General features: G+C 41.7%; 1 protein-coding gene across 1 annotated transcript; it reads left to right on the top strand.

Moving 5' to 3' along the window:
- Window positions 1–44889: 44889 nt before the first annotated feature.
- LOC135711351 (chitin synthase chs-2-like) lies at window positions 44890–131737 on the top strand. Its single transcript, XM_065234149.1, has 9 exons — window positions 44890–45321; window positions 68453–68688; window positions 68751–69245; window positions 69305–69495; window positions 111382–111921; window positions 111989–112253; window positions 112316–113918; window positions 130292–130445; window positions 130501–131737. Exons 1-9 carry the CDS (start codon window positions 45242–45244, stop codon window positions 131656–131658), a joined length of 4722 nt encoding a protein of 1573 aa, XP_065090221.1. The 5' UTR covers window positions 44890–45241; the 3' UTR covers window positions 131659–131737.
- Window positions 131738–144179: the final 12442 nt, after the last annotated feature.

The raw sequence follows: 144179 nt of genomic DNA, 5'->3' as shown, positions 1-144179 counted from the left end.
AGGTAAGCCGAAATAAGTTTCCGATAGGAATCGTTAAATAATTTACGATGTAAGGTGGAAGATAATTCAGGAAGTTGAATAATGTTTATAAAGTATATCCCGATTCCCCTGGAATTACAAGAAAGAGCCATCGACTGTTTATCGATTCATGGGTAGCCAAAAACAGTGAGGAAATTGCAATATTAATCGAAAGAGTGTCCATAAGACATTTTTTTTCTTTTAAATTTGAAAGGCTCAAAACATTTGCGGTATCCAAAAAGATACGAGTCTCTCACAATAATTTTCTTCAAAATTCGAGCGCGGGCAGGTAATAATCATTTTGATTATTTAATAAAATTGGTATAAATCGGTACAAATTCTCAAAATACGGTATTCTGAGGAATCTTATCTGTAAATCGGTATCTAGTTCGTAAATCGGTATAAATACCGATAAATCGGTATATCTGACAACGTTGACTAAGAGGTTGCCTTGATCAAGAGAATGTGTTGATGTCAAAATCCAAATTCATGCAGGTACATTGTTGGCCCATCGGTTAACGTTGTCTTCATTTTCAGCTAAGTTGAGTGTTGAACGAATGATTTCTATCAGCACTGTTTTTGGGTTAAGTCATTTATTTTATAAGTGATTTCGATTTTTTATAAAGTGGTTCAGAGTAATCCGAAGTGATTCAAACATATTTGATGCGATTTAGTACTTTCCAAAGAGACTTCGAATATTTCTAAAATGATCTAGTACTTTCCTAAGAGATTTAGAACCTTTCTGATTTCTGAAGTGATTCCGATTTTTTATAACGTGTTTTTTTTTCTTCAAGGGATACTCAACTCTGCATATCTCAATCTGTGCCGAGTACTTTATATGTGCTCAGCGTTGTGCCGAACGTGTTGAAGTGTGGCAATCAAGCAGTCTCAGTACTTCATGAGTTTGTCCACCCTGCAGTTATGACGTTTGAGATTGTCTGTTTACATTGTCAAGTTCTCACGAATTTAACGAGCTATTTGTATGCATATTGCATATTGCGATGGTAATCAATGTGCCTGTAGGTAGAACATTTATTCCTCATGGTTCGACAATGCCAAACGAACGAGCAGATTGATTTGCGCTAGATATTCGGCCACTACTGCAACTGTTATCCTAACCGTTGAACATCGAAGTTTGGCCGTTCCACGATAAGAAGAATGGTGACTGATGACGAATGAGAAGAAGGTTCTGTATCGGGTGGCATTCTGGTAGACGTGCGCCGAATCCTGTATCATAAGTACTTAACCGGCGAGTGGAAGATGTGCCTCTACATTATCATCACCAAAGCAACATGTTCTATAGAAGCTTACTCAACATATTTCTATCAGCCAGAGGCGCATCTGGTGGACCTGATGGAGTGAGATATCCTCTCTTTCGATACCTTCCTATCGGGGAGCAGGCTAGGATGCTAGAGTTGGTGAACCAGGAATGGATGGGTGACACTTTCCCCGACCAGTGGAAACACAGCTTGACCGTCCCAATCCCCAAACCGAACTCCACAGGGCACGAGGTGGACAAATTTAGACCCATTTCGTTGACCTGCTGTGCATCTAAGCTGGTTGAAAGAATGTTAAACAGGAGATTGATCCTGTACCTGGAGCATGCTTTTAGACCAGGTCACGGGACCAGCACATACCTTGGCTCCCTCAGCGAAGCTTTATCGTCAATGTCCGCAAATGACCTTCACGCTGAATTGGTTGCGCTTGACTTATCGAAGGCCTACAACCGGGCATGGATGCCAGGTGTTTTGGACCAGTTGATAGCCTGGGATCTAAAAGAACACGTGTTGAAGTTCATCCAGAACTTCCTCTCGCACCGGACCTTCCAGGTTGTCCTGGGAAACTGCCGATCCAAGATTTTCGACGAGGAGACTGGCGTACCGCAAGGGTCGGTGATAGCGGTCACCCTCTTTCTCGTTAGGATGAATGGGGTATTTACGAGGTTGCCGGTCGGAATCTTCATTTTCGTGTATGCAGACGACATCGTCCTTATGGCAATTAAGGAGACTGTCAAAGCGCTTCGAAGAAAAATTATTCAAGCCACGGCCTACATCTCGAATTGGGCATCAAACGCGGGATTCCAGATGTCCGCAGCAAAAAGCGGGTACACTCATATTTGTCCATCGAATCACCGGATCCTCAGCACGAAGATCAGCATCCAGGACGAGGTAATTCCGTTCAGAAAAACCCTTCGGATACTTGGTGTGCATTTCGACCGCTCTCTTACATTCAACCCGCACCTGAACGAGGTAAAGAGTGCCTGCAAACAGCGCCTAAACATCCTGAGGACACTAGCAGGCCGGCATCCTAACGCCAACCGGACCTCACACTTCAATGTTGCGAAGTGGCTGACCTACGGCATCGAGGCTACGTACCTTGCCAAACCGCGCCTGGTGGACAGGCTAACATCAGTCTACAAGCAAGCACTTCGGATTTCTTCCGGACTCCTTCCTGGTACCCCCGGGATCGCCACCTGCATTGAGGGAGGAGTACTCTCCTTCGACCGCCTGATTACCGGTACTATATGCAAACGCGCCATCGGGCTGAATGAAATAACGTCAGGTACAGACGAGGAAGGTTCCCTCCAACAAGTTCCTCAGGGAATTCTCTAACCGAGCTCTCCCCCCAGTGTGCAAGACACATTGGGTTGGAGCCAGAGGCTGGAACAAACCGCCAATTAAGACCGACCACACCATCAAACGGCACTTCAAGGCAGGTTCCAATTCCTCTGCGGTAAATCAGGCGGTATTGGATTTGCAGAGAAGGAAGTACGCTGGATACGCCATCCATTACTCGGACGGTTCCGTAGCCCAGAAAAGGGGGGGGGGGGCATCGGCATCTCCGGTGACCACCTAAACGAGTGTCACAGGCTCCCGGATGAGGGCTCTATTTTTTTTCCGCCGAGGCAGCCGCAACTTTTATCGCAGTTACTACCCCGGTTATTTCACAGACTCTGCTAGTGTAGTCACTGCACTTGAATCCGCAACCAGCAGGCACCCCTGGATACAGGCCATCCAAGAGTACGCGCCACCCAACACGGTATTCATTTGGTTGCCTGGACATTGCGGTGTAAAAGGGAATGAGGAAGCTGATCATCTCGCCGGATCAGGCCATCGTACGACCAAATATACCCGGAAGGTGCCCGGGCAGGATCTGAAGAAGTGAGTCACCAAGACCGTAGACCAATCCTGGAGCCGGGACTGGCTCGCCGGAAGTATACTGTTTATACGGAAGATAAAAGGGGACATCAGTAGATGGGAGGATCCACCCCTCCACCGTGAGCAGATCGTTTTATCGCGCCACACAAACGTCTCCCACAACCATAAGGGGGACGGACCCTTCCGGAGGATATGCGACCACTGCCACATCCCACAGACCGTCGAGCACTTCATCTGCATATGCCCGAAATACGATGGAACCAGGAGAAGCTACGACATTTCCGGCAGCATCCGAGAGGTCCTCTCCGATGATCCCGTTCGGACTGCTACGCTGTTCATCTTCCTGAAGGAAACCGGACTCTTCAACATGATTTAAATTACTCGACCCACGCAACCCTCAATGACTAGCTCCAACTACCGGCATACACCACGATACGTTTCAACCCTGAACCCTGATGACAACTTACCGCAATCCAATTGGAAATCCAACTGAATCAACGCAGATGTATCACGCCAGTGTCCTTTATGTTTATACTGATTTGTGTTTTATGTTAATGGTATTGATGGTTATACAAACACTGTAGCAGCTATTACAAACCTTTTGGAACTCCTTTCTGAAGTTCCCAAGGCGAACCAGCCAATAGCTGAAAGCCTTGTATATAAAGGAAAAATAAATATTTCTATCAGTTTGTGTTACTTGGGCATCATACAAAGTTGAAATCAGGAAAGATTCGACCTGAGATTCCCACCAGCGATGGTAGAAGCAGCAATATACGTTCAGTAGCTTCCTAATGTTAGCAGTTGCTGTTGGGTACTGAATTCGTTTAACTGAGCTGTACATTTTTTGGTGAGAGGGTCAAACAACTACGTCCGTGACTTTGAACTTTTCAATACCCTAATAAATAAACAGGAGGTTACATTTAATCCGTCCATCCACATCTTCCATCGAATAATTTCTAACAGCTGGTCCTGGATCTTGATACCGGTTTGCCAAAGTTTGAATACTACCTCCTCTTTATCATTGTCTCTACTTGTTGTTCCATCTGAAACTACTGGTGGTTCCGATTGCGTTTATTAAAACCACCATTCAGATTGGCTTCGTTAGCTTCGGTGTGGACACCTTTACGATTCTGTAGAATCTTTCTTCATGTTGCTAATACGGGATCCACCACAGTCAATCGAATCTCCGAGATCGTTCAGTCCATAACAAGAGCTGAACGGCTGACTGATTAGTGGAATGCGGGAAAAATTGTTGTGGTTGCAGTTACATCTACAGAATGGCAGGATCGTTATGTACCGCGTTCTTGTTGACACCATTCACCAATGCTGCATTTGTAACTGTACAATTTGCTGTGGGTCCGGATCCGATGGCCATCTGGGGTTAACGCATAAGCAGGACTATTCTGCGTGGCATGGTGATTATGACTAATTTTTTTGGGATTTCCCATAACTTCAATCCTTTCCAAACTATGGACATTCCTCAAATACCTTGTAGATTTCTTTAGAGGTCCAACCCCCAAAAGGCATAAGGGCACGGAGAATCTCGTCAAATGTTATACTATGCAATGTTAAACGCTAAGCACAGTAAAGTCAACACATTTATTCAGAGCTGCATCAGGGCCAATAATCAGCTTCTGTTCAGACTAGTTAGCTTAAATTGTGACTTGTGGCTGAAGCAAATCACTACGACGCGATACATGGAATGTAGCGTTTGATTTGAATTGAGCACATACTCAAGGGTCAAATATAACAAACTGCTTACCAGCAGCCATTCCTTCGACCATTAACCAAACTTCCCAACCAAGTCAACTCATTACACCACAATGTTTTCCCACTCACAACCAAAGCAGTAAAGCACCATTGTTTCTTGCTAGCAGTAAAAATCTTCAAACCAACTCAAAGTGCTCTAAAACTTGCCTTTCCTAAAAAAAATGTCGTCACCGAAGCAAAAGGACTAGCCAAATCGGAGTAACTACTTCCGAAACAAACTTTTCTCAGGGTTTCCTCCGTCTTCTGCCGGTCCAGGGGTGGGGGGGGGGGCAAAGTTGCTCCTGTTGTTTTTCTGCATGCATAGGAAAAGTTCCGAGTCCCTCCCACACCCGTTGCTCGCCGCCGAAAGTATTGACAAAAGCCGGGCAGTCTTCTACCATCGTCCTTGTCATCAGGTCAGGTCAGCCAAAGCTGAGGTTGGGAAAAGCACGTAGCTGCAATTTAGGCCAGATTAACTGGGCTTTGTTCGGCGGGAGCGGTGGCGAAGGCGGCTTCTGAAGGTGGGCTGAGTGGGCACGAAGCAAATGAAAATGTTAGTCCGATGTTGTTTCGTATTTTGCCGGATATTTTGGAGAACGTGAGCATGGAACTAATTCGAAGGCATACACGCGCTGCTATTGTTGTGCAAGTTTGCAACAAACTTGATCGAATGCTGCCCTGGTTTTTCAGCTGACAATCAAAATGTTAGCTGTGTTAATACCCATTTAAAAGTTCACTGTATCAAATTCATTGTTAGTTCTAGGGCCTTCAAATCAAGACCATCATCACAGCTTGGACAAATGCAAAATGGGGAAAGAATCCCCTCATAGCGTCCAGCGAATCGAAGGAATAAAAGAAACTTTTATCTCGACTGCTTCCTCCATTAATTTCAATTTGTCTTGTATGCATATTTAACACATACTAAATTGATCTCGTTTACTCGCAGCTTGAAGTCCCGTTTTTATCCGACCGGAACTAGTGTACAGATGCTCCTCTTACCCTCCAACTCCCCATCGATTTACGCGTCGAACTTTTTGGGCAACTGGCGATGAGCCGAGCCCAAGGAAGGAGGTGGAAGGAGATCAGCAGCGATAATTAATGGTACGATTTCCATGCCAAGGACTCTCCTTCCTCAAGAAAGGAATAGAGAGGAGGTCTTCGACCACCGCTACTACTGTAGAGCTATAGGATTAAGACAGCTTGTCGACGATTTTTGTTTTTTTTTTGCGCGCTCGGGTTGGAGAGCCCGAGCCGAGATTTAATCAATCTCATTCCGAAAAGGGATTACATGGCGTAATCGAACCGGCTAAAATAGAATCAAGGAAAAACAAAGTACAACCTTGGCCGTCAGCGACCGGAGATCCGCTCGGGGTTCCATGACCATTAGAACCAGTAAGCGAGTGGCAATGATGATAAGGCTTTGGCCGCAATTGATGATGGCTTCACCGACCGCACGGACAAGTGAGGCACGAACGACGCCGGTGTCGACAAAAAGCAATGTGGAAATATGATAAATGCGGATTCAGGCCATCGGATGGATTTGTTTTGCTTCAGATTGGAATTGAGTTTTTTGCGAGCCTTCGATGGGTTCATGGCTGCGAGAGGAAGGAATTGGGATTTATTTCCATGTAGATAAGACTGAGGAGATTCATTAAAATTGAGCAATAAATTCGACTTAAGAACCGAATGAGTTTTGCTTTGATGGATTTGAAGAGGTTTTTTGCTCTGAAAGGACTTTCATTGAATTAAGGATGAATGTAAACTAGAATGAAATTACAGTCAAAATGGGAGACAGGTGGCATAAAGAAATATAAGGTCGTGGCAGGCAAGCCATGCTAGGGCCTTTTTTTTCGGTGGTCCTCAGTGGAGAGAAACAGAGCAGTGGTTCTCCAACTTTTGATGACTTGCGACCAAATGAATTTCCTGTATAGGGTATACGTCCCTAACCTCGGTCTAATATGCAGCCATAGATTACGTTTTTAATCATAACTCATCAATTAATTTACCTGCAAACGATATTCTACTGCTAAATGGTATGCTTAGATATGCTTATCATGTCGTTTGCTATCAGGAACCGCAAAAAGTTGAAAAACTTACTTTTTTTAAGACAAAAACTCACCAGGGAAATGTATGTAATATCGGTCTATTGTCCCCAAATTGGGTCTATTTATGGATGCAACTTCGTCCTATCCTGTTTGATTCTCAAAAAAAACGCTCTTGGTAACGTTTTCTTATGTATTTTTTTTATCACTATCACTGTTAACTTAATACTCTTCATTCCTCAAAACATTTCTTAGAGAAAATTTTACGAAAACTACATTAAATCACTCAAGTTAAAAATTAAAAATTAAAAATTTCGCTTATCGTCTTTCGACCGCAGAATATCTAAATCAAAACATTGTGATGTTCATTATACAGATTTGGCAGAAAAAATCTCCCTTCCTGTTCGTTCCGTATCATCCAAATGCAAACCACATTGTTGACGTTACTCTTATTGCTATATGCTGTCAAATGAATTTCATGGGCCAAAGTTAGGAACATAGAAAAGAAATGTGTCCCTAAAGTTGGGTCCATGATTTACTTGTGAAAACGTTGTTAAACAATTAAAATAAACATAAAATATTCAAACAGTAACTGTGAGTTTTACGTCTAGTGTGTATTATCAGGTAATTCCATTCAATAAATGCCATAATCAGGCCATTTGATGATCGTCAGTGCAACCTTCCCATCTTAACCTTAGAAGTCATGGCGGCTAAAAACTCCGAACAGAGTGATATTCTCAACCAGTTTTATTACTTACGAGAGCTGAAAATGTATTGAAATGTTGTGATATAAATTGATTTGTGTGTGGTACACATTTATCAATCATCAGTGATCAATATTTTCCTTATTTTTTGTGTAATATTCCTTAATTAATTATTTATTTGCGTGATAGGCCGAATGAAAGGACTAGACCCACATTACATACCGTAACCCTATGCTATATCTTGATATGCTAGAAACTTATTACCTAGGACAAATTAGCTCAGGTTACAAACTTTTTTCAGATGGTAGACGAAATAGTTCAGAATTATATCACTATTGTTCAAGTGAACCGAAGTAACCAGTTTTCTCGTGGTCTTGTAGTCCGTGGTGTAACAGGGAGTAGGCTCTGCCAACGGTCGGTTGGAGTTTTTAGTTTTAATCGATATACATACATGCATACATACATACTTACATCAGGGCTGGTAGCGATCAATGCTATAAAAAATAGTGATTTTAGTGACCATGCTGAAGAAATAAGTGAACAAATAGTGACTTCAAATTGTTAAAAAGTATCATAATAGACGAAAAGTAGTTGTTCTGATGGCACACCACATAAATGTCTGATGTTTTTGATTTAAATAAAATGAATAAAATTATTATCTCATAAACACTTATGTACGATATGAAGTTTTAAAAGGCAAGATTCAAGATAAAATTTATCACCAAGCTGAAGATATTGGCCAGAGTGTATACAAACTGGTAAAACCTGGAAAACCGCAAATCCTCATGGAATCTCATTTTTCCTGACAGTATCTGGAAGTCTCAGGAAATTTAATGATTAATGACGAAATTTAATGCTTTTACTTAGATAAGGATATTTTAATTAAATGAATGCATACATACATTTAGTTTTTCTCGTCATTTTTATTGACACATTGAACTTTAAACATCCAAAGTGGACTAAACTTCAGTAACAAATAAATTTATAAAACTCAGAGACTTGAAAGGCTATTTCTAATATGCACAAGTTTTTGAAATTCTGGACTTAAAGTTATAATACTTCAAGAAGTTTTCAAGAATGTGGAGTCAAATTCCAGTTTTAAGAGCTCATGGAATTTTAATTTGATTCTAAGGACCTCATTTCAAAAGAGATCTGGAAAAAAAAATCTCAGAGAAAAATATCACGTGCATTCTGCTTTCAAGGCAGTTCTGAGTTTAAGAAACTAGCCTGATGCTCACAATACTTCACATTAAATGTTTAAACTTTCCTGAACTTTTTTGGACTTCATAAAGGTTCGTCAATTTTCCTAACAATTCGCTAAAGTTCTCGAAACTTCTTTAAATTTATGAAACTTCTCTAAACTTTTTAAAGTTCTCATGAAGCTTGTTGTACAGCCTGATTTTAATTGAACTGTCCTAAACATGTTTAAGCATCCACGAACTTCTGAACTCAATAATTTTCCTAACATCTCTGAAATTCTATAAAAATCTGGAAACTTCTTAATATCTCGCTAATTTTCAGAAACTAATGGAACTTAACATCACGAGAAATTCCCCCTTTTTTGGAGCATACTAAGCTTCTTTGAAATGCTCTCGCATTTTGCTAATCTTCATTATAGTTCCTGAGGTTCTCATATCTTACCTTAAGCTCCATAGACTACTATGAAGTTCTCGAAATGATTATGACAATCTCTGTGCTTCTATGAAGTTTTCGAAGTTTTTCTGACATCCTTCTTTAACTTCCGTAACAATTGATGAAATTTTCTCCGGTAATTTTCGTGGGATGATACGGAATAAATAATATAGTTCTATGATTCTCACTGAAGTTCTACAAATTTTCTGAATTTCGTGGAACTTCTCTTAAATTATCGACAATAGCTCATAACTTCATCAATAGTCTAGACATTCCTGATGTTATTAAAACTGCCAAAAAGATTTCTGAATTTCGTTAAAGTTCTCTAGACTACCCTGAATGAGATCGAGCAAAACTGGGATTGCAGTAGGCCGCGCTTTAAAGCTGACGTGTTTTTCTTTTGCTGCGTAAGTGAATTAAACACATTTTGGCTTTAAATTTGTTAATTTGTGAGCTGAAATTAAGTTGCAAGTGTTCATAAAGTTGTCATTTAGTGATATATCGTGTTTTGTCTGTGTTTGTCTTAAGTGGCTCGGTTGAACTTGAATCTAACCTCCAAAATATAGAACGCAGATTCAGTTCCATTGTTCGGTGTCGATTTTCATTGCCTCCCGGGAGCCCCGATCTTCGAGTTCGGATGCTACACTTTCGGCGTGTAGTTCTATTGAGCGATCGGTCCGATTGGTGAATTAGCCCGGGAACGTGTTGATAATGTGTCCGTCGCGAGTTTTGGTGGTGATTCGGTGGCCGACGTTGCCGTGAATCAGCAAGTTTTCCGCATGCAAAAGTGCTCGGCTGCTGGTCTCTCACCGGTGTTGGGAATTGCGAGCAATTTGAAATATGCCTCGCTGGATACGCCCAGGACTGGACGGGTGGCAGTTGGTGGTCGCGAACTGTTTCTGGGGAAAGCACTACACGCAAACCTCCTCCCAGATTACCATGACAATACAAGAAAATTTGTGTTCGTTAAGCGAAGTATTACGACAAAAGTGCATCACGAAATGAGATGGAAAACTTAGAGAAAATCAAACTTACGGAGCCCATGGATTGGAGGATCAAAGTAACATGGTGAGACCAGTCCAAATATATTTTACAATTTAAAAAAACATAAACTAAATAGGCGGAATGCAGGTAATGTCGGCCTAAGTGTCCCTAATTTGGGCCCATACATAAATTCAGCAATCGATTAAATTTTCAATAGCACCCAAAAATATCCATTAGTAACGTCCCAATAACGCGTTCATCTAGATAAAATTGATAAATAGCAGATTTTTAGCGATGGGCCCAATCTTAGATCCACAGGCCAACATTAGAGACATTTCCCCTACGTGCCAGGTTTAAAAAGAATATTTTCAAACCTGAAAGCGTGTGTGTAAGACCAATATCCATTTGATAACGGTGATGCATATATGCGGGGCTTATTGTAAGTGAAAGTAACCTCGGAATGGGCGTGACTCTCCAGACACTCTGAAATGGGTTGCTGGATCTGCAACAGAGCTATCACTGTCTAACTCCCGGACTAAAGCTGTCTACAAAGACCATAAATGCGACATTGTAGAGAGAGTTCTTCCATAATAATACTGCCGGCCAGTGGGAGTTAGAAGGAATACACACACACACAATTCTCTAGACTACCCTGAATTACTCAATATTTTTTATAATAGGTCACAATTAAACGTAAATTCATTAAATTGCCATGAAGTTTCCACAATTTTCCTTAAGTTGTATAAGCTCACGGAACTTTGAATTAAATCTAAAACTTTCCCTGAACTTATCTGGACATCCCTGAAGTTTTCCTTGCCTACCTGAAGTTCTCCAAATTTGTTTAATAATCCAGCAAATTTTCTTATATATTCATAACTTCCTGATGCTTCTAAAGTTTTTGAATCCATCATAGAATTCTCGGAATATCATATGATTCCATGGAACTCCTTTTAAGTCGCTGGAAATTTCCATAAGTTAATGGCATTGTTCTGAGGTTATCTCCAGATCGTCCTCGAAGTAATTGGAACTTCGCCGAATATCATTAAACTATCTAAACCAATCTAAATTGCTTAGAAGTTCGCTGGAATTTCTTGAATCGGTGCTTGCTTAAACTTCTCGAGATTTTTTTTATTTTATGATTTTAAAGCTGCTAATTTAAAGCTATTTTTTTCAATTTTTCGAAGCAATTGAAAAATCCATGACGCTTTCCATGTGTTTATATAATTTTTATTTGGTTCCAGAAATTCTCTCGGAGCTTTACTGAAGATTCCAGATATTCCCTGAGTTTCTCAAACTTCTTTAAGGTTTCTGCAATTTTCATGAAAATATTTTAACTGACCTTTGTCGGAGCTCCCCTGAATTTTTTCGAAAATCTCAGTTCTGCTCTGAAATAAATGGAATTATCGTAAACACATGTGAACTTCTTTGTAATTTTCTGGACTTCTAAAGTTTTTAGAAATTCTCACAAGGTCTCCGTACTTCCCTAATATTCTCGGAATATCTTAAGGGCTCTCGATTTTTTTTTAAAGCAAATCATGGAAATATCCTGAATTAGGCTAAACTCACTCTTATAGATCTTTAAACTACTTCAAAAGTGTGGAATAAAGTTACAGGAACTACCCTTAAGATCTCTGAAACTCCCCAAATATCTCAAGATCTAACTTTTCTGAAGTACTTAAAACTGCATTAAGGTGTCCACAACTTTCATCCAGTTCTCTTTATTTCTGAAGTACTCTTGGCACCGGTGAAGTTCTCTGAAATTCTAGGCACTTCTTAAAAGTTTCTGCAGTTCCTCGGACAGCTAACAGAAGTGGTTCATAAAGCTTCCAGTAAGTTCCCAAGTGTGTTTGTTTATGAAGCTTCGCTGAAATTCGCAGCATTTCCTTTCATTTCAATTTTTTTTTATCTTAAACTAATGCATGGAAAACGAATCTTCAGAACAAAGAATATTTTGATGTCTTAGAATAACTTATTATGTATGGTTAACTTCAACATTTATTGTATAGGATTGTACAGCTGTTTCTTTAAAACTGATTGTCAATTGTAGCATATTTTTAACGCATCTAAAAAATAGCTTTCTTATTATAGATCTGGAAAATACCCGTTTAAGTTATGGAAAAATCAGAAAATTCTTTTTAGCCACATGTATAGACATCCTGCAAATAAAGAAAGACGATTAAATGTTCGAAAGCTTTGAAGAAACAACTCATTTTCGAATTATTTGAAAATTATAACAACATGTAGACATCGATTGGACTATCTGATGCTTCAGAAGAATGATCAATCTTGAAATAAATTCCCGCTAAAAAAGTTTAAAATAGTGACTGATTACAACAAAAAGTGACTTTAGTGACTTGGCCTTAAAAAAGGAGGTCGATATTTTTTAGGTGACTGAGTGAAGAATGCGACAAGAAATTTCTTAGGCAGCTGGATATTGTAACATCGTGTAAGAAGATTATTTCAAAGATGCTGTACTGCGGATTGATCAAGGATCACGCTTCTCATCGTCAGCATAATCCGACGAATCGCGAATTTAAAATCGGACTTGTTAGGGTTTTCCGTGGACTTGAGGGTGAGTATTTTGAACTTGTCGGCAAATCACTGGGTCTCGTTGAAGAGTAGAAAAAGACATTAGACACCCTCTTCAACCAGAGGTTGCACAGACTGATCACTTAACACTAGACAACGGACACCACACAACACCCAGTAGACCAGTAGGGACATTTTCGGGTTGCGAAAAGTTCCACCGGCTGCATCGGGAATCGAACCCGCACTTCGTGCCACTTACAATATACCTTAACGACGAGTGACGCCACTAACCGCACGACTATAAAGCCCACCCTTAATCGAACAGGCTTGCACTGTCAGGTGGCCCATCGTACCCGTCCAGCTTTCGCAAATTTCTGGATACAGGGTTCGCCATAGAGTAGTAAATATCCCCATGTCGAGACTATTTATCAAGAATGGTAACAAGTGTTCCGTCAGAAAGGCTATATTCTCTAAAACTGGTGAAACCACACATAATCGATATCGGCTCAATGCAAAACGCATGGCTCAATGAGCTTTCTTGGTGTCCTTTTCGGATGAATTTTGGGATATCTGAATCGGGGCCCAACAAAGTCACTTTCAATCGAAAATCATAAAGTGACGATGAAGTCATTCTGTCTTCTCTTCGATCAGATCCCCGTCAACATCAACAGAACCACTGTCGATCAGTTTTCATGCTGTTTGTTTTGGCTTGACGCGCGTTCATTGCTTCTTTCATTGTCAAATGAACTTACTTTTGCATTGAAGCGAAGCTGTTCGATCCAAATTCGCGCAGTTTTTATGACTTTTGTTGATTGTTCACTCGGTTCATTTAAGCGTATGCGCATAGATCTGTGCACGAGGATGTCAAATTTATCGTTGTCGGGTGGTTTGTTTACCCATCAATATGGGCATTTTTTTTAATTGGGTTGACGTCTAGAGATCGAAAATTGATATTCGACGCCATTTTTAAATCCAAGATGGCGGCTCCCAGTTTAATAAAAAGTGGGAAATACTATCAAATACCTATCAATAAAGGTATTTTTGGAATCGGGATGGCGTCTAGAAGCCGGAAATCGATATCAGACGCCATTTTGAAATCCAAGGCAGTGACTTACGACTTAATAACAAGTGGAAATACAGTCAAATATCCATCAATATTGATATTATTGTAATCAGTATGAAGTCTACAGATAGATTCCTCGCCGATAGCTTGAAGTAGCCGGACGTAGTTTGTTCGTGTCTCCGTTGCGGGTATTGGTTTCGTAGCCGGTGGAGTTTTTTCCCACCATAGTGGTTTTTTATATCGCGCGTTATTATCAGCAGAGATGCTCAAAGCTGACCCCATGCTATCTGCACAAATGTTGCATCAACTATTCTGCAATATCTGGGACACCGCGACTTTTCCGGCTGACTGGATGCAGGGCGTCTTAGTGAAGGTCCCAAAGAAGGGGGACCCAACTGTATGCGATAACTGGCGTGGCATTATGTTACTGTGTTGTGTTCTCAAAGTTCTATGCAAAGTTATCCTCAACCGGATACAGGAGAAGATCGACGCGACTCTCCGACGGCAGCAGGCGGGATTCCGTGCTGGAAGATCCTGTGTGGACCATATTGTCTCGCTCCGCATAATCTTGGAGCAGGTCAACGAATTCCAAGAGTCCCTTTACTTGGTTTTCATTGACTACGAAAAAGCTTTCGACCGACTCAACCACGAAAACCTGTGGGGCGCCCTAAGGCGCAAGGGAGTTCCGGATAAAATCGTCAACCTCATCGAAGCTCAGTATGAGGCTTTCACGTGCAGGGTGCTGCACAACGGAGCCCTATCTGACCCTATTCGGGTAGTCGCTGGAGTGAGGCAAGGATGTATTCTATCACCGCTACTGTTCCTCATCGTAATCGACGAGATAATGGTTGGTGCGATCGACCGTGTGCCGAACCGTGGGTTGCTCTGGCAGCCTATTACAATGGAGCATCTAAACGACCTAGATTTGGCGGATGACGTTGCTTTAGTATCACAACGGCGTTCTGACATGCAGAGTAAGCTCGACGATCTCGCCGAACGCTCCTCAGCGGCAGGTCTCAACATCAACGTCAGCAAGACTAAATCGTTGGATATCAACACGGGAAATCCATCCAATTTTACGGTAGCTGGTCAGGAAGTGGAGAAGGTTGAAAGTTTCCAATATCTTGGCAGCCAGATAGCGTCGGACGGCGGAACCAAGAGTGACATAGGTGCACGGATCAAGAAGGCAAGGGCTGCTTTTGCGAGTTTACGAAACATCTGGAAGTCAAATCAGATTAGTCTCCGCACGAAGATCCGAATTTTCAACTCTAACGTGAAATCTGTACTGCTGTACGCTAGCGAAACATGGTGCGTATCAGCGGAGATCACACAGAAGCTGCAGGTGTTCATCAACCGATGCCTGCGGTATATAATTCGTGCTTGGTGGCCTCACAACTGGATTTCGAATGCCGAGCTCCATCGACGGTGTCACCAGAAGCCGATATCGACAGAAATTCGGGAACGTAAGTGGAGGTGGGTTGGCCACACTCTACGGAAGAGCGGAAATGAAATCTGCAAACAAGCGCTGGATTGGAATCCAGCCGGACATCGCAGCAGAGGCAGACCCAGGGGCTCATGGCGGCGAAGCCTAAACAAGGAGATTAAGCAAGTCGACCGGAATTTGACCTGGGCCCAGGTCAAGGCGAAAGCAAACAATCGCCCAGGATGGAGATCTTTCACGTTGGCCCTTTGCGCCAGGGATGGCGCTCAGGACACTTAAGTAAAGTAAGTAAGTTATTCCTACCGTGGACGAAGTTCAGTGCCCAAGGCAACCGCAGTCAGCAGAGGAAGTAGCCACCTTTAGCGACGCTATAGGTGGACTATCATCTCACCGTCATCATCTCATCACCACTCCAAAGCAGCAAGCAACAACAACAAAGCAGCAAACGGAGTGGCTGCACCAGCTCACACAGCCGGCACCGGCCGGTGTTAAGTATACTATACAATAGTCTTCTCTAGCCCATTGCCGCGCTTTTGTTATTCAATTTTGCGCGTGGCTTTGCCCTCTCCCCTGATAGGGTTGTGAGGGCTATAGTGGTGCAACTTCTTGCAACTAATAAAAAGTTTTTTTTTGTTTGGTTTTTTTTTTTTTTTATAATTTTTTTATTGTTTTTTTTTTGGTTGTTTATACACTGGGCAACAAAATATTAACAACTAGTGGTTAAGTAGATTAATTGGTGAAGGTTTTTTTTTATATATTTTTTTTTCCTTTTTAAGCGGTTGTGCACCGCTTTTGCGCAACACTTATGGCGTCTTCGGATGTCTACGTTGCGCGAACCAGGTACTACCAGCCGTCTTCAAAAGGACCATGGGTTGTCTTTTTTCGGCCCAAAAATAAACCTTTGAAAACTCTCGACATTTCGAGAGATTTGCTGCGTAAGTATCCGGGAATCTTGGTACATAAAGAGAGATTCAATAAACTGCGTGTAGAAGCACCGACTTATGATGTGGCAAATAAAATTGCTGAACACGAGCTGTTTAGTGTCGAGTACAACATCTACATCCCTTCTCGAGATGTGGAGATAGAAGGTGTGGTCTCCGACGCGAGTCTGAGTGTCGAGGACTTAAAACGAGCATCGGGTTGCTTCAAAAACTCGAAAATCGGAGAGCAGGTACAGATACTGGATGTCAGGCAACTTCATTCAGTATCTTTGCAAGATGGCAAGAAAGTTTATCAGCATTCAGACTCGTTTCGGGTGACTTATGCTAGTGCAAATGTTCAGCCAGGTCAACCAATTAGCACGAATTTCACTTGTTCTTGAAATCTCATGCTGGTAGAAGCTGACGCCCTGTTTACATAATGCTGGTTACTTTTGACGTAGAACTACGTCTTTGTCGACTATACTGGGGTGCAAATCAAAAAAATATGAGTGATGAAATAGTGTTAGGTTTTAAACGTTTGTAACTTTGTCATTTATAGATGAAAATAAAATCCAGATACGCCAATCAATAGGATATTACATTACAAATCTGCTGAAATAAATATTTTTTTCAATTTTCAACAAAAAATATTTGAAAAATGTACAAATGATAATTGTATCTCTGTTTTTATGAAATAAACGTTTTTCCTAACCCAGTCGTCATAATCGAGTACCATTTGGTTGTACTTCATTCTGCTTGAACATGAAAAGATATAAAACAGCGCTGCTGTCATGCCTCTGCTCAATTGGTCCAATCACGGCCAATTCCAGTGTTGGCGCCGCTCCCACTCAACCAACAGTTGGCTGCTGCCCAGTCGGCTGCCGCTGCAGTACCTGGTCAAGCCTCCGGCCCATCGACGGATCCCCCTGCTCCGGGATTGGCCGGTACAACCGGTGAAGCTACAGAAGATTCTCCGCTGTCAACGCATGAGATCGTCACACTGTTGGCCCAGGCCATCATCATCAAGCGCACCTGCGCAACAAGAACACAACAGCTCCAAGCTATCATCTCCTTCGTCGCTAATTATGGACCGTGAACCCATAAAGATCGCCAACTGGAACGCTCGCTCCGTAGGGGCGAAAAACATTGAGCTTGCAGACTTCCTCCGCAAGCACGACATCGACGTGGGCCTTCTCACCGAGACCCACCTCAAGACCGGTGACAGCTTCTGGCTGCCCGACCACAGCATTGTCCGGCTTGATCGCACCAGCTCCAGGGGGGGCGGTGTCGCGGTCATCATCAAGAAAGGCATCAAGTACTGCACCCTACCCCACTACCGCACTTCCATCATCGAGGCCGTCGGCGTTGAGGTGGAAACATCGACCGGAAACGTCCGGTTCATCGTTGTCTACTGCCCCCGGCAATGTACCGTTAGCAATGGTACAGCACAGCAGTTCAAGAACGACCTTGCCATCATAACCCACACCAATGCCCGCTTTGTAATCGGAGGGGACCTGAACGCCCGGCACGAGGCCTGGCGGAACTACCAGCAGAACCAGAACGGCCGCCTGCTATTCGACCATTCCCAGCATGGTCTCTATTCCGTCTGGTTTCCGGACGAACCAACCTTCACATCACCGACGGGCAACCCATCGACGCTGGACCTGTTCTTGGCAAACACTGGACCACCAACCGGTGCTGACCGAGCTGGGCTGCAACGTGGCCCCTGCACCGTGCCTGTGGAAGGACTACCATCGAGTCAACTGGGTCCAGTTTCGGCACGTGGTCGACCGCCACATCGTCGACAACCCACCGCTCGACACAATGGAGGACATCGACCGGGCCCTGGAGGGTCTCCATCAAGCCATATGCGTGGCTGACGAAGAGTGCGTTCGACGAGTTCCTGTGAGGGGTAAGTTTCAAGCAATTGATTCCCACACCAAACTCTTGATTCGGCTCAGAAATGTTCGTAGACGCCAGTTCCAGCGGACTGGGGATCTGCAGCGTAAATACGAAATGGTCGATCTGAATCGGCAGATCGCTTCCAGAATGGTCTCAATCCGGAACGAGAGTTTCGGGCGGCTCGTTCAGAACCTGGACGACCGTTCCAGACCATTCTGGAAGGTTGCCAAGGTGCTGAAGTCTCACCCCAAGCCCATTCCACCACTTAGAGTCAATGACGAACGGCTTATCACCAACGAAGAAAAAGCCAATGCGATTGGGGAGCACATTGCCCAGTCGCATTTGCTTGGCTCCAAAATCCCAAGTCCACTCGAGAACCAGGCTGCGCAGTGCGTCCAGACGTTAGATGCCTCCCCTTGTGCCGTCCCTCCAGAAGAACGGATTACAGAGGAACAAATTTGCTCAGCGCTGAAATATAGTAAAAACATGAAGGCTCCCGGGTTTGACGGAATATTCAACCTAGAGTTGAAAAATCTCAGCGCGAGGGTGCACTCGCTGCTGGCTGCCATCCTCAACAGGTGCCTGGAGCTGCACTACTTTCCAAGCATCTGGAAGGTGGCAAAAATCATCCCGATCCGCAAACCTGGGAAAGACCCTTCACTACCGTCAAGCTACAGACCGATTAGCCTGCTCTCAGTGCTGAGCAAGCTGTTCGAAAAATTGATCCTCAGCCGACTAAACAAGTTTGTGGAGGAACATGACATTCTTCTTCCGGAACAGTTCGGGTTCCGCAAGGGGCATTCCACCAATCATCAGCTAGTGCGGGTAATGAATAACATCCGAAGTAACAAAGCTGTATCCAAGTCCACAGCCATGGCTTTGTTAGACGTCGAAAAGGCGTTTGACAATGTCTGGCACGACGGACTTATATACAAGCTTTGTAACTCTAACTTTCCACCATACCTTGTGAAAATCACCCGTAACTACCTCCAGCAAAGGTCGTTCAGGGTGTCGTTGAATAGTTCCCTCTCGGGACAATTTCCGATCCCAGCAGGTGTTCCGCAAGGGAGTCTGCTGGGACCACTGCTTTACAGCATCCACACGATGAGGATTGAGCCTTGGGTCCCGTTTAACTAAACCGAAACGAAAAGTTATATGTTCAAAACCAGTTAGGCAGGGTCCAGTTTTGAGAGCTGCCTCCAAGGCGTCTGTAGCATTGGTGCTCAGCACGGAAAACAAGATCGACGGAAAACAAATCAAGGAAAAAAAGTGAACCATAACCGAAACATTGAAATACTTGAAAAGTTTAAGATAAAGTATAATAAGTCAAAAATGCATGACATACATCAAATTTGCGTGGTTCTACGTCATACTGCGGTCGTTTATAGGACACAACCCTTTAATTTTTAGTGCAGTTCTTTTACACTAGCGCTAGCAAATCAGCACAGATGTAAACACCACATAAAAGGTTACTGGGCTCGATTCCCGGACCGGTCAAGGATTCGTCCGACTTGAAAAATTTCCCGTATTCCCTGGGCATAGAGTTTGATTGTACTTGCCACACAATTATACTAATGTAAAAATGGTACAGGCTTGGAAAGCTATCAATTAAGAACTGTACAAGTGCTCAAAGAACACTAATAGCGAATTTTTTTTTAATCCAGATTGGAACCAGTTCCAACCCGTGCGAAAACGAGCGTATTGTCCGTACGAGCCTCAACCCGAGCCAGGTTACAAAAACAAACGTTAACACTGACGTTTGCAAGCAACAAGCATACCCAATCTTGATACCCGATCCAGGTTGGAACTGAATCAAAAACAAATTCGCTATTTGTTGAGGGCCGGCGTAAAGTCCCAGTATGGATGTAATAAAAACAACGAAGAAGACGACACCCCTGTTTCTCTTAGTCGATTTCTGCATCGATGACATGTTCCAGCGAAATGGAACGCAGCTCATGTACCCGGTAAATATTTAAGCAATTGCATTCGCTTCAACAAGTACCCACCATCTCCTCCCAGAAACCAATAGAGACAGTTTCTACTTTGTATGCTGTCTGCCCATGGTACGGCTGTGAGCCATCACAGCATCATCGACGACTGCGAAAATAGGTTTGTGGCTGTTCTGCTGGTTCAAGTTCGACGAAGTTGTTTCAGGCGGTAACGGCGAGAGTTGCAATTGATATGGCAATGACGATGAACCATGGATTCCCGGGATATCCTAATGGGAGCGTCGACCAAGGCCAAACGACTGCATTGGGGTACATTTCTCCCTTAGTATTGGTTGAAATGTGACTTTCGAACCACATGCGGCTCAGTTCGGTGTGGCGTGTGATCTGAATGTGCACAGTGCTATGCCGTTTCCAGATGGAGATGATGATTGAACGCTTGCGGTAGGGTTATTTCAAGGGCTATTAAGTTTGGATGTGACCGAAACAAGTTTCCGTTGGAAATAATCTGGTGTTGGCAATGGAGGTCAAATTGAAATGTTAAGTCATAATGTTCAGGCACTTCAGGCATTGAGCCCAAGTTGTTTCCCCTTTCAAATGAAGTAACAAACACTGTGTTCTCTCGTCCAAAAAAAAAAAACATCCGGAGAAAAAGCACCGTAAATTTACGAACCGGGTGGATTCACAGTTAATATTTTTCTTTCGGATTCCTACACCCCTTACAGGGAAAAAAATAAATGTTTCAGCATGTGAACATTTGTACATTGGACTCCCAATTTTCGTTCACTTAGTAAACTTTAGTTCAGGAACCCTCACGTGAGCAACAGAAACAGTAGCAACAGGATGGACGGGTCGGACTATTCTCCGTCCGCTGCAAACTCGCTGGGGGTACATTTTGGTGGTAAGGCGGAGAGCAGAGAAATAACAAAGCTGAACGGAACGAACCTTCGTCACGGGGTTGCGCGAGTCCTTCCCCGGATCGTCCTACGACACATCCTACGGTGGTAACAAATTTTCGACTGGAATCGCGAAGCGGTTGTACTTTTTTGCTCCTTTTACAACCCCCCAAATTTTCCCAACCCCAAACAACGACGCTTTCATCCAAACCGTGCATTCCGTTATTTTTTTTAGAAGGGTACACAACACACACATACCGAACCCGAAAAAAATATATGAAGTAACGACGAAAACGACGAGTCGGAGGACGACGATGGCATGCACCGTGCATATATAATAACTTTTCTCATTTAGAATGCAAACAATAAATATTTTTACGAGGAAATTATGATGCGCCTCGCCTTTTGCTCCAATTCTGGTCCGCGGCACAACGCGAGATACGATTTTCCGTCAGGGAACGGGTCATTCGGCGATGGATGGGAAAGTGAACAAACGTCAGAGACGACCGACGACAATAAGGGGTGACGGTTATTTTCTCCTTTTCACTAGTTTAGAGAATTTTACCAATGGAAGATAGATTTCACTGCAGATGTTAAAGGTGCGCAATTTTGATCCCACAGAAAACTGTGTTGGCTTTCCCGTGCATCATCGGTAGCAAAAAGTAATTCTTTTTGATTGCGCAAAGCTAACCTGAAAAATCGAAAAATGTATCCTCACTTTTTTACCTGAGCACCGACCTTCAAAACTAGATTTAATGCCATATTCAGTCGAAAAATACACTTAATATTCTAGTTTACTCAATATCTATCCATTGCAAGCTATATTTTGATAATTGTTTCTGTTTTGAGAGTTGGTGTTCAGCAGAGATGCCATATTTACTCGGAAAAAAAAATCCGTTCCCGAAAACGGGAACGGACCGTGAACTAAAAATCACGGCCAGCTATCCAGAACAAAATTGTCTCAAATATACACCGTGAACTATGGTTCACGGCTGTGGTTCACGAATATGGGAACTCTTTTTTTTCCCGTGTACAGACATGTCTGCGAATTAGAAATCGCATTAGAAATTCAAATCCATCACACGAACGAGCTGTTACTGTTATAGACGGTCATAGTTGTAGCATAGAGGTAACTCAACTTTTTGGCTCAGCTCTGGTACTCTCTTCGGTCTCAAGCTAATCGATTCACCCCTCGAAACATAGTAAAATCCACAACCCCCTCATTTTATCTGTCAAACGTTCATAGCAAATCAAAACAAACATTGTGTAGTACTAGAATCTCGACTAGAATCGGGTACGTTAATCGATATGCTTGGGACCAATAGGCTAGTCAAACAGTGAGCCAATTTAAAATCGTTATGGTTCGTATTGGTTGTTGGTTGTAGGCCTGTCAAAGTACTGCCATGTTGTATCCAAAACGAACATTTTCCACACGATTTGACTTTTTGTTTGGATACGTCAATTGGCCGGTCTATAACTTGACTGTCTATAGTCACTGTCACTGAGTGAAAAAGTGTAATGAAACATCTATTTATTCGAAAACACCCACCCCGGATGCAGTTTTAGTGCTGACCGAAGCAGCAATTTTCCCCGGTTTCTACCTGAATAAGAGTCGTAAAAATGTGGAAAAAATCGAGAAAAATCATGTAAGAATCTGTCTGTCTGGGTCTGAATTGTCCACCATTGCTCTTATAGTAAAATTTTAATGTGATTTGAGGTGTCGCTTGCCGAGTTTTTGATATATCAATCATTTGCGAACTATCCAGTGGAATCCGGAATTCACATATTTGTTCATGGGATCTGAAATACATCTTGTTTCACTCAGATTGGTCCAGCCATCTATGCGAAAATTGCGTGAGTTACACTCATACATACATACATACATACATAGCAATAATGGAAGTAACCCAAATAAATTTCAATCATTGCAACTGTTGTGGCAGTCAACAACGGAAACAAAGTGCGACGTTGCTATCATTGCAGAGCCATATCGAGTCCCTCTAGATAATGGTAACTGGGTGGCTGATAGAGCAGGAATGGCGGCCATACAAGTCATGGACAGGTATCACATTCAACAAGTGGTGGCGGGCTCATACGAAGGTTTCGTGATCGCCAAAATCAATGGAATCTATATATGTAGTTGCTACGCACCGCCGAGATGGACAATTGAGCAGTTCCACCAGATGCTAGATGGGCTCACCGGAGAGCTCATTGGACGGAGACCAGTCGTCATCGCAGGAGATTTCAATGCTTGGGCAGTGGATTGGGGGGAGCAGGTGTACCAACGCAAGAGGGTATAGCCTGCTGGAAGCTCTGGCAAAGTTGAACGTCAGTCTGGCCAACTTCGTACTCCTTTGGTCATAAGCACCTTCCGCAAAGATGGTAGGGAATCCATTATCGACGTCAGTTTCTGCAGTACGCCGCTAGTGGTAAATATGAACTGGAGAGTGTGCGAAGAGTACACCCATAGTGACCACCAGGCGATCCGGTACAGTATTGGCGAACAGACACCGGTGGAAATGCGGACGACGAAAGTATGCGAGCGAAATTTGAAGAAAAAGGTATTCAATAAAGATCTCTTCATCGAAGCTCTAAGGGTGGACAGCAGCGTCCCGGGTCTAAGCGCGAACGAGTTGACCGAATCATTAGCAAGGGCATGTGACACAACTATGTCGAGAAAACTGGAACCAACGAACAGTCGACGTCCAGCTTACTGGTGGAACGAGGAAATTGGCACACTCCGTGCTACTTGTCTTATAGCCAGAAGGCGCTTTCAGAGAGCAAGAACGGAAGCAGACAGAGAGAAGCGCAGGGTGGTGTTCCGAGAGGCCAGGGCTGCACTGAAACGAAAGATAAAGTTGAGAAAGTCAAACAGTTTCAATGGGGAAACGCATACCGAGTCGCAACGGCGAAGATCAAAGGTCCAACGATGCCAGTTGAAATGTGTCCCAACAAGCCCAACATGACCCAACGACTTGGCACACCATATGGCGAGGAAGATGGAGACACCGTTGAACAAGTCTCCAACGAGGAACTAATAGCAGCAGCGAAAGGGTTGAAGGCGAATAAAGCTCCCGGCCCGGATGGAATTCCCAACGTGGCGTTGAAGGCGGCGATCCAGACGTTCCCGGACATGTTCAGGATAGTGCTGCAGAAATGTCTGGACGAGGGTCAGTTCCCTGATAGGTGGAAGGTACAAACACTTGTGCTGTTGCCAAAGCCCAGAAAACCGCCTGGGGATCCTGGGGATCGTATAGGCCAATATGCTTGCTGGATGTTGTCGGAAAGCTCTTGGAGAGGATAATCCTGAACAGGCTGATGAAATTCACGGAGAGTGAACACGGGTTGTTGGAGAGGCAGTTCGGATTCCGGAAAGGGAGATCGACGGTGGATGCAATTTGGACAGTGATTGGCAGAGCCGAGAAAGCTTCCAAACAGAAGCGGAGAGGAAATCGATACTGCACCGTGATTACGATTGATGTGAAGAATGCATTCAATAGCGCCAGCTGGGAAGCCATCGCCAAGACGCTCCATAGAATGAGGGTTCCAGGCTACCTCTGCAGGATTCTAAGTAGTTGCTTCCAGAACCGGGTCCTGGTCTAGGAGACGGACACGGGGCAGAAATCGCTTAGAATCACGGCGGGGGTTCCACAAGGCTCCATTCTAGGTCCCACGCTATGGAACGGAATGTACATTGGCATGCTGACGCTCAAGCTGCCCAAAGGAGTTGAGATCGTTGGCTTTGCGGACGATGTCGTCTTGACGGTAACCGGTGGGACGCTGGAAGAAGTGGAAATGCTGGCGGCCGAAGCGTGTGCTGAAGTATCTGGGAGTGATGATCGACGACCGGCTAAACTTTAACTGCCACATCGAATATGCTTACGAGAAGGCGGCGAAGGTCATCAACGCAATAGCCAGAATCATGCCGAACAATTCTGGTCCAAGCAGCAGCAAGAGGTGTCTTCTGGATAGTGTGTCCTCATCGATACTAAGGTACGGAGGTCCAGCCTGGATTGAAGCGCTGAAAACGAAGCAGAACCAAAGGAAATTGAGCAGTACGTTCCGGCTTATGGCCATCCGAGTCGTGAGTGCGTACAGAACTATTTCGATGGAGGCAGTATGCGTTATCGCCTGTATGATCCCAATCGGCATCACCTTGGTGGAGGACTACGAGTGCTATATGACGAGAGAAACCAGAGGAGTACGAAAAATGTTGAGAACGGTGTCGATGGCTAAGTGGCAGTAGGAGTGGGATGCAGCAGTAGACTGATGCAAAATTTGACTTTTTCGCTCCACAGTGCTTAAATGGTTTCAGATCGGGTCCTGATTAGCCTCCCAAAGTTACAACTCATTTGGTTAGAAACAAACTTCGCACAAGCTATTTGAAGTGTACATGTAAATTACTATGGGAAATCTCAACTTTTTGTTCATTGCCTTCTAGTCTTTTTCCATATTGAGCTGCAAAACAGTTCGATGGCCATTCTTATAGAACATTTTCTCAGCTACATCTTTGCCTTAGATTGTTTCTATGTTAAACAAGACAGGAAAAAGTTATCAATTATTTAAAAGATTGGTAAACTTATGACATGATCAAGCAGCTGCTCTGTAGGCAACACTGTATTTTGCAGTGTGACATAGTAGCCAGGATTTTTGTGTTCTATTCAACGCCCCAGAAACACCAATGTTGCCTGCTGACCAGTTGATTGAGCATGATCATAAGACATCAGCGTATTGAATCATTGATAACTTTCGATCCTTGCATTTAATCAAAAAGTGGTCTTGAGTAAAGTTGTAGCTGGGAAAATTTCCTACAAGTACAGTTAACAGTTTTTGAAGCAGACCGATATGGTGAATTATTAGATAAACATGAACACAAATCTTGGTTTTACCATAGTAATTCCCATTCAAACTTCAAATGGTTTGTGCCATCTCAGTTTCTCACCAAATGGGTTCAAATTTTGAGAGGTTAGTCAAAATCCGATTTGAAATCGTTTAAGTATTGTGGAGCGAAAATTTCAAATTTTGCATCACTCTAATGCAGCAGAGAACGGTAGATGGACACACAGGCTAATACCGATTCTTTCGACCTGGGTGAACAGGAAGCATGGAGAAGTCAACTTCCACTTGACGCAGTTCTTGTCTGGTCATGGCTGCTTCAGGAAGTACTTGCATCGCAGGTGGTCTTCGAATGGATTTGATGCTGTGTGAGAGGATATGCTCGTCCTTAGCGCGGAGAACGTCGTCGAAGAAATGTGTCGAGAGGAGGGCCCTTTAACGCAGTCAGTAGAGTAGTAACGCAGATCATGTCAGCGCTGCAGCAAAAATGGCGAGAAGACCAACTAGAAAGTAGTAATGTGCTCACACAAGTGCGAAGTGAAAGCCGAAGCCGGGGAACTCTCCATCAGAGTAGGCTGAATCCGGGGTAGAAACAGAGTAGAACGCGACGCTGGCTGGGAACTAAATGGCTCATAAATTGGAAAGACGATCAGCGAACTGGAAGCGCCAGTTGTAACAAGTACGCTTTCCATATAGATAGTTATTTATTTAGTTAGTTCAGAATTCATATTTATACAATATACTCATTTAATCAAATTGCATGAAGTTTCGTTTTTTCAATGAAATTCATAAATGTGTTCACCGCCAAAGAATATCCACTTATGTTGAGTTACAGTTACAGATGCAAGCGCAAAATGAAATGTAACTGCCTGTTGAGCGTACCGACGCGACCACTTCGAGAAGCGGCCTTTTTTTTTTTAATAATTCGTTTATTTTTCCAGGCTCATTTGCTGTAGCTTTGCGGAGCCGATATTCATTGTTTAGATAACAAAATTACTTAAAACTAACGTTAGTAAAGCGGGGGCCGATTACTCGCGGCTATCTCGAGGTTAGGGGTAACAAATTGTAACAAACGGATGGCAGGGTAGGGATTGTGAACACAAGGCTTGGAGAGCAATGTGCTCTTGATCTCGAACTAGGCGACACTCTGATGAAAAAGACAAACATGGAGGTACATCGATGGGCAGCTAACAACTTGGGAGAACACAAGATGACACTAACTACTAAATCCTCAAATCGATCCGTTTTAAAAACACATAAATTAAATTCAAATAGTCAAGGTCTCGGCTCGCCAAGACATCTCTAACGGGTATCGCGGGTTGTTTTCCTCGGGCCCTGAGGAATGTGGATAACTCAGATCTGGCAACACGGTGTAAGGTACACGATCAAAAAAAAAGCTCGATATCGTGATAACCACTGCCACACGCACATAAATTGCTGCCTGAGAGCCCAATTCGATAGAAGTGCGAGTCTAACGAGCAGTGATTGGACATAAGCCTTGATATAACGCGTATAGAGTCGCGGCTCATGTCCAACCCTTTGAACCATGGTTTGTTCGACACCAGTGGGAGAATAGAATGTAACCATCTTCCCAATTCACCATCATTCCATTTTTGTTGCCAACTGATGAGGACTTGCTGGCGAGCAATGGAGAAAAATTCGTTGAAGGTGATTTTTCGCGCAAAAATATCGCCTTCCATAGCGCCCACCTTAGCCAATGAGTCCGCTTTCTCATTACCCGGAATTGAGCAATGAGATGGGACTCAAGCTAAGGTGATAGTATAGGAGCAGTTGGATAAAGCACTCAGTTTAGATCGTATTTCAGGCAGGAAATACGAGGAGTGCTTCATCGGCCTCATTGAACGAATAGCCTCCAATGAGCTAAGACTATCCGTAAAAATTAAATAATGGTCAGAAGGTAGTGAGGCAATTCGCTCTACTGCGTAAAATATAGCTGCGAGTTCCGCAACGTATACTGAGCATGTTTTCTGCAGTTTATAGGAGGTGCTATGAAATTGATTAAATACACCAAATCCAGTGGAAGCATTTATGGTTGAACCATCTGTGAAAAATCTTTTATCGTTAATTACATGGTGGTACTTTATTGCAAAAATTGAGGAAACAACCATCGACCGATGGTGATCCGGTATTCCATGGATTTCTTGCATCATGGTCAGATCAAAATTTACAGAGGAACTATACAAGGCTTGAAAGCAATCACAATTGGAGATTAATGAAGAAGGACCAACCTCCAGCGTCATGTACTCATAGTAAAAAATCATGAATCTTGTTTGAGGATTTCGGTCGAGCAGCTTCTCAAAGTGTTCTATTACCAAAGGATTCAATACTTCACAACGGATGAGAAACCGGAGAGAAAGAAGCGGACATCGACCCGCCAAATTTCCATTTAAAATGCGTTGACCTTTTTTCCGTTCGGCTTTGCGCCCTCCCCCTGAATTTCGGAGAGATATTGTCTGGATGCTTGAATTGCTCGTTAGAAAGAGATGCTGCGCAGTCCTAACAATCAGGTACACAATTGCGAGAATTTTGGCGTTCGTGAAATTGGACTTCGTTCAATTCCACGATTCCGGGGCAAAGTTCTGTACTAGCGGCTAACTGAGGAATGTCCTAGCTTGAATCGTTCAATTCGGATCGACTTGTGGAAGAGGCAAGAGTGGTCAGTTTTCTTATCGTGACTTGGGTGTGTTTAAACAGGTAGTTAACGACATGAGAATCCCTAGTAGGATTGTTAAAACATTTCCCTTTCCTTTAGAGACAAGTTAGGCAAACTCTAGCTAACGCAGTGCAGTGGGCGGCAAAGTATGTGGATCCAGAAGTTCATGAGGTAAAGGTAGTAATTCCTAGACTACAAAATAGGTCGACTTACTAGCGTGTGCGTGTTTTATCCCCATAGGTTCGTGGCAGCGAAGGCCATTTGCCGACACACCACCTTTCGTGAGAAACCGCTTTTGACCCCACCTGTCGACTTCGGAGTATCCCCGAGGCACACGTGGTCGGAAGAGGTCGCGTCCGTTAATCTACGTGACCTGGACAGGCAGGCCAAACGAAACCGTCATCGGTATCTGTCGGAACACCGAACAACCAACGCAACACGTGGTCGTGGGTACGGACGAACGAACGCACGTGCCGCGTTCCCGCGTAAGCCCGCGCTTCCGGTGAGTGAGACCAATCAGCATCGTATGATCGCATCCGCGATAGTTTCTGGGCCGAAGTAGTGCGTACGCAGCTTCGGTACCGCGCGCCGCCGTCTCCTCATCAAGTTGCAGCGACATAAACCCTAGGTAGTCAATCGTGAGTACATGCATGTAAAGGGTGATACGGTCAAAATTTGGTCAAGGGAAAACGCGTGTAAATCGGTGAAATCGTTTATTTAAAAAATCAAATTAAATTTCTTTTTCAAGTTCAATTAGTATAAAATTCAGGAAAAATATTCAGTTAGGCTTCCGCTTTTCCAAATCCGAATTGCCGGGCCTTACGCTTGACCCCTGCCATCAGATTTTGTACAGCCACCTTGTCCACCTTCTTCGCCGCAGAAAGCCAGTTTGCCTTGAACTGCTGCTCGCCCTTAGCAGTTTTTTTGGTCTTCTTTAGGTTCCGCTTGACAATAGCCCAGTATTTCTCAATTGGGCGGAGCTCTGGCGTGTTGGGAGGGTTCTTGTCCTTGGGAACCACCTGCACGTTGTTGGCGGCGTACCAATCCATGGCCTTTTTACCGTAATGGCAAGATGCCAAATCCGGCCAAAACAGTACGGAACAACCGTATTTCTTCAGGAAAGGCAGCAGACGTTTATTCAAACACTCTTTCACGTAAATTTCTTGGTTGACAGTCCCGGAAGCTATGAAAATGCTGCTTTTCAAGCCACAGGTACAGATGGCTTGCCAAACCAGATATTTCTTTGCGAACTTTGACAGTTTCATGTGCTTGAAAACATCTGCTACCTTTCCCCTTTCTTTTGCCGTATAAAACTCCTGTCCCGGAAGCTGCTTGTAGTCGGCTTTGACGTAGGTTTCGTCGTCCATTACCACGCAGTCAAACTTCGTGAGCATCGTCGTGTACAGCATCGCGATTTGGAGTCACTACCTTCTTGTAAGTCGATAGTCCGGCTCGTTTTTTGGCTCGATGCACGGTTGTAGACGATACACCCAGCTTATTTGCGGCATCTCGGAGAGAGAGGTTAGGGTTTCGCTTGAAACTACCGGCAACTCTCTTTGTCGTCTCAGCGGCTTCCGGTTTTCGATTTCCCCCCGATCCAGACTACCTGGCTGTCGACAAACGTTCCCCCAAATACTTTAATTACATTTGTAACGGTTGATTTGGCAACTTTTAGCGAATTTGCCAACTTTGCGTGCGAGTAGCTCGGATTTTTGCGATGCGCGAGCAAAATTTTGATACGCTGCTCTTCTTGCTTGGACGGCATTTTGACAACTGAAGAGTGAATTCCAAAATCAAAATATGAGCAACATTCTACACACACACACACACACCTTCAAAATGAGGGGTGTTCAGGTTTTTTAAATGCAAAATTGAAAGAAATACGTCAAGTTGATATTGACCAAATTTTGACCGTATCACCATTTAACCAATTTCTCGTTGTATCGTCCATGCGCATGAGACCGAACGAAAGTCCATGAGAGTCTCACTGAATGGGTTAACCAGTGAAACCCCGAAGCACCCCAAGAACAGGAATGGTTAGGAGGATACACGCTGAACACACGTCTGGGAAATAGCATTGGTAGTGCACACTAAAGGATAGGAAAGAGGAGAGGAAAGGGAAGGAAAGATAAAGGCCTGGGCAAGCAGACATGTAGAGGGCAAACAATACACAAACGAATGTACCGATCGGAAAAGCTTGTTTTATTCGAGTGGAGCTTTGGTGTCGAGATGAGCTTAGGTAAAGGGCAACAATTGTGATGTTCCCCTAAATAAATACCGTTGAACACCCAATTAAATGGTTTTCTTATGATAGCGTACTAGGAAAAGCTCTCAGGTTTAAACGTCTTTGGGGGTTTCCATATCGTTCCGTTCACTTTGGTAGTTTACTGGGATGATCAGCCCGATTCTGATCTCTGACGTCTCTCGAATCTTAACAGTTGGTACGATAGATCGTTCTGGTTAAGCCCGTGATGAAAACCCCGCTCACGTGACTTCTGTTCTGGACAAATTGTTGTTCTTGTGCACCTGTAATTTTTAGGGACTTTGCGGGAAATCTTCTCAGGCGAATCTTTCCCGCAGCCAGTCAGCATTCTCCCCGTATTCAGGAAACATCGACCCAATCCTCAGGAAGGTCTCAGGCCGGGCAAACCTGCAATCTGCTTTGGGAGTGGCGCTTAAACCACCCATGTTGTTAACGGAAAGCTCGACGGGCTGGCGGGTTACACAGTTAGCTGAGGTAAAGTGAGGAGCGTAATGCACGGCCCCCTCCGAAGTAATACGACAAGTGGTTCCGGGGGAAAAGGGCAAGGCGTCCAAGGAGATTTTAGTGCGGTAAGAATCCCACACACCGTGTCACCGCGACTGTGCGCCCAGCGGTGGCATGATGGCCTTTTGAAGGTTTCCTCCTTGCCAAAAAAAAAAAACAAAACAAAAACATATATACACACAAACAGAAACATTTTCCGATCCCATTGAGATGAGTCTATTAGTATATGCCATTCGTCTCTCCGGATCTTGGAACGAAATTGTGTTTTTGATATCATAGCCACCTTCGGTACACCTTGGTGTACGAGAAAGGCAAAAAGGTTCGTATCAGCAAATTGTGTTATATTTAGCCAAGTTTTTCTCCAACAGGTGTGTAATTATTTTGCAAAATGTTATCAATATGTTCCTTGACATATCTTATTTTAAAACTGCATTTGTAAAATCGTTATAACAGTGTTAGTGTTTTGCGCCAATTCATCGTACTTGTCTTCGTTGTACAGTACTCTCCATTTCTCGATGATCTTTATTTCGATATTCCTTCCTATCTAAATAGTTTCAGCAACCCTGATTCTGATTCATTAACACTTTTTGAGCACGAAGTTTTTAGAATCGTATTAATAAGCTTATAAATTGCTCTTTTGACTGTCGATTTCTCCATATTTAGGTTGTGGAAAGTTGAATCCCTCACTAAGATGTGCTCGTTCCCCCGTTGCTGGCGTACAAAAGGACCAGTACTAAGTAGCTAACGGATTTCCACACGACATGGCACATCAGATCTACTCAAATTTAAGTTTAAAATACTCAAACTTTAGAAAACGTAGTTTACTTGTAAACAGAGTAAACATTTTCGAGCCTCATAAATCTTTTCGAATTCTGACAAAAATCGAAGAAAAATTTACTCATTCTAGAAGTATTCACTCAAAGAATAAATCACATAGCTTTCATGTGATATCATAATTGGGAATTGCATCACAAAACCACATGAGCCTTATGTGTCAAATTGAATTTAAGTGATTTATCTTATAGAATTTATGTGATCACAAGAATGCTATGTGAAATTGAGATGTTTCCGTGTACTAGTTTCATATGTACATCGAGATGTTGCTCAAATTAGAAAACAAATTCCTGTTAAAGCTTAGAAAGTTTTACTCAGTCTATGAGTTAATTAGGTTTTCAAGAATATGAGTGATAATCGCAACTTTGAGTCAACCTCATTTGTCGTGTAACCGCAATTTATCTTTTAATTGATTGCTTTTACCGTATATGGCGTAAATAAATGCATTCCCAACGCTAATTAGGTTCAATTCGTTAAAAGCAGGTCGTTTTTGCTCGAACATGACTTTTGCTGACATTTAAAATTTCGCATCCCTCCCGTCACACGCAAAGCTTATTTTATGCAGGCCCAATTACAGACATTTCTGAAACTCACAAACATTTTTTGCAGACTTCTGAAAAACAAATCTGGCATCTCTGGTGCACAAGTAGATTGAGGCCAAGCGGGAAGCTCATGAAAAATGCAAATTTTTGGGATGTCTAAAATTATGGATACGAAAAAGCGTAGTAGCAAAGAGTAAAAAAAAATTGACCAAAAGTACTTGATCTACGATTGTTGTAAGATTTCAAGTTACCGTAAAACATGGTACCTTTGATAGTAGGATATAATCATTAAATTTACTCTCTACACTGTTTATGCAGTGGAAGCATTGGTTCCATTTAGTAGCTTCTGGTATTACTTTTGATATCGCATATAATTTTTTGTAGGACGTTCTACATACCAAATAACCATTTTCTTGCTTTTACCTGATTGAAAAGGCACTCAACCTTACCTTACCAGTCAAGTTAAGGCCTTGTTGTCCTCTGCTGTCCGAAGAAGTCGTCTCCAATCTATTCGATCCATGGCCACACGTCGCCAGTCTCGTAGTCTGTGCAGGGTCCGCAGATCGCCTACTACTTGGTCGATCCATCTTGTCGCTTTCGAGACCCATTTTCACTGGGTCGTCGTCCGGCATTCTTACGACATACCTAGCCCACCGTAGTCGCCCAATTTTTTCAAGCAAAAATTTAGTTTTAATTTCACATCAAAGTAATTTAACTTCAATCGTGTCGAAAAAATATGGTGTAATATTACTTGCCAAAAAAGGCATCCACTTCCATTTATTACAGACTTCGTTTCTTCTTCTGAATCGCTTGCTTTTTCTTCATCCATTAATTCCAGCGGTCTTCCTCCGCTCCGTTTTCTTCCTACCCGGAAAGATCCGTCGGCGAGGAATCTGTTCATCACGTTGAACATGCGTCCATCCATCTGCCACTTACGCAATAATGAAAATTCACATCCGATCCGATGTTCGACAAATAATTCAACCAATAAATTCCACCAAATCAATAAACTGAATAGTTCCGACAAAACGGAAATTTGATCCGGTAAGCAACTTTAGCAACCAATCATACTGCAAACCCTCCAAGTTCTGCGAACTAAAATATTGATTTAACCCCCTCCGCGAAACATCCAGAAGATCCTTCCCAACTTCCAACGTGTGCAGCGGGAAAAATACTGAAGCCATATCCCACTTTGATTCAATTTGAAGCTCGTTAAATTGAAATCGGAATTACAACCGGAGTAGCAGCAACTTGCAACCGGATCCCATTCCCTAGCAACAGCAGTCAGCACCCAGCAGACTGAGATAGATTAATTTTAAAATCAATTTATCAGTAAATGGCATTTTTATTGACGTGAGATAAATTTTGCAGTGCATGACGATTTTTTTTTCTGCTCCGCTCTCTATTGCTCTGCGTCGTTGGTGCGATGCGATTGACACCCACTTCCTGTCGAATCAGCCGCCCCCTTTCTCGCTATCCCTCGTCAAAATCCTTTCCTCCCATCATCGAATCGGCTACGGCTCTTGGTTCGATGCCAGGGAAATGGATATTTTTGACAGGTGGGGAACCATTTTACTGTGACACGCTTTCGAACGCCCAGCGCGTTTCATCACGGTTATGCTTTTGGTTGAGCTCGCCGCAAAAACACGCACTCACACATACACATGCACGTAGAACCAACCGATGGGAGTGCTCCGAACTAGTTTATAGGGTGAGCAAAAATTAATACAAAAAAAAAAGATTGGAAAAATGCTGATCCAGAGCTGTCGAGTGACGTTATTATTGTGGGTGGATGCAGCTCGGTGTAATTCCAGTGCTGGCTCTAGGGCACATGGCTGATGGTGAGCCGGGCAGACGTGGCATGGGTCAATTTTTGCTCTGCTGACTGTGCAGTTCGTGATTTGTGGCTCGGGTGCTCGATTAACGATTTTGGCTCTTTAATGGTGGGAACAATAATGGGGGTCAATTTGATGTGGAGTTAAATTGGGTTTCCACTCAAAGTCCTTGATGGGACTGCATATCGTTTTATGCTGAAAGGTATCTACTCGTCAAAACAGGACTTCCAAAATTCAATGATCATCAAACTATGACAGGATGATTTCCACATACTACACGCTAACTTGAAAGTACTCATTAATGAGTAAAAAAAGACCCATTTTGAAGAAAAGTGGCTTAACTCATTAATGATTAAACAATTTTACCCATTAATGAGTTAAGCCACTTTTCTTCAAAATGGGTATTTTTCAACCAATAATGGGTACTTTCAAGTTAGCGTGTAGACAATCCAGGATTTGTAAAAGACGGACGTCGGAGACAGGATTAGACGACAGCATCATTTTTTTTTCTTCTTCTTCTTCGCATTTCAAGCTTATTTCATATCGCATATTAGCTTATTGCGTGCTCTCAACTTAGTGTTCTAGATGCACTTCCACAGTTATTAATTGAGAGCTTTCGATGCCTGTACCATTTTTGCATTGGTATAATTGTGTGGCAAGTCCAATCATACTTCTATGCCCAGGGAAGTCGAGAAATTTTCCAACCCGAAAAATTCCTAGACCGGACCGGGAATTGAACCCAGCCACCTCCAGCATGGTCTTGCTTTGTAGCTGCGCCTTTACCGACTGAGCTAAGGGAGGCCCCAGCATCAATTCCCTGCAAATTTTTAGAAACTCATTCAACGTTTTCAGTTGTTTTTGTTTATTAATTTATATGATAAGGCTCAACGGAATTAACTTTACAGAGCCAAGGATTCATAAAGATAAAAGGTACAACACAGTAAACATTTTATCTTCCGCTATGCAATAAGCCTCCTCCATCAGAACGGGAGCCGCTTCCAGTGGTTTCATTGTATGGCAGATCCAACGAGGGTCAGAGCGCTTCGATTGCAGCAATGGACGCAAAACGTGGTCATCACACACACACTTATCACAAAACGGTTGCTTTCCAAAGTCGACGACGCATCGACTGAAAGAACTGCTGATGAAGAACAATGACGAGGACCACACAATGGTTGCTGCCAAGTAAACGCTTTCCGTTGGATCGTTCCTCTTTGAATAGCGACAAGCGCTGCTTTGGTGGCGCGCTCATAGCCGTTGCCAAACGACATGGGAGCTCACGCATTGATACGAACAATGGGAGGAGGCTAGAGCAGGTGTGTGTTTCTGTCAATATTCGTGGTCGTCGATTCCTGATGTGCAATATTTACATTCCACCGGACAAAAGCCGCAATGTTGATCTGATTGAAGAAAACATCGCCACCGTTCGTGAACTCTGCGCCAACGCTTCTCTTTGGATGACATTGTACTCGTGTGCGGCGATTACAATCATCCTCGTACTGCCAGGTCTGAGGATGAAAATGGCTTGCTTCTTCGACGCTTTTGACTCCGGCGAGTACAGCGTTATTCGACGGTATGGACTTCTTGAACCTGAATCAAATTAACGTGCAGCTGAATAATTTAGGTCGCACTCTCGATTTGGTTTTCGCGCCCGTGGGTATCTCTTCTGTAGTATACTCTGCTAATGATCCATTGCTGCCAGAAGATATGCACAACCCCCCACTTGATTTTCGCGTTAATGTTGCCGTTGCATGTCCTAGGCCACTTCCGATGGCAAATGAGTTCGAAAGAGCACTCAATTACCGAAAAATTGACTTTGATGATCTTTTCGCTTACCTGTCAGGCCTCGACTGGAATTGTGTCTACGACAGTGTGGACGTCCGTGACATGGCCTCAAATTTTATTTAGTTGTTTTGTTTTACCATAGTTTAACATTGTACGTGATCAACATTAGTTATTCATTCTTTCCTAAAATTACGGAATGCCATTGGCTAATTTTTGCTAATTGGTATTTATCATTTTACATTGTAAATATTTGTTCTATTTTAAATTTTAAATTTACTTTCTAACTCCATTAAATCCTAACTAAACCTATACCTATTATTTACAAAATTATGGGTAAAGATTTCTAATTTTTACGTACTCTGAATTTCGAGTCCTAGTTTGGTGTCAACTGGCGATCGCAGTCATTCTCTGGTCGATTTGATCGAGATTTGCCAGCCGATGAACGTCGGCTATCCATGTGCGCGGAGGCAGATTTAGAATCATCTTCAGGAACTTGTTCTGCAGGACTTGGAGTTTCTACCGATGTGTTTTAGCGCAACCCCTTCCATACCGGAGACCCATACTCCAGCATAGGCGCAACAATCTGCCTGTAGACAGCCAGCTTGTTGACGGTGGATGCTTTCGAGCGACGGTTGATGATCGGATACAGAAGTTTCTGCAGAAGAACTACCTCGGGTGACCACTCAGTTTCAGTGTTCAGAACCTTAATCTTTGAGCCGGTCGGTGTTGCTATGCGGAAACACAATGGTTTGCGTTTTGGCCGCGTTCACAGATATCTTCCAGTCGGTGATGTGGGATACACCTTGATTGTACTACATTGTTCCCCCTAGATTCCACCCCTTGCTGAACGAATAGTTGAGGAAACACACTCACACAATCACAAACCCTCCACCGAGCCAACGGCACAAGATACTGTAGCATCGTGTCTCTTCCTCTTTGTTCCCCAAACCACCGTGAGAGTAAGTCGTGCGTCAGTCTGTCTCCTGGGCTGGGCGATTTCTTCCGGCTGCAATACGGGATTTCACAGGTGAGATATATGGTGTAGGCATCCAATCCGTTTTGGAGCTTTGATACGAGAGTGCGCATTACTCGTCCCTTGTAGCTGATTGCCGAATCGTCAGATAACAGCGACAGTGTTCCACCTTGCAGCAGTGTCGGTATGTCCGATGTGTACAGATTGTACAATATGGGTCCCAGGATGCTTCCTTGAGGGACTCCAGCGGGTACATCATACGGTTCCGAGAGAGCACTGCCTACGCATACTTGAGACGTCCTGCCGTCGAGGTAGTCCGAGGTAGCTGGGGAAACGAAATTTCAGAAGCTTGTGCACCAAAACGTCGTGCCACACGAATGCCTTTTCGATGTCCAGTATCGCCATGACCGTTGTCTTCAAGACCGACTTCGCCTGATTGATAAGGTTTGAGACCCGCTTGAGTTGGTCCACCGTCGAGTGACCTCGTCGGAATCCAAATTGCTCGTCCAGTAGGATGTCGTTCGCCTCGGTGTGCTCGAGGAGTCTGGCGTAAATGAGTTTTTCGAAAAACTTGCTAAGCGAGGAAAGCAAACTGATCGGACGGTAGCTTGACGGGTTGGTAGGATTCTTTCCCGGCTTCGGTATCGGTACCACCTTGGACCGTTTCCAGGCAGCTGGGAAGTGTCCGAGCTCCAGGCAGCGATTGAAGACGTTCGCCAGAAGAGTATGCACTTTCGGTCCCAAATTCTTCAGGACAATGTTGAAGAGTCCGTCGAAACCCGGTGCCTTCATGTTCTTCGTCGACTTGATGGTGTTCACCAGCTCATCAAGGGTGATTTTTCGGTCCGCCGGAAGCTCGCTAGGCTCAGTAGCTAGCTAGTAGACGCTCTCAAGCACCGGACCCTCCATCGGGCTGGCAATATCTCGACCCAGATTATGTGAAGCCATAAAATTTTGAAAAATGGAGTTCGCCTTTTTGACGGCTGTCATGTGAACCTCATTATCAACTCTTAGAGGCGACATGGGCTTTGATTTGTTTTTAAACACATTTGTTAAACGCCAGAAGGGTCTAGAGTAATTTGGTAAACTACTAAGGCCTTTTGCAAACTGCCTGTTCCTAAGTTTTTCCAGCCTAATGGCAATAATTTTGTTTAATTTCTTCCGTCGTCGTTAACGCAGGATTTTCGACCACTCGATCTTCCATAAACCGCTGGAGTTGAGGCCAGTTCGCTCGATGATAGTTTCGCCTACGATGCTGCTGACGTTGGTTGATGGTTTGATTCATCTTGAAAACCACCGGTAGATGGTCGGATGACAGCTCGGTAATGGCACGGGGCTCAGAGCAACCGTCCGCCATGTTGGTGAGAACGATGTCGAGGGTGGATCCGACACCGGCTGGTGAGTAGAAGGTAGCTGCTCCGTTCTTGTTACTTCTTGCATTGCCCCACAGCGAGTGGCGTGCGTTGAGATCACCGGCGAGGATAAACTTACCCTTCCGACGAGTCAACTTCTGGATGTCATTCTTGAGACGATCGATTGTTCCATCCGACTCCTTACATTGGGCAGGACAGTAGATGGCAATGAGTGTGATGAGACCATCCGGCGATGCCAGCTCGACTCCAATGGCTTCCACGAACGATAGACGAAAGTCAGGCAGCATCCTGTACTCCAGTCCTCTCCTGATGGCAATGGCAACGCCACCACCCCTCGCCATCAGCGCAGAGACAGAATTCGGCCCGTAGCCCTTTACGGACAACAACAACAACAACACATTGTTGTTGTTGTTGTTGTTGTTGTTGTTGTTGTTGTTGTTGTTGTTGTTGTTGTTGTTGTTGTTGTTGTTGTTGTTGTTGTTGTTGTTGTTGTTGTTGTTGTTGTTGTTGTTGTTGTTGTTGTTGTTGTTGTTGTTGTTGTTGTTGTTGTTGTTGTTGTTGTTGTTGTTGTTGTTGTTGTTGTTGTTGTTGTTGTTGTTGTTGTTGTTGTTGTTGTTGTTGTTGTTGTTGTTGTTGTTGTTGTTGTTGTTGTTGTTGTTGTTGTTGTTGTTGTTGTTGTTGTTGTTGTTGTTGTTGTTGTTGTTGTTGTTGTTGTTGTTGTTGTTGTTGTTGTTGTTGTTGTTGTTGTTGTTGTTGTTGTTGTTGTTGTTGTTGTTGTTGTTGTTGTTGTTGTTGTTGTTGTTGTTGTTGTTGTTGTTGTTGTTGTTGTTGTTGTTGTTGTTGTTGTTGTTGTTGTTGTTGTTGTTGTTGTTGTTGTTGTTGTTGTTGTTGTTGTTGTTGTTGTTGTTGTTGTTGTTGTTGTTGTTGTTGTTGTTGTTGTTGTTGTTGTTGTTGTTGTTGTTGTTGTTGTTGTTGTTGTTGTTGTTGTTGTTGTTGTTGTTGTTGTTGTTGTTGTTGTTGTTGTTGTTGTTGTTGTTGTTGTTGTTGTTGTTGTTGTTGTTGTTGTTGTTGTTGTTGTTGTTGTTGTTGTTGTTGTTGTTGTTGTTGTTGTTGTTGTTGTTGTTGTTGTTGTTGTTGTTGTTGTTGTTGTTGTTGTTGTTGTTGTTGTTGTTGTTGTTGTTGTTGTTGTTGTTGTTGTTGTTGTTGTTGTTGTTGTTGTTGTTGTTGTTGTTGTTGTTGTTGTTGTTGTTGTTGTTGTTGTTGTTGTTGTTGTTGTTGTTGTTGTTGTTGTTGTTGTTGTTGTTGTTGTTGTTGTTGTTGTTGTTGTTGTTGTTGTTGTTGTTGTTGTTGTTGTTGTTGTTGTTGTTGTTGTTGTTGTTGTTGTTGTTGTTGTTGTTGTTGTTGTTGTTGTTGTTGTTGTTGTTGTTGTTGTTGTTGTTGTTGTTGTTGTTGTTGTTGTTGTTGTTGTTGTTGTTGTTGTTGTTGTTGTTGTTGTTGTTGTTGTTGTTGTTGTTGTTGTTGTTGTTGTTGTTGTTGTTGTTGTTGTTGTTGTTGTTGTTGTTGTTGTTGTTGTTGTTGTTGTTGTTGTTGTTGTTGTTGTTGTTGTTGTTGTTGTTGTTGTTGTTGTTGTTGTTGTTGTTGTTGTTGTTGTTGTTGTTGTTGTTGTTGTTGTTGTTGTTGTTGTTGTTGTTGTTGTTGTTGTTGTTGTTGTTGTTGTTGTTGTTGTTGTTGTTGTTGTTGTTGTTGTTGTTGTTGTTGTTGTTGTTGTTGTTGTTGTTGTTGTTGTTGTTGTTGTTGTTGTTGTTGTTGTTGTTGTTGTTGTTGTTGTTGTTGTTGTTGTTGTTGTTGTTGTTGTTGTTGTTGTTGTTGTTGTTGTTGTTGTTGTTGTTGTTGTTGTTGTTGTTGTTGTTGTTGTTGTTGTTGTTGTTGTTGTTGTTGTTGTTGTTGTTGTTGTTGTTGTTGTTGTTGTTGTTGTTGTTGTTGTTGTTGTTGTTGTTGTTGTTGTTGTTGTTGTTGTTGTTGTTGTTGTTGTTGTTGTTGTTGTTGTTGTTGTTGTTGTTGTTGTTGTTGTTGTTGTTGTTGTTGTTGTTGTTGTTGTTGTCATAGCTGTTGCAAAGTGCTTAAATTTATGTCTCGACCCTACACCGATCACTGCTTCGCTTGAGCAACTGTGGGATAAGATCAAAACTACGAGCAGAACAGTTAGCGTGGGCGTTATTTACTTACCACCGGACCGAAAATCTGACCTAAACTGCATTGAAAACCACGTCAACTCAATTGGCGCAGTGTTATCTCGATTGGACAACAATGACTTGGCTCTGCTACTCGGTGATTTCAACCAAGCTGGCTTGATTTGGAATACAGACACGAACAATCAGCTGCCAACTGTTGATGTTCTCGTTGAAGTATATCTGCATCATGTGGCACTCTACTTGATGGTTTCAACCTGCATGGCTTAGCGCAAATCAACACCGTTTTAAATAGGAATGCTCGACTGCTTGACCTTGTACTAGCGAACGAGCTCGCTCTCCCGGAATGCTCGGTATCTGAAGCTGCAGATCCTTTGATAAGTCTTGATGCCGATCACCCCGCGTTGGAAACATCCATCAGCCTTCATGGTCCCATCGGCTTTGAACTCACCGAAGATGTGCTAGGTCTTGATTTCCGCAAAGCAGACTTTCTTGCACTGACTCATGCGATTGAACAAGTCGATTGGCAAATGCCTGAGCAATCACCCAGCGTCGACGAGGCTGTCGAAAATTTCATTGGGATTGTCAACCGCATAATCACTACTTGTGTACCATTACGAAGACCTCCTTTACAACCCGCTTGGTCAAACGCTCGACTCCGTCAACTCAAGCGACTGCGATCAGCAGCCCTTTGAAAATACTGTCAAACACGCACCGCTCTCACAAAACGATGGTTCTCTCGAGCTAGCAGCAACTATCGGAAGTATAATCGGTTTATCTACAAGCGGTATGCTATGCGAATGCAACACAACCTTCGCACAAACCCTAAATTGTTTTGGTCGTTTGTCAACACTAAGAGAAACGAAGTTGGCATTCTTACGGAAACCTCTCTTGGAGATGGACATGGACATTCGAGAAATGTAACCTTCTGGCAGAACACTTCAGACACGCCTTCAACGACACAACTGCCTCAGCGGATCAAGTGAACGAGGCAACCAGAGACACGCCAAATGATGTGTTTCGTTTCGACATCTTTGAGATATCCGAGGAGCTAGTGGAGTCTGCCATTAACAAGATGAAACATTCGATTGCTGCTGGTCCTGATGGGATCCCCGCATGTATCCTGAAGAAATGTTCCTCCGCACTTACTAAGCCATTAACGAAGTTGTTCAACCTTTCACTGCAGCAAGGTGAATTCCCTAGGAGTTGGAAATCCTCCTTTATGTTCCCAGTATTCAAGAAAGGAGAAAAGCGCAAAATTGAAAACTATCGCGGAATCACTTCACTCTGTGCCTGCTCTAAAGTGTTTGAAATAATCATTAATGTCGCCCTATTTGCAAGCTGATGTAGCTATATTTCTCCGGACCAGCATGGGTTCTACTCTAAGAGATCTGTCTCTACAAATCTAGCACCATTCGTATCCTCCTGCCTTCGGAATATGGAAGCAGGAGCACAAACAGATGTCGCCTATACGGATTTGAAGGCTGCTTTTGATCGAGTTGATCATGCTATCCTGCTAGCTAAACTGGATAAGCTTGGTGTGTCACAGGGCTTCATTCGTTGGTTCAAGTCTTACTTGACAAATCGAGAGCTCTGCGTGAAAATCGGAGCAGCACAATCAAACTCTTTCACCAATACATCCGGTGTCCCTCAAGGCAGCAACTTAGGACCGTTGCTTTTTTCAATCTTCATTAACGAGGTTGGATTGATTATTCCGGATTGGTGTTACAGGAACTTCGTCACGCTGAGTATTCAAAATGCAGCATCATCTCTTTTCATCGCAAGCAGAAGCCAATCAAGTTCAACTATACAATCAACAATGAACCTTTGCAACGTGTGAGCAGTATCCGCGATCTAGGAATTACGCTTGATCCTGGAATTACATTCAAGCTGCATTATTCTGAGATCATCGCTAAAGCTAATAGACAACTCGGGTTTATCTTCAAGATTGCTGATGAATTCCGTGATCCAACATGCCTGAAAGCACTGTACTGTTCTCTCGTGCGTTTAATATTGGAATTTGGAGATGTCATCTGGTGCCCATACCAAACGATTTGGATAGCGAGAATCGAATCCGTTCAGAAAAAATTCGTACGTTATGCATTAGGCCACCTCCCATGGAACGATCCCGTCAATCTCCCACCATACGAACATCGCTGCCAACTTTTGGGCCTTGATACATTAGAACGTAGACGCACTATCGCTCAGGCAGGGTTCGTTGCTAAGGTATTTTTGGGCGGTATCGACTCTCCAAGTATGCTAGGAGAATTTATGCTCCTGAACGACCATTGCGGACAAAGAATTTCTTACATCTTGGGACGCGCGCAACAAATTATGGCCTGCATGATCCAATAAGATTCATGTCTGCTAGTTTTAACAGCTTCTACGAATACTTCGTTTTCAACATTTCTGCGGCTGCGTTTCGTAACCGAATTCAACGAAGTCTGCACGAGGGATGAAATCTACTGAAAATTGGAATAATTCGACGTGCAATGATGGGCAAAATTACATTTTGCAACAGGTGAGTAACATTCAAATGCTAACGGCACCGGTGGTCTAGTGGTAAGCGTGATTACCTCTCACCCCAGCAGGCCTGGGTTCAATCCCAGTCGGCGCCGCCGGGATGTTCTGAGGCATAACATCTCTGATCACGCCTTCCTTCGGATGGGAAGTATAGCCGTTGGTCCCCGGTTCATAAGTTGATGGGTCGATAGGTAGAGTCCAGGTGTGGGAGCTGCCTTCCTGGCACGTCGGTAGCATTGGTGCTCAGCACGAAAAACAAGATCGACGGAAAAAACAAACCAAAGGAAAAACATTCCAATGCTCTCACAGCTTAAGAAATGTGCTACCTGAATCTTTTTTACTTGACGACGAGGTTTGCTTCCAACGATGGACCATCCCAATTACACATTTTATGCTTCTGACTGCTGCTGACATCATGTTTGTTAAATGTTGTGTTCCTAATTTTGCATTTTGTATTGTGTATTGTGAAAAGATGTGGGTTTTTTACGCCATTTCGGCTTTTCCCCATCAAATTATCAAATTTCATTAAGACAACACAAAGTCAGATGGGAAATATTAAATAAATAAATAAATAAATAGATGCCATCTGCTTGACCTCGAAATGCTTGATCGAAGACGTAAGCTACAACAGGCTACGTTTAAAGCTAAATTACTCAACGGTGACGTCGATTGCTCTCATCTTCTGTCACTGCTTGATTCCCGTGCTTCAGGTAGGATGTTACGTCAGCAATCCCCCCCCCCCCCCAAGCTTTCATCGTACTCTCTATGGCTACAACTAGCCTATTTGTGCAATGGTTCGTATGTTTGTATCCGTCGAGTCCACGTTTGATTTTGGTTTGTCCACACCTCATATTGTGAATAGAGTAAGATGACTGAGCCTTATTGAAGATAACGAATAATTGATTCATTAAGACAACTTTTTTTGATGAATTATTAAATAAATAAATAAATAAATAAATAAATAAATAAATAGAACAATTCATATGTATTGAGATTTCTTGTTTAGAAAATTGTATGATCCTATCGAGGCAAAGTTTTTGGTTAGCTTTGCCCACTTTGGTGAGGCAAACACAATGATTTTCTTATACCCAGATTATAAAATATCGTGCCTTTAACGACAAGGCTATCTGAAGCTCATTAATTTACCGCATTTGCACTGAACAACTTTTGACTGTTTGATCTCTAACTCACATTTATAACCTCGTTCGTACTTCAGGAAACATTTCGAGGCAATTTCAATAAGCAATACATTATCCAAATTGTTCCAGCAAGCTCACGCTCAAATAGTTGTTTGACACTCCAAGCACTGCGGCCATACATTTCAACTAATAGAATAGAGCAACAGTCCGATGTGGTTCGAACTGATAGCAATCAACTTGACTAGGCCATTAACGAGACAATTGCATCAACTGATAAGGCATTCGATGCACGGTGAGACGCAATGACAGGCGCTGTCCACCACCCCCTTTTCCCGTCAATCAACACATCATTGTTCGTCATATCTTGTTCTTGGAAACCGTCAAGAGGCTCTCGGTGCTGAGGAAAGTGTAATGCAGGTAGTTTACCCAAACAGGTCGCTATCAAGTGTGGCACTCAACGCGCGGTGCTAATTGAATTCAGCATCGGCATTCGTGTCACGACGCCCATACACTCGCGTGTTCAATTCTGTTCGAACGCCAAGTGGTACAAGTTTATTGGGAAAATATTTGCATTTCTGCTGGTTGCTTCAAGGGTGCGATCCTTGTTCGGTGCTGATCTCTTGTTGTTTGCAGTTTGCTGTCACATTCAACGGAAGAAAATGGTTCATGAAGATAGTTTTGATTGATTGTATTCAGACGAGAAAAGTCACACTGTTCTAGTTAAGAAAGTGCAATAGTTTATATTAGTGTAAAGTTCAAGCTGGGAAATAAGTGAAAAGAAATCAAGATGAAGAACGCCGGGAATAATCTGCATTACTTTACCGACTCTTCGGACGATGACGATGAAGAAACGACGATGATTAAAAAGTAAGTAAGAATCTAAAAGAAAACTGATTTGCAAAATCAATCTGTCGGTACACGCAAAATAAATGCACGTCAAATTAAAGTGTGGATTTCCTACGTCGTCTATATTTGTTTCGTGCAATTACAGTACTTAACTAAGCAGATATTTTTGAGCAAATCTGTAATATAATTTAAGATCTCCCATGAAAAATCAAAAACAATATATCGAAATACGTCACTAGCCTCCATAGCTTGAAAATTTCATAGATCATGAAATCATTTACGTAATCGTTTGTGTATAGTTCGAAAGTTTTTTCTCAAAAAAACCTATGGATTGAAACTCCACTCACCCTTGAATCATCTGCTCCACAGCGGTAGCAGGAAAAGAAAGACTGAAGAAAATACTTGATGGAAATTGACTCAATTGAATATTCAATCAAGAAAAAGAATTTTTCTCCCCTCCAATAAAGGTACCCTCACATTATAGATTCCAAGAATCGCACACTGGAGTGTTTGACCCAAAAAGATGGCCAAAGCTCTTATTTGTTGATTTTTTTTGGAAAAATTGGATCAATACTTGATTGTAATTTGTTTTTCTGTAAAATTGCGCGATCAAAAACAACAAACAACACGGAAGTGAAACGTTTCTATGGTGGCGGCGTGCGTAGTTGTTGTATAATGTACGAGCTCCAAACTGTTGTTAAGAAGGAGACCCACCTTCATCCGTTGCTGTTAGATAGTAATTTGTGATTAATGACTACCTCTTAGATAAAGGATGTGTATCCCTCCAACAGACCAGAGCTGTCCTGGCCACATCTTTGTATCTGATGGGGAAAGGGGAGGAATGTTAGTCCGACACTTACTTAAGAGAGATGCAGAGAACTCTACGACCCCTCATAAGTGTTACGGGAAGGGTGGATTTTTGTTAGTAGGGAGGGTAATCATAGGCTACGCCCAGCCGGCATTGCAGGCAATCGTTATATCAAGCATTTAATAAATAGAAGCTGTAAGTAGTTTATCTGTTCGTTGTTGCTGCCCATTACCTAAATATATTATTCAACACAGTCTTCAGATTTGGGAATTAAGAAACGTTATCAGCTCGATCATGTTGCTCCTTTGCGCCTGAATATGTTTGTTGATCCTAAACATATGCACAATTCTCATATGTAAAAGGTTATTAATATATAGTATGTGGAATCGTAGATTAGAATGAAGATTCGCCCTTGGCTCAACTCCAGCTGTCTGGCAGTTGCATAATGGATAAAATCTGCCTGCAATCAATTCTTATGAATGCAAGAAGCTTGAACCCGGGAGTTAGAAGGCGACAGCTCTACCGCAGCTACAATAGCCCATTTCAAGAACGCAAGCATTCCGAAGCTATTTTCACACATAATCAGCCCCACTCCAATACGTTATCGATGCAAATATACACCATTGATAATGTACTGAAACTTTCAATCAAGCAGTAGTGCAATACTTGATTGACGTGTATTTAGTAAGTTTTGAATTGATCGGCTTGGAAATAGATGGATATTTCCTATCGAGGGCAGAAGAACGAAAAGGTAAATAAACTTAACAGAGCGTAACTACGCTTAGGTGAGAACAGTCGACACCACATGCAACGGGTAAGAATTTGAAAACGCGATAACGCATACTGTCTCCATCGAAATGGTTCTGTACGCACTCACGACTCGCATGGCCATGAGCCAGAACGTACTGCTCAATTTCCTTTGGTTCTGCTTCGTTTTCAGCGCTTCAATCCAGGCTGGACCTTCGTACCTTAGTATCGATCAGGACACACTAGCCAGAAGGCGCCTCTTGCTGCTGCTTGGACCAGAATTGTTCGGCATGATTCTGGCTATTGCGTTGAGGACCTTCGCCGCCTTCTCGCAAGCATATTCGATGTGGCTGTTAAAGTTTAGCCGGTCGTCGATCATCACTCCCAGATACTTCAGCACACGCTTCGAAACAATGGTGTGCTCTCCAACGGTGATTTCTGCCCGTTGCACGGCTTTGCAGTTACTGACCAACATCACTTCTGTTTTGTGGTACACAGATAATAATTCTGAATTTTAATAGTGATGTAAACATTCATTCACGTAAACTTGTATTTCATTTCACGCAACCGAGCAACTTGTAAGCAATGTTGTTTACAACAATGGGCTTTTGTAAACAATATATGCTACATTGCATGAAAGGTCTCAGAACTTTACATGATATGTAATGCTAACTTATATGATATGTGACGCTCCATTTATGTGCATCATACTGAACAGAAATTAACACTATTTACTTTGCGAACTGTGAGGCTATCTGCAGCTTCGCTCCTTGCATCCAGTAACCAATCGTATCTATCGCCTCGGCCGCCAGCATTTCCATTTCTTCCAGCGTCTCACCGGTTACCGTAAAGACGACATCGTCCGCAAAGCCAACGATCTCAACTCCTTTGGGCAGCTTGAGCGTCAGCACGCCATTGTACATTCCATTCCACAGCGTGGGACCTAGAATGGAGCCTTGTGGAACTCCCACCGTGATTCTAAGCGATTTCTGCCCCGTGTATGTCGCGTAGACCAGGACCCGGTTCTGGAAGTAACTACTTAGAATCCTGCAGAGGTAGTCTGGAACCCTCATTCTATGGAGCGCCTTGGCAATGGCCTCCCATCTGGCGCCATTGAATGCATTCTTCAAATCAATCGTAATCACGGCGCAGTATTGATTTCCTCTCCGCTTCTGTTTGGAAGCTTTCTCGGCTCTGTCAATCACTGTCCGAATTGCATCCACCGTCGATCTCCCTTTCCGGAATCCAAACTGCCTCTCCGACAATCCGTGTTCACTCTCGGTGCATTTCGTCAGCCTGTTCAGGATGATCCTCTCCAAGAGCTTTCCGACAGTATCCAGCAAGCATATTGGCCTATACGATGCAGGATCCCCCGGCGGTTTTCCGGGCTTCAGCAACAGCACACGCTTTTGTACCTTCCACCTATCAGGGAACTGACCCTCATCCAGACATTTCTGCAGCACCATCTTTAGCATGTCCGGGAACGTCTGGATCGCCGCCTTCAACGCCAGGTTGGGAATTCCATCCGGGACGGGAGCTTTATTCGTTTTCAGCCCTTTCGCTGCTGCTATGAGTTCCTCGTAGGAGACTTGTTCAACGTTGTCTTCATCTACCTCGCCATATGGTGTAGGAGGCCAGTTCGTTGGGTCATGCTGTGGGAAAAGTCCCTCCACGATGACTTTCAGCTTGTTGGGACACATTTCAACCGGCATCGTTGGACCTATGATCTTCGCCATCGCGACTCGGTATGCGTTGCCCCAGAGGTTGGCATCGGCGTCACGGCACAGCTCCTTGAAACTATTTGACTTGCTCAACTTTATCTTTCGTTTCAGTGCAGCCCTGACCTTTCGGAACACCACCTTGTGCTCCTCTCTGTCTGCTTCCGTTCTTGCTCTCTGAAAGCGCCTTCTGGCTATAAGACAAGTAGCACGGAGGGTGCCAATTTCCTCGTTCCACCAGTAAACTGGACGTCGCCTGTTCGTTGTTTTCAGTTTTCTCTGCATAGTTGTGTCACATGCCCTTGCTAATGATTCAGTCAACTCGTTCGCGCTTAGACCCGGGACGCTGCTGTCTACCCTTAGAGCTTCGATGAAGAGATCCTTATTGAATGCCTTCGTCTTCCACTTCCGCTCGCTTACTTTCGTCCTCCGCATTTCCACCGGTGTCCGTTCGCCGATACTGTACCGGATCACCTGATGGTCACTATGAGTGTACTCTTCGCACATTCTCCAGTTCATATTTGCCATTAGCGACGTACTGCAGAAAGTTACGTCGATAATGGATTCCCTACTATCTTTGCGGAAGGTGCTGATGGTTCCTAAGTTGGCCAGACTGACGTTCAACTTTACCAGAGCTTCCAGCAGGCTATACCCTCTTGCGTTGGTACACCTGCTCCCCCAATCCACTGCCCAAGCATTGAAATCTCCTGCGATGACGATTGGTCTCCGTCCAATGAGCTCTCCGGTGAGCCCATCTAGCATCTGGTGGAACTGCTCAATTGTCCATCTCGGAGGTGCGTAGCAACTACATACATAGATTCCATTGACTTTGGCGATCACGAAACTTTCGTATGAGCCCGCCACCACTTGTTCAATGACTTGTATGGCCGCCATTCCTGCTCTATCCGTCACCCAGTTACCATTATCGAGAGGGACTCGATATGGCTCTGCAATGATTGCAACGTCGCACTTTATTTCCGTTGTTGACTGCCACAACAGTTGCTGTGCTGTGTTGCAATGATTGAGATTTATTTGGGTTACCTTCATTATTGCTGGCCCACCATCGCCTTCATGAACTCTGGACACCTGAAACTTCCCGTCACATGGCCGTTTCAGTCCTCCTTTTTGCAGAGCATGCATCTCGGATACTTTGTACAGTCTTTTGCAACGTCCTCCTTCTCTCCGCATTTCCTGCACAGATAAGATCTGTCGGGGCCTTTGCAGTTTCTCGCCTAATGACCGAAGCCCATGCATTTGTAGCATCTCTCCATTTTCTTAGATACCCGAGGAAAAGCTTTCAACGGGCACAGTGACCACCCAACCTTGATTCGGCCTGTCTTCAGCAGCTCGTTAGCTGCGTCCGAAGGAAATCATATCGACGTCGTCTGCGTGCCACCATACGCCTTCCTCAACCGAATTGCCATCGGTACGTCTCGCAGGTTGCATTGCACCTTAAACGCACTCTTCAACTCGTCCTCTGTTGTGATCTCGTCCAGATCCCTGCACTCGACCACTAACTGCTGGGATAAGGCTCTTACGTTCGCCGTCCTGCCAAGAGATTTTTCGACGAGCTCCTTAAAAGCTGCGCTCTTAACCTTAGGATCCCTTTTCAGCTCAAATAGCATCTCGCCTTTGTGGGTTCGCCTGGTTTTCACTACGTTATCGCCTAGTTGTTTCAACTCCGGATCCTCTCTAACTTTCCGGAGAAGTGCTGCGTAGGACGTTTTGTCCTTCGCCTCAACAACCAGAGCGTCACCCTTGCTTCTCTCCCTACGAGGCCAAGGCTTCTCCTTGTTCTTCCTGTTTTCCTTCTTTTTCTCTTCCTTCTTCCTCGCTTCCTCTTCCTTCTTCCTCACTTCATCTTTCTTCTGTATTTTCTTCCTCTCCTTCTGGTTCTTGACTTTACGCCACGCACCATTTTCTCCCATCTCCTTGATGACTTCCTCGTCGTCCCTGCGTTTTTTGGTCTCCTCCTCATCTCCTGGCGTGTCCCTATCTCTCTTTTCAGGACGTGGATTTGTGGGTCCCTTCGGCGTCTCATGTGCTTGAGCCAGTCTTATGCTCTCCTTGGCTTCCAGCAGAGTCTTTTCGGCATTTTCGGCTCTTTTTCTCCAGTCTTGAAATTCCTGATCTGCCACTGTTATGCCGGATTTGATACCGGTCACAAGTTGCTTGATCTCTTTGTGTACGTTGTTTTTATCCTTTACGAACACATAGAGTTCATCGATCTTCCTCCTGACCTCCGTCATTTTGGTTCTCCCGAGCTGCAGTTCTTGAGATTTGCTACTGCTGGATATCGATGTGAACATGGGGGCTTACTGCTGCTGCTGGAACTCGCAGTGGCCCCCAGGTTCGACACTGGTGATCTCTGCAATATCCCGCTCCTTGCGAACACGTTTGCTCCTCCGTTTTCACTATCTGGCGTCGTCCTTCATATATTTCTTTTGGTTTTTTTCATTTTCGTCATTTTTGTTTTTTTCTCCGATTTTCTCCACTCTGATGGGTCCCCTCTCCGGGCTGCTATCTCCACTCGTTGTATGTAGTCTCCTATCTTGATTCCATGGTTATCTGTGCAAGCAGGGAGGCCATGCTAGGGTTGACACCCCCAGTAACATTGCAAGTTTTATCGAGGTTTTAAAGCATGCTACAAGTCTAAATCATGGTCTACAGAACCTTCATAAAACCATAATTGTTACTTGGGACGGTCCTTCATGGGGGCCGTGTTCAGAGCCAGATCAGCGTAGGTCAGGAATGTTACATCTGAGCCTACTACTCACAAACCACCAATTGGTGACGAGTTTTGAACGTATCCGGAGGCCTGCCAAGGTTTTACCGGGACGGGGGCAGCCGCACTGTAAGCACACTCGCCATTTCAAGAAGATTCCACCCTTCTTTATTAAGGGAGCAGAATAGCACTACTGTCAGCCCTGTAGCGTGGTATCCAATCCATTGTGCCGTGTCGTGTCCATAATTCCTCTTTGCCATTGCCGAAAGGACAACTATGCCCAGGCTACACCACGGGGAGGTGTGAGGTAGGAACTTGTGGGGACCAGAGCTAGGTAAAACGCTCTTCCCAGGTTGTCAACTCACCATTTGTAGCCCTGAATGTGTGTGTGTGTGTGTGTGTGTGTGTGTGTGTGTGTGTGTGTGTGTGTGTGTGTGTGTGTGTGTGTGTGTGTGTGTGTGTGTGTGTGTGTGTGTGTGTGTGTGTGTGTGTGTGTGTGCGTGTGTTTTTTTTTTATTACGCTGCTGATATCAAGTTGAGTAGAGATAAGTTCATTGGTTAGGAATAGTGAAATATTTATATCGTAAATCATATTTCAAATCTCCTTCTCCCTCTTCCCATCCATAAAATTGTAAATCTTCACTTGCCTCGAGACGACCGCAAATGAAATCTGCCACTGTATTGTTCATTCGATTGAGCCTGTACAAACAAATTAGCTCACAAAAAAAAACTCTTGCATTTTTTTGATGTTACAATAACTTCCCTTACATTCTACAAGGTCTCTCGGAGCTTTGTTCAAGATAAACTTTTTTGGACTTACTGAACCTCTGTGAAAGTCCCGAAATTTTTCTGAAGATTTAAAATACCTCTCATGTTTTCTTTGCTTTCCTCAAATTCTCGGCAGATATTAAGGGTTCTCGCATTATTATTTTTTTTTTTAAGAACATGGGACTGTCATGAATTTATCTTATCTCAAGAGTTTCTAATGATGCCAGTTAGGTGAGATTAAATTAATCATTATTCGGGTTCAAAGTGATGGCAACTCTTTGTGTTACTTAAAAAAAAGATGACATATGTTTGTCAGATTTCGAACTTTTGACCAGCAATTCCGGTCATATACTCCTGTGTGAGCCGTTTCTTTAACTTATTCTTATTGTCCCCCTACCAATGGCGCTCACGTTTCCACCCCACCTCAACGCGGCCCATCATCGTCGTCATCTTCGGTGGCTATCGGTTTGCTTTGCAAATGTTCCCGAATCACGATACTCAGTAGCCCACCCTTGATGCTACCAGGCACCAGAAATATTTATTCAGATTTATGAAAATTCAATCATGTTTGGCAAAAAAATTCGCTTTCAATTATGTTCATCGTTCCGCAGAGTTTGATTCATTTTAATGATATTTTTGCAGAGGAGTGATTCATCGCACAATTTTTTTTTTATAATTCAAGCACTCTTCAGATGAACCTTAAATGTAACAAAGTATGCAGTATTGCTCTTATCTTCATCCGCAAGTAGTACCAATCCAATGTAGAAGACGAGCGACTTCCTCCTTTGAAGTGCTACGGCAATAGGTATATAGACTAACATCGTTATCAGCTCTGTCTTGACGTAAAACAAGATATTCAGCTTTCCTCAAACCGACGAACATTGATTCGCTGTCATCAGGCAGACACATCAAAGAACTGTTAGATTCAATGTTATACGTCGAGTTTGTATTCGAATCAGCATGGCCTCGCAGGCTTACTGGACTGTACTAATTTAACGCTGTAATCGATTCCTCCTTGTGTATGTCGACGAAACCTTCAATCAACCACTAATTGGATCCATCTATCGTTGGAACCAGTGCTGCGCTTTGTCATTGTCACTGAAATATTTCAAGTGATATTGAAAAAAATATTTTCAACACTCATTACTGAAAAGTGTCACTTTTGATGCTTGAATAGCTATTTTGACATCGTCACTGGAAGAATTGACCCTCACTCATTCATTTTATCGTTAATGAAAAAGATTCACTTGGTAGCAAAACATGTAATTTCATGCATTCTGCATCATATCATTGTTAAAGGAAGTTAAGCATGAAGATGCATGTTTACTTTGACGGTTACATGTATTTATTTTACTGAATTCAATTAATGTTGTTACAAACTTAGTAAATAGCAAAAACTGCTCATGATCAATTTTTGTTCGAATGAATGACGAGAGCTATTTTGTCAATATCACCATCTATGGTTGAGATTTCGCAGCACTGGTTGGAACACATCAATGTCTTCTCCCCTACGCCCACCTCGACAACAATTGACAGCTCGACCGAAGTGTACCCAAATGGATGGGTGTCTCTCAAGCTGTAGATTTTGCTCTTCATTATTCATGCATGATCAAAGCCCGGCCGTGTTGACCGGTTGGACAGCTTCGATCTCTGGAAAACTTCCACCGCACCGCTGAAACAAGATTATTCAATAAATTACACCTTACCAGGTGAGCCCTACCAGGAGCACACATCTTCCTACAGAACATCAGGACATACTTGTTGGGAGCCTAGATTGCATTATTGCCATCGCAACTCGATGGCAGGTCGTAAAGTATTTGCATACATTACACAATCAGTCTAACACTGCTGCCGGTGCTGGTGCTTCTGTTTGCCGGCCAAGTGCCCTTCCCTAGGCAGCAAACATTTGCGCGTTACTGGTCCTGTTGCTTTTCCTGGATTCGATGGCACTCTCGTCGCAGCACATTCAATGCCGGGCCTGTGATGCAGCAGCCTACCGGAACGGATGCGACGGTGAACCAAAAGGAAACTTTTCCGAGATTTTGTACGCTTACCTGAATTTTTTTAACAGTGGATAGCACCTGACTCGTGACAGTTGAAATACTGACGGAAAATGCAATATTGTTACATAGTGTAGTTTCACGTGATTTATTGATTTATGAAACGTGATATATTTAAAACCCTATGTGTAAGGCGTTAGTCAAAGTTCAAATTTGTTTTCATGTTAAGATGAGCCGTTAAGAAATTTATTGAGGATTTCACATAAGTCCAGAAGTTCACGAAAGTTTAAACATTTTTAGAACAGTTCAATTAAATTCAAGCTTCATGAACACACTTTAAAGAAGTGTGGAGAACTCCACGAAAGATATTGATCCCCCTAATAAAGCTAAAAAAAAAAAAAACTTCAAGAAATAAAACTTCAAGCAGAAATATTCCACAGCAGGGAAATTACATGAATTTTAAAAAAGTTTCGAAAAAATTCATGGTCGTTAGGAAAATTGTTGAAACTTGAGGAAGTCCGAAACAGTTTAGAGAAGTTAAAAAAATGATGAGAAGTATTGCAAGTAGCGGCATCGGTGGTGTAGTGGTAAGCATGATTGCCTCTCACCCCAGCAGGCCTGGGTTCAATCCCAGTCGGCGCCGCCCCGGGATGTTCCGATGCATAACATCTCTGATCACGCCTTCCTTCGGAAGGGAAGTAAAGCCGTTGGTCCCCGGTTCATGAGTTGATTGGTCGATATGTAGGGTCCAGGTGTGGGAGCTGCCTCCCTGGCGTCGGTAGCATTGATGCTCAGCATGGAAAACAAATCAAGGAAAATAAAGTTATTTTCTCTTGAAAATTTCATCAATTGTTTTTTTTTTTATCGAGGGCAATCCAGTGCTGTAATTTGTGATGCTGAGATTCAGTTAAAAATTGCGGAGACTCAGTTTAAATTTACGATTTTTGCTGAAATCTCAGCTTACAAACCGATACTTTGCAGAGATATCAGCAGAAGTAAAATCCTAGAGAAACATGCTCTAATGAACGCATTCGACGGTGAATTTCTTTAGGAAAACGAATTCTTACGAGTAAACTAGATATGTCAGCCTTTTCTACAGTACTCCACTTTGCTCGCTTCGTCATAAATCCCGTACGCCATCCATTCAGTAACTTCACTTAAATTTGATAGATGATTTTTTTTTTAAATAAACCTGCTATTCTACCAGACTTATTTCTGACAGACCAGGGATCAATTTTGTCAAACAATTTCTCGAAATTCAGATGATCAACAACAGAGAGATTTTCTAACATTATAATTTATTTTCGAAGTGTCAAAAATTCACCAAATCTCGATTACGTTTCCGAAGGGACGTATCAGCTTTTGTAAACAATGCATTTGATCATCGATTTGACGTAACTGGTAGCTCACCCAAGCATACTAACAGTACCTTCGAATAGGGGAAAATATCCTCTACCTGATAGTGGTGTTAGAGCCTTAGACTGTGTTCCAATTGGGGAATTTTCATCTAATGTTGAAATTTCGAAAATATGTTATACTCTTCGAGAAGGTGTTTGTCAAACTGGGTTGCTAGTTTGTCAGAAATAAGTCTGATGAAATACCAGGGTTATTTGAAAATTTCCCTTCTTTAAAATATAAGTGAAAATTCACCAAATGGAACACAGCAATCCAACATGTGTTCGATTTTGACGTTCTGGTTCTATGGGATTTTAGGTGTTGGCTTAAAGTCCTATGCTGAATCAGTGATAACATTAACAGGTGGCTTAGATTTTCATGTCGGTTTCAATCAGCGATCGCGTGTATCCGGATTTGTGTACATGATAAAAGTTGGGATGGTTTTAAGCAGTGGTTTTCATGCAAAACAGCTAGATTAGATCTTTTGCTTGTATTTAAAATAAATTATGAAGGCTAGTTTGAAGATGAATTGAATTGATAACGACTGCAAGTTATGAACAATCTCATTTGAACCTCTGAAAATCATGAATTTTGTGATAGCGTAAATATTATTAAAACGTTTGATAAAACTCATTGTCCACCTTTAATGTTAAGAAAAGGAAACATTGTCCTCCTTTATCTTCAAACCTCAAATGAAATGTCCTCCTTTTCAAGTTTTTGATATGGTAACCCTACATATAATATTCCTATTGCCATAGAAGATATGTGAGGAAATTCGTGAATATTACACAGGATTGGTCAGAAGTTTTTAAGGCTGCTTTTGTGAATTGGCAAACCGTCGATGGTAAATTTCAAAGATGGTCGATCAAGCAGGTTCAAAGCTTTTCGTAGGCAATTCTCAATACCCTGATGCCAATATCGTTCGTTCTCTCCCATTTCAATTATGTTCAAGTTTCTTTGAGTTATAATGGTGGTGCGGGCATCACTCGGCAGATTTAAACCTACGTTGGAGTTGATAATCCCTACAAGATATTTCAATGTAGCATGAGTAATGTGGAACTCAATAGAACAGCTGCGGAGTTCAGCAAGAAGATCTTGACGACCAACTGAAAATGTATGATTGTAAATTGAAGCAATATTAGATACCCCAAGCAACAGTTTTGGTTTTATGAGGGTTCTGTGGATAATGATTTAGAATAGTAACATGCTTTAAAACCACTATTAAATTTGCAATGTTACTTGGGACGTTTAACTTTACGGATTTCCGACACAGACTGGTCTTCGTTGGAAATGTTTGGTAAATCATCAGCATCGTTGATACAAGGAGAACAAATTATAGCAGACGTAATTATTTTTCCGCTTAAAATAACTATATTGTTCAATTGTTTTAGAGATAACCCGAAACTATAGTTGATTTGACTATATATAGAGGGCAACAACTATAGTCCATAGTTGGCTCCTCGGTGGGCTCAACTATATTTTTCAGTAGATGAACAAACGTCAAACTTCCAAATAAAACTATGCTTTAGTTGATTCAAGAAAACTATTGTTAGGAAAGCAAAATTTTACATTGTTTATTAAACTAACTGCTCTTCATTATCAACATATTGACGAGGAGTTTGACGGAGACATGGCTTGATGGGAGGATCAATTCTGTGCAACTGTTCGGCGACTCCTTTAGTGTCTACCGATTGGACCGTGATCTTGCCAACAGTGTTCATACTCGCGGAGGTGGTGTTCTCCTAGCTGTTTCCAACGCATTTGCCACTTGCCAGATCGCCTATGAACAATTTACTTCGATTGAGACTGTTTAGGTTAAAATAAGCCTCGCTTCACGGAGCATTTTTATTGGAGCGGTGTACATTCCCCCTGAACGACGTCTCGACTGTAGCATAATGCAACTTCATATGGATGCTGTAGAATTTGCTTCTTCTATGGCTAATTATTCGGACATGACTCTTATGCTCGGTGATTTCAATCAGCCTGGGCTTATCTGGTCGCACTCAGGTCAGGGATTTGCATAAATATCCAGATCCAATAACATCTGTTACTACTCCGGCCAGCCGCTTGCTTGTGGACGGTACTGGTTTTCATGGATTGAGGCAGATAGATCTAGTTCCCAACTTTCAGTCTCATTTCCTAGACTTGGTGTTCGTTAGTGAAAATTCACTTCTTGACTGTACCGTTACTGAGGCGAATGATGTCATCGTTCCTCTTGACAACTTCCATCCTGCTTTGGATATTTCTATCGCAAATAGATCTCAACTTCACTTTGATGAAACTTCAATTGTCTATCGTCTCAACTTGTCAACGTTCCTTGTCCGAAATAGACTGGAACGTGTTGAATGACCTGGAGATCGACATAGCTGTCGATGGCTATAATTGCTTTCTGCGCGACTGTATTTCTGCTTCAGTGCCAAAGTGCCTACCTCCTAGAAAACCGCCATGGACTAACGCTACACTCTCCGCAACCTGAAAAGAGCACGTTCTAGAACACTTCGTGCCCTTATTCATCGGCGGTGTTTCTTGACCAAACGGAATTTTTCAATTGCCAGTAACAACTATCGCCGCAACAACAAGCTTCTCTACCAGCGGTATGTAATTCGCACTGAACGCAATCTGCGAAGCAATCCTAGGGGATTCTGGTCGTTCGTTAATACTAAAAGAAAGGAAACTGGTCTCCCGTCGAAGGTTTTTCTGGGCAACGACGTAGCATTGACAACTGAGGATAAATGCAGGCTTTTTGCAAGGCACTTCTCGAGCGTTTTCTCGAACGACTCACCATCGCAAGCTGAAATCAATCTAGCAGTCCGCGATGTGCCAACCGATGTCGTAAACATGTGTTTTAAAGCTCTTTACTGCTCATTGGTGCGCTCATTGCTTGGGTTTGCGTGTGTTGTCTGGAGTCCCTACCAGGCAGTTTGGATTGCACGATTTGAAGCTGTCCAACGTAGATTCGTCAGATACGCATTGCGCTATCTTCCTTGGAGCGACCCGCTTAATCTACCACCGTATGCTGATCGCTGTCGTTTGCTGGGCTTGGATACTCTTGTTGAGCGGAGAAACGCATCGCAGGCTGTCTTCGTTGCCAAAGTTTTGCTTGCTGAATATGATGAGCCGGAGCTACTGGCTAAGATTAATGTATATGCACCTGTCCGTACACTCCGTCCGAGAGCTTTGCTACACGAGGAAGCGCACAATACCAATTATGCAGCTAACAGCTCTCTTGTCGCCATGGTTCGTCAATTCAACGTGGTATCCGACCAATTCGATTTTGGCATCACTTCATATCCAGATTTCGTAATCGCTTAATGTCGGGCAATTTTAATGTATGGCTTTAGCTTTAAGTGTTTCATTAAGACATTAAAGTCAGATGGACTAATAATAAATAAATAAATAAATAAATATTAAGGAAGTTTGTTTTGCTTCTTTATCGATCTCAAAAACACAACTGCATCATAAAAAAAAGTTAACAAGAACATTCAGCTTATATTTGAACCGTGTTCATCTGCGTGAGAGCCAGCTATCTTATCACCTGCTATACGCATCACAAGTTAAAAGTATGTGGATTTATGATGATCACTTGAAACCAAATTATATAAATAAATTACATTTGACGGTTGTTATAATTGATCAAAGTGATAGCTAAATTGAGTATAAGATGAACAGTTGAATCTATTAGGTAGATATGATTAATGTTGTCAAATTAATGTTGGAATAACTATAGGTTTCTTTCAAACAACAATATTTTTCCATGTGAAAGTAACTTTAAGGATTGTTATCTTAACTTAACGAATTTGTTCTCCGTGTAGGTAATGTCTTGGGAATCACATGGTCCTGTGTGTCAGTGGGAAATCATCAGGATGCTCTATGGCTCGTTCTATCTGTTCACTAGGATCTGGGTTGTTGTTGCTAGAAAGTTTCCACTTCTTTCTATATCGCTGAAGCAGTCGGCTATAGGTTCCGCTCTTTCGAGCCTTGACTATTCTCCTTGTTGTCAAATAATCACGTATTTATTATTAAAACACTCAATCCTTAATAATTTTGATAGTGTGCTTTAACGAGTTAAATTCATATTACATACGATTTAGAATCAACATGAACTGATTTGGTTTATACAAAGGCACATTTTATTTTGTTATCATAATTTAAATCGTAAATCATGTTTTGAGTAAACACTTTATACGATGTGTACCATATATAATACGATGTAATAAGGATAATATGGCTAATGCATGCATATTCATCGTTGTGTGAAATACGAGATCGTGCGTATTTTTATGCCAGTCTGGCTTATTCGTCGTAATAAGTTCGTGAAAAAACATTATATGCTATGAATTTTACACATCGACCATACATAGCGTATACAGATATGCGATAGTGATTTAAACTCATATTTTATGCGATGTAATACATACAATCTTATACTAGGGGCAAGACAGCTCGTAATCATGAGCAATTTCTGAGTTGCTTTTGATGCACCTCGAGTAACTCACATTGTTCAGTGAGAAAGATCACTGTCATTTGCTTTCTCACTTTTTGCATCACAGCCAGGGATGTAAACTGTTGACGTTTTTTACTACACTCGCTTCGTTGTCGTGAGCGACAGTCTGTTTGTATTCGTACACTCATGCTCTACCGACGTTTCTCAAATAACTATTATATGACATGTGTGATTTCGTTCTAATTCATCCTGTTCAGAAATGTTATTACTAGGACATCGTTGCTTGCTATTTTAAGAATTCACACAGGCACAACATCAGCAGCTCTTATTATGAGAAAAACTAAAATACATACATTCGTGACGGTCTTCGGCGACAGTGTCGTATGACACAGGCTGTCATATGACATTTTAGTTTGGTACAGTAATTTGATAGCTTGTTTTGCAAGTGTCGGAGGCAAAGACAGTCGATAATTACAGAAAATGTGTTGACTATGGTGACCGTTTACACGACTGATCACAGCAACATATGAAGGTGCACCTTCATGCGAAGCCGAAAAGCTGTTATCAATCAAAACAACAATAAAAAAAAAAACATGTTTTCAGAACTCAATAATTCAGCGAAACTCGGAGACACTTAAATTGATTGATTTTATTATCCTGCATCATCTCTGCTTAATAACCTTTGTTCAACCCTTATCAACTGTGAACGTGAACGGAATCTATTCCTGCCAAGCTACCTTACACTTACCAAAGGCGAATGCTTGTCGGGCTTGATATGGTGGAAAAACTCGATCTGCCTGACCAAATACTCAAAATCCGGCAATTTACGTACCCCGCACGTACTACAATACTTGTCGAAGCAATCCCGTTCCCATGGCTTGGCAAACTGCCTCTGTATGAAACTGCGAACCGAGCTCTGAATTACCACTGTGCCGTTCTACTGACGGTGGACATCCATCCTTCTTGTTTTGCTTCTGTTGTGCCTTCCGGGGGATCTGATACACCACCGTGATTTTACTACGGCAGTCTCCTTTAAAGTAGAACATCACTACACACGTGTGTTCTTCGGTTTCTCGTTGACTAAGTCCATAGCGGCACAGGTGTAGAATTTGTTGTTCGTCTCCATCTGTTTTATGAACAGCGCTGACGATATCGAGTGATTGGTAGCGATCTTGTGAACTTGAACACGTCTCATGACGATCCTGTACTTGGTTTCAACATGGCCCCGCGAATGCAAAGAGAAAGTCGACGAAGATAATCTGTCAGCTAGATTTGTTCTTCGTCTTTCTGACCGGTTTTCACGTTGATTTCGTCCGGTTGATCGTTGATGGGTTTGAAGTCCGGACGAGGATTGCACTCACCGGAAACATTGGTAGCGGTTACTTCAACGCCCTCCTCCTCTACGGCTTCGGATATAACAGCGGCTGCTCTGGCTGAACATTCCGCGGGGAGATATTTTCTAAATCGGAAACTGTAGCGGTGGATTTTATTAAAGGGGCCACGATTGGAATATTGCTCACCACGCTATGTTTGATGTACTGTGATGGAATCTTCACGCTGTATATAACTTGCATGGTGCTGACTAGAAGGGTATCGGAGCTAATTATTACCATTTTCATTCGTGCTGATGGGATCGTTGCATTATAGGTGAAATTCCAGATGTTTAGAAGAATAGCTGTTTGGAGAGCTTGTTTGATCAGCGATGATCATTTTGTAGTGGCATCTGGGACTGGCTGCTGAGGAGGAATAACAACTGCTGAAAGCTGGCTGAAACTGTAAGTTCTTGCTGGTTGTAAGCAGGTACCGACACAGGTTCTTCTATAATATTCAAGCAATTCAAAAGCCTCAGGATACACTTGGGCTTACTTTGTTCACAAACAAAATTGACGTCTAATATGAGAAGCATATTCTTGAAAGGAGTAAATGGAGTAAGCAGAGAAAAAAAATCGATGAACGTCGATTAAATATTGAGGTACATTCAGTTACTTGCTGCAAAAAAGCAACTCAGAGTAAACCTGTCACACCCCTCGATCTTATACGACTTCTGGTTGTCTGGGTCTCTTGCTATTGAAGCTATACCGGGAAATATGGAAGAGTTAAAAGTCCCAAACTTGAATCACTACTGAAATCTTTATCAGATTGTTGTTTTTTATTAATATTTTAAAATTATGCCGAAATCTTTTTCCTATTTTTTTTTCGCAGGAAAAAAACAGTGAAGAAAATACACGTCTAACTTGTTCAATGGCAGAGCCTACTCCACAAATCTCAAACATTATTTCCGAGTATAAATTACATGATTTTACTTACCAAATTTTAAGTGTCCAAGATTTTAAACATTTCAATACATTTTTCGTCATCTTTTTTATGTTGTTAGAAATCGGATTAGGACATTTTGAGATATTTAGTTGATTTTATTTTATTTTTTGATAATCCGAAAAACATTATTTATCTTAATAATTTTGTCTCAGACGTCATTTCTTACAGAAGTGCTGTTTCTGGCTACAATTTATTGAAACATTTCAAAGATTCCATTTTGAATGCATTCTTCAAATCAATCGTAATCACGGCGCAGTATTGATTTCCTCTCCGCTTCTGTTTGGAAGCTTTCTCGGCTCTGTCAATCACTGTCCGAATTGCATCCACCGTCGATCTCCCTTTCCGGAATCCAAACTGCCTCTCCGACAATCCGTGTTCACTCTCGGTGCATTTCGTCAGCCTGTTCAGGATGATCCTCTCCAAGAGCTTTCCGACAGTATCCAGCAAGCATATTGGCCTATACGATGCAGGATCCCCCGGCGGTTTTCCGGGCTTCAGCAACAGCACACGCTTTTGTACCTTCCACCTATCAGGGAACTGACCCTCATCCAGACATTTCTGCAGCACCATCTTTAGCATGTCCGGGAACGTCTGGATCGCCGCCTTCAACGCCAGGTTGGGAATTCCATCCGGGACGGGAGCTTTATTCGTTTTCAGCCCTTTCGCTGCTGCTATGAGTTCCTCGTAGGAGACTTGTTCAACGTTGTCTTCATCTACCTCGCCATATGGTGTAGGAGGCCAGTTCGTTGGGTCATGCTGTGGGAAAAGTCCCTCCACGATGACTTTCAGCTTGTTGGGACACATTTCAACCGGCATCGTTGGACCTATGATCTTCGCCATCGCGACTCGGTATGCGTTGCCCCAGAGGTTGGCATCGGCGTCACGGCACAGCTCCTTGAAACTATTTGACTTGCTCAACTTTATCTTTCGTTTCAGTGCAGCCCTGACCTTTCGGAACACCACCTTGTGCTCCTCTCTGTCTGCTTCCGTTCTTGCTCTCTGAAAGCGCCTTCTGGCTATAAGACAAGTAGCACGGAGGGTGCCAATTTCCTCGTTCCACCAGTAAACTGGACGTCGCCTGTTCGTTGTTTTCAGTTTTCTCTGCATAGTTGTGTCACATGCCCTTGCTAATGATTCAGTCAACTCGTTCGCGCTTAGACCCGGGACGCTGCTGTCTACCCTTAGAGCTTCGATGAAGAGATCCTTATTGAATGCCTTCGTCTTCCACTTCCGCTCGCTTACTTTCGTCCTCCGCATTTCCACCGGTGTCCGTTCGCCGATACTGTACCGGATCACCTGATGGTCACTATGAGTGTACTCTTCGCACATTCTCCAGTTCATATTTGCCATTAGCGACGTACTGCAGAAAGTTACGTCGATAATGGATTCCCTACTATCTTTGCGGAAGGTGCTGATGGTTCCTAAGTTGGCCAGACTGACGTTCAACTTTACCAGAGCTTCCAGCAGGCTATACCCTCTTGCGTTGGTACACCTGCTCCCCCAATCCACTGCCCAAGCATTGAAATCTCCTGCGATGACGATTGGTCTCCGTCCAATGAGCTCTCCGGTGAGCCCATCTAGCATCTGGTGGAACTGCTCAATTGTCCATCTCGGAGGTGCGTAGCAACTACATACATAGATTCCATTGACTTTGGCGATCACGAAACTTTCGTATGAGCCCGCCACCACTTGTTCAATGACTTGTATGGCCGCCATTCCTGCTCTATCCGTCACCCAGTTACCATTATCGAGAGGGACTCGATATGGCTCTGCAATGATTGCAACGTCGCACTTTATTTCCGTTGTTGACTGCCACAACAGTTGCTGTGCTGTGTTGCAATGATTGAGATTTATTTGGGTTACCTTCATTATTGCTGGCCCACCATCGCCTTCATGAACTCTGGACACCTGAAACTTCCCGTCACATGGCCGTTTCAGTCCTCCTTTTTGCAGAGCATGCATCTCGGATACTTTGTACAGTCTTTTGCAACGTCCTCCTTCTCTCCGCATTTCCTGCACAGATAAGATCTGTCGGGGCCTTTGCAGTTTCTCGCCTAATGACCGAAGCCCATGCATTTGTAGCATCTCTCCATTTTCTTAGATACCCGAGGAAAAGCTTTCAACGGGCACAGTGACCACCCAACCTTGATTCGGCCTGTCTTCAGCAGCTCGTTAGCTGCGTCCGAAGGAAATCATATCGACGTCGTCTGCAATGGTGGCGTAGGACTACGTGGTTTTATATAATATATGTTATTTGTTAACTGCAGCAGGAGCTTGTATTTTGTGGGGTTCCATCTGCATATAAGAGACACGGCAGAAACTTTTTAGAAGTTCTAAAAACTCAAGAGCATTTGAGAAGGTGCGCGAAAGAGCTCGGCACGATCGGTGTTGATGTTGGTTCGCTCGCAACAATTTTTGCAAAAAAATAAATGTGTTCGACCAAAATTGATACTGAAAGTGCACCAAAAGTACTTCTGAACGTGTTTCGCAGTAGGGTGTGGTAAAATTCGTGCATTCCCGGTTGATTTTCAGTGGAATTCCCGTATCACAAAATTGCTCACCGAGTTTCTTTTTTTGCCGTTCGAAGGTGACGGGTTTGCTTTCGCGAGAGTGACGTTTATTGGATCCGTTTCTTTGCACGGGTGTGTTTTTTTTTTGTAACCAGCGGTGTGTAAGCGTGCTTGTGATTTTAATTGCTTCCCGCGAGGCCGGTTCACCGTGTTCAAATGTCACGCTTTCAGCGTGTAGTTCTATTGAGAGTCTCGTCATCGTGTGCGAGTTTTAACATGGTCCGGTTGGTAAATTAGCCGAGGAAAGTGCTGATAATGTATCCGCCGCGAGTTTTGGTGGCCGACGTTGCCGTGAATCAGCGAGTCTACGGCTTGCACCCTCCTCTTAGATGACCAATGACAATGCAAGAAAGTTTGTTTTCATTGAAGGAAGTAGTACAACAAAGGCAATTACTATTAGATATTTTTGCAAACAGTGACAGATAGCAGACATGAAACTCTAGTGGAGGAGCCGGGCAATTTTGTTATATCCTAGACAAATGGTAAGTTACAATTTGTCGTAGGCACCGTCGTATTCGCCGTCGAATTCGCCGTCATAGTCGCTGTCGTACTCGCCGTCGTAGTCACCGTAGGTAGTACCGTTAGTATATTTAAATTCAACAATCAACCGCTGACACTATATGAATAATCGCGTATTTCTGTTGTTCATTACATACCAAGTGAAATTCCAGAACGTAATTTCATTTGAATAGCTTGTTTAACTAGAGCTTAAACAATCGTCACGTCGGTCATAGCTTGCTATAATTGCCTGAACAATGTGTAAAAAGCAACTCGAAACATTGAACGTCGCGGGAAAGTGGAACCTAATGAAAACCTAAGTACTCTTTCGTAGCTTATAGTTTTCGGATCTTTCAATCGACGGTTGCAGTTGATTGCTTACTGAGCAGAAAAACGCGGTCCAGGGTCCTTTCATATTAAAAATGTATGGTAAAATCGCTTGTTTATCGTGAATTTTGTAAAACTTTCGTTCTCGTCGGTGCCGGGTTTGAATAGTTATAACAACTTGAGTAACGGTATGATGTGATATGAGGGGCTCGGTGGCCTTAAAACAACCGTTTTTGCTTACTGAGCAGAACGTCATCAGTCTAATCTCAAGCCCATCCACATTCAAGATTCGTCAATCGGTTTATTTGTCAACATGACTACATGGTAATAACAGCAACTCGATGATTTAAAAGGAGCTGCCTGCTTACTGAGCAGAAGACCGTGGGTTCAATACCAAGTTCCTTCGCGTTATATGATCGTTAGGACATCAATTCAGCTTATCGTTTAGCAAAACGAACCCTGCTGCAAACCCAACCCTCTTACCCAACATCCCTGTGATTCCTCGTGGAAGTGCAGAGGTGTTCTCGGCTTCCATCAAAGCGGGTGTCACGTCAACACATTCCTACCCATTCCTTTCTTGACCTGTGGTCGGGCGCTGCCGGCGCTTGTATTGCCTAGTTTGAGATCACCAGTTTTTACACATTGAGGATGATTGCTAGTCCTAAGCATCGTCTATTGGTTCTCTGTGTAATTACAGCTGATCTGGCAATAACAGAGTAGCAACCCTGGGCGGTCAATCATGTTTATGCTCATGCAGCAGGAGCTTGTGTTTTGTGTAGGAATAGGAATTTGAGCGGGGTTCTCTCTGTTTATATTCTTTAGTATAACTATGATTTCACAGAAAAGAACTTTTTGATATGAATTTTAGTTGGGACATGTTCAGAAATTTAACTCTTTTGGAAAATCTTGGTGGCCCTAAAAAAGGCCGATGGTAGTACAGGCTTAAATCCTTTTTAAAATGATGATGACGTGTAGGCAGCTGGATCAGCAAATCGGACCGGACAATTCCATATTCTTCGGTTCAATGATTGGGCACTACCAAGAGTTTCGGCCCGTCTGCTGCTGGAAAAGGGTTGAACTGGTGTCTGCAACAGGTTGGAAGGCCACTCAGCTTAAGCTCCTCCCTTTTTAGTTTTTTTTTTCTCGTTAAACTCCTTCTCTCAACAAGTTGGTAAATCTTAGCCTTTAGCAGAAAGATGCTTAACCTGACGCTATGCCTATTAAGATAAATTGGTACTTTTATTTATTTTCTCTACTGTGCTAAATCAAACGAGTAGATACAAGAAGGGATGTCGGTTACGCACTCGAATAATTTAAAACTCGATAAATAGTTAATCGAATATCTGGAAAAATCTTTACGATTAATCGTAAATCGAATAATTAGACTTTTAGGCATCCCTAAAAATTAGTTTACTTTCATGTTTTTTAGTGGTCCTTCGAAAATGTCCAACAGCAGAATTGCAACCAGCAAGCGTAACCCGAGAACCAAAAGCGGTGCAATGCTAGTTTTAATTGCTATGACGATGACTGAACTAAGGGGCTTAGAAGCAGAGGGGTGAAAGTCAAGTCTTTTTCTTTTTTTTTGATGACCATGGCTTAACTATCCTATTTCGCACTATTTCTGCTATGCTTTTCTATCAGCCAGAACATTAAACGTATCAATGAATGTGTTTGCCGTCGAGTTATTAACGAAACAGAAAGTCGATGAAAAGAATCGATCATAATCGCTTGCACCCCTGCTTCCAAGTTTGGTTACAAGATTGCAACTATGGAGAGCATTCTGTGTGACGATGAGTGTGCAAAATGTTACGCAATTGCATCATCCCTACTCGAAGTTACCTACTCCCTACTGTTAGTTATTATGACACTTTTGGACAATTCTTGACATTTACCTTTTTTCAATAACTTTTTTGTAGATAATCAACAGTTGGAATCATTGCTAGTGATGCATTGAAATATTTCTGATCGATTGGTGATAAAATTATTAAAATTGGTCCAGGAACAGCTGAGTTATTAAGGTTCAAAATCTTTCATTATTTCGTTACATGTTCCATTTTTGATTTTCACAAAGTGTACCCCCATGTATAAATCACAGACGTAGTCCAACGTTAAAAAATCCCCCTATCTCACATAAAATATTCGTAGAAGTCACACTTTACCGAGTTAATTTGATATTCTGACACGCCAAGAACCAAGCATCTGTCACGAACATAAGTTTAATTATTCACAACCGGAAAAGAATTGTTTCATTTCATTTCGTCATCAACCCACCGCCATTCATTCCTAAGGTATCCACCACACAACGAGCAATATCCTGACGTCCGGCAGTGATAAATCAATCGGCTCATAAATTCTGTGGCTACCAGTGAAAGGGCTGGCCTGAAGATGAGACGTATCCCCCCTCTTGTCCTCCCAACCAGCCAAGCACCCGCCAGTACTGGAAGCTCAACTAATTGTTGTTTCAATCCCAGCTCAGGTCAGCTCAGCCATCCATACATCATGGCTTCGAATCTTGACGATTTGTCAAGCCCAAGAAGTCTACACCGAGCGAGCATAAAGCATCCGAGGAGTTTGCTGGCACAACCGCATGCCACTTGTATGCACACGTCGTCGGTGCAAGGGATTATAATTTCCCATATTTATCAGGTGACCTTTTCGACAAGCCCGTTTATTATTAGCCCTGCTAACTGCTGCTGCATCGCTACTGCATTGCCTTCTATTTATCCACCCTCTGCCCCGACGTCGATTTAATTTATTGTGCCCCATAAACTGTAATTAAATTGTGTTTGATATTTTGATTAATGCCCTCCGACTTGACCTCTCTTTCCTCTTGCAGGGTTCAGCAGGACAACAAGCTGTGGGACTCGTTTCAGGATCCGCCGGTCCAGCAAACGTCTGGCTCGGCTGCCAGTCAGGACTATCTGATTGTGTTCATCAAGTGCCTCAAAGTGTTTACGTACATCTTCGTCTTCCTGGTTACGCTGGCGGCCAGCTGCTTCTCCAAGATGTCCTTCCTGCTGATGACGTCCAACGTCCGGGAGGGTACGAAAAATCGATTCTGTGACGTGAGACGTACGTATGGTATGGTCGGTGATTGTGAGCGATGGATAGTAATTGGAAATATTTATGCACAGAACCAGACAAACAGTTTGAGGCCTTCATTCCAACGGAGCAACGCATCGGATGGATGTGGGCCATCATCATTTCGTTTACCATTCCGGAAGTTGGAACATTGATTCGAGCTTCCCGTATATGTTTCTTCAAAAACATTTCACGACCCACGTGGGGCCAACTAATGGCCGTTAGCATTATGGAGGGTTTCCATGTGACAGGATTGGCCATGTTGGCATTCCTCATCTTTCCAAATTTGGACGCCGTCAAAGCGGTGATGCTGACCAACTGCATCTGCTTGGTTCCGGGAGTTCTTGGACTGCTGTCTCGCTCATCGTCGGAGTCCAAGCTTCCATTCAAGTACACAATCGACGTGCTGGCAATCAGTGCACAGGTGACGGGATTCGTAGTGTGGCCCATGTTGAATAACACGTTCGAATTGTGGTTTATACCGGTGGCGCTGTTCCTGGTATCGTGCCACTGGTGGGAGAACTACCTATCGCTGAAGAGCTACTTTCGTAAGTTTTCATTGCTACAAATTGTCAACCGAACCTAGATGTGTCACTCGAATTTCCAGGACCATTCGCTGCATTGGCCACAATTCGGGAAAAACTAACGGAATCTCGTTACTTCACCTATCTGTTCATATCACCGTTCAAAATACTGCTGTTCATGGGAGCCGGAGTGTACCTGTCCGGTCAGACGGTGTCCGATTTTTTCACCATGTTCAGCCCCGGCTGGGGTAACCACACGATCGTGGTTCGCGAGGTAAGTTCGCATTTCCATTCAAATGCAACGTCTTATTGTGCTTCCAATCAAATGCCATGCAGTGTTCCCATAACAAATAGCTCACAGCTCGAGGCCCGCTGCCAAACGTGATTACATCAGTGCCCTAGGATTATCCTCTTTTTTTTCCACCCTACTGTTACATTGCAATTTTTTCTCACGCAGATGAAAAAGCTTCGTTTTCCGTCGGAATGTAGTGCGTGAGAAAAAAAAAAACAAACCGTCCATCAACGCTTTTATTTTTCAATACGCCTGCCATCAATGATGCCGGTATATCTCTGAAGCTCAGGCCGTCGTGACCATCAACGGATGAATGTAATGGGAAAAATTGCCTACAACTGCCGGTTGGCTATTCTCAATTGGATCGAACTGGATCGGGGGAGTGTTGCTTGCGTAGAAAATCTACGAATCATGTGAACGTTAATTATAATTACAAGAAGGGATTTTTTTTTTAATTCACTACCGTCCCAATAAGCATTTATGAACGGATTCGCAAAAAAGAAACAAAAATTAAGCGTTTTTTAAGGATGAGTTCTAGACAAGGGGTGAGACAGGTTTACTCTGAATTGCTTTTTTGCAGCGAGTAACTCAGTGTACCTCAATATTTAATCGACGTTCATCGATTTTTTCTCTGCTTACTCCGTTTACTCCCTTTAAGAATATGCTTCTCATATTAGACGTCAATTTTGTTTGTAAACAAAGTAAGCCAAAGTGCATCTTAAGGCTTTCGAATAGCTTGAATATTATAGAAGAACCTGTGCCTGTAGCTGCTTACAACCAGCAAGAACATACAGTTCCAGCCAGCTTTCAGCAGTTGTTATTCCTCCTCAGCAGCCAGTCCCAGCTGTCACTTCAAAAGGATCATCGCTGATCAAACAAGCTCTCCAAACAGCTATTCTTCTAAACATCTGGAATTTCACCTATAATGCACGAATAAAAATGGTAATAATTAGCTCCGATACCCTTCTCGTCAGCACCATGCAAGTTATCTACAGCGTGAAGATTCCAACACAACACATCAAACATAGCGTGGTGAGCAATATTCCAACCGTGGCCCCTCCAATAAAATCCGCCGCTACAGTTTCCGATTTAGAAAACATCTCCCGGCGGAATGATCAGCCAGAGCAGCCACCGTTATACTCGGCTTCCATTGAAGACAAGCTAACGCAGGACTGCTTGCGACTTGCCCAGACGATAGCACCGCCACCGAAGAGAAACACAAAACCTGGTCGCCGGCCCAGTCCGCATCGGAGTAGCCAGTAAGCTGCCAGCCATCTCCTGGACCAAACACAAGCTGCATCTTCTTGGTCCCTTTTAGATACTTCACCACACGCTTACCTGCATTCCAATCCATATCTGTAGGTGCCCTCACTCGTCGTCCTAGGATTGAGACACTCACCGACACATCGTATAGTAATGCTCCCAGCAAGCTACGGTATTTGGTGGAATCCTCAAATGGCTTACCTTGAACATCTGCTTTCGTATAGCCGGGTTCCATGGGAGTCTTCGCAGGCTTGCAATCCTCGAGTCCAGATCGCTTGATAACTGCCTTGATGTAGCTGGTCAACTGCACACTGTAAATGCCCTTGTCGCAACGAACATCGTAACCCAAGAAATACTTTACCGCTGGTAGGTTCGTTATCTCCAGATGCTCCGACAATGCTTCTTACACCTGCATGATCTTCGATGAATTCCGACATCCAACTAGCATGTCATCCACATAAACTAGTAAGATCACCTTGTTCTGGTCTTCTACGCATACGTACAAACAACTGTCGGATTGACACTGTCTGAAACCTAGCTTGTTCAGAACTGCATGAAGTGAATGGTTCCAGCAGCGTGCGGACTGCTTGAGACCGTATATGCTTTTGTTCAGCTTACACACGTACTTCTTCTATCCCGCGACGACGTAGCCTGTAGCTTGACGCATGTAAATATCTTCATCCACTGTTCCGTGAAGATAAGCGGTCCACACATCGAAGTCACTAAGGTGCATTTTGTTCTTCGATGCAACCGCCAACATTGCCCGCAGTGTTTCATGTCGTGTGACCGGAGCGAAAACTTCAAGGTAGTCCACTCCCCACCGTTGGCTGAAACCCTGCGCCACAAGTCTTGCCTTGTACTTGACGTTATTTCTTGCTCGTTTCACTTTATCTTGTAAATTCATTGCGACCCATCTGGCAATTTTGTCAGCTTCCAAATGGCGTTCTGATCATGCGACTGCATCTCCGCATCCATCGCTTGTTTCCACTCCTCAACACGCATTGCTTAACGGTAGTCCTTCGGCTCCTCTACCGCTTCAACCGCAACACCGACAACAAAATCATCCAGGTGACTTGGGAACACTCCTCTGGTTCGGCGCTCTTCCCGTCGCAACTCATGCTCCACAGGTAGGTCAGACTCGTTGTCTTCAGCATCTCTTCAACCGTCCGACGAATTGCCATCCTCGGATTCCGTCGCTTCAGGCACACCGTTCGCCTTGGAAACACCCTGAATAGGAAGTTCTATCTCGTTGCCCGGAATACCCAACACAAAAGAGCTTTACCGCTTTATGGTCGAGCTTGGAGCGCTTTGATTCTGGAATCTGAACATATGCCTGGCACCCAAACACGTTTAGATGGGACAGATCTGGTTTGATGCCACTTCACAGCTTGATGGAGGTCTTTTCTACAACCCTGGATGGCAACCGGTTTTGCAGGTATGCCGGTGTAAGCACAGACTCCACCCAGTACAACTTATCCATTCCAGCATCCGCTTACATACTGATCGCCATCTCCTGAAGGGATCTGTTCTTACGCTCTGCCACACCGTTTTGTTGTGGCGTGTAGGGCGTAGTGAATTGCGCTTTGATGCCTTCCTGCTCATAAAAATCACGCAATTCCCGATTTTGGTATTCACCCCCACCATCGAAACGAATAATTTCTGAACCCACCTTACATACTGTTTGATCTTGCTTGCAGCCTCGCTTTTGTGACTCAACAAGAAAACGACGGTGAAACGACTAAAGTCGTCGATTAACGTCATGAGAAAACGATTGCCAGATGGAGTAGTAGTTTCCATAGGCCCACACAGGTCCGTGTGAATCAGTTCCGGGGGTCGCTTTGTTTTCCGTTCCTTCACAGGCGGGAAAGGCTTACGGGCTAGCTTTCCCTTCAAACAGTATACACACGTCGTTCGGACGCCACAATTAGAAAGTTTAAAACCACTTACCAGTTCCTCACTTTCCAACCTCTTGAGTACGGCCGGGTCACGATGGCCTACCCAACGGTGTCAGGTATGTTGGCAATACTTATAATGTTTGCCAGCTACTTTCAGCTGCACACGAAGCCGATTTTGTCACCAACCACAACTGTCTCACCGGCCGAGTTCTTAATATCACAGTTCGTAGCACCAAAAAACACATTGAATCCTTTCGCTGCCATCCGGCTGACAGAAATCAGTCCACCGTCGAGGCCAGGTACAAAAAGCACATCCTGTAGTGTAATCTAGACGCGATTCCCACCGTAAACAATCCCAATTTTCACCGTAAACAATCCCTTCACCGACACCACTGGCCTTGGCATTATTGCCATCCGCGAGAGTAACCATCGATTTGACACTTGTTTGCAACGATAAAAAGAAACTAGAGTCACTTGTCATGTGGCTCGTAGTGTCACTGTCAATGACCCAGCCATCACCGCTAGCCTAAAAACAAACCGCACCGCCAATTCCTTTGGCCTTGCTTGGCCTTGTGGACATCACCACTAGAATGTCCACTTTTCTTCTTTCCGGAACCGCTAGCATTACTCTTTGCCAACCACTTCTTAGACTCGGCCTTGAAGTGGCCTGCTTCCTTGCAGTAGAAGTAAAGCTTCTCCTGTTTGTCTCTAACTGCATCCAATGTCATCGCCCTTGCCACTTTTTGCTTGCGCTGACGGTACTCATCGAGCAAACGTGTGTTGACCAACGCTACCGTCCAGTCTTCGTCCAGCCGGCTTTACAGACTCAGTATCAGGCTGTGGTCAGGGCTGGCAAATGTCATTTTCAATGAAAGATCTCACGCGACATTTACAGAGATAATTCTGTCACTATCATCGGATGAGAAAACGATGATAGAGATTTTCTTCAAAATCTCATCGAATTTTTCGTCATGACAAAACGTGACAGTGTTGTGATCATCGTTATTACTAGCTCATTTATTGCTTTTAAAGTTACTTGTACCGAGAAAATCGGTTACGGTTACTTGCTTGAATTAATCTAAATCAGCTAGACATGTAGATGTTAAAACCGCAATATAATTATTCTCATGAGTGCTTGATCATTGGAAACAGAGCTGCCAGGTGGTTTTATAAAAAATCTGTATCCACTCTATTAAAAAATCTGTATTTTCTGTATTGACGATTTTTTTCTTAATTAATCATGTTTTGTTGTTTTACAAATACAGTGCATACAAAATAACCATAAAAAGTGCTTAACCACCTATTCGAGCTATCGTACTAACCATACGGGATATAATTGCGCCATTTGTGATATCGTCCGTACTTATTTATAAGAGTTATATGATGCCGTTTGAAAATGTATTGAGATTTTAGTTTCTATTCATTATCTTCCTGATAAGCAGTTTTAAATGCAAAAAAGTGCACGAGTTCATTACTATTTGATATTTTTAATATAGATGAATACAATTAATTACATCATTTGTGTGGTAGTTACACCGAAAAGCCGAGAGATGTCGCCTCGCCAGTGCTGGTAAAATCATTTTTGCAGTATGGAGAATATCAGAAAATCCGCAATTTCTTACGAAATACATTTTCAATGCAAGTAAAATGTTTACGAGTACTTGTATTTGTACCATTTTAATGTGCTCGGGCACTTTTCTTGTATTTAACATACATGCTTATATTGGAAATATTCAATTAATACTGTAAATCCCCATACAATCTCAAATCGTTTACTACCAGCTCCATATGCATTCGAAAGCGGTTGGTCCTCTGGTTGTGAATGCTGTCAAAAACACCATAACATGATTAATTTTCGATGGAAATTTGATAGGTTCCCGAGCAGAGGGTGCGAACAAAATGAAAACAAGAATTATGTTGTTTTCATTATTCCTGATAACTCAAATTGATTTCATTTTGATGGAGTTTATGGCTAACAGAACAAAAATGAGAGCTAAAAGATATGCGAAGAATATCAAAATTATAACATATATTGATATTAATAAGAACTGCTTGATAACTTATTTTGATATAGATTTTTTTTTCTCAAGCATTTTATAAAAATCTGTATAAATCTGTATTGTAATTTAAAAATCTGTGATAAATCTGTATTCTGTATCGGGTCTGTATTAAAATTAAAAAATCTGTATAATACAGATAAATCTGTATAAATGGCAGCGCTGATTGGAAAACAAGTCCCCGGCAAGATGACAGATAAGCTTAGTTTCACGTACCCACTTGCAAATAGTAGATGTCGCCACACAACGTAAACAAAGGGATTGCCCTTCACCGCCGTAATTGTAGTATTTTTCTATGGGAAATCAACTTTTTGTTTCCCCATGTGTGGATGTCAAATATCAGGCAAGCATGCTATATGAAAAGAGCGAATTTATGATTTTCGTGGTAAAATGAAATAAATCCAAATGAATTGAAACCGATTGATGGAGGTACATTTTCTTATATAATCGAATGGCAATAAAAATACGTTGCTGTCTTGTTTTTTTATTTTGCTCTTGAATATAATCAGGCTTCAGATTATTTTTTGATCATAGTTGTGCGATGATGAAGGCTTGCCCTAGGCCGTATGTGTTCTTCTGATATGCAAAATTTCTGAAACTGAACTGAAAATACTCATTGATCACCACAAAAATTTCAACGTTGGGAAATACATATTACGAACGGCTTGAAAATAGAATCATAATGAGCATCTGCAACATTGATCAACATGGTTTATTGCAACAATCAGGACTTATTTTGAAGCAGGATTTCATGGACATAGATTGTTAATAAACTGTTATTTAAAACGCTGGCTTGAGGAACATGCCAAAAACTTTAGCTGAAATTGTTGGAATTCCTTGAAATTGTAGAAATTTCCTTGAAATTGTTGGAATTCCTTGAAATTTGGTGGACTTCCTTACAATTCGTGAAATTTCCATAAAATTCGTTGGAAATTCTTTGAAGTACATAGGAATTTTATTGAAATTCGTAGGAATTTACTTGAAATTCGTAGATTTTTTTTGAAATTCATAGGAATTTCATTGTAATTCATAGGAATGTCATTGAAATTCATAAAATTTGTTGGAATATCCGTAATTTTCGTTAAAATTTCCTTGAAATTCGTTGGAGTTTCCTAGAAATGTCCTTTGAATTCGTTGGAATCACCTTGAAATTCGTTGGAATTCCTTTGAAATTCGATGGAATTTCCATAAAATTTGATGGAATTTCCTTGAAAATTGTTTTAATTGTTACAAATTTCGTTGGAAATTGCTTGAAATTCTATGACATTGCATTAAAATTCTTATGAATTTCCTTTGAGTTCGTCGGAATTTCAATTAAATTTGATGGAACTTTGAATTTCTGGAAATTCTTAAGAATTTTCTATAAATTTTGTAGAATTTCCTTAAAATTCGGTGTAATTTTCTAGAAATTCGTATGAATTTTCTTGAAATTCGTATGAATTTTCTTGAAATTTTTGTTGGGATGCCCTTGAAATTGTTGGAATTTGGTTGGATATGTTAGAATTTCATTGAATTAACTGGGGTTTTTTTTTCTAAATTTGAAAGATTCATAGAAATTTCCTTGCAATTCTTCAGACTTTCATGAAATTCTTTGGAATTTCCTTGAAGATCGTTAAAATTTCTTTGAAATTCCTTAAATTTGGATAGATTTTTCCTGAAATTCGTAGCAATTTGCATAAAATTTTGTGGAATATATTTGAAATTCGGTGGAATTTTCTTGAAAGCCGTATGAATTTTCATGAGATTGATGTAATTTCCTTTAAATTGTTAGAATTTCATTAAATTCGTTGGAATTTCGTTGAATTCGTTGGAGTTTTTTTTATTTCCTTTAAATTCATAAAAATTTCCATGAAGTTAAAATTTGTTGGAATTTCCATTAAACTGCAGGAAATTCCTTGAAATTCGTAAGAATGTTATTGAAATTCATTAGAATCTCCTTGAAATTCGTTGGAATTTCATTGAATTTCAAAAGAATTTCCTTTGAAATTGTTCGAATTTTTTCTATAACTCGTTACAAATTGCTTGAAAATCCATGAAATTTCCTTAAAATTCTTAAGAATTTCCTTGAGGTTCGTTGAAATTTCTTTGAAAATTGATGGAACTTCCATAAAATTCTATTGAATTTTGATGAAATTCTTAGTTATTTTCTTTAAAGTTTGAGGAATTTCCTTGAAATTCAATGGAGTTTTCTAGAAATTCGTATGAATTTTCTTAAAATTTTTGTTGGGATGCCCTTGAAATTGTTGGAATTTGGTTGAATATGTTAGAATTTCATTGAATTCATTGGGTTTTTTTTTTTCTAAATTTGAAAGATTCATAGAAATTTCCTTAAAATTCTTCGGACTTTCGTGAAATTCTTAGGAATTTCCTAGAAGTTATTTGGAATTTCCTTGTAGATCGTTAACATTTCTTTGAAGTTCCTTAAAATTTGATAGAATTTTCCCTAAATTCGTAGGAATTTGCATAACATTTTGTGGAATATATTTGAAATTCGATGGAATTTTCTTGAAAGTCGTATGAATTTTCATGAGATTGAATTAATTTCAATAAATTCGTTGGAATTTCGTTGAATTCGTTGGAGTTTTTTTTAATTTCCTTTAAATTCGTAAAAAATTCCATGAAGTTGAAGTTTGTTGGAATTTCCATTAAACTGCTGGAATTTCCTTGAAATTGAAATTAAATTCCTTGAAATTCGTTAGAATGTTCTTGAAATTCATAGGAATCTCCTTGAAATTCGTTAGAATTTCCTTGAATTTCAAAATAATTTCCTTTGAAATTGTTCGTATTTTTTCTATAACTCGTTGGAGGTTGCTTAAAAATCCATGAAATTTCCTTAAAATTCTTAAGGATTTCCTTGAAGTTCGTTGAAATTTATTTGCAAATTGATGGAACTTCCATAAAATTCGATTGAATTTTGTTGAAATTCTTAGTTATTTTCTATAAAGTTTGAGGAATTTCCTTGAAATTCAATGAAGCTTTCTTGAAATTCGTATGAATTTTCGTGAAATTCTTGAAATGCCTTTGCAATTGTTGCCATTTCTTTGAAATTGTGTGGATTGGGTTGAATACGTTAGAACTTCATTGGATTCATTGCAATTACCTTTAAATTCATTGGAAGTTCTTTGAAATTCGTTTGAATTTTTTTGAAATTCGTTGGACTTTTTTTTTTTTAATTTTTCTCATTCCTTGAAAGGATTTTCCTTGAAATTCGTCGAAATTTCCTTAAAATTCGTTGGAATTACTTTGAAATTCATTGGAATTTCCTTGAAATTCGATCGAATTTCCTTAAAACCCGTTGGTATTTTCTTGAAATGCGTTGAGATTTTCTTGAAATTCGTTGGAATTTCCTAAATTTTTTGGAACCCCTCAAGTTTCTGCCCTGAAGTGCTAAGAACTTTCCTAATGCCATATGATATTTTCTACAGATCTGTAAAATTATCAGAGCATTTCTCGGAGTTCAGATAATGTGCATAGATTTTTATTTAAAACGCTGGCTTGGGGAACATGCCAACAACTATGGAGGCATTAAGAATTCTATCCACAAGAAAGTTACAAAATTGTTTTTATTCGCATTTTTAATAGAAACTTGGCAATCGATTTAATCACACATGGTGAATACGAGAACGTCAAAAAAAAAGTGTTGTGAGCAGAAATTTATGCCGTGAGACATAGGAAGCGAAACAATTTGACGATGACAATCATTCTTTTTTGTTTTACAACTCATGTGCTTCTGGTTTTGTACTGCTCAAATACATACGACCAGTGTTGGCAAAATCAGAAATCAATTGATATTGTGCCGCTCTCATGCGCTCGCAATATCACGCGTGCTATTGGAACAAAATATCATGCTTGATATTGATTTTACAAGCTCCTTTGATATTGCGAGACTATTCACAATGTGCAAAAATCATTACATTGTACATCGTTTTTTTAGAAAGAGAAAGCATAGTTTGCTATCTCTTTTTAATCTTCACCGATGGCAGACGCGAAGGGACTGCTGCAAGCCGTTATGGAAGTTTCGGTTGCATTCGGGTGTAAAGCAAAAATCATTAAACTCAATCTCACCACAGTTTGGTGAGATTTGCAGTTGTTGAGTTTTGTTAGCTTGATATTCCGAGCTGCGATACCACAGCTTGCAATATCAACCGCAGTAGTTGGCTTGTTGATTTTTGTCTACGAAAATCAAGCGTGATCTTGGGCGATGGTGAGATTTGATTTTTGATATTTTCCCAACACTGCATACGACACACGAAATAAAAAAAAAAGTTTCATAAACTGATTATGTACTGTACATACTACTGAGAATCAAACCGATATCAGTCGCTTGGATCACTGGAGTTTCTATGTCGTTAATACTAGTTTTGTCGTTGGACGTCGCGTGTCCGGTTTGGCGGGCGTGCGATAATAAGATGCATTTTAAACTTTAATTTTATTTGCAGTACATCATTTCCGAATTCGCCCTATTCAGATAACACTTCTGAAATTTGTGAGTTTGACAGAACCACCAGCACCAAATTTTCGGAGTACAATGGCAATATACTGAAGTTGTCAAGTTGCTCCCGAGTTGTTGGAAAATGACAAGAAAGCTAATGATAGGTAGTTTCGTCTCGTGATAGTGAGAGGAACTGTTTTCTCATTCTCACATGACGGCCGTGATATTTACCAGCTCTGGCTGTGGTACGACGGTGGAACACTGCGAAAAATCATCGCGATCTGCAAAGGTTCTTCTATATTCTGTCCGGCTGCTACTAGCTTATCGAAAAGCTCTTCCATCTTCGTCAGATGCACTTCCATGTCATCACTCTCCGACATATTCGCACTACACAACTGACCGAGAAAGTACACTATGGTCGACATAGTCGCCTTTTCGTGATGGTTATGAAGAGCACGCCACATTTCTGTCGCGCAGTCAGTGTTCTTCACCAGCTTAAACTGGCTTTCGTCAAGGAGCAGCCCTATGTTTGCACGGGCACGAATCTTCCACTCTTCGATGACGGGCTCGGGTTTAACTTCACTAATATCATCCCACAAGCCTTCGCGCTCCAGCAGCCACTCCATCCGCTGCTTCCAGGAGCCCCAATTGCTCGCATTTAGCTTTGAGAAGGAAATCTTTGCACTTTCCGCCATCTTGCAGAGACCGCGTGCTAACCAGCGAACCAAACCAAACAAAAGAAATTATCGCACCGAATGAGTCGCGCGTTTCTCACAATTTTCCCAAGAGAATTCGTCACTTTTGCGCGTTCTCCTGACTAGGCCCATAACCTGTGGGAAAGCGCATGGATCGTACCGATCGCGGACACCGAAGCGGAAACAATATTAGGAAAAACGAAACACTCGGATAAGCAAAATAAAAGATTACATCGAAGCTACTTTTAGAAACGTGTGTATACAAGAAACTTCGCGTAAAAATAACGAACGGAAATAGATAAAAATAATTCACTTTCAGCGTCGACTTTCTCTTTGCATTCCCACGGCCATTTAAAAACCAAGTACAGGATCGTCATGAGACCTGATCAGGTACACAAATCGCTACCAATCACTTGATATCGTCAGCGCTGTTCATAAAACAGATGGAGACGAACAACAAATTCTAGACCTGGGCCGCTATGGACTTAGTCAACGAGAAACCTAAGAACACACGTGTGTAGTGATGTTCTACTTTAAAGGAGACTGCCGTCGACGGCCGTAGCAAAATCACGGTGGTGTATCAGATCACCCGGAAGGCACAACAGAAGCAAAACAAGAAGGATGGATGTCCACCGTCAGTAGAACGGCACAGTGGTAATTCAGAGCTCGGTTCGCAGTTTCATCCAGTGGCAGTTTGCCAAGCCATGAAAACGGGATTGCTTCGCCAAGTATTGTGGTACGTGCGGGGTATGTAATCTGCCGGATTTTGAATATTTGGTCAGGCAGATCGAATTTTTCCACCATATCAAGCCGGACAAGCATTCGCCCTTGGTAAGTGTAAGGTAGCTAGGCAGCAAAATAGGTTCCGTTCACGTTCACAGTTGATAAGGGTTGAACGAAGGTTATTAAGCAGAGATGATGCAGGATAATAAAACCTATCAATTTACGTGTCTCCGAGTTTCGCTGAATTATTGAGTTCTGTAAACATGTTTTTTTATTGTTGTTTTGATTGATAGCAGTGAGAAAGCACTGAGCAATGTGAGTTACTCGATGTGCATCAAAAAGCAACTCAGAAATTGTTCATGATTAGGAGCTGTCTTGCCCCTAGGTTCTAGATCGAATTCATCCTATGAGTTTTCATTCCGTCCTAACGCATTGAAACGTCATTGAGAATTTCCAGCCCCAAACGCTAAACAAATGTCAGGTTTGTCTCGACCCCTTCCGATTTGAATGAAACATTGCTCACATGTTCGCTGCTATCAATGCACAGTGAGGCAATGCCGGGCGTAATGCATTTTTTTATTCAAGAGTTATTATATTATTAATATTTTTTGGATTCACAAAAAGACTTAAACTCTAGATCCTCGGCGCCTAATACATAGGTGCCACAGTCGGAAGAAGTGTTAGTTTGTTTACTAAAATGAACCATGCCCATTTTGTTATGGCATGTTTGCTATAAGAAATGCGCCTCGTGTTTATTAGCGAATTTCACATCAAAGATTGATTAATTGAGTAGAAAATCAGTTTGGCACGGCATTTGTGACCAACATACACCTTCCGGTAGTATGAAACAGGTCAAAAACTGTTCAAATCCGCAGATAAAAATTTTTGTTTGAATTTCTGTATAGCAAAATAGTGAACTTTTCGTGAACATTAACGGCAAAGAACTCACCAACACTGGGAGACCGTGAGTTTCTGCCCACCTGTCATAAAACCGTCTTGCTCTAGATCAATGTTACTGATTGATGAGTGAAGTCGCGATTTGAAACCGACAATAATCTCCACGGGAGAGAACTTTCTTTTTTTTTTTCCTTTATTTAACGTCGGTCTTCGTTCCGCAATCTAATGCCAATCACCGACGGACATCTATTGACGGCAACCGAATGTGCAGGAAGGCAGCTTCCACACCTGCGTAGGATATCGCACCCATTCAACATATACATGAGCCGGGACCAACGGCTTTACTTCCCTTCCGAAGGAAGACGTGACCAGAGATTTTTATGCCTCAGAAAAATCCCACCGACCTCGACTGGGATTGAACTCAGACCCTTTAGGGTGTTAGAAAGCTGTCACGCTTACCACTACACCACCGGCGCCGGCATAGATAACAGTAGTAGTCTGGGGGAAAATTGATCACCGGGGTGAAATTGATCACTATGGGATGTGTTTTTGGTTAGCTTATAGCATATTTTTGGTGGAAGATATAAAGACAATTCTGATAGCATTTCATCGTGAGACTACAATAACCAGATTGATGCCATTAACTTGAATGTGGTATTGTTTGTTAAAGAAAATGTCTATGCATCACAGTTATGAAAAAAAGGATGACAAAGTATTAAAAATATTGAGAAATCAACGACCTCGTGTATCATTTATTTATATTTTATTTCGTTATGGTTATTTTGCGTCGAATAATCAAATGGTTGGATTTTGCATTTCGTACGAAAAAAAAAAAACTGTCTGCTTTTTTATGTTTTGTTGTGTTGGTTTTCCGAAAATAGAAATTTTTTATAATAATTGAACACCATAAAATATGAATGTTGAAATTCCCAAACATGTTTTTCTCCAATTTTTGTACTGAGGCACCGTTATAATTGATTAATTCGAACATCAAGATCAAACAATACTTGCATACTTTATTTAACTGGTTTGTTTAAAGTCCGCTTCTTGAAATTCAACCTTACATAGAGCAAGAATGCCACTCCTAGATTAATAAACAAGTTTAAAAAAAAAGCGAGCATCCGGCATAATTTTGGAATTTCAATCTCCGAAAGTTTGTTTAACATAGTTTTCATTTCGGTGGCACTCTTTTCCCATCTGGCCCTTTATTTCCCGCTTCCTATGTAATAATAACCCAAGTAACCATAGGCACAATATTTTGCCTTTTTGACTATATACGGGCCTCATCAGAGCTTGCAAACACTGTTATAGCCGTTGTTCAGCTGTATATAGCCAAAAAGGCGAAATAACGGGCCTATGGTTACTTGGGAAATAACGAAAAATCACCCTTTCCCCCTCACAATAGATTATTTTATATTTCTTTTTCAGTTTTAAAAATAATTGTTTGAACATTCTCATTCTCATCCATGCATTGTGCGTTTATTGCAAAAATGTGGCGACCCCGACGTGACACTTAATCTTTTTTCAGGTTAAACAGTTGCCCCTTTGCACGCTTACTAATATGTTTTATTCCCATTGCCCCTTTATCAACGTACCCAGGTATAACTGCTTCTACGAACAGGTAGACTCACTCTGACTCAATTTGTATCAACACACTCTGACTCAGACCTCGAGTTAGATTCATGGTGAATCAGAACGACTAAGCTCAATGACTGAGAGAGAGAAAGTCTGGTTAGATGAACACATTCTCAGCATTTGTCTGTTCTTGCGTTGAGTTGAGTCGGAATATTTTTGTTATTGCCTCTGTCCTATTCGTAGTGAGAGCCTGGTTGGAAAATGAAGATTGTGAGTTGCATCTCTCAAATACTGGTACTGAGTTTTCATTGATGCGAAAATTTACAACATTGCTCTAGATGCAACGTGTTAACACGATACGACAAAAACTGAACTGATGACCCCGAAAATTTGATGATTCACACGAGCTTATTTAAATGACATCATTTTTACTTCTTTGCAAATGAAATAAATTAATGTTTCTAATGACTAGTTTTAGACTGACTGTTTAAGTTTACCTTACCAATGTTTAGATGACTGTTTTAGTTTACCTTATCAATATTTTTTGTATTACATAATCAGTATTTTTACATTGAAATTTACTATTACCAGCGTTAATGACCGATAAGTGCCAGCCAGATTACCGAAAATTACTCTGATTACTATTAAATTAATTAAAATTACTTTATTACTGTAAAACAACTTATATTACTCTTGATTACCAAAATTACTACGATCACTTGAATAATTTTAGGAATTACTCAACTATTCAATGATTAACATGTTTTGAAATTAAATAACCAAGATACGATGATATTCAGGAGATTGAATAAATAAATGGTTTCATTGTTATAGTTGCTTGAACATTTTTAGCCTATTCGTGACTTTTATGGGAAGCAAGAAGGCAAAAATAGCAATACGAACAACAAATAATGCGAAAATATAAACCTTACATCTCATAGGTGATTATTGCAATGTTGAATTTCTGAAAGCAAAACTCGTAGGTGAATAAACTTATACTCAGTTTTTGAGATTTTCAAAACACTACATATCATCTTGAACAACTATCTCAACAGAGCAATTCAAGCTGAACATTGCATTAGGTCCTAAGTAACATTGATCGATTCTCTTCGTCGACTTTCTCTTTCGTTAATAGCTTGAACACAGAACCGTTTCTTGATGTGTTTGTCGTATTAGATGCTAGATGCTAGATAAAAGATCTGTGTGTCAAAAATACCTGAGAATGTCTTCACATGACCGTTAGCATATGCAAAGAACTTATAATTGCAATTTTTCGAGAATGATTTCATTTATTTTTAACATTGTTTGATTGATATAGTTGTAAAAGAAATCCATACTTTAATTCTAAGTAATATCAACAATTTTCTTTTCATTATAACAGTTTGAAAAGTGTCTGACTTCTATTTGCCTTTCAGAAATAAAAATAAGTGAGTGGTATTTTTGAGTTCCTTAAATGGTTAAAGTCCTTGAGTATTGTTCGTTTAGCTCGTGTTACTTTCTAGTCTTTGCCAATTTAAGAATAAATGTGGAATAGAAGTTGAATGGCATTTCTTCGCAACATCGCATGAAAAAGGTTCAACGGGCTAAAAAAATGTTCCATTGGGCTCAAAATTGAAACGAGGTCAGCTGACTCAAAGCTGTTATGCAACTACTGAAGAATATGAAACTCATAAGCACGAGCTCAACGAAAAATACTCAAGGACTATAACTATTAAAGGAACTCAAAAATACCACTCATTTATTCCATTTTTGGAGAGACAATTGGCTTCTAGACGCTTTTAAAACTGTAATAATGAATAGAGAATTGTTGATATTACTAAGAATTAAAGTAAGGATTCTATTACAACTATTCTAACAATGTACATATAAATGAAATCATTCTCGAAAAATCGCAATTATAAGTTCTTTGCATATCCCAAGTAAAAATTTTGGTTTTATGAGGGTTCTGCTGACCATGATTTAGACTTGTAGAATACTTAAAAACCTCGATAAAACTTGTAATGTTACTTGGAACGTTTACGAGCAAAACATGTATTTGCAAGAAAATAAATTGTTTTAAAACGTACACATTCTGGATAATTAAGATCATATCGATGAGCCATCAAGAACATTTTCATTGCAAAATTTTCTGATCTTCCGGAAAAAAATGTTTTCGGAACAGTTTTCGAGTAAAAATTTTCTGAAGATAAGTTTGATATTTTCCTATAGGCCCTTTTCAAAAAAAAAGCTGAATTCAAATTGGTGATATGAAGATGCAAAATGGCATAGTCATAAGGAACGTTTCTGCAAAATTTAAACCAAATCAAAAAAATACAAAATAAACCGATTTGCGAATTCGTAGAGAATTGCTCACCAGGCTTAAGTTGAATCAATATGCAATTTATAACAAATCTTAAAGATTTACACCAGTTGCTTAGCTGATCAGCTATGATTCATAATTTCCATTTGTATGAGTATATTTATAGAGCGTTACTAGTTTTCCAAAAAAAAGGTTCATATGTAAAGATTGATGCAACTATTTTAATTATTGGGCAGAATCCTGCATCAAAGCAACGATATTAAAAAAAAAAAAATCAAACATCCTTAAATATTTCCCACGAACCCGGTGCCAGTAATAGCAGGAATTGCCTGTCCTATCCAACCCAAACATCACACCCCGTCAACCATGATTACAACCAACCGGGAAAAGCTCATACGATCGTCAGGCACGCATCAATGATTCAGCACCATCGCTGAAAAGGGGAAGACTGGGCGAGTTGGGAAACACAGTATGGAAATGTTATTAAATGCAATGTTATATCAGGACGAATTGTTATCAGATATTGCCTATATCAACCCTTTAAACAATTTTAGAAAGAGCTGGAATAAGGGCGAAACAGCTTTTGTAAACAATGAATTCTCTCGACGATTTCTAGAAAGTCAAGGCTTGCATACGCAAATCAACATCAACATCGGGTACGGGAAGGCTTCCCCTATCTGATAGTTATGTTGGTTTGCGATAACGTGTCTTGAATTCTAGAATTGATTAAAACAAAACTAAATTTATCCACCTATGGTGAGATCTGACCCTTCTTACAATCAATCTGACAGTCAATTCTCTTGTGGTTTTTATGCAGCAGGATGCGATTTAATGCAAAGCAGATTATAGCCACTGCCCGGAGGAACCCGGAACACTTCCGGGTGTCACCAATGTGGTCCTGGAAACTCAACTAATCATCCGAGTGGTAACCTAATCTGATGTGATGTCGGAAAAAATGACGATTGCTTGCTGAGATTTAGCGAAATATTTACCGAAACTCAGCAACCAATCGTCACTTTTTGCTGAGATTTCAGTACAATACGTATGCTGAGAGCTCAGCTGTGAATATCGCGATAAAAATTACTGAGATTCGGCATATAAAATTAAGTGTTCAAATCAGATTCTTGTTTGTCATAATTCTACTTTATAGTGGACTCAGGTTGATACTGGCTCTATATCTCGACAGGGAAAAGTATAAGGTCAATGGGACCATCACCAATCGATGAAGCATTTCCTTCAAGAAACCAACTGAAATCTGGCTGAAACCATTACGTAGCCGAGATACTCAATTTTGTCGCAGTTTGGCTAATTTTTGCCCGTTTTGTGGTGGATGATTATTAAACTGAAAGGTTAATAGCACGTCGGTTTGGTTTTGGAGGTTAGAAAAGCTCAAAGCTGTACATTCATTTTGGGATTAATTTAACAAAATACATGAAAGTATAAATGTGTCCTACAGTTGGTCTCCTTAACTGCACTACAATAAAACAACGTCTCAATAGCACTACTTTGTGCCATAGCCATAGCACTACAATACTTTAATGTTCCAGAACTTCAATTTACTTACTCTACCTTTCACGAAATGGATTCTTACAATAGATGACTTGCGGAAATAATTATGACAGCTAGTATGACAGCCAGCCATCGGTTGACAGAAATCCTGTCGGGAACTGGGACGCAGCGTTGCCAGATATACCAATTTATCGGTATTTATACCGATTTTCAAACTTGATACCGATGCACAGATAAGGTTTCTCAGAATACCGATTTTTTGAGTTTTAATACCAAGTTATTTCACAATTCCATCCGGAAATCTATTTCAACTTCCCTTGGAAGCTTCTTCTGCCTTTCCTAGAAAGGTTATTTCGTCTTCTCCCTTACCTTGTCCTTTGCTGTCCGAAGAAGTCGTGTGCACTCTACTCGATCCATGGCCACACGTCGTCAGCCTCGTAGTCTACAAAGGGTCCGCAGGTCGCCTTCTACTTCGTCTTCTCCCGTCAGTTTTTTCAACTTCCCTGGAACTTCAAAAATGCTTCCAGAGATTTATTGCGATTCCATTAGCTTCAGGAAAACTGCAGAATCTTTTCAGAAGTTCTGAAAATAGTTCAGAATTTTGGGTAAGTTTAAAAATATTAAAGGGTGATAAGTTCCGATAAATTAAAGACAGTTTCATTAACTGCTGTTAAAATTCGAGAGCCCGAAGAATTCAGCAAAGTCCAGAGAACTCCAGTGAACTTACGGATACATCTGAAATATTTTGGAAACTTCACAAGTCCAAAGAACTTCATAGCATAGCATATGCGATTGTACAAATCGTGGGTGGCTCTATAATGGTTAACTAATACGTTTTGCAAAAAATATCGAGTGTTGACGCAGAAACTATCACTAGGGATTAGTGATTTTCCCCACACAAAAATAAAATCTACAAAACAAGCATCGCATTATACACCTGGCCACATCCTTACAATCGCAGGGGAAGGGAGGGAAAGTTAATCCAACATCTACTTAAGAAGGTGCAGGGAACCCATACTACCTTCATAGGTGTCACAGGAAAGAAAGAGTTGTGTTAGTGGGAGGGTGAATGATTTGGAAACTCTTTTCGTCAATATAAAGCATTTGATAAATCAGTGACAAAAATGAAATATAAATAGACAAAATGGAAAGATCTCACCCGATTGGCCTAGAGACTTTGCAGCGTCATGTTTTCAGAAATTCTTTATCACAAGTCCAAAGAACTTCATAGAAATTTAATTGTATTCATGACACTTCCATTTGTTTCAGGAGAATTGAGATAACTTTAGGCAAGCTCTAAGAACATCAGAACACATCAATTCATGAAAATATCTGAACCTTTAAAGGAGTTCCAAGAAACTCAGGGAATTTCCAAAAACAGCAGCAAAGTTCTAAGAGGTTCATGAAAATTTTGTAAACTTCAAAACAGCCCCATTAATTTCAGGAAAATTGCAACATTTTCTCTTGGCGGGACTCTTATTATAACATCGGCTCTGTTGCTAGTCTGCACTCAAAAAATATTCAAATCTAAATAGTATAAAAGCTACGCTAAATCGCAACTCTCCTGACCGACGCATAGCTTGGTATAAAGAGAGAATATGAACTTAGTGTAAAAATGGATTATACATCCAATAGTATAAACTGCAAATATGCGAATGATGTATAGTGTGACTATAATATATATTATTATTTGGTAAATTTATTAGTACTGTGTCATTCGGTGCTTTTTTCATGAATTTTTAAACAAATTTAAAATAATCATCAATAGCTTTTATGTTTAATATAAATATACTCCATACATAATTTAAATAAGAGCCGAGTAAAGAACAATTTATATGCAGCCGATTTAAATCATCACCTAGCAGTTTAGATGCAGCCGATTTAAATCATGACCACCCAATGAGACCATTTCCGCATTGTCAATTACCGCCGTCTTCCTATTTTACAATCCCTTCGTGATCCAAGTTCTTCGTGAGCTTCTTCAGAACCTACATAACGCTGTAATCACTGGACGCGGAAATCAACGATCCAGATGTCGTTCCTGTAATCTAATACTTTCAGCTTCATCACATATGACCCGGTATGCTGGGGTACTTCCAAGTTATGTTTGATCCGTTCCCGATTACCGTAGTCGACGAAAAGCACCTCAATGCTATGGATTTTCTCGTCTGATACCAATTACCGTTACTAGATTTGAACGCGCGCACTCTTTTCGTAGCAATCTAGGTTGTCGTCCAGAAGATTGACAATTCCATCAAATGTTCGGAACGCAGACGCAGTTTAATTTGTACGTACGTAACGATGAACATGCTCATAAAAAGCGGCATGTCGACAATTGTTGGTTTCGCCTGGTTGGTTAATAGTGGGACCATCAGCATCAGTATCAATTTGGAAGAAAGAGTACGATAGTCACTTGGTGGATATTTACAAAATAACGTCAGGCTAAAACAAACCTCTCGTCATTCGATACATCTTCGATTTGATCAAAGCGATACTGATTCAACCACTAAGACTGGATACCACTGATTACTGAAACGCTCCGGATTCCACGTAACGACAATTGAGAATCACATTGTGACCGAGCAGTGTGTTTCGGAATTAGTGTAAATTTTTCATCTACGCCAACTTCAGATTATGGATCTTCAGTGGATGGATCTCAATGTCTGAAAGGTAAACGTTTAGGTTTTAACCTCGTTGTAACTGCTACTGCTTTTAAAAACAATACAAAAAACACTGGTTAGAAACTGCGCAATCAGATTTTCTAGACTGTACATTGTAGTCGAAATACGTATCTGTCATGAAGACCAAAATTAATTAAGTGGAATTAAATGGAAGATTACCTTTTTTGCTGTTTTATTTAAGCATTCCGCTAACAACCCAATTTCATTACTTCATTACTTTTTCGAACTGTGTATGATTGAGTGGTTCATCTGACAACTCCTGTTGAGACGGCTCCCATAATCTCGAACAAAACATGATTAGTCCACATGAGGCTGAAAATGCAGCCATGTAGATTCTCTAAAACTTTCCCGAAGTTTCAAAGATTGTAGCTGACAAACTGTAGGCCTACATAAAATCTCCCAAAAACATGAAGGCCCAATATCTTGAATCTAGAGTTCAAACATAAAAATTCTAGATTCAATGATTATCTGGTACTGATTTTCAATCAGTGCGTTAGGCTTGGCTCGTGCTGGAAGTTAGCTACCCATCAGTAAGCCTGAGAAGGATCCTTCCTCTCCTTACAGCTACAGACCTATCACTCTTCTCTCAGGGTTATCAAAGTTTCCTGAAAAAGCGACATACCGGCGTCTTCTATCATCTGCCAAAACAATATTTTTGGAGGCGAACCAGCCTAAGGCTGAAAGCCTCCTAAATAAAGCTAAATAATAATAATAAAACAATATTTTACTCGAGGAGCAGTTTGAATTTCGACAAGGTCGGTTAACTACTCACCAACTAACTCGAGTAAGCAATATTCTCAGACAGAACAAGTCTGTATCTAAAACATCTGCCATGGCATTGTTGGACGTTGAAAAAACGTTCGACATGGTCTGGCATGATGGGCTTGTGTACAAACAACAACGATACGGTCTTCCAATCTTCGTTGTAAAGATCATTCAAAATTACCTCACCCGATCAGGAGAAAATAACTAATGAATACCTAATTCTGATCTGATACCAAAATTTGATATTGACCAGCATGACATAAGAGATAAAATACCAAAGATTAATTCCAAAACATTACATGGGAAATATTTTGCAAATACCAAAAATTGATATTTGGATACCAAAAGAATACCTGGCTGGTATTGTTTTGGTATTGCATTATCATAATTTGGAATTTGGAATGGTATTGAGGGAACATATTTTTGGTATTATTTTTTGGTATTTTACCTCTTATTTCAGGCTCATCCATACCAATTTAAGGTATCGAGATATTCGTTCCTGCTCGGGCACATATAGGACATTCCAAGACTCTCAACGGCAACGTCTTCAACATTGGCGCGAGCGTTCCGCAAGGAAGAATACTTGGGCCCATGCTCTTCAACTTGTTCACCTTCGACATTTTGGCTCTCCTAGATGGTGGAATGTTGTCTCTGTTTGCAGATGACACATCCATTGTTGACAAGGGAAGGGTCATTGGAGCTCTTACTGCCAAACTACAGAGAGGCTTGGATGTCCTGTCTGAGTATTTCAACAACTGGAAACAGGTCATCATATTTCCACATTCCCAATCACCAAGACTTGGTGGAATCAACCGGTGGAAACTAAAGATTTTAAATTGGCTCACTACTTGACCAGCGAACAATTAAGGGATAATCTGAAGTGCATTTCAGGAATGTTCCGAAAACTTCAGAGAAATTGTGAGGTTGCAGAGATGTTTTATAAGTATCAGGAATAATGCTCAATCATTTGAGCATGTAAGGAACTTCAGGGAATGAACATCGCCCAGAAATCTATTCCTTCAGGATTTTTTTCCCAACTTCTCCTTGAAGTATCTTGCACTCTCTGGCTTCCGTTTTTTTGCAGAAGTTTCTTACAATCTACCTTAGAAAGTTTCTCCGAGCGCCTTAAAAAGTTTCTTCCATCTTCTACAGTAAGTTCTCGCAGAATAATGAGAGGGAGAAGGATTAGTAATTTCCATTTAATTCCACTACCTTATTTGTTTATCCTTGACAGATACGCGTATTTCGTCTACAATGTGCAGACTTTTTCAGTGTCTTGTACTAATCGAGTCGAGTATTAGTACAAGACACTGAAGAAGTCTGCACATTGTAGACGAAATACGCGTATCTGTCAAAGATAATCAAATAAGGTAGTGGAATTAAATGGAAATTACTAATCCTTCTCTCTTTCATTATACAAGTATTCCACTAAGACGCCTACATTCATCAAGATTCTCGCAGAAATTTCTTTCATCCTCTGAAAGTTTCTCCATAAGTCATTCTCCGTAGTTTTTTTTTCGACTTCCATTGGAAAGTTTTTCCGAGCTTCTTATGACTTCCCCTGGAATTGTCTTCTAATTTCCAAAACTTTTCTGGTTTCCTCTGGGTGTGTTATCTGATTTTTCCGAAAGTTTCTTAAGTTTTCGCCAGAAGTTTCTCAATATTTGTCTTGATCCTCCTCGGATGTTTTTCCGACATTTCATAGAATGTCCTGCAAACTTCTACCACATGATCCTCTTTATTCTTTCTCTGGAAGTTTTTCGGTATCATTAAGAGACTAATTCAAATATTCCCGGAAATTTCTTCCGACTTTCTACTTCGTTCTAAGTCCGTTCTTGCCTACAAAAGGTAAAAATATAAAACTAATTAAAAATAGTGAATACCGATAAATACCGATTTTTTAAACATTTGAAACCGATAAGCTTGAGAACAATCTGGCAACGCTGCTGGGACGGGACTTGACAATCGGTTAGCGATTTCGAGCCAATTTGCTGTCAAATCCTAGCCAGTTGCTGGTTGGTCGATTTGACGGGTGGAATCGTGGAATAACAAGGACAGAGGAATCACATCACTCTGACTGACAGTGATCCCGGAATCAATGTTGACGTCAATGGCGTTGTTTATTGTTTATAATTGCGAAATTAAAGTTGGTAAATTGGGTTCACGTCGTGCTTTAAGCGATAGATATTCTTGATTGTTTGTTAAGGTTGTTTTTATTGTGTTAAGCAAAAATGATGTACAAGGTGATAAACTGCGGTAGAAACTCCGAATCAAAGACATATACAAATGGAAGAATAATTCTGCAATCCTGGCATCATTGGTCAACTCGGTCAAACACAATGCACTAATTTTCGACGAAAACATTAAAAACAGTGAGAAGCTGGATTGTCGATTCCCGTCCCGGGTCGAGAAGTGATCGTATTGATGATGCGCAAGGTTAAGCAAAGCCGGACGACAGTGGCGTAGTTCGCATTATTGCTAATATCGCCAAAACACTGGACGCTGTTGACATGGAAGCAACTTACTGCATTTTGGAGGAGGATGTGCTTTCCATTATGTTCAAGCCAGAGGTTTCTATGCTGTTTTATTTAGAAACAACTAGGAATGAAGTAAAATGGTAACATTGCTAGCTTAGATTTGAACTCGTGACCAGGGTTGCCACATGTACAGATTTTTTTTCTGAAATGGTACAGATTTTTAGGCAATGTATTGAAAATCATATAACAGGTTTCAGATTTTTAAAAATATCTACATTCATACAGATTAAGGAAACAATTTGGTTGACACAGATTGATAAAGCTGAAAATCTAAAAATATTATACCCCCTCTTCTCCTATGCGTGGAAAATAAAAAAAGTATGAAAAATTCTAATGGAAAAAAAAGCGCATCCAACTTCCACAATCCAATCATCAAGCTGAATGGATGGTAGTGCAATTCCACCACCAACTGTAACAGCACAACATCAAACGACTCATTGGGATTGGACACGCTGAATATGATACCGATATACGACTGATAAAAAAAATCTCCAACTAGCTTGGCATTGGAAAAAAAAATGGCTCACGATAAATTAATGCCGTTGGCGAAAGGATTTATTGGCGTCATTAAGGGAAGCTTACCACTCCGGAAAAAAAATACGTTTTGATATTTCTAAAAGTATTGGAAAATGATATCAAAAATCAAAAAAAAAGTTGCTTAATGGCACAAAGTTGAACTTAAAAATCCGCAAAATCCCAATATTTTTAGAAATATCAAAAAAACTAGAATTTTTTTGGGTTCAAGCTTCCCCTTAATGCTTCGATGAGTTCTCTTGTGAGCTTGCGGCTGCAGGTTCGTTGTTGCGAGAATTGCGAAATTAATTTTAATTTTATTTGCGTGCATCAACGCTTTCACACACACTCTCGCCTTGCCTATTGTGCAATTTTAGAACCATGGTACATGCTCTAGACTGTTATACACTCACGCTACGGTAAAAATTGATCAAAGCCGAGCGCGTCGCAAATTGATTGTGGTTATGAGGCTTAGAAAAATTTGTTCGCCGGACGATTGAAAGTGGAGTTGTAAAATGTTTTGTTCGTTGCTGAGCTTCCAGTACGAATAACATGGTCAATTTTAGTTGATCAAAAGTGGGAAGGCATGAATTTATTCCAATTTCGGCTCTGCAAACAAAAACAGTAATCACAATGTTTGCGGTAGAAAAAGAATTATCCCGAGGGGCCACAAAAACCTTTGACTAATTCCTTCAACTACTGCAAATGTGTTGTGTCCTAAACGAGGTTTAGTTCTATGTGAGCACCCTAGCAGCACACTTGTTGAAAAATTTTCAGAAGCTAATTGAAATGCCTTAAAGTTCATTGATCTGTCCTGAAGTTCCTGCAATTGTCCTAAAGCCTTCTCTGGACATGCCAAAAAATATTGTTCGTTCGTTATGATCCTCCCTTTGTTTTCAAGAAGTTCTCGGAACCTCTCTAACGTTCCATCAATTTTCCTGATATCAATACATCTTTCCTGAAAAGCTCGCAATATTCCCGAATTTTTTGGAAAACTCCTAAAATTTTCAGAATTTTCAAGAATTATTTAATGACAAGCAATGCATTTAGTATAGGAAAACGTGACGAAAGGAGGAAGGGGCGTGACATAATAAATGGATCACCCCAAAGTTCCTATAATTAACTCATGAAACTGCACTTATGTTATCCGATCTTCTTTCAAGTAATCGAAACATCCCTGGAAATAATCAATGTGCCTAAAAATGTCAATCATCTATGAAGTTCTCTAAACTTCCCTGAAACTTTACAGACTTTTCTGGAAAATCCTTGAGTGTCTCGGACTTTCTGTAAAAATCCCTTCAATTTTCTTGAAGTTAATTGAACTGACCGAAGGTTCTCTGAACATCTGATGTTTCCGAAGCTATCTTGAAGTTCTAACAAATCTCCCGAAGTGTATGGTTAGGTGTGACCGCCTTCGACAGCGTCTGGCTCCTCAACACTTGAAGGGTGATGTATGGGTCGCGTTGGGCGAACATTTATTACTTCGGAGACGAGCCAGCCAACGGCTGAAAGTCTCCTTAATAAAGATATATAAAAAAAAGAACATCTTATTTTCACTTAAGCCTAAATACAAACAAAACGAATTAAAACCACCCGCACGCGCAGTTTCCGATCGCACTCGGTGGTTGGATTGCCATATTTTAACTGTGCGAGACAGGTCATCATACAACCGTCATCGCTCCCTTGCGATGTTTTTCTTCAGGTCCTGGATGAGAGTATCTCCCACTCTCTTATCACCGTAACCGTTGTCCGCCAAACTCACCACCGCAGAACCATACGAGTGACGTCAGAGATATCCTAGTCTCGATAAATCTTCACATCTGCTAGCTGCTGATCATGTGGAACAATGACGATGGAATAATCAGTTTCTGCAGCCTATTGTAGCGGACCTACAGCTGATACAGGGTTGTAGTTCGATGAGATGGGATTGATTCTACTCGTAAACATCCTCACCCATCCTGAAATTCTCCTAATTTCTGAAAAGAAACAAAACCTCTTTCGGAAGGAAAGGAAAGGGAAGGATGTTGATCTAATCTGACGACTGTTAATTCGTGGTTGTATCGGAAACCGGCAGGAAACACAACTGTTCCACCGGACGTTTCAACAGCAGTCTTGAGTGTGACTACACGTACCACTCCATCGTCACCTGGATGAAGCTATTGAATCCGCCCCATCTTCCATTTCATTGGAGGTTGATTTTCATCGCGTAAAGGGTGATACGGTCAAAATTTGGTCAATATCAACTTGACGTATTTCTTTCAATTTTGCATTTAAAAAACCTGAACACCCCTCATTTTGAAGGTGTGTGTGTGTAGAATGTTGCTCCTATTTTGATTTTGGAATTCACTCTTCTGTTGTCAAAATGCCGTCCAAGCAAGAAGAGCAGCGTATCAAAATTTTGCTCGCGCATCGCGAAAATCCGAGCTACTCGCACGCAAAGTTGGCAAAATCGCTAAAAGTTGCCAAATCAACCGTTACAAATGTAATTAAAGTGTTTGGGGAACGTTTGTCGACAGCCAGGAAGTCTGGATCGGGGGGAAATCGAAAACCGGAAGCCGCTGAGTCGACAAAGAGAGTTGCCGGTAGTTTCAAGCGAAACCCTAACCTCTCTCTCCGAGATGCCGCAAATAAGCTGGGTGTATCGTCTACAACCGTGCATCGAGCCAAAAAACGAGCCGGACTATCGACTTACAAGAAGGTAGTGACTCCAAATCGCGATGATAAACAAAATACGACGGCCAAAGCGCGATCCCGGAGGCTGTACACGACGATGCTGACGAAGTTTGACTGCGTGGTAATGGACGACGAAACCTACGTCAAAGCCGACTACAAGCAGCTTCCGGGACAGGAGTTTTATACGGCAAAAGGAAGGGGAAAGGTAGCAGATGTTTTCAAGCACATGAAACTGTCAAAGTTCGCAAAGAAATATCTGGTTTGGCAAGCCATCTGTACCTGTGGCTTGAAAAGCAGCATTTTCATAGCTTCCGGGACTGTCAACCAAGAAATTTACGTGAAAGAGTGTTTGAATAAACGTCTGCTGCCTTTCCTGAAGAAACACGGTTGTTCCGTACTGTTTTGGCCGGATTTGGCATCTTGCCATTACGGTAAAAAGGCCATGGAGTGGTACGCCGCCAACAACGTGCAGGTGGTTCCCAAGGACAAGAACCCTCCCAACACGCCAGAGCTCCGCCCAATTGAGAAATACTGGGCTATTGTCAAGCGGAACCTAAAGAAGACCAAAAAACTGCTAAGGGCGAGCAGCAGTTCAAGGCAAACTGGCTTTCTGCGGCGAAGAAGGTGGACAAGGTGGCTGTACAAAATCTGATGGCAGGGGTCAAGCGTAAGGCCCGGCAATTCGGATTTGGAAAAGCGGAAGCCTAACTGAATATTTTTTCCTGAATTTTATACTAATTGAACTTGAAAAAGAAATTTAATTTGATTTTTTTAAATAAACGATTTCACCGATTTACACGCGTTTTCCCTTGACCAAATTTTGACCGTATCACCCTTTACTACTAGCAGTTTTCCTACCTCGACCTTAACCGGTGGCTTGCACCGCTTGATTCTTCCTTGCAACTGGCTCAAATACTCTTTTCGCCATCGTTTCCACAAGTCTTGCAGCTGCCAGTGTTTGAGACGATTCATAGGTACATCCTCCAGGTTCGGTTCAGGTAGGGATTGCAATGAGGAACCAATCAGGAAATGAGCTGGTGTAAGAGGGCGTTGGGATCATCGGACATTGCTGTGAACGGTCTCGAGTTGAGGAATGCTTCTCCACGTAGTTTCTCCAACGACCTTGAGAAGGTGATTTTTGGCAGATCGAACAGCCGCCTCCCACAGTCCTCCAAAATGTGGAGCACTGGGTAGATTGAAATGCCATTGGATTCCTTCCTCTGCAAATTCCTTCACAATCTTCTCGCGCTGGTTTGAACTCCTATTCAGCTTTAAGTACTCCTGCATCTTGCTTTTCGCTCCAACGAATTTGATCCCATTGTCGGAATAAATAGCCTGAAATTTCCCTCGTCTGCTGATGAAACGACGTTAAGCTTGCAGGAACCGATCAGTGCTCAGGTCAGTCACCAGCTCTAAATGAACTGCCTTCGTGCAGACACACAAGAAAATGGCTACGTAAACCTTGACTACCGGCCGTCGGGGTGCAGGTCTAACGTACAATGGTCCAAAATAATCCACACCGGTCTGCGAGAATGGCCTTGACACGGTGACTCGTGGTGCTGGCAGCTCGCCCATGAACTGTTGAACTGGTGAAGGTTTGGCACGAAAACACTTCATTCATTGGTGGACGATGTTCCTAGCGACGTTTCTTCCACCTAGTGGCCAGAACCGTAAGCAAACAGCACCAAGTAGCAATTGAGGACCAGCGTGTAGAAGTTGCAGATGATAATGCTGGAGGATTATGCGGGTAAGTTTATGCTGTGCAGGAAGAACTATCGGATGCTTCGTATCATCTCGTTCAGCAGAGTGACCAAGCCGTCCACCAACTCTGATGACTTGATCCTCAGAAATATACGGATTGAACCATCTAAGTGGAGACTTCCTGGATATAGCTTCTCCATTGGAAAGTACCTTCCATTCATCGGCGAAAACTTCTTTCTGAACGCGACGAATTAGAACGAACTCTGCCTCCTTAAGCTCGTTAGTTGACAAAAAGCCCGTTGAAACTCTGTTTTTTTGGTTGTTTCTGCAGTAGCCGCATTAGTGGCAGCCAGTATGCAGCTCGGCGAATGAGGTTCGTATAGAATTCATACTTCCCCAAAAACCATTCGTTCAACTCCGCATCCTCCGGAACTGCACAAGCGATCGTCGTTGGTCGTCTTTCCTCCTCTACTTCCTCCATAGAAAGTTCACTCGGTGGATGAGGCCATTCCTCCGGATTCCCTTTCAACCAACCTGGTCCCTCCCTGACAGCTGATACAGAGTCTTTAGTATAAGCAATTTTTGTATAGTTATGAGCAGTGTTGGGAAAATATCAAAAAATCAAATCTCACCAACGTCCAAGATCACGCTTGATTTTCATAGACAAAAATCAACAAGCAAACAACTGCGGTTGATTTTGCAAGCTGTGATATCGCAGCTCAGAATATCAAGCTAACAAAACTCACCAACTGCAAATCTCACCAAACGGTGGTGAGATTGAGTTTAATGATTTTTGTTTTACACCCGAATGCAACCGAAACTTCCATAATGGCTTGCAGCTGTCCCTTCGTGTCCGCCATCGGTGAAGATTAAAAAGAGATAGTAAACTAAGAAAACTATGTGGAATGGAATCATTGTTGTGTCGAGTCAACTCTCAGCTTGATTTTTTGCACGTTGTGATAAGTCTCGCAATATCAAAGAAGCTTGTAAAATCAATATCAAGCATGATATTTTGTTCCAATATCACGCGTGATATTGCGAATAATATCAATTGATTTCTGATTTTACCAACACTGGTTATGAGTAATAATAAAAATGTCATTCGATCCCACCAACTTTCGCTATTTCTTCATTCTTCTGTTCAATTGTCGTGCCTATATGGGAAACCCGTTGCCCTTCTCTGCATCGCTGCCAGTCCCTGCTAGTCTCCCGTAAGTCTTTCGTGTTATTCCTGATGAGTTCCACGACATGTCGACGTAAGTCCATTATTTTTGTATGATGATCTTGAGTACCTAGTTCCGTCTTATAAAACCGTAACACCATAGCAAAGCAAAGCACAGCATAAACCAGGTTGCACAATGAGGTGGTACGAGCTCCAAACTGTTATTAAGAAGGAGACCCACCTTAATCCGTTGCTGTTACATAGTAATTTGTGTGAAACAGCAAAAAAGGGTTATCTTTCATTTAATTCCACTTAAATAATTGTGGTATCCATGACAGACACGTATTTCGACTACAATGTGCAGTCTTCATCAGTGTCATTCCCACTAAAGACTTATCAAAAACCTTAGCCAAACCAAAATTATTTAAGTGGATTTAAATGGAAGATAACCCTTTTTTGCTGTTTTATTTAAGCATTCCGCTAACAACCCAATGTCATTACTTCAGTAATTTGCGATTAACTAATATCTCTTAGATAAAGGTTGTGTCTCCCTGCAACAGACCAGAGCTGTCCTGACAACGTTCTTGCATCTGGTGGGGAAGGGGGAGGAATGTTATTCCGACACTTAACCGTAACGCCAGTGCAGAAAATAGACATTGCCCATCTCCGGGTATTTGCTTAACGAGCATCACTCCATTGTCGTATCGCATGTGCTCCATTTTGCTGCTCTTCATTCTCTTGAAGTTTATCGTTATGTCCTGAAATTATTGGCACTGTCATCAAATCTCCAAACATCCCTCAACATCTCTGGACTTGTTTGAAGTTTTCTAAATATCTCAATGGTTTTGATTTAGGCTTTCTCAGCCTTGTGTAATCCAAACCGACAGTTTTGCATTTCCCGACGTTACGACCGTTTATTGTGGTATTTCTGAAGGGTAAATCTTACAGTGAGAAAAGCCACAATAAACGGCTGACACATCAGGCAATGCAATGCTAACTGTTTTTATTAGTCAAGACTGTGAAAACCAAAATCAGAAATCAATAAACATACCTGTCATAGGTTGTACGAAACTTCATACACTTCTGTGGAATTTTCTAGACTTCCCTAAAATAGTGAGAACTTCCTTGAAATTTTACAGAAATTCATGGAGCTGTCCATAATTAATAGAAACAATCCTTTACATATCTATAAACTTCCCCAAAAGTCCTGACTATCTTAAAGTGATTGAGGCTGCCCTCAAAATCTCTAAGAATCTCTGAAAATTGCCTAACTTAAAGTATCCACAGAATTCATCCTCATGTTCTCTACCCAGCTCTGAAGTTTTTAGAACTTCTTAAAGGTTCCTGCAGTTTCCCTGAAGCTGATGTCGCCTAGAAGTTCTCGAAGCTGTCCTGAAGGGCTCGAAACTTTATAGAAGTTTTCAGGATTGCCCTTATTTTCCCGTAGTCTGTTCATGAAACTTCCCCGACATTTCCCTTCATCGCAATTCATCGGAATTTCTTTAAAGTTCCTCAAAAGTTTGTGGACCATTCCCTGAAGTTCGTGGAACTTCTCTGAAGTTTGTGGAACTTCCCTGGAATTCGTTGAACTTTCCGGAAGTTCGTGGAACTTCCCTAAAGTTCACGTCATTTTTTTTTTTTTTGAGAATTTTGCAAGGGGTAATCAACTCTGCATACAATGCCAAAACACAGCATGGCACACAATATTCGGCAAACTTTGGCAAGTACACACTTAGAAAAAATCATTTAAATTTAGATGCTCTGAGACTGCCATATACGAGCATCAATTTTGACATAAAATGGACTCATAATGGACGCAGCATTCAGCTCAATTAAACGTACTTTTCTTCGAGTAACGAACTTTTCAGTCTCGGAGCACTTAGTTTTACATGACGTGTTTGTTTACGTCTCATCCTTTATGTCAAATTAGGTGTTTCTAAGTGTGTAGAATCCAATAAATATAATATAAAACGGCATCACTGTCGAGAGTTGACGTTTTGCCAATCGTTGCTAAAGCTGTCTTCTTTGTTTACTCCATTGGGCTTCACATTGGGTTCAGATTCCAAGGAAAAATGTTGTGAGTATTGCCTGAACCTGTCTGCATCATGAAATTATGTTTATTTCATCCGATACATAGCAAAAATCCCAGCGGCCCGTGGTTTCGTCCAGAATAGCTTCACGGCAACACAGTTCTTCCACACCATGGTCGGTCAAGAAGGTCTATACGACAGTCAAGATGGTCAACATGGTTTCTCTCCAGCAACGGTTGGTCAAATACCTGTAAGATCGTCCAATACGACGGTACGGTGCGGAATGCGATCAGCGAACTGAATGGACAACAATCCTCTGAACGACGACAGTGTTATGCCAGCTGCGGAGGATTTTTGTTTTCTTTTACAAGGTTTTTATCCCGGTTTGGCCAGGTCTTGCCAAGAGTCTTCCGGGATGAATTTGTATCGTTTTCTTCTACGTTTTTCCTTAGGTATCCTTGCCAGTCATTGGTTTCAATTGGTATGGACTTCGATGGGAAATCCACGGGATGTCCATTCAAGTCTCAGTACTTATTGGGGGATGTCGATACGTATTAACCCCAAATATTCCATCAGGCCTGGACGATTGTTTTAGCGAAACAGTATAGGATTTATAGGAACAGATCAATGCAACCAAAAATCCGTGAGTATCAACGATCCAATCTGCACTATTCTGTTGCACTAGTTCGTCTCAAAATGATCCGGGGCGATGGGTGGTCTACCATTCAACCAATGATAAGGCCTTGCTCAATCTTGAAAGTGCATGACGCATGACGACACTAAGTAATTTGCTGTTCGGAAAGATACCATGGGCGTTAGACTGATGCAAAATTTGACTTTTTCGCTCCACAGTGTTTAAATGGTTTCAAATCGGGTCCTGATTAGCCTCCCAAAGTTACAACTCATTTGGTTAGAAACAGACTTCGCACAAGCCATTTGAAGTTTACATGTAAATTACTATGGGAAATCTCAACTTTTTGTTGATTGAGTTCTAGTCTTTTTCCTTATTGTGCTGCGAAACAGTTACCGGTAGCCATTATTATAGAGAAATGATTTTTGTGTCCTATTCAACGCCCCAGAAACACCAATGTTGCCTGCTGAGCAGTTGATTGAGCATGATCCTAAGACATCAGCGCATTGAACCATTGATAACTATCGATCCTTGCATTTAATAAAAAAAGTGGTTTTGAGCAAAGTTGTAGCTGGGAAAATATCCTACAAGCACAGTAAAAAGTTTTTGAAGCAGATCGATATGGTGAATAATTAGATAGACATGAATAAAAATCTTGGTTTTACCATAGTAATTCCCATACAAACTTCAAATGGTTTGTGCCATCTCAGTTTCTCACCAAATGGGTTCAAATTTTGAGAGGTTAGTCAGGATCCGATTTGGAATCGTTTAAGTATTGTGGAGCGAAAATTTCAAATTTTGCATCACTCTAATGGGCGTGCAGATGAACAACAACAACCACAGGGCACAGTTGAACTGCAGATGCGAAGTTTATGTAGATCGTGCACCATTTCCGAGGTATGACAGGTATGAAGTGGGGGGACATTTGATGGTTTTCACTGGTGGTACATTGGCCATTGCTTTTGATTGGCGGTACACCTTGTGGAAGGTATCACATCTGTAAAGGATCGTGAACTTGATATGCTTGAATGTAGGTACTTGGTTGATGGTAGGAAACATCATAATCTGCGATACGATAGACTTGGTGATGTCTTCGAACTTGCGTAGTTCTGAGTCGATCAGAACTGTTTCGAGGGTGGGAGTGAACTTTCGTCCGTTAGAGTTCTGGGTTTGATTTTGTCGGGGAGCATTTTACTGGCAGCTGGTAAAAATTTCGTCCACCGTCCGTTTCTTGTAGACGGGTCGTACAAAATGTACCCATATTATCCCATATCTTCAACGGTGAATTCAGATCCTCGAATCTCTACCAGCAAATGTAGGATACATATACGAACCTCTTCAAGCCAAACGGAAGCCGTTTTCTCTGAAGGTTGCCGTACAGTGGAATAACGCTAAGTGCCCATCGTGTACGGAGGTTCATGGACTACATACGTGTCCAGCCTTTCTGGAAATGTCGCTGTCCAGCAGGGAGTCGTTCATTCGGGCACAGTTACTCTGCCGAAACTGTCTCAAACGACGACTGCCTGCTGGACAACGACATTTCCAGGAAGGCTGGACACGTATGTAGTCCATGAACCTCCGTACACGATGGGCACTTAGCTTTATTCCACTGTACGGCATTGTGGCTGACCTCCGGAGAAAACGCCTCCCGTTTGGCTTGAAGAGGTTCGTATCTATATCCTACATTTGCTGGTAGAGACTCGAGGATCTGAATTCTTCGTTGAAGAAACTCTTTGATCCAACGTTTGAATCGCACGATCGAATCCATCAGCCAGTCTGTGGAGATCCGTGACCGATTCCTTGGTAAATGAAGGCAGTTTCACTAGCGCTTGCACTTGCTTCCTCTTCAGTAACTTTCTGTTGTTGTATCGTTTTAGCAACGACTCCCAAGCAATCAGATAGTTGTTACTAGTGATCTTTAGCGGATCCACTAGTGCCTTACCTTCGCCTGCTAAGCTACCCTTGAGTTAGTGGAATTTCTCCACTTCCGAAAGATCTGGCTTTTCATGGATCAGAGACGTGTCGAGATCCCTGAAACTCAGCCAATCATCGATGTCGGCGTCGAAAGTCTGAAGCTTGATTTGCGGCAGGCGTACACGGTCCATTGTACCATGTGTATTGGCGGCGTCCGCACTACGTGTTGACTGGTTTAGTGCTGATTCTTCCTGGAGCTTCTTGGCCTTCTCCTTCAAGAACGATTTAGCATCGTAGTAGCGATTCTCGAACTCCAGTTGCTCCTTTTCGACACCTTCTTGCTCTTCGTAGTCCTCTTGTGCTTCGATCTCCCAAGAAGTCTCATTAATTTGCTCCCACAACAAATCTATACATTCGAGGCAGACATTGACCTGACTACCTGTTGTACCTTCTTTATAATACCTAACGAACTGAGTAATGTTGTTTAACGACGCTCGAAGACCCTTGAGTTTTGACTTCAACACCATCAAGGAGTCGGTCGACCTGGTAATCTTCGTGGACATGGTTGTTGTCGGAAGAATCACGGTACGGAAACGAAGAACCAAGAACCAGTCGTAAGTTGGTAGGTACTAGTGATGCGTTGCCCACGTGATGCTTGGCGAAACGATGAAAGATCCGAAAATCGAAAGGAATCGGCGATGTAGTATGCAAATTGTCTGCTTCGGCTGGGCATATACTGTTCAACTCACCTGTGAGAAGAACCAGTGGTGCTACCGAAGTCAGATAGCAGTAAATTCCAAAACTGTACACCTCAAAACGTTTGATCGGGAATCTCGGATTCCAATTCGAGCCAGTGAAGAGCGAAGGAGTGGAAAAGCGAATGTAGTAACCAATATTTGAGCTTCGACTGAACATATACCGTTCGGCTTACCTGTGCAAACGACAGTTTGTACCGACAGCCGAATCCAAATTGCCTCAAAATCACGATAACTATCCTTTCGAACCACGAAGTTGTAAAGCTTTACGGTAACAGGTCGGTAGATCGTATCGAAATCCAGTGCTGCGAAGGAGAAATGTACCAATGTAGTATCACAAGAGAGCCTGCTTCGGCAGGACAAATACTTATTCTCACCTGGAGAACTACAGATGGCGCTGAACGTCGCGCAGAATGAAATATCAGCAGTCCGAAAACCAAAAAACCTCAGGGCTTGCGTCCAAAATAATTTGACTCGAACAGTCCAATTTAGCATCGAAAGGTAGAATTTATTTAGGTGCGGTATCAATCAAATCCAGCTCCGGCTGGGCATATACTATTCAAATGTAGTTACCTGGACACGATGATCATTGAGCGATTCCCGAGCCTGAAGCGGTCGTGATGTCGTTTCGTCTGGTCGTCGCGTAAAGCAGCGTAGAATCGTCGTCGAACGTCTTCAATCACCACCGAACTCCTCGAATTATGCCCGAAATCGAGTTCTTCCTGAACCGATTCACCACTCCGATGTGGATTAGTGTCCAACGATGACAGATTCAACAAAAGGTAGTGCTACAAGAAATCGTACTATGTGCGTTAGTGGGGAAAATTGATCGCTTCGGTGGACATACACTGTTCTTACATACCTGGCTGGTAGTAGAACAACGCTATGGTTGTCTATAATCCTGATGAGAACATTTATGTTGCTTTCCAGATGCAATCCCTTTCGGTTGAACGTCAACGATGGCGATTTTCCTCACTGTCGATCTCTGTTGCTGACGATGAAAGCAGTCACACTCAATGGCGATGACGAAAATTGCTCAATGTTACACTGCTAGTCAATAATTTTTCAGCGATGGTGGGTTTTCCGTTGCAGTATAATTGGTGGTGTTGTTTTGGAGATCCTTTCACTGATGGTGGTAAGATCCTTTTATGTGCCTTAAGGATGGCGATGGGTCACTTAGGAATGGCGCAGACTCTTTGTTGCATACCAGGCTGGCGGTTTGCCGCTCGTTCGATGGCGTCGATGGTTTTGGCCAGATTGTCGAAATCCGACCGATCCGTAGCCCACTGGCAATAGAAAATCCGGTTCGAAGGACCAATGTATGTCGGGGACCGTCCCGACCGCTTGATGGTGATTTCCACTGCCAGGCAAACGTACCTTTTCCTTCCTTATTTGATCTCTCTGATCCTTATCCTGCCGTCATGCAAAGACCTTTCCTCGCAAGCAGAACACAACACGAAATCGTCCTGAAGAACACAATGTATTTACACTAAAAACGCTAATTGATTTTATTTAATTACACTTCATATATTACTTTTTTATATAATTACTTTATTTGTACAGGCTCAATCGAATAAACTTTACAGAGCCGAGTTATCCTTTGCGTTATACATTATTACTGTCTTAAATTTAAAGTTAAAGGAACTGGACCGAGTACTCGCGGTTGTCTCGAGGTTAGTGGAGATTTACAATTTTTTGGATGGGAAAAGGAAATGTGGTTTACGATACAACTATTTAATTAATCCTAAAGCATGAAATTATTTCTATTCATCTTGAAAACAAACATTGAAAAAAAAAAACCCCACATTTACAAAATACAAACTAAACACAAGGTTAATCAAACTTACAATCTAAGGTTAATATCCTTAAAGTAAACATATATGAGTTTCATAAACTCCAGATCGCGTCTAGCCAAAATATCCCGAACTGGAACATTAGGTTGTCTACCTCGAGCCCGAAGGGAATCATAAAAATGTGATCTGACTCCACGATACTCCGCACAAGACCAAAGGATGTGATCAGCGTCCTGGTAACCTTGTCCACATTCACAGAGATTGCTGTCTCCCAACCCCACACGGAACAAGTGAGCGTTTAGACAATAGTGATTGGACATGAGACGAGACATCACGCGTATGAAGTCTCGACTCAAGTCCAACCCTTTGAACCATGCAAACTTCGACACCTTAGGGATAATTGAATGTAGCCATCGTCCCAAGCTCCCTACTTCATATATTACTTGTAACTAGACAAATTATTGTTCCGTACGGGGATCGCCCCGAGGATCACCGATCGCGATGATTGCTATTTTGGATTAATTTATTTCCTATATTTACATTTTAATTACCTATTCCTACTCCCACAGTGTACGTAGGTAATAGTGAGTTACCGCGGCGAACCGGTTCACTACCACTAGCCACTAACACTGAATCGATTGGTAGCACCTTGGAGTACCTAAAACCCAGCAGGTGCGTTTTCAGCTGGCTGCATCCTCTATTATTTATGTTACTCGCAAACAGGTTGTATTGCTTCCAGTTCCTCTTCCACTGCCCAATCGTCTTTCGTTCTATTGAGAAAGAAGCTTAATATTTGCCATGAACCATGATCACGAATTAGAGAAATTGAAAATGTAAACAAAATCACAAAAGTCTAACTTCAGGCTTGCCAAACTCATGGGATATTGACACCTTGATTTATACACTTCTGCCTACGTCGGAATGATCGGCATACCGCTTGGCACAGCTTTCGGCACTGCCAAAACTTTTGGCACAGATTAAGGTGTGCAAAGTTGAATACCCCTTGGAATTTTGGTTATTCGAATCCAGATAAAATTCCCTGAGTATGTCTTAAACTTCCCAACGTTTTCTGTACCCCTGTGAATTTATTGGAGCATTTAGAAGTTTCCGAATTTTTCTTTTGTTCTTAAAACATTCCTTATGTTATCTGGAGAGTTTTAAATTTTTAGAAGATCTCGAAGGTTCCCGCTATTTTCCTGAATTGAGTAAAGCAGCCCTAAAGTTATCGAAATATACCTGAAGTTCCCGCAATTTTCCAGATATTCTAGACTTGCTCTGAAGTAACTTCATTTAAGCTTGAGCTTGAGCTTGATTGACCGCCCACGGTTGCTACTCTGTTACTGCCAGATCAGCTGTAATTACACAGAGAACCAATAGACGATGCTTGGGACTAGCACTCATCCTCAATGCGTAAAAACTGGTGATCTTAAATTAGGCAATACCAGCGCCAGCCGCGCCCGAACACAGGTCAAGAAAGGAATGGGAAGGATTGTGTTGACATGACACTCGCTTTGATGGAAGCCGAGAACACCTCTGCACTTCCACGAGGAATCACTGGGATGTTGGATAAGAGGGTTGGGTTTGCAGCAGGGTTCGTTTTGGTAAACGATAAGCTGAATTGATGTCCTAACGATCATATAACGCGAAGGAGCTTGGGACTAAACCCACGGTCTTCTGCTCAGTAAGCAAAAACGTTTGCCACTAGGCAGACGAGCACCTTTTTAATCACCGAGTTGCTGTTATTACCATGTAGTCATATTAACAAATAAAACGATTGACGAATCTTGAATGTGGATGGGCCTGAGATTAGACTCATGATGTTCTGCTCAGTAAGCAAAAACGGTTGCTTTAAGGCCACCGAGCCCCTCATATGCTCAAATTTGTGTATCCATTCAAACCCGGAACCAACGTCAACAACGAGTTTCGCAAAATACACGATACACAAGCGATTTTACCATAAATCTCTTTGATATGTAAGGACCTGGGACCGCGTTTTTCTGCTCAGTAAGCAGGCCACTGTAACCAACGATCTTTCAAATCCGAAAACTAAAAACTACGAAAAAGTAATTAGGCCTTCATTATGTTCCGCTTTCACGCGACGTTCAATGACAGGGTCCTATCCAGGATTACATCTGAAAAATCCAAATCTGGCCAACGCCCACCCTAAACCTAAACCTGTTCTAATCCACCTGAAATGACTAACGAATGGAAGACTTTGACTACCCAGCCATGCAATAGTCTCATTCCGTGCCTTATGGCAACATGATGATTCTATTGCGCTCATCTTTTGGCACCACCCAGGGGAGACTTGGTCCTGTACTCAATGCTTAACTTATCTCCATTCCACTCAGTTACTCGCAATTTCTTGTGATATAGTGGGCGGAATATTATTATATAAGACAATTCAATACAGACGTCTTTCCAAATTTGGCAGATCGACAGGTAATCGGTGAGTTACCACGATATTTGCAATTCAACAACTCGACAACGTCGCATCGTCAACGCCTGCTATGAGAATTTCCCATTGCAGACGTCAACGAAATGACGTCATCGAGCTATCGATCAACTACCCTGGTTATCGCCTGGTACCTTATAGCACGATGCTAGGAGGCGAACCGGAAGAATCAATGAGCTACCTCTCCCTCACTCTGAAGTAACTTCAATTAAGATTTTTAAACTCAATTGAAGTTTTGGAAACTTCTTAAAAAAATTAAATCAAATTCATTTCTTTTAATAATGATTTTAATTGAGCTCTTTGATCTTACCTAAAATTCTTGGAATTGAATTGTACTGGCCATTAAACTAATAATACCTACCATAAAAGATACTAAAACATCTCCGTACTTCTGAACTTTATTGAACTCGGCATTACACTTAAAGGTTTCTAAGGCATAAAATCTCTGATCACGCCTTCTCTAAATCTCACCTGCAGTCCTCTAAACTTGGCTGAAGTTTTTGAAACTTCTTTGTACGTTTCGGATATTCCCTGCAGTTTTTGGAACATCCCGGAAATTTTAGAAGTTGATCCAAAAACCTTAGAGCTTCCCAAATTTTTCTGGACTTTTCTGAACTCCGTGCCGTTAAATTTTTGGTAATAAATATCTCAATTCCAGTAAGAGGCGCCACTCTGAAATTTTCACCAGTGAAAGATAAGCAGTTTTCAAGCATGAAACGATTATCCTCCTCCTTATATTTTTTAAGGCTTACCATTTTACAACACAACGTTTTTCCTACTATGAATTTTTAAAAATGTAGTTTTTGGATTATCCCGGACATTATGATGATCCAAAAGCTTCATCTAAAATTTTCCGCTGTAACGCTGTAACTATCTTTTGTCTTCCTTCGAAAGTTTTATCATTTCCTCTCAGTTGTATGACAAAAGGTCGAAGGACAAAAGGTCGAAGGACAAAAGGTCGAAGGACAAAAGGTAGAAGGACAATAGGTTGAAGGACAAAAGGTCGAAGGACAAAAGGTCGAAGGAGAAAAGGTCGAAGGACAAAAGGTCGAAGGACAAAAGGTCGAAGGACAAAAGGTCGAAGGACAAAAGGTCGAAGGACAAAAGGTTGAAGGACAAAAGGTCGAAGGACAAAAGGTCGAAGGACAAAAGGTCGAAGGACAAAAGGTCGAAGGACAAAAGGTCGAAGGACAAAAGGTCGAAGGACAAAAGGTTGAAGGACAAAAGGTCGAATGACAAAAGGTCGAAGGACAAAAGGTCGAAGGACAAAAGGTCGAATGACAAAAGGTCGAAGGACAAAAGTTCGAATGTGCAAAAGGTCGAATGGACAAATGTCGAGTGGAGAAAAGCTCAAGTAGACAAAAGGTCGAATGAACAAAAGGTGGAATGAAAATTTAAAGGGGCAAAAGATTTAATAGATAAAAGGTCGAAATAGACAAAAGGACGAAATGGACAAAAGGTTGAATTAAATAAATTAGGGACAACAGGTCAAAATATAGAATTGAACACTTTTCTAAAATTACAAAAATTACCCTTTTCAATATACTTTTTTATATTTTTATTAAAAATCCAAAAGTTATCGTTCTAAGATTTTCTTTTTAATTTTTAAGTGTCCAACTTAAGAACTTCACAGGAGAAGCTTATTTATGGAATTAAAACAAAATAGAAGAGGGCAATTTTCTCGATTCATCTTTTAAACGCTTTTTTGGATTCTAAACTGAAAATTTTCAACATTTTTCTGTTTATATTTTTTGAGGATTTATGAAATGATTTCACTATAAAAAACGTTCTTTCTACACTGCTTGGTTCATGAGTGATGATTTTTCAAAGTACGTAAAATTTTTCGGGAAAATTAACCAACCTGATTTGTTTATTATTTATTTCCTTCATAAATCGATGAACTCTACCTGTTAGAAAGATTCCATAAAATTATGAGACCTTCCAGTGCATTTTTTTCAATTGAAAAAAGTCGCCGCAATTGAAAAAAAACAACTCAATCAAATTATCACGGGCGATGCCCTGGGCTAATAAAAATGCAACTGATCCAATCCCTCACACATCTCTATTAACACGATTTTCACCAAAATTTGAAATTAAGAGGCTCGTCGTACATTGCACTAAAGAACCGATTCGATGCTGACTTAAAATGTTCCCTTAATTTATAAAAAAAAATCCAAATGAAAATCCCAGGCGCAAAATTCCAGTTAAAGCCTTCCTGTTTCAATACTTAATGTTCTAGTCCGGTTGTTCCCTGACTTGACGGTTTCAGAAAAAAATGATTCCAATTTAAATCAATCTAAAATCGCTACCGTGTCACCATCACCAATCGATTGGGCACCAAATTGAGTTTGAAACAATTAGAACCAACTACCAGCTAATTGACGAGCACCTATTTGTTGATTTAGTAATTTCAAAGCGCGAATCCAGCAAATGATTGTCCACTGATGTAATAGACTGCTCATTAACACTATTATGTACCACCAACACCCGACTGGCAGCAAATGCCATCCAGACCTCAGACTGCGCGAAGGGTACATCATAAAAACTTCCGTAATTAGGTTAATTGGCTTACCACGCAGCCAGCAGTAGCAACAACAGCAACAACAACAACAACGTTGCAAATCAAATCAGGCAAGGCTACCATCCCGGGTGTGGATGTGCGCGGTATTTACAGACCATCAGCAAGTGGAAATTAAAAACGCGACTCGTCATCAAAATAATAAATTTATAGTACAAATCAATGGCGCACTGAGTACACATTAATTTAATCGGCTCGTAATTGATTGCTTTAATGAGTTAGCCTATACTTAAAATGAACGATGTGGTTAAATGAAATTAATTACAGTTCAATTGATGAGTAGCCATCAGCAGCGCCGTTATTGTAATTGTCATCCCTTTCCCCCTGCATTTCAGATGGAAGCAATCCTCAATGAGAAATTTCCGGATTTAAGCTCGATAACGTCCGACCTCGAAGTGTTGGAGATATTCCCGGATAAAAATGCTGTCCTTTGGATCACAGTGATGCACGTGATCTGCTCATATTTCTGCTACATATTCAGTAAATTCTCCTGCAAAATTCACATCCAAAGCTTTTCGATGGCATTCCCCGTCAATCTGACCGTTCCGGTGACGGTAACGCTGCTGCTGGTGTTCTGCGGCCTTCGTGAAGCGGACGTGTGCGCATATAATGGAATTCTACCGGATTACCTGTTCTTCCGGATGCCACCGATCTACTACCTGTTCGACTATGTCATCAACGAATTCTCCTGGCTGTGGTTGTTATGGCTTCTGTCGCAGACCTGGATTACGCGGCACCTGTGGATGCCCAAAAGCGATCGTAACGCATCCACTGAGAAGCTCTTCATCACTCCGATGTACAACAGTCTACTGGTAGATCAGAGCGTAGCAATGAACCGGAGACGTGAAGATCAGGAGGACTTCGTTAAGAAGATTGTATGTTTTACTGCGACCCTTGTCAAGAGAAGAATTCATTTTGTTTTTTTTTTTCTGAAATCCACAGGACATGGTCAAAGTGAAGGACACCGAAAAGGCGAACGAAATCGACGCCAAGGCAAACGAGCGGAAGAACGATACGATCAAGCCGTACGACAGGATTCCGCAGATCTTCATCTGTGCAACCATGTGGCACGAAACCAAGGAAGAGCTGATGGAGTTCTTGAAGTCCATTCTGCGCTTGGACGAGGACCAATGTGCCCGCAGAATGGCCATGAAACACATTCAAACATCCAAGGTGGACATTGATCAGGACTATTACGACCTGGAAAGTGAGTACACCACCCGAATGCGATCTCGAACAAGTTAATCCAAAACTCCCCTCTTCTTTCAGCACACATCTTCTTCGATGATGCCTTCGTAAACGACAAAAGCAAGTGCGAAAGTGCCAACGATTCACCGCTCAACTCCTACGTCAAGATGCTGGTCAACAACCTCGAAGATGCTGCCCTGGAGGTGTACAAAACCAAGATGCGCATCTATTCGCCGACTAAGATCGTCACTCCGTACGGTGGCCGACTGACCTGGACGCTGCCCGGAAGAACCAAAATGATCACTCATCTCAAGGATAAAAACAAAATCCGACACAAGAAACGCTGGTCCCAGGTAATGTACATGTACTACCTTCTGGGCTACAGGATCATGCAGCTGAACACCTCAGCCGAACGGAAGATGGTGATCGCACAGAATACGTATCTCCTTGCACTGGATGGGGACATCGATTTCCAACCGAAAGCCGTTTCCCTACTGGTAGATCGGATGAAGGTCGATCCGGACCTGGGAGCTGCCTGTGGACGAATCCATCCCGTTGGCACCGGCCCTATGGTGTGGTATCAGATCTTCGAGTATGCGATCGGTCATTGGTTGCAGAAAGCTACCGAACACGTCATTGGGTGCGTTCTGTGTTCACCTGGATGTTTTTCCCTGTTCCGAGGTCGAGCTCTGATGGAAAACTCCGTCATGAAAAAGTACACCACCAAGTCCGATCAGGCCCGGCACTACGTCCAATACGATCAGGGTGAAGATCGTTGGCTGTGTACACTGCTGCTCAAACAAAAATTCAGAGTCGAATACTCGGCTGCCTCCGATGCGTACACTCATGCTCCGGAAGGCTTTAACGAGTTCTACAACCAGCGCAGACGTTGGGTGCCGTCAACCATGGCAAACATCTTCGATCTTCTTGGGGATGCCAAGCGAGTCGTCAAGACCAACAACAGCATCTCGATGCCCTACGTTATCTACCAGTCCATGTTGATGTTCGGTACCATCCTTGGTCCAGGAACGATCTTCCTTATGATGGTCGGTGCTTTGGTAGCTGTATTCCGAATCGACATCTGGACGTCCTTCCTGTGGAACGGAATTCCACTGGCTGCCTTTATGGCTATTTGCTTATGGATGAAGCAAAAATACCAGCTGATGGCTGCATTCTTTATCTCAGCTATCTACTCGCTCGTGATGATGGCCGTATTGGTCGGTATCATAATGCAGGTCATGGAGGATGGTATACTTGCTCCGTCCTCGGTGTTCTTCATGGCCATTGCACTGCAGATCGTTGTTACGGGGCTCCTGCATCCCCAGGAAATGGAAGCCCTCCCAGCTGGTCTAGTGTACTACATCACAATCCCGTCCATGTACATGCTGTTGGTTATTTATTCGGTGTTCAATATGAACGACGTTTCGTGGGGGACAAGGGAAAATCCAACCGAAGCTCCTGCAGCGGCGCCGGCTCAAAAGGTTCCACAAGGGAAGATGAACAAACTGATGGGTTATCTTAGGTCCGGCGATCAAGAAGATGAAGGTTCGATCAACTTTTCCGTGAGTGGGCTGTTTAGCTGTCTGTTCTGTACCCATCCGAAGTCCAGTGCCGAAAAGGAACAGATGGTGCAGGTTGCCGGTTCACTGGCGGATATCAACTCCAAGATGAAGGATCTGGAAATGTAAGTAGGACGTTTGGCAGGATAAGATGCCGGTATCTTTTGCTGGAACTGTGAAAATCACGGATCTTTCAAAACTTTTGCAACACAAAGTGTTCCAAAAAACTTTGGAAGCGAAATTAACTTTACAGCACCGTACACGGTCGATTAGATCGACTCAAAAGTAAGCTTAATTTTCCGGGAAAAGCCATGGAAAAGTAACTGAAAGATTTACTCAGTCTAGTTAATATATACTACTAACATTCTGAGTGAAACCTCTATCGGTTGTCCTCATATTCGAGAAGTTTCTTCTAGAAATGACCAGAAAATTCAACTTATTTTTGAGTAAATTCATTTTTAAAGAAATTGAGTCAACTCGAATAAATTTTGAGTCGGACTGATCGACCGTGTTAAAACATTCCAAGAACTGATAAATGCCCTGAAACTCCGAAAGCTCTTAAAACTGCGAAAACATCGGATGTATCAGCGAATCTTGATATTTTCAAAAATCTCGGAACACCATAATCACTAGAAACATTCCGAACAGCGAGTATTTCCGGAACTTTGATACTTATGGTGGTTCTGGAACTCCTTGAACATCAAAAGCTCTTTACACTTGAGTAGTTTCAGGCAAAATAGCGAAAAAATAATCAAATTTTGTTATGGGCAATGCTTTACAATTTTTCTACAATTGGGCTATTTTGGAGCATGTAATATTTTTAAAATAATGTCCTTGACATTTTTCAAAACATGGTAGCATGGAAACGACATTTCTGATCAAAATGACGTCGGAGACAAATTTGTTGACTCGTTTCCCTGGACGTAGATCTCTTGATTGATGGTTCCCGTAGTAATGAAAATGCTGCTTTTTAGACCACACGTGCAGCTGCTTGAAATCCGCCTTCACATAAGTTTCGTCGTCCATGACACAGTCGAACTTTGTGAGCAGAGTCGTATACAGCTTCCGGGACCGACGCTTTGCCAACGTGATTTGTTTTGATTGAGCTTGCCAGTGACGTCCCGGATGGAGAGGTTAGGATTCCGCTCATATTTCGCCGCCACCTTCTTCGTTGTCGCTGGCACGTCCGGATTTCGATTGCTTCCGATTCCAGGCTTTTTGGCGATCGACAGAAGCTCCCCGAACACTTTTAAAACATTTGTCACGGTCGATTTGGCCACATCCAGCAATTTTGACAACTTGGCGTGTGAGAACGTCGGATTCTCTTGCTGCGCGAGCAAAATTTTGACACGCTACTCCTCTTGCTTGGACGTCATTTTGAAAACTGGAGAGCAAACTGTGAAAACTCATCATAGCAACCATTATATATATACACTCAACTTCCAAATGCAGCATTTCAGGTATTTTTTATGCATTTTTTACAGAAATACCCAAATTTGAAGTTGACCAATTTTTGCACGTTCCAGGCTTTTGGCCGACATTACATAGATTTCCACTATGTGTCGACACATAGTTCCTATGTGTACACATAAAATTCATTTGTACCTACACATACTATTCATTTGACTCATAAATTTCATGTGTACTTCTGAGTGGATTCTGTTTATGTGTGGACCAGGCATCCAAATTATCCCTATCAATTATCATTTTCACACCTATCTTTATCACCTATCTCTATCCCTATCACAACTGCTTCTATCAATGATACTATCAGTGATAGAAAAAATGATAGATAGATGATAGAGGGTATTATCCCTATCATTAATAGAAGTGAGAGTGATATTATCAGCAGAGAACCTATCAATGATTGAGAAGTTATTATCCATCCATATCTTTTGAGAGAACGTTTGTGATATTATCATTATCAATTAAACGACGTATAGTATCTCCATCACATTTTTGGAAAACTGTTTCATCTCTATCATTTTATATTAATCATGCATACCGAAAAACCTGGCATAGTGGGAAACATGGTTTGTATCAGATAAGAATCTGCCAAACTTGTACAACAAACTATACAAAACATATGGATATTTTCGGAATCGTGGTGACGTATAGAGACCGGAAATCGATGTCCGACGCCATTTTGAAATCCAAGATGGCGGCTTCTGGTTAAAATAAAATCTGGGAAACATTACAAATACCCTTCAATATGGGTATTTTCGGAATCGTGGTTACGTCTCGAATCCGGAAATCGATGTCCGACGCCATTTTGAAATCCAAGATGGCGACTTCTGGGTATAATAAAACCTGGGAAACATTATCAAATACCCTTCAATATGGGAATTTTTGGAATCGTGGTGACGTCTAGAGACCGGAAATCGACGTCCGACGCCGCCATCTTGGATTTCAAAATGGTGTCAGACCTCGATATCCGGTCTCTATACGTCACCACGACTCCAAAAATAACCATATTAAAGGGTATTTTATAATGTTTTCCAGATTTTAGGATACCCAGAAGCCACCACCTTGGATTTCAAAATGGCGTCGGACATCGATTTCCGGATTCGAGACGTGAAAGAGAGAAAAAAAAACCGATTTGTACCTTCCTTAAAAGTTGTCCTAGCTCGCTATTCTAATATCTATATGCAATCTTCACACTGCCGTACTCTAACGGAACTATCAACTCTATGCTTTCTTCTACTCCATCTATCGTATAAAAATTACCACTACAGTCTGTTATTTGAAATTAGCATCTTCAACTACGTTATTTCGCCTTTTCGGCTATATACAGCTGAACAACGGCCAGTGTTTGCAAGTTCTGATGAGGCCCGTATATAGCCAAAAAGGCGAAATAACGTGTCTATGGTTACTTGGGTGGGTTGCGGTCTTCATCAGATGCATAAGGTCTATTGGAAACTGAACAGTTGTGTTCATAATGTGTCTTCCAGGTGGCACCAATAAATTATTTGCTTAACTTGACCTCTTGACTAGATAGAAGGTTTCAGTCTTTGGAAAAGTTTTTCAAGTGAAAAAGACTTATTGGATGGTGTACATCACACTAGTATACCTTTTAACTTCTTTTCACTGCTAATTGCATTGCTTTAATTTGCGACTTCGACTAGATAGAAGGTAGCGGTGTTGGATAAAGCTGTTCTGATGAATAAGGAATAAATATTTGATGATGAAAAGCTCAGTTCAAAGTTCACTCACCATGAGACTCTAGTGTGCAATTTGACATCTTATTGCTTGCTTTAACTTGACAGCAGGATTAGATAGAAGTTTGCTGTCTCCAGTTAAGACAAATCGTATCTCATTCGAAAACATCACTAGCCAGAAGGTTGCTGTCTTCTTTTTCTTTCCTTTATTTAACGTCAGTCTCTGTTCCGCAATCTAGTGCCAATCACCGATGGATATCGATTGCCATCCATTGACGGCAATCGAATGTGCAGGAAGGCAGCTAGGATATCGCACCTATTCAACACACATGGGCCGGGAACAACGGCTTTACTTCCCTTCCGAAGGAAGACGTGACCAGAGATTTGTATGCCTCAGAAAAATCCCACCGACCTCGGCTGGGACTGAACCCAGTCACTTCGGGGTGTTAGAAAGCAGTCACGCTTACACTACACCACCGGCGCCGGCCGGAAGGTTGCTGTCAACACGATTTATTATATAGTGGACAGCTCAGTTCTAAATTCTTACACCAGGCCCCGACGAGTAAACGATTTGACTTATAATTATTTGCTTCAACATAAAAAATCAACTAGATAGATGGTTGCTGTTTTTGACATAGTTGATCAGATTTTTTGACGTAGGACTACGTCTTTGATTTCTATATGGGGGTACACTTTGTGAAAACCGAAAATGTAACATGTAACAAATTAAGAAAGATTTGGAACGTTAATAACTCAGCTTCCCCTGGTCCAATTTCAATAATTTTATCACCAATCGATCAGAAATGCTTCCGAATGTTGCTTTTCAACAAGAAACTATTGGAAAACTGGTAAATGTCCAGCATTGTCCAAAAGCGTCGAATTAACTAACAAATCCACCAATTACTTACATGCATATGTGCTTCCCCCGCACAGTCGTCAGAGAGTAGTAAGTAGACGAAACAAGTCGAAGTGGCATTCGCCTCCGATCCTCGGGCGCGTGCAAATAGGGAGGATGGAATTGCGTAATATTTTGCACACTTATCGCCATATTCAGAACCAAACGCAAATTCTTCGAGATAACTACCATCCGTCGTCTGGCTCGCCGTGGCGGTGTCTGACGTATCTCCGGTCTGATTTACGAGGTGTGCTGAAGGTGTTCCTGAAAAATGAGATCCGTGATGCTGTCACCTACACTAAACACGCCAAGCGTAAGCGGCCATTGATGTCATGTACGTTTTGAAATGACAGAGACGCACTCTGTTTGGTTTCGGAGGTTAAATCATCACCAACTTTGGGAACAAAACGGCTCTTTTCAGGGCCACCAAGCTTATTACAGTAAAGAGTAGGAATAGAATTCATCTGCCTGTTTGTCCATATTCAGAAACAATGACCACACAAAATGCTCATGTAATCAAACTGGAAGCAGGGGTACAAATTATTTTGATCAACCTTGATCAACTTTGAATCGCCACGGCCGGTTATTTTCGATGGAAGAAGCAACAATCTAGCATCTAATTCGACGAAGACGGCAGGAAACATTTGTGAAGCCGAGTTATTTACGAAAGAGAGTGTCGATGAAGAGAATCGATCAATGTAGATAGGACCTATTGAAAATCGACGCGAGATTTGTTTTCCGTACTGAGCTCCAATGCTACCGACGCCAGGGAGGCAGCTCCCACACCTGGACCCTACCAATCGACCCATCAACTCAACCGGGGACCAACGACTTTACTTCCCGAAGGAAGGCGTGATCAGAGATGTTATGCCTTATAACATGTTGGACCCAGGCCTGCTGGGGTGAGAGGTAATCACGCTAACCACCGGTACCGATATCTTCCAAGGTGATATCACGGCGAATGAGAACGACCCAAATTTGAGTTTAGTTATCTCAGAAATAACAAATAAAGTGCAGGAACTCAGCGATGAGTAAATTTGCCTCATATTTTCCCAGGTTTTTCCAGGATTTTCCAGGGAAAAATTCCCGAATTTGAGAAAACTAAAGATTGCTTAACTCAGTCTATTGGTAGTTCTCCGAGACTGAATAAAATTTTCGTCAATTTCCTCATTTTCTGGCAGAATTTTTAGGTTTTCCACAGGAAATCATGAGACAAATTTGCTCATCACTGAGTTCCTGCACTTTTGGCGAATATGAGTGATCTAATCTCAAATTTGGGTCGTTCTAATTCGCCGTGTACGCAAAAGGAAAAGAGCCAGTGTCGCTACTTGATAGCAAACTACTCATAATGGGAGGAGTCTTTGTAGCTTTTATACCACTTGGTTGCACATCATTCTGCTTTAACCTGAAAAGATATAAAAGAGCGCTGCTGTATGGCATTAGCTCATTTTCGCTTCGGACGGCGTGGTGAACAGCAATAGCAGCAGTAGAAAGGAGGTGGCTAATCCACTTCTTCACACCTAACAAGCAACAATTGACTGGTCGTGGCAAAGGAGGAAAAGGTCTGGTAAAGGAGGCGCCAAGTGTCATCGCAAAGTTCTTCGAGATAACCGCCAACGGTCGTCTGGCTCGCCATGGTGGTGTCAAACGTATCTCCGATCTGATCTACGAGGTGTGCTGAAGGTGTTCCTGGAAATTGAGGTCCGTGATGCTGCCACCTACACTAAACACGCCAAGCGTAAGTGGCCATGGATGTCCTCTTCAATAAAACGGCCCTTTTCAGGGTCATCAAGCTCACATCAGTAAAGAGTTGGAATAGAATTTATCTGTGCCCCAACGACCACACAAAATGCTCTCCAGAGTTGTAATCTTGTAACCAAACTTGGAAGCAGGCGTGCAAGTGATTTTGATTGAATCTCTTAATCAACTTTCTCTTTGAAAAAAAAATACTACAAATTTTGTACCCCTACAATTCAAAAACGGAAAGAGTTAAAATAATAGATAATTGATCAATTAAAAGAACTAAATTCTTTTCACATTTATTCCGTCCACTAGCGGTCCTACGTCAGGCTTCCGTTCGTGCCCCTAGGCACAGACCCTTCTACTTTTTCTATTTCCTTTTTATACCTTCTATCAAATCATAAGGGTCATCCATAAATGACGATGCAATTTTCTTACCAATTTTAGACCTTCCCCTTCGTGGCGTTTTTTTCTATACCTTATGTATGGTCCGTTACAAATGTTGAAACCCCCTCTCCATTACTCCTCAGATTCTACGTAACTTATGGATGTGCCCAAACTGTTGTTTTGGTTCTTAATTTCGGATCATCGTTTGCGTGCGGAGAGTGAATTTTCAGGTGTATGAAAGAAGTGAAAAATCATCTCGCGAAAACTGCTGTGAGAGTATAATATTCTCTCGCTTCTCACATTCTCATCTAGGGGAATTTACGTATTCTCGTCAATCTAAGCAGTGTCCGCACTTCTATTAGCATTTTCCCAGCATCACGCGCATATATGACGTGTCTGTTAGTTTACATTCATCTGCTGCTTGCTTCTCTATCCATTCTAATCGACAGAATTCTTCAAAACTGTTTGAAAGGGTTTTTACAACGCTCCAAACTTCTCAGGTGAGTGTGACTATTGTCGGCAGCCTCGTTTTCTTCGGCAACCTTCCCATAAGAACTGCGTGTTAACCAGCTGTTCTATTATCGGCAACTTGAAATCAACCCCATTTTAGAGTACGTATGCTTCATTTGAATACAAATCTGGTATAACAGGACTGCTCAGACGTACACATACAATCTGATTGAAGCTGAAAGACTAAAGAATCGTTTGGATGCATTCAGGGAAGTGTGTTGATGGGAAAACATAGTGAAATTAACGTTTAAATTTTGGTTGCCGAAAACAGTCAATGGGTGCCGAAGCCGACATTTACCCTATTTCTCCTAGCAGGTGAAAAAAGACGTTTATCTTCTCAATTAGGCGAAACTTTCGAGCTTGAAATTATCAATTATTTTGTTGGACATTTGTTCCAAAGTCTCAACATTCGAAATTCTATGTACCTCGATAGTACTGTACCAGGGAGGCAACTTCAAAATTATCTTTAGAACTTTGTTCTGAATCCTTTGTAGTGCTTTTTCCTGGTGGTGCAATATCTAGAGCATGGCCGGTCTAAAAACTTGTTTAAATATTCGTCAGGCAAAGTTTGGATTTTCTGGTTATAAGAGGATACAAACATTTTATATATTTGTTACATTTGGCTTGAATGCCCTCGACGTGATCTTTAAAAGTTAATTTTTGGTCTAATATATTTCACTTGGTTTGACCAGGAAATTTGAATTCCGTTCATAGTGACTATGTGACTACTACTAGGTAATTAGCTAATGGACATGCACCAGAGTATCTGTCATCTCGGCTTGAACGTGGCAGAGACATTCATAGTTATAAGACAACCCAACAAACAATTTGAGCTAATAAAAGCTGCATTAGCTATTTTTTAGCTGAAGAAGCTTATTTTTGCCTGAATAAGCTCTTATTCAACTGTCAATTCTTGTTGGGAAGATCTGCTGATGATGTTCGAGTTGCGTCATTTTTGAAAGCATCCACGCAAAACTCACTGTTTTACAAGAGCGTTAAGCTGTAGAACTCTTTACCTAGGGACCTACGAGAAGAACATAGTATGAAGGCCTTTAAAAGAAAATTTGTGAAGGATAATATTATGTAGTGAAGCGTTGTAATAAGTGTATATGTGACATTTTCCAGTCACTGGTGATGATGAAACCAAATAGAATAAACGTCTTGGACATTGACATTGTATTACAGAAGCAACGTGATCTGGGGCGCAGTAAAACCCTATATTGGACTCATATGTGTAGGGATCTATCCCCAAAGTAGTTTCAGTACCCAGATGGGTTCCTGTTCTCAAAATTGGTAAAAAATAATAAGGACAATGATGGACGTACATGGGAATACAAAAATGCAAATGCAATGACTAAATTCAAATTGAATTTTTTTTTTTACATCTATCTTAATAATAAATAAACCCAAACAAATTCCCATGTACGGGGTTAAGTGGTGGGCCATCATAATCATAATGAACTAGGTTTCAAAAAGAAAGCTCTAGGCTTACGTGGAAATACTAAAAGTTGAATCTTTTAAAGATGTCGAACCTCTTAACGGAATCCCTTTATGAAGAGCTTTGAGTGTGTTGGTTTATTTCCTTTTAATTCCGTTATAATTGCTTATCTTTTGACAGATACGCGTATTTCGTCTACTACTTGCAGACTTCATCAGTGCCAAGTACTCAACACCACTAGGAACTGATGCAAGTATGCAAGTAGTAGACGAAATAGGCGTATCTGTCAAAAGATAAGCAATTATAACGAAATTATAAGGAAATTAACCAACACACTCAAAACTCTTCATAAATGTTGAGTATTGGAAGCGTTGGGAGAAATCTTCCATTTTTGTACATCAGAAGAGAAAATATCTAAACTAGTCTGCAGTCTGCTGCAAATAACACGAAGCCTTCTTCCATTAGCGGAAATGCCTGTGTCATCGGCGAACAAATATTTGTGGCAACCCTGAGGCAAATCAGGGAGGTCTGAAGTGAAAATGTAATACAATATAGTCCAAAGAATGCTTCCCTGAGGAGCTCCAGCTCAACCAGCTAGTCCTTCAGATTGAGAATTTTGATAATTCACCTGCAAAGTTCCGCCGGTTAAATAATGTTGTCTCACTGGAAAACTAAACTTTTTCAATTTGCCAATCAAACGTTGGCATAAACACAGTCTTATGCTTTTCTATGTCTAGCAGACCTTAATAAAATTAGTATGGTTATTTTCCTTAACGGTTCAGGGTATCATACAAACCATTTGTAGAATAGTTCAATAATTTGGGTTATCGTTCGGCTATGGTATTCTTTTATTAGGGGAGCAACTCCAGTTGAGCAGCCTGCAGATTTGTTTGAACGAATTAAACTGGTAACTCTTAAGAGTTAATGAGTAGTTGAATGCCTATTGCAAAATCCAAACAGCTCATCTGCAAAAATTGTGTTCGTTTTGATGTGAAGCATCATTCTATACAAAATTATTTTTTTCAAAAAGATTACTGATTGAAGAAAGCAAACTTATTGGACGGTAGCTAGAAGCTTAGTTGGATTTTTATCCGGCTTCAAAATTGGACCAACTTTTGCATTTGTCCATTTATCAGGAAAGTATGCCAAATGAAAACATCTGTTAAATAATTTAGCCATGAAAGACAAGGTACTCTCTGGGAGTTTTGTTATGAGGGTATAGAAAATTACATCATCGCCTGTAGCTTTCATATTTTGAATTTTTTTTTAGTTATAGATCTTACTTTGTCCAAATCAGTCCTCCAGGAATCATCGAAAATATTTTCCCGAGAGAAAATATTCAGATAATTCCGAGCAACCTGATTCTAAATAGGAATAGTGAACAAGTTACTGAGCTTTTTCGAATTTGTGATCAAAATTTTACCACCTTCTTGAAGCGCTGAAATAGGCTTTTGAGCTTTTTTTTCAAAAATTTGGTTAGCTTTCAAAAAGGTTACAAAACATAATTTGTAAAAAATTTGTTCCTCTGGGCAGCTTATCACTATTTCAATTGTTTTTGCAAATACCGCCAGATAACTTTCATGACAGGATCGCGTGGTCTTTGATATTGTCTCCTACGGACATTTTTAAGACGGATCAAGTGCTGAAGATCGTCGTCTATTATATTTGGATCGATTTAACCTCGAATTTTGGTACTGAGGCAGCTCTTGCTTCAACTATAGAAGTAGTCAGAGATTCAAGAGCATAATTAACATCATCTTTGGAATGCAAAGGAATATTAGGATCGTAGTTATATGCCATAAATGTTCGATATTGCTCCCAATCATATTGATCATATTGATTATCATATTGATAATTGAAAGTAGAGCTATTGGGATTAGAAATTTCATGGGATATTTCAAAGGTTACAGGAAGGAAGTCAGCATGGTAACCAAAGTTTGCCTTTCGCTCATTTTCAACTTCTATTCAATTTTCATACTGCCGTACTCTAACGGAACTATCCTCCTACCCTCTTCTAAAGATCATTCTCTAGCTAATAAATCATCACACTAAAGCTTCATGTTAGCATTTCCAACCAACTCTGAAACTCGTTAACTTCGCGTATGAAAAAAATAACATAATAAAAAAACACTTTGAATGTAAAAACTCAAGGCGGGAGTAGCCGTCAACAATGCTGATGATGGTACAGCACGCAACAACCACCCTACTGCTTTCTCTCTGAGATGATCACGTTGGTCATGACGAGAGGAGCAACACAATAGTTGGGTAAAGAAGAACTGCATTATAACACACCATCGACTGGAAATGCTCTCGCAACGTGGGGCTTTAGGTAGTGATGAAAACGTCGCTAGAACTATTCCACAGCCGCAGTCAGTTTATGAGCAAAAAGAGGGACGCACATTTTTGCCTGTGGACTTGGAGACATACTTCAAGTCCCCGCATACATCGTACGGGTTAGGCAAAAATGTGCGTCGATCTTTAAAAACTGTCGCATTAATGGCCCTTCGCTCATTTTCAACTTCTATTTCATTTTTCATACTGCCGTACTCTAACGGAACTATCCACCTACCCTCTTCTAAAGATCATTCTCTAGCTAATAAATCATCACACTAAAGCTTCATGTTAGCATTTCCAACCAACTCATGTTGGGTTGTTTGGATATCGAATAGTGTAATAACCTGCAGAACAATCATCAAACAGAATATTACCATTGGAATTGCTTTGAACATTACTCTATGAGCGGTTTTTTGCATTAAAATCACCAATAATGAAGAATTTCGACCTAAGACGGGTAAGTTTCTGAAGGTTACCCTTGAGAAAATTATGTGGCTGGCCTACGCATTGGATTGGCAAATAGGCAGCTATAAACGTAAGATGTCCAAATTTTGTTTCCACCGAAACTCATTGCATTTTAAGTGCATCAAGTGTTGCAAGTGCATCAACATAATTTAAAGCAAAACTCCACGACGATTGTGAGAAATATTTTAATTTTAATTTTTGAATTAAGAAGCTAAGAAGAATTTATCCACTTTAAAAAATATGAATGCTGCAGTGAATTCTTCGAAAAAGTTTAAAATTCCATGATAATTGTTGGTTGAATTTTTTGGAGTTCTCTGCAAAAAAATTCTGGACTGTTTTAAATTAATTTTTAAGGTACTTCTAGAGTGAATATCAAACAAATTTAAGAAGAATTCTGAAAAGAACTCGGTACAGGGAAATTATTTATAAGGAAATGCTTGAGAACAATCACATAAAATCCTGTAAAGTTTTGAGTAAAGTGAACTAAATTCAAGATACAGGAAAAATTCTGCTATCTTAGAAAAAACTCGTTTAATCTAGTGATCTTTTCGGGTCAATCGCTATTGGTTTTGTACTTAATTTACATGTAAATTAAAAAAATCGGGATAAAACTGGTGAATCTACCATTAAGTCAAGGCTATCTTTCATTAATTGTTAGTAGTACAAATCTCCATATTACGGCGCCAGTGGTGTAGTGGTAAGCGTGATTACCTCTCACCCCAGCAGGCCTGGGTTCAATCCCAGTCGGCGCCGCCGGGATGTTCTGAGGCATAACATCTCTCATCACGCCTTCCTTCGGATGGGAAGTAAAGCCGTTGGTCCCCGGTTCATGAGTTGATGGGTCGATAGGTAGGGTCCAGGTGTGGGAGCTGCCTTCCTGGCACGTCGGTAGCATTGGTGCTCAGCACGGAAAACAAGATCGACGGAAAAAACAAACCAAAAGGAAAAAAAAAATCCCCATACAGAAATTTGGAAAGGTGTTAAAATACATATCCAGGTCAAAATAAGTTAAAGACAACCTAAAGAACCCATTCGTGGCCTTTTTCGTTCAGTTTTTTCTTGGAAATAATTGCTAATCTAGATACAATTATATAAAAAAGGTTTTTTCCCATACATGTTTAAACCACTTTACTAAAAGGCTACAGATAGCAAAAAAAATCAGAACTGAGAGAGAAAATTCTTTCTCACAAGTTCAATCCCTTAACATGCCATATATGTCATTTCCTATTTATTCAGCTCTTTTCACACTACCGGCCACCATTTGCAATATTTAAAGAGTTTTATGTTTATAGATTTTAATCGAAGCGCAAAAGTAATTGTAATATTCGTGCCCCTAGGCACAGACTCTTATACTTTTCTATCTCAAAACATTCTCATTTAAGAGTAATTTTTCTGAATTGACTTAGGATTTACCAGCAAAATTTTTTTTTTAGCACTAAATGTTATGTTTCAAATTTCCCGTCAAAGTCGTCTTTAAATAACTTTTAGAATAGTACTGTATTTTTGCCAAATACAGTACACTCTCTCCCCGAAGAACGCGAATTCCATTTACGTTGGTCTAGAATGATTCCGTTTACGCGAGGGAATCGCGTAAATGGAGTACACCCCAAGTAACAATTTGGGTTTTATGCGGGTTCTGTAGATCGTTATTTAGACTGTTCAGTGGACCAAGATCATGATCTTAAAAAAAAAAAAAATTAGTTTATAATTCGTCAACTTCGTCCTGCTGCTGTATTTGTGATATGTTCTTTATAACAAGAACCTGTCATTCTAGGAAAATATAACCTAAGAAAATATAACTGAGGAAAATATAACATTATGAAATCTACCCTTAAACATTGTTTGCTGCAAGAGACGACTTCGAGCAACTCAAAAGTCCAACATGGAAAGTAGTCAAGGAGAGTCAGCTTCGTCATTCAGCAATATCACTTATATCATTCTATCATTAGTTTGCGTGTCATGTTGAAATTTAAGTAACAATCATATTTGGTATGGTTGTAAAAAATATTCAGGAAATAAATCGAAGCACAGAATCTGTTTGGTGGTAATTTGTTACGTTTAGTATGTGGACTGTCATGTTGAATTTCCCGATTAGAAAAAAGTAGAAGGGTCTGTGCCTAGGGGCACGAACGGAAGCTTGACGTAGGACCGCTAGTGGACGGAATAAATGTGAAAAGCATTTAGTTCTTTTAATTGATCAATGATTTATTAGTTCAAATCTTTCCGTTTTTGAATTTTAGGGGTATCAAATTTGTAGTATTTTTTTTTTTTTTTCAAAGAGAAAGTTGATTAAGAGATTCAATCAAAATCACTTGCACGCCTGCTTCCAAGTTTGGTTACAAGATTACAACTCTGGAGAGCATTTTGTGTGGTCGTTGGGGGCTTGTGGTTCTGAATATGGACAAACAAGCACAGATAAATTCTATTCCAACTCTTTACTGATGTAAGCTTGATGACCCTGAAAAGGGCCGAGAGGACATCCATGGCCGCTTACGCTTGGCGTGTTTAGTGTAGGTAACAGCATCACGGATCTCATTTTTCAGGAACACCTTCAGCACACCTCGTAAATCAGACCGGAGATACGTCAGACACCGCCACGGCGAGCCAGACGACGGATGGTAGTTATCTCGAAGAATTTGCGTTTGGTTCTGAATATGGCGATGAGTGTGCAAAATATTACGCAATTCCATCCTCCCTATTCGCACGCGCCCGAGGATCGGAGGCGAATGCCACTTCGACTTGTTTCATCTACTTACTACTCTCTGACGACTGTGCTGGGAAGCACATATGCATGTAGGTAATTGGTGGATTTGTTAGTTAATTCGACGCTTTTGGACAATGCTGGACATTTACCAGTTTTCCAATAGTTTCTTGTTAAAAAGCAACATTCGGAAGCATTGTTATCGATGCGTAGCCGTATTTCTGATCGATTGGTGATAAAATTATTGAAATTGGACCAGGGGCAGCTGAGTTATTAACGTTCAAAATCTTTCTTAATCTTTGTTACATGTTCCATTTTCGGTTTTCACAAAGTGTACCCCTATATAGAAATCAAAGACGTAGTCCTACGTCAAAATAAATGAGCATTTGGTTTTTGATCAATCAATGTTTACTCCGGTTTCTGACAGTGTACTTTTTACATTTGATGTAAATGCATATTTAAAAAGTACAACCAATTACATCTCAGTTTCTTCCTTCCATCCCAAAAGAAGGTTTTCACATTCCGTCAGCAATTTGAAAGCCTTTATCCGGCGCTCCTCGTTCGTGTCGAGAGTAACAAAGCGCTGCAGCTCGGTTAGTTTTTGGTGTTGGTCCTTAAATTCTTGAGCGCTTGGTGCTGGCATCTCAAGGATATCGTCCAAATCGCCAGGAGTTTCAAGATCTCCAAGTACTTCTTCAACCGTTGTTTCCTTTTCTGCTATCAGTTCATAAATCTCAGCTTGCGTCAATTTCTGTCCACCAAAAATAATTGATTTATTGAACAACTTCGCCGAAGAAAGCAACCTCCTAGATGGCAAGGATTTCAAGATATCACAAAAACAAGGAAATCACAAATTCTTGCAAACTAACGCCGTGTAGTGAGAAAATTCCGAACTTCTCTCCACCAGCTTTCTTAATCCACTGAACAACTTTGCCCAAGACAGTATCCTTCTATATGTCCAGGATCGCGATGTTGGTTCCTATTAGGTCAAATCCCATATACTACGTGTACTCCATTTACGTGAATTCGATTTACGCGGTACGTATTACTCGCATTCTTCGGGGGAAGAGTGTAAATCGATACCTCTTAACATCTGTACATTTGAAAGCTGCTTGTCCTCAAGTGGTGAATGCTGTTATAAGCAGTACAAAGCATTAAATTGTTCATACTCTGTATACTGTTACATTAATGCTTATTTTATTTTCATTAACAGAAACAATTCTGAAAATGCACGACCACTAGCAAAAGGGGAAATCTTACCTCTCTTACTCATTAATGTCATTTATGTTTACCCACCAGCTACAAGTGCTTCACGGAAGTCTCTTAGTTCAAGGGGTTACCGTGCTTTTTGTTTCGCAAGCTTTCCAGAATCCCTATCGCATTGCCCACCGTCGTCCATCCGACTGGTTATCAAGACTTCAAGCAAAACTGCCCTACTTTTTTCAAGTTAAGTGAATCTCACTTTCTTACAACACGCACATCAAGGTAGCAACAACAACAACAAACTACTAATACCAACATTTTTTTCTGCTTCGTCGCCATCTCTTGCGATACAGCTAGCTCTCCTTTGGGTGAGGTCACCACCATAACCATCGCCGCTGCCGGCAAATGCTGTCATTCCCAGCGCATAGTCCTCCTCGAGGGAACATAAAATTGAAAAGCAGCTGAAGTACAACCTTCACCGCCACTCTTTCCACCCTCTTGCTCGCTCTCTATCGCTGGTGCCCAGAAAATAAGTTTCAATTAAATTAAAATACAATTTATGTTCTTTTCCACGACGATTCCTGATCCCAGCGCACTTTCTGGCTCGGTGACGTTTCGAATTCTTTCCATTCCGGCTCCGGCAAGCTATGGGACGCGATGCGACGGGAAGTCCCCAAAGAAGATGCAAACATCATCTCATTTCTGCCGCTGACACGATGCTACTTCACATTGCACGCTTATTTTCACTCCCTTCCTCCCTCTCTCTCTCTCTCTCTGACGTGGTCGGAGTGAGTGCTAGACTTTCAATGAACACACTCTTGAAAATGAACCTTGGGCCCTGCTTAGAGAGGTAAGAAAGACAGAGTGCAGACAAGTATTTACAGTTTACACATAATTTTAAGTAGTTTTCATTTGCTGGCTCCGTGAAGCGTAACTGTGCGAGAAAATCCCCTTTGCTGTTTTCCGATTAGAGTTCCCAAGCGAGGCTGATCCTTGAGTGTTCCAATACAATTTCGCAGCAAAAATACGTGCTCTTCCTGAGAGCACTTGGAGGATAAACGGAATAATTTAACGAGCACATGGATGGTCTTGCTGATCCCGGATAATTTTTCAATTTTCTACGAACAGTTCATGCTGCAACCACCCACAATCCAAACAATTTCTAGCTTGCTCATTCGTCACGCTCTGGTTGCATTTTCCTTCCACCAAAGGAGACGGGTGCTCTATCCTTCACCCTACAACCTGATTTGCATATCTTATCAAGAATGAAACAAGTGTTCCCAGCTCTAAATAATCACCCTTACATATCCTGGTTTCGCATCGCAACACAAATACGAGTCGAGTAGGTATAACACACGTTATACAGCCAGCGAACCGAATCACTACCATCAACGCTCGTTTTACCTATTCATTATCCCCCCCCCCCACATTTCCCTCCCCCTTGCCAACGTGCCTCGCTTAGCGTTGAAGTGCTCCGTCCCAACGAACGGGAGAAGCTAATCTGCCCGCCGGGTGGCAATATTCCAGATACACCCACCACTCCCTCCCCCCCACTAACTAGCAGATATTATCACGTACATTCGCATGGTTATTTTCACTTACCTAGTGGGTTTCTTTTCCCTCTTTGCATGCATTTTTCTTTTTCATCATCCTGAAATTCCAACCAGGAAATTAACCGGCACCGTCACCGTAGTGAGATCCGACGACGAAGACGACGTTGATGAAATGGGCTGCCTTGACATGCACCACCGCCAGGAAGGTGGTTCACCGACCGGAGTCTCCTCGCCAATGCAGACCGTGAAGAACTCCGAGATGGAGGAGGTGAGTCGATTTAAAACTTTAAGAAAATTATCTAACCTCTACCCCATCCTCTCAGCCGGAAAAGCAAATCAACTATCTCCCCGATTGGCTGTACGACGTGGATCTCCGCAACGGTGACACCGAAACCATTTCCGCCTCGGAGGAACAGTTCTGGATCGAACTGATCGAGAAGTACCTCAAACCGTTGGATCTCTCGGACAAACAGAAGGCCGAAATGAAATCCCAGCTGAAGAACCTCCGTGATCTGGCCGTGTTTGCCTTCGTCATGGCGAATGCCCTGTTCGTGTTGGTCATCTTTCTGCTGCAGTTGAACAAGAAGGATCTGCACATCCAGTGGTGGTTCAATGCCAAGAACACCATCAGCTTCGACGAGAGCACCGTAGAAATCGTCGTCCGACGGGAGTACCTGGAGATCGAACCCATCGGGTTGGTGTTTGTGTTCTTCTTCGGGCTGATCCTGGTCATTCAGTTTGTGGCTATGTTGATGCATCGATTCGGGACGATCTCGCAGATTTTGGCATCTACCCAGCTGAATTGGTACTGTTCGAAGAAGGCAAAGGACATGTCGCTGGATGCGGAACTGCGGGAGAATGCCGTGGAAATTGCGAGGAGATTGCAACGACCGAAGCCGCAGTGGGATGAAGAGGACTTGGAAGATGACCAGAAGGCGATCGGGAGGAGGGATACGATCCACAGGATTCTGTACCAGCACAAGAACAAGCAGGATTGGAGTAATTTGGAGGCGAATTTCAAGCGAAACTACTACAAGGATGGTGATCTCAACCTGGGTGGTCGATTGACGCTGAGCAGAAAGACGCTGAACGTACTGGACACGAGAAGGAAGTCAATGGCCGAGCAGAGAAAGATCCGAAAATCCATTCTCCAGGGACAGAATCCTTACGATACGGCTGGAGATTTGTGGTATCAGGGTAGTCCCGATAGTGGACTGAATCAAAGAAAGAGCCTGTCTCCGCCTGGCTACAGCGGTCCGCCAACAGGAAGAGGCTCGAACGGTAACCAGTACAATCAACCACCGAACTTTGAACGTGGAAACCAAGGCATGATAAATTATGCCTACCAGATCGATGAAGAGCTAGAGGATTATTCCGAAGAGGAGGAGGCCATGGACTTTGAACGACCTACTATGCAGATGGAGATGACCGAACGACCGACCGGCAAGCCCAAGCGACAGAGTCGGGTAGCGTTTGCTTAAATTTTAATTCTTCCAACACCATTGTTGCCATAATTTGTAATAGAAAATATTTTTTGAACATCACACAAAACCAAGAGTTGTTTGCCGAATGAATTACCGAAAACAGAAAACCCCACACAATAAACCGAAAGCCACTAACCGGATTAAGTCTACGCTGTTCTCCGGACAGATTTTGCCGCTCGATGATGCCCGTTCTGAACCGCAAACCGCACGGCAAAAAGCACCAACTGCCAACTGCTGCCATTTTTGCTGTTGCCTTGTCCGTTTATATTGCCATTGATTGGGCTTACTTCTTTACTGCTACCGCCCGGCGGAGGTTTGGTGTCCTTCTGCCACTCCGGATTGTGGATTCATTTTTCCGCTTCAGGGCCTTAATCAGTGCAGCAGTGACGTGGTTGGGGTGGGGCTTCGTCTTTTTTAACACATAACATAGACTTATTTGACTCACCTTTTCGGTAAAATGCATATTGAACGCGTTGAAATTAGAACTTGTGTGTGGTGTAGCGATTTTTATTTAGTTTGTTGACGTTTGTTCGCACTTTATTGATCTAGCACACAGGAAGGAATCATTCAGATCGGATTTACATAAAGGTGAATAAGTGACTATTATCAACAACACGTTGATATTTGAGCTTTTTTTTTTGACGTAGGACTACGTCTGTGATTTCTATATGGGGGTACACTTTGTGAAAACCAAAAATGGAACATGTAACAAAATTATGAAAGATTTTGAACTTTCATAACTTAGTTGCCCCTGCACCAATTTCAATAATTTTTCATCAACCGATCAGAAATATTTCTACACATCTATTGAATTTGAGACTGTATCATTTTTCAAAATGTCACTATTGAAAATTGCACGAATGTGCAATTGTTGCTATGGTAATTAAAATTATCACCTATTGCCTGCGAAAAGCGATTTACCTAACACAGATTTCAAAGATGAATTCCAATTCCACCAAACGGTGTTTATTCAATCACCGCGTTGTGATTGGTGGTGTTCTCCAGTACACAACGAAAGGCTGCCTGCAAGCTGGAGCCCACATGAGCATTCATAGATCGCATCGCAGTTGGCCATTAGACTGATGCAAAATTTGACTTTTTCGCTCCACAGTGCTTAAATGGTTTCAAATCGGGTCCTGATTAGCCTCCCAAAGTAACAACTCATTTGGTTAGAAATGTAAATTTGGCATGTAAATTACTATGGGAAATGTCAACTTTTTGTTCATTGCCTTCTATTCTTTTTCCATATTGAGCTGCGAAACAGTTCGATAGCCATTCTTATAGAAAATTTTCTCAGCTACAAATTTGCTCAAGATCGTTTCTATGTAAAACGAGACAGGACAAAGTTATTAATTATTTAAGAGATTGGTTAACTTATGACATGATCCCTGCCCTGTAGGCAACACTGTATTTTGCAGTGTGACATAGTAGCCATTATTTTGGTGTCCTATTCAACGCCCCAGAAACACCAATGTTGCCTGCTGACCAGTTGATTGAGCATGATCATAAGACATCAGCGCATTGCACCATTGATAACTTTCGATCCTTGCATTTAATTAAAAAGTGGTATTCAGCAAAGTTGTAGCTGGAATTTCCTACAAGTACACTTGAAAGCATTTGAAGCAGACCGATATGGTGAATTTTTAGATATACATGAACAAAAATCTTGGTTTTACCATAGTAATTCCCATACAAATTTCAAATGGTTTGTGCCATCTCAGTTTATCACCAAATGGGTTCAAATTTTGAGAGGTTAGTCAGAATCCGATTTGGAATCGTTTGAGTATTGTGGAGCGAAAATTTCAAATTTTGCATCACTCTATTGGCCATCTATGTCAAGCGCGTCATACTAACGAGTACGACTCCTATTCCTACACAAAACACAAACTTTTGCTGCAGTTAACAAATAAGATTTATTATACCACGTAGTCCTACGTCCCCATTGCGTACAACCCCATTGGGCTGTCCCTTGTAGTTTTTTAATCTCTTACAGGTCCAAGTTGTACGGGATTCTATGTTTATCCGAAACACACAAGGGGTGTTCAACTCTGCACATTCCAATCTGTGCCCAGTACATCATCTGTGCCGAAAGCTAGGTCAAGCGTTGTGCCGAACGTCCCAAAGTGTGGTAATCAAGGTATCAGTCTCAGTAACCCATGAGTTTGGCAACCCTGCACTTATGACTTTTGAGAGATCGAGAGAGCTTCAAGGGAGTGGCACTCGAAGCTCAGCCCCTCCGCGAGAAGGGTGACTGATGGCAGAAGCTGTCCATCCAGGAGAAGACAGTTCTGTACCATGCGTCATTCTGGCAGACGTTTGCCGAAACCAAGTACCCAACCGGCAAATGCATTATCATCATGTTACTCGGGCAATGCTACAACCTCAAAAACAGGAAGGACTCGGCCTAAAATACCTACCGGCGGTAGTAGTAGCAGCAATAGACCTACAATAGCATCCCAGTGTCAGCAGTCGTGGTTAAGTACTAAATTCGTCTAACTGATCTTCCTATTTTATGGGGTAGTCCAACTACTTGGTCCATGTACACTTAGAAATACCAAATCTTACACGTGACGGAATCCATCTTTGACATAAAGGATAAGACGTAAACGAACATGTCATGTAAAATTAAGTGCTCCGAGACTGAAAAGTTCGAAAGTACGTTTTATTGAGCTGAATTTTGCGTCTATTATGATTCAATTTTATGTCAACATTGACACTCGTATATGTCTCAGTGCACCTAAATTTACTATTTTTTTTTCAAAGTGTGTGGTTCAGAACCTTTAAACACCCTAATAAATTTACAGGAGACCCAGAAAACCACTGATATTGGCCATTTACGGTAACAAATTAACTAGCTCTGGTCTTCTTCTTTCTCATTATTATCAAATTCTTACTTTTAAACCGTTTTTCTACCTCTTCCATGGAATAATTTCCAGCATTATCCAAATGGGAGACGGGATCCATTGACTCCACCAGTCAATCGAATCCGAGTTCAGTCCATAGAATGAGCTACACGGCTGACTGATTGGTGAAGCATAAATCGTACCGGGTGGTTCTGTGGAGAAACAGCTGTGATTGCAGATACTTCTGAAGAATGGTAGGATCGTTCGGCACCGGGCTGTTGTTTACACCGTACATTAGCGCTGCAACGCTCCTTACCCATACAATTGACTCTCGGTCCGGATCCTATGGCCATCGAGTTCATACGTATTCTGACCTATTTTGCGAGGCATAGTGATTCTGACTAATTCGTTTGGACTTCCCTGAAACCATCTCTCAAAAGTCGTGTAAACTTTCTGTAGAGATTCATCCTCTAGAATGTAACCAGTTGGTTACAATCCGTGGATTTTCGTTTGTATGAGTTGTTGTTGTTTGGAAAATTCACGTATTTTAATTTAAAAGACAGAAGGCAACACACAGCAGCGAGAGGATTAGTACCGCTGCAAAAACACTCGAACGATACTAAACGGAGCACAATCGTGGTCTTAAGCTAAAAATGGAGAATGATCGGCAAAAGGCATGCGAGTGGCCATCTTCTAAAAGAAAAACCTTCTAATTGGCAGAAGTAATCAGGCGTCCGTGTAGACCGGTATCGTAAAGTGCAGTGCCATTTAGTATACCCCCCCCCCCCTTGTGGGGTTTCTGGGATATTGGACTGCCTCCGTTCAGGTAATTTACTTTTTATTATCCTGACGGAAATTTCCCTGAATTATGACAATTCTCAGGACCTCGTACCGTAAACAAAATGGTTTTACACGGCTCGGCTTGGAAGTCAAGATGGCTTCCGAGCCTAATAGTGAATGATCCTCGATCGTCCGTCAAGGACGATTCCCTCAGGCCGGTGGCCTTAATTGCCAAGGAGGGTCCCGTCTCGGCTCGACCAAGGTGGCCATGCCACGGTCAGCCGATTTTGTCAACGACGGAAGACGCCTGCCAGCAACGCCTGCTGAGCCGTATGTGGCTGATGAACGCCACCAGATCCGCCATTCTCCCAAAGCTGCAACAATACTGTCTACAGCCCGCGCCGCAAGTTTCCGGCCACACGGTAGTGCAACGTGTGGGCCAACGCCAGCGTCGCGACGCCGTAGGAGATCCCGCTGCAGCAGTGAGTACAGTGCAAATTTTAAAACCCTCGCATACTTTTCACATATATGTGAAAACCCACACCCACACGCCACAGAATAGGGCAAGTAAATGTGTTATAAAATGTGAATATTCCTGTGTTTCATACTTTGTCCGCGGAGCCCCTCCGAATACCCAGTAACATGCCGGCCCTGTGACACAGTTCAGGGGTCTCATGCTACTGAGCAGTTACCCGGGAGTGTCTGGTCATGCCATAGTCACAAGAATTTTTTTTATTTACTATCGTGATTTTTAGCCGTAGGCTAGTTCATCACGTTAGGTTAGGCTTAGGGCCTGCCTCAAAAGAAGGTTTGAGCATTGGTGCTCAGCACGGAAAACAAGATCGACGGAAAACAAATCAAGAAAAATAAACATACTTTTCTCAACAAATTCCGCATGCACGGCCAATGAGAGCAACTCAAAATTGAGTAAGATTTATTCATATTTGAGTTCAGGTTACTCAAATTCGCGAAAACGTATGTCACTCATAGAATAAGTAAATTTACCGATGCTTTTCCAAGGAAAACTTCTCGAATATGAGGAAAACTGATTGTGGTTTCAGTCTGTCTACTAATAAACTTCTAAACTGTGTTTAATTTTGCTAATGTTTCTCCATATTCAAGAAGTTTTCTCCGGGAAAGTGTCGGAAAATTTATTCAAACTGAGCTACGTTTTAGCGATTTTAAGTAATCTGAGCTCAAATGTGGGTAGAATTTTTTGTCCATGAGCGATTGGTTTGGAAATTTTTTTTTTTCTAAATCATCAATGTCACGCTGCCGCCGCCGAAAATATTTTGATCGGCGCACAGGTCTACTCTCAACACCGCTCCCAAATTGGTGCTTTTTTTCCAGAGCAAAAATAGCAACTCGTTCGTGACTTTCTAATTATTTGCTCGAATGAACCAATATTATGTAAAGTTCGAAACATCCAAAACCATACAGATAAAGAACGTTGGAACGACTGGATTCAACAATATTCATGGTTCGAGCAAGCCTCGGGAATCAAGGACCAGCCAGCACAGCGGCAGGTGGGAATTCTGATGAACAGTCCGGTCCAGACCAATGAGCTGGATTACTGAGGTGAAGCAATCGGTTAAGTTGTGTGAGGAAAACCCCTGTACGATACAAGCAATTAGTGACGTCACTACTTGCTTTCTTTGGTTTGTTTTTTTCCGTCGATCTTGTTTTCCGTGCTGAGCACCAATGCTACCGACGTGCCAGGAAGGCAGCTCCCACACCTGGACCCTACCTATCGACCCATCAACTCATGAACCGGGGACCAACGGCTTTACTTCCCATCCGAAGGAAGGCGTGATCAGAGATGTTATGCCTCAGAACATCCCGGCGGCGCCGACTGGGATTGAACCCAGGCCTGCTGGGGTGAGAGGTAATCACGCTTACCACTACACCACCGGCGCCGTTAATCACTACTTGCGTTTACGTTGATTTTTTGGTTCACTAGTACAACCATGTTTCACGATCTGTCTCACCTCTCTCTGTACCTCATTGGGTCCAGACGTCATCGGGACATTCAAAGGATTGCACTGCCCATGTTTGCATAGTTGACGTAAGAGCCACAATGACCAAAATCCACTTTTTTGTTTCTACGCATTCTTAACCATATAATACACAAACTCCACATGCAAACTCATTTTTTTTGTTCAGAAACATGTGAGTAATATTGAGAAAACGATTTGGCGTAAGTGCCGTTTCAATGCAAAAATGACGTCCCTCCATACAGGTTGCAATATTTCAAATATAAAAATCCTGCTATTTGTCACATGTACACTTGAACCCATATCATTCAAGCTGCTTTTACACGCTTTTGCATTCTCAATATTCAGCATACACACTAGCTTTGTACGTGGTTCGTCAAACACGCCATCAAGCCGTTTAACATACTGAACCTTTTCTTATAGCGTTCGAGGCGCTTTCACTCTTCAAATATGATAATTTTTGTATTGACCTGTTCTGAAGTATTGAACGATTTGCAAATTATTTTCTTTTAAGTTGGTAATCGTAGGAAAATTGTCTCCGAAAGTTCTGGGTAGTAGGATTCACCTGGCCACGCCGTCGTTTTACAGGGCTACGCTTGCTGAACTGCAAAACGAACGACTTTTGTTCCGTTCCCGACAATCCCCAGAACCATGAATTGATGTCAGATCTTCTGTCACGTCCAATTTTGCCGCAACACACTGCTCTGCATCCACAATCTTTCAAAATGGGCCTCCGGTCAGATAACCTTTTTTCCCGGCGCTCTGTTTTTTCCGAAGTTCGCTTTGTTGGTGGCCTTGGCCTCGGTGCGGCTGCTACGGCTGGCTGTGGTTGTATATCGTCTGTAAGCGCAGTCGGCAGATCCGGATCAATCTCATCTTCCGAGTCGGAACTACCATAGGTCAGCAGTAAATCCAGGGCACCTCTTCCGGACATTTTAATTCTTCCAAATTGAATTCCTTTTCACTATCACTGAATCTAACGAGCTTTGGAGAAAATCTGTCAACGTGACCTTGAATGTTGATACTACTTCAAACACAGTAACCTGGTTTTTACGCCAAGCTATGCGAATAAACCTTCAGCAGAACGTATGTTTGTTCGCATAACCTGGCATATGCGTTTTTGAGATGAAATAATTAAGCAATAAATCATAAAAGCCCAGCGGCCCACTTCTGACCGTTATTCTTTACCAAATGGACAGATTATTTGAATGAAATTGTTACAAAATATTGCTTTTCGGCTGCATACAACAAAAACGCGTTTTCCCACCAGTGATGCTGTTGGTGGTTACGTCGACTATAAGATTAGGGGCAGTGCAGCTCACCGAGTCGGAAAAGCAAGACCCGAAAGCGAACAAAAAAGCAGCCAATCCAACATACAGTACATACGTATTCCTAAAAACAGACCAGCAACCGAGTGAAAGCTTCGACGATTTCCTCATCAAACTGCGAGCAGCAATCCGCGATTGTGATTTCGGCACTGAACACGAAGGAATGAGTATCAACGACCGTTTACTGCTGGTCGTGCTCGGGATTTCAAGTCAGACAGTCAGGGAAAAACTGTTCAGTGATCCGAAGTTCACATTCGATCCAGATTTGCAAAGCCAGTGAGAAGACTACAGAAACGCTGAAGAAGATGGATTCTGAAAATCGAGGCTGCAGCGTTGTCAGATCCGATGATGACGGCAAGCCGTTCCAGTGCAAACGTTGCGGATCGTAGCACGGCAAGATGGCCTGTCCAGCGTACGGAACACAGTGTTTGGCGTGCCAAGGATCCGGCCACTTTGGGAAGTGTTGCTTCAAGCAGCCGAATAAGGCGAAGAAAGCAGCTGCTATAGTGAAAAGTGATGAAGAAGACTTGTCGGAAGAGGAAGAAGTGGACCTATACCTGCACGCAGTAGATGCCGACGACGACGACGGGGACTGGTTCGAGGAAGCAACGATTGCCAACATGAAGATTAAGTTTAAGCTGGACTGTGGGGCACAGTGCAACGTTTTGCCGTTGAAGGTGGCAAAAAAAACTCACCTCCGAGACAAACTACATTGTGTCATACAACGGAGAAAAGACCAAAGTGGAAGGTGATTTGACGGTGGAAGGAGTTGTGAACAAGCGCAAAGCCGATCTAACGTTCAAGGTCGTCGATTTGGACGTCGAGCCGATCCTGGGAAAAAAAAACCTGTGTCGATCTGCAGATGATTCAGCGTGTCAACTCAATTAACAGCCGTGACGACATCTTCCAAGGCCTGGGCTGTTTCAAAAACTTCGAGTACGAGCTGGACCTGAAAACGGATGCTGTATTCGAGTCAGTGCTGAGATTTGTCATTGTCATTGACAGACTTTTGCGCGATATTGACAAAATTGTTTTTCACATAGTCAATGATAGACTTGATCCTCAAAAAAATCTTTGTCAAAATCTCATTCATTTTTTCGTCAATGACAAAGATTCACCTGGTAACAGAAAGGGTAATTTCTTGCATTCTGAGTCACATTATTGTTATCCAAGCTGTTCAGGAAGTAGATGCTTGTTCACTTTAATGGCTCCATGTAATTGTTTTCCTCAAGCCATTTAATTTCATTTTAAATTTAGCTAATAAACAAATCAGCACATGCTCGTCACTGACAAAAATGCCACTGACAATTGACATGGTTTGCCTTGACGATGACTGTTCGCTCAAACGAGTGACCAAAGCAGAATTTTGAGTATCACCGTGTATTGTCGAAATTGTGCAGCACTGATTCGAGTACACGAGCAATCCCGCACAAGATTCGAGAGGAAGTGAAGCTGGAATTGTACAGAATGGTCGAAATGGGTGTCATAATCAAGCAGGAGGACCCCACACTGGTTGTAAGTAACCTGATAGTAGTGCGCAAAAACAACAAAATATGTCTGTGCATCGATCCGACGGATGTAAACAAAAACATCATTCGTCAGCACTACCCACTGCGCACTATGGAAGAGATTGCGGCCAGAATTCGTAATGTAAAATGGTTTACGATTCTGGACTGCAAGAAGGGCTTCTGGCAGGTCAAGGTAGCCGAAAATTCCCAGAAGAACCTAACGTTTGGCACACCGTGGGGCCGTTATTCGTGCTTGCGTCTACCGTTCGGGTTGGCGTCAGCCCCCAAGGTGTTCCAGAATCTGATTTCGACGTTGTTGGAAGGAATTGACGGAACAGACGTGTCGATGGATGATATCCTGATCTATGCAGAAACACTGGAAAAGCTGAACGAAATCACGAAAAAGGTAGTTGACCAGCTGAAGAACGCAGGCCTAAAACTGAATCCCGAAAAGTGCCTGTTCCCAAAAAACGGTTCCCTTCCTGGGCCACGTCGTCTCAGAGGAACGCCTCCATCCGGACAGTGTGAAAATCGAAGCGATTCGGAGATTGAAGGTGCCTGAGAACAAGAAGCAGCTTCAGCGTCTGCTGGAAATGGTAACATATCTCGGGCAATTCATCGTCAACCTGTCTCAAATCACAGCTCCACTGAGGCAGCTGTTGCAGAAAGATGTTCACTGGCAGTGGGAACATGAACAACAAACAGCATTCAATAACATATTGAAGCTGCAATCTTGAAGTTCTACGATGTTAACAAGCAGAACGTGCTATCTGTCGAATGCAGTTCTCACGCTATGGGAGCTGACTTACTTCAGGATGGACATCCCGTTGCGTACGCGTCGAAGTCGTTAACATCCGCGCAACGAAACTACCCACAAATTGAAAAGGAGGCATTTGCTATCCGGTTCGGTTGCCAAAAATTCCACTCCTACATCTTCGGGAAGCCACCACCGGGGCGAACAAAATAATTTTTGCAGTGCTACAATAATTATTAAAAAACTCATTATAACAGCTATCGATACAAAATAATCCGTTAGAGATAACTTCGTCAAGATACATAATTTGTCAATTCATAAAGAAAATCACTTGATAACTGTTCAAACGACAGATTTAACGGGTGCAATGCAGTGTCTTTTAAATTATGTAAGTGTTGCTGAACGTTTGATATGTCTAGGCATTGAATTGAAACCATTTATTCCTTTAAATATAATTAATTTAGTGAAGCACAACTCAAGAAACATGGTGTTCTTATTTTAACAGCGTTTCTAGTATTATATCTATGAAAGTCACTTCCTCTTTAAATTCGATCACACAAATAGCGAGACAGCAAACCGTTAACTACTTCAAAAATGAACGCCATAGTCAAATATACAATTCTTTGCTTCACCGACAACCATTATAAGGTGTCTAGCATCAAAGTTGAGGAAGTGAGTCCATTACCGTATAGCTCATACCTTAGTAGGCTGTGTATAAAAGAAAACGATTTACTTAGTTTGACAGTTGCACCATGACGAAGTGGCAGCGTATTCGTGATTTTTCCCACGCGCCAATGTCGCAAAAAGACATTTCAATCGCCCCTGGGAGTGTCCCGGTGGTCAAAAGGGTTTTAGACCGAGAAAAGAAAGGACAACTATCCACGAAGGTGGCCACAGGTCGTTCAATGTCAGCTCGGGTTCCGAGGGTTATCGCTGCTATCAAAAGGAAGATTCGGGGGAATCCAGTGCGTTCAATAAGGAAAATGGCAAAGGAACACGGGATCAGTGACTTGACGGCACGGAAGAAGCAAAGGAAGATTGCGGGGTGAAGTCGAGGGCATGGAAAAAAAACTCACATGATTACCAACGGCATCCGGGAGCTACGAGTCGAACGATGCAAGAAAATCATGAACATTCTTTAGCGAAAAAATCCGGTAATCCTGTTCACCGACGAGAGCATGTTTACTGTCGATCCCGTATCAAATTCGGTAAAAGACGTGGCCGACGAGCACAAGAACGTATATCTGACCCCGAATCCTGCGAGCGTTATGGTGTTTGGATTGGTGGCTTCCGATGGTAAAAAAATGGACCCGGTGTTCATTCCTGAAGGCAACAAGGTCAACCCGGAGGTCTACATCGGGATTTTAAGTAAGTATGTTCTTCCGTGGATCAAAGAACAGTACGGTCCGAAGCCAAATGTTGTATTTCAACAAGATGGAGCTCCGTGACACACCTCGAACCGCACTCAGAAGTGGTTGCAGGAACAAACATCTTCCGTTCTGGGCGAAGGATATGTGGCCGCCATCCAGCCCCGATTTTAATTCGCTGGATTACTCAATATGGCGCGTTATGAAGGCCTAGGCCAATTCTAAACGCCACCCGAATACAGCAAGCCTTAGACAAACAGGGGTTTTTTTTTATACAGGGGGAATCTGCTCCCAGACATCTGAAAAGATAACTCAGGGTGTGGGGATGGGAGAAGTAGCACTCCCGACCCACTAAACCTTACCCTGTGCTCTTGGCCCTTGCCCTCCCCGGAACCGCCCGAAAGCATTGCATCATGGGAGGGGACCGGTTGCGCTATGGCGCATCACACTAGTGGTGTGTCAAAGACGTGACACTCGCTACTGCACAGTGAGCAGCTGTGCAGGGCCTTCCTCTTATTGTTCGCTGTTAATTGTTCGCCTGAGTTCTAGAGCAGACGTGATAGCCAGCCAACTGTCCACGGCAGCACAGGACATATGTGACCGCTTACCTTAGCACTCTAAGAACCCGGTGTCACTCCTGCCTTTGCACAACGAGGGTTTGTGCAGGACTTATCGACCTCCTGGGACGATCTGAATGGGGCTCAAGCGTCCTTACTCTACTGTAGTTCGTTTAGCCTCAATATCTCTCCCTTGGGTTCGATAATTAACGTTTCCAGGACACACCACGAGGAGGCGAACTACTTCATGCCCCAGGCCTGCAGGGGTTAGAGATAATCACGCTTACCACTACACCACCGGCGCCGCTCAACAATAGTCTAAATCGAATAATATTTAATCTTTGATGTTTGCTTAAAGTTCTCTACAGAAGCGTTAAAACCAAGAAAAAGTTAATCTTAGTCACTTTAGAGATGTTTTCATGGACCGTGTATCACCAACATCTGCCAGTTTATCTGTTAACTCTTCATCGAAACTATCTGGATCGTTTTAGTTACTGATTATTTTTTGAACAAACGCAGTGGGTCAATCGTATGATAAACAGTACTGAACTGTCATAACTATCAATTAAAAGTCTAAATAAAAACGTTACAGCAAACAAACCGTTATTTTTTAGACACACCCTAAATAAATTTAGAAAAATGTTCATAGACTGATATGTTGATGAGACAGAATTCTGATTTCTTCAACAAAATTTGACAGGTTTGTGAGAGTTTGCTCACAACAAAAGATCTTCCTTTTGGCGTAGCTCGTGACTTGGGTGGCCCTCTTTTTTAAAATAAAAATCACTATTATGGTTTATGGTTCAGAGGAATACAAAACCTACAAAGATATAGATAATTTAGTTTAAAGCAACTTTGCAGAAGAAATCAAATTTCTATCTAATAAACATATCATTTTATCATTCCATGTACATTTTTTAGAAATTTAATAAGGGTGGTTCTGGAAAAAAAAACAGTATTTGCTCTAACTTTGATGTTAAATTATATTTTGTTTTCGCAAAACTTCAAGAGCATGTGATGGCGCATATTACACAAAAATGACCATAACTTTTGTAAAATAACATCTAGGGGTTCTCAACAACCTTTCACTTCATTTTGAGATTACTATAGAACATTGTCATCGTGGGATATTGAACAAAGCAATTTTTACCGATATTGTTCAGACAGTAGTATTAAACGAATGGTGGTAAGAACCAATGAAAAAATCACTCAAAAAGTTACCACACACTTAGTATAAAAAGACAATTTTGGATTTGCCTCTTTGCTCTGGGGTTTCAACCCTAACCCCCCTCTTCATCCCTTCACTGCGCCAGTGGGATGCAGAATTAATAGTGATAAGTGAAATGTAAATATATGTAAATTGTATTTAATATTTATCAATTTTATC

Source organism: Ochlerotatus camptorhynchus, unplaced genomic scaffold (assembly GCF_037179485.1).
Source record: "Ochlerotatus camptorhynchus isolate MF236.1 unplaced genomic scaffold, CSIRO-AGI_Acam_v1.1 ptg000432l, whole genome shotgun sequence".
Taxonomy (NCBI): domain Eukaryota; kingdom Metazoa; phylum Arthropoda; class Insecta; order Diptera; family Culicidae; genus Ochlerotatus; species Ochlerotatus camptorhynchus.
Note: the sequence above shows the minus strand (reverse complement) of the source record. Positions and strands in the feature narration are given on the sequence as shown.

Bases quoted from the DNA above. Each gene is read 5' to 3' on its own strand.
- LOC135711351 (XM_065234149.1), top strand. From the start codon at position 45,242: ATGAAGAACGCCGGGAATAATCTGCATTACTTTACCGACTCTTCGGAC. The intron at 112,254-112,315 runs GTGAGTACACCA...CTCTTCTTTCAG, and splicing joins GGACTATTACGACCTGGAAA to CACACATCTTCTTCGATGAT. The intron at 113,919-130,291 runs GTAAGTAGGACG...AATTCCAACCAG, and splicing joins AAGATGAAGGATCTGGAAAT to GAAATTAACCGGCACCGTCA.